Source organism: Bombyx mandarina, chromosome 13 (assembly GCF_030267445.1).
Source record: "Bombyx mandarina strain Sakado chromosome 13, ASM3026744v2".
Taxonomy (NCBI): Eukaryota; Metazoa; Arthropoda; class Insecta; order Lepidoptera; family Bombycidae; genus Bombyx; species Bombyx mandarina.
In genome coordinates this window covers 3,915,265-4,051,658 of record NC_143220.1, presented here as the reverse complement: position 1 = coordinate 4,051,658, position 136,394 = coordinate 3,915,265, and the positions used below count along the sequence as shown (strand labels likewise).

Genomic DNA, 136,394 nt, shown 5'->3' with positions numbered 1-136,394 from the left:
ATTCTGATTTTTTTTTGTTGCTTAGATGGGTGGACGAGCTCACAGCCCACCCGATGTTAAGTGGTTACTGGAGCCCATAGACATCTACAACGTAAATGCGCCACCCACCTTGAGATATAAGTTGTAAGGTCTCAGTATAGTTACAACGGCTGCCCCACCCTTCAAACCGAAACGCATTACTGCTTCACGGCAGAAATAGGCAGGGCAGTGGTACCTACCCGCACGGACTCACAACAGGTCCTACCACCAGTAATTACGCAAATTATAATTATGCGGGTTTCACTTTTATTACACGATGTTATTCCTTCACCGTGGAAGTCAATCGTGAACATTTGTTGAGTACGTATTTCATTAGAAAAATTGGTACCCGCCTGCGGTATTCGAACACCGGTGCATCGCTTCAACACGAATGCACCGGACGACTTATCTTTTAGGCCACGACGACTTCAAAATATACGCAATATATACGCTGATATACGCAACTTAACTGTACCGGGTTGTTTTATAGAAATCGAATTCAATAAATCTTTTGGAACCACCAAACTGTTTAGTGTTTTCGTTTCAATGAGAACGCAGCTTGCACCATATCTTAGAAGTTTCCTCTATTGCCACAAACAATCAATGCCATTACTTCAAACAGTCGTACTTTACTTATTGTTTTCCGAGAAAATTCTCAATACTATATTCGTCTAATGGGTCTGCCTAATGGTTCCCAAACTTATACTTATTATTAATAATACTTTTAAATTTATTTTGAAACAATCCCCGGCCCGAACTTCTCACTTTTCTTGTTTCAGAATAATAGACTTAGCCAGCCAAGTGATCGCTAACACATCTGTATCGATTCGTTCATTCCGTCTACATTATATGTATTGATTCAGTGTTTTGTAATAATTAAATATGCTTTAACTGTGATACATGATAACAAAAACTGTACAACTTTAAAGTATTTTACGGTAAACCGTAAAAGTACCGTAAGTAAAAGTAACCGTTTTACTGGTGGCTGGACCTCTTGGGAGTCCGCACGGGTAGGTGCCACCATCCTGCCTATTTCTGCCGTGAAGCAGTAATGCGATTCAGTTTGAAGGATGGGGCAGCCGTTGTAACTATACTGAGACCTTGGAACTCATATCCCAAGATGGGTGGCGGCATTTACGTTGTGAATGTCTATGGGCTCCGGTAACCACTTAACATCAGGCGGACTGTGAGCTCGTTCACCCATGTATGCAATAAATAAAAAAAGTAGTTTGGAAATTTAATTATGTCTAGCAACATGACTAGCGATAATTGGAAAAAATGCTATAATGTGTCTAAATGTATATTTTGTGTGATATACATTTATTGAGAAAAGAACAGGACCACTGACCCTATAGACTAAGTTCAGAGGCGTAAATAAAAGGAGCCCTATGCTCAGCAATGAATAAATGTGAACAAACCCTGATTCTTTGAGGGATCTTCTCAGTTGTAACATTCCGAATCAGTGGTTAAGTTATAAGGAATTAAAAGTTCCTGTAACGGCTTACTAGTACACTATTATTCTGGTTTGATTATTAACCACCAAATCAACGATGCGATCATAAAATTGAATGTAAAACAAATAAGCGAACAATCACTATTCTCCAAATTACACGTATGTAGAACGTAGTCTACATGAGAATCTCACGATTAGAATTCACGGTTAACAATGAAAACAGACTTGGACTAATTAATTGACCTAGGAACAACGCGTTTCAATCTATATTCAATCCTTAATTCTGCCGGACATGGCTTGGACGATCATCTGAAGAACTGGTAAAAACATTAGATAGGATTAAAACACAGAGATTCTGAGAAGTAACTAAAAAGAGTTATCGAAGCTGTCGAACGTGCTGAAGCAATTTACATAAACTTTATTATTAAATAAAAAATAACATTGCTTAATAAACGTCAGTTAAAAAAAAACTATATTAAAGGACACTTGTTAATATTGTAGATGTTGTACATGTGACATTTACTCTATTTTCTTTTTCTTTTTATTGCTTAGATGGATGGACGAGCTCAGAGCCCACTTGGTGTTAAGTGGTTACTGGAGCCTATAGACATCTACGACGTAAATGCGCCACCCACTCTAAGATATAAGTTCTAAGGTCTCAAGTATAGTTACGACGGCTGCCCCACCCTTCAAACCGAAACGCGTTACTGCTTTACGGCAGAAATAGGCAGGGCGGTGGTACCTACCCGCGCGGACTCACAAGAGGTTCTACCACCATTAAAAAATTATTATAACCATTATAGCCAGTGTATAAATAAATTTGACAGTAGCAAAATGGAACTCAATCAATTCTTGTAACGTTTTGATACGTAAAACAATATAATACCGACAACAGTGTATCAGAATCGTAAACCATTAGATCGCAATATTAAGTTCGTATCAGCAGCCATTGATGTAACAATAGAAACATAATATTCACGATGTGTTTGGATGGCTTCCAGGGGGATGTAGCGACTCGCAAACATAATCTACATGGTCTTGCTTGCGAGTTTATGGGTTGGCTCGTGGTAAGCAATCGTAACGTGCTTGTGACAGATTGATAGGGATCGAGCTTGCCTCACAGGCAATGATCGCTCAGAAAATGAGCAAGTGTCTTTACCTTCAGTATCCTAGAATGTAACACATTAAAACGTGTTCTCGTGCATTATTCACACGTAAAAAACAAAGACAATCCGAGTTTCAGGAAAACAAAAAATCGCTAATCCTGATTATCTTAGTAAAGGTAACGGGTCTAATTAATTAAAATATTGAATTGTCATCGGTCCTTAATAAGCATTTCAAATTTCGAGTTAGTCCGACGTTTTGAAGGGGTCAAAATTATGTTCAAAGATTTCGTTACATACTAAAATAGATACTAACATGGGTACATAATACCATACGTATGAAGCTATTATAATAAAAGTGTATTAAAAAACAAAAACATTAATTTGGGGCCTCTGTCATTAAGAAGCTTAAAAGAATTTGTATATATTTTTAAATTGCCCTCATCAAGGCAAGGAAGGATTGATGGCAAGCCCTCATCTTATATGAAATGTTTTATTTCAATGTTTCTTCAGGTTTAAGTTCTCGAGTGGCGACCACGTACCGAAAGCCGTAGCGTGGGTAGGCCTCCCGCAAGGTGTACCGACGACCTATTGAGGTTTACGGGAATTCCCTAGAAGCCTATGTCCAGCAGTGGACTTCTGTAGTCTAATTTAAAAAAAAAAAAATGGCTAATGAATAGGATATAATATATTAGGTCTAAAGGTGTAACAATGATGGCATATAAGCCGTTTAAAATCTGTAAAAGTGTACACGTGTAGGAATCTGAAACAATCGCTTCGTCTTTTCGTGTAATTGAGATAATCATTTTTTATATCATTACATTTCACATTTTATAAAACAGAGTTTAGGCCTTTATTTACAAGTATTTGGCAGTATGGGCTACGTTCCCTTTGTCTATCAAATAGACGAAAAAAACATAAATCTAATATTCTCGTGTCACTGACAGTGATATACAGGTAGCTGTACATAATAAATATAGCCTATGTAGTACCTATCAACTAAGAAACCTAAACACCTTGATCATTTCGTATGGCGCGAAAAACATGATTTCTACTTCACGAAACTGACACACAGATAATATATTCTATGAATAATTCAAACGTCAAACATCGGCTCGAATAGGATCCCGCCGTTCGCCTTGTCGTCAGCTAGGGAAAAAACTCAAGATAAATATATTCAGTGAAAGTTGAGTGCGTTTATAGACTCCAACGGCTGTATATTCAAAACAACTGATTTATATTTTACTATTCAATTTCTTTTGGGTGTAAGTGTATTATTTCCAACGTTTCTGTGTCGAGTAAACTTAGCTTTGTTTTTGACATAGCTTCAGGGTTGTCATCGAACTCATCAAATTCGTCAAAGAATTCAACGTGAAACTTAACGCATACCATCAGCATACCGAGTTGCTCCCTGGATCTTCTCAACAAATGTTCACGACTGACTTCCCCGATGACGGAATAACATTGCTGTAATAAAAATCAAACCCGCAAAATTATAATTTGCGTAATTACTGGTAGGTACCACCACCCTGACTATTTCTGCCGTGAAGCAGCAATGCGTTTCGGTTTAAAGGGTGGGGCAGCCGTTGTAACTATACTGAGACCTAAGAACTCATATCTCAAGGTGGATGACGGCATTTACGTTGTAGATGTCTATGAGCTCCGGTAACCACTTAGCATCAGGTGGACAGTGAGCTCGTCCACCCATCTAAGTAATAAATAAAAAAAGGCATAGCCAAACCGCTACTTACTTCTGTGGACTCTCCGCTATCCTCGTTTGAAGAGGAGCATATCATAACTACAAGCTACAGAGAGCTACAATTACAAATAAAAAGCTTTAATGAATTAATCCAGATTCATAACAAAAATACTCATTCTTTTACGTGGCGTTACATATAAACCTTTTAGTATACATAGTTGAAGTCAAATTCTTAATAAATGAAGACATCGCCTATTAGGCAGCACTTTAGTATGACCTACGTGACTTATTTTAAGGCACTCGATGCATGCACAAATCCATATCCCTGCGAAGTAATGAAATAACCATCATAATGGGAACTTGATATTCAGATTTGACAAGACTACGTGGCTTCGGCCACCCACAATGAGACAAGTGACATCGAAGGCCCACAACGAGACGAATAATTGAATGTACCATTTTTATTGAGTTATATGCAGTATATAGAACGGATTTATACTTCAAATAGATGCTGGGTAAACCACACGTAGTAGTAAGAACTCTCCAGAAAGGAGGATTCAAAGGAGAGACTTGTCGTACAGGGTCATGTAGAAGGCAGAATAACTCGAGGTCGATCCCCGTGGATTGACCTCATCACCAACACTACGAAAGCCATCTCAGTACAATGTGCAATGCCAGCGGTCGCCTCCAATGGAGGAGCATCGCTCAATATGCGGTTGCCTTGGATGCGAGTGGAGACGAAGAGGCGGAACCCTGTCCATCGACAGCCACGACTACTCTGCCAAGAGTATCCGACTAGGAAGGAAGGAAGTAGTAGTATACGGCCGTCTGGTGTAGTGGTAAGTGACATGGTCAATACACAAGGGGGTCGCGGGTTTGAATCCCGCCAAGGGAAGATATTTGTATGATAAATATAAAATGTCTTTTCCAGAGTTATGGGTGTATATTATATATATGTATGTGTATAATAAAAATCTTACATTTATTTCCGTTATCTGGTACCTGTAACACAAGTTCTTTACGAACTTATCACGGGACCAGTTAACGTGGCGTGATTGTTAGTAAATATTTATTTAGTTATTTATTATTTACTATACTGTCGAACAAAACTCACTCTTTCGATGCAGAAATCTAAACGAAATAAATAACGGTTAAATACTTAAATTTACTGCGAATAGCTTTAAGCGCATAAAAAAAATTAGCATTTTGAATGAGAAGCATTTATCACGAGCCGCATCACATTAAAATTTAACCCTCTACATGACTCTGTACAAAATTTTAATACAATTTTATTTGATGATTACAATAAAAGCGGTAACCTTACCTGGATACGCAATTAGGGTTGACAGAACAGATTAGTAATTTTTGGCGACTATATATAATTTTTACTTTATTTGTACTAGATTAAAATATTGTACTTTAAGAGTCTAATAATAATAGTACTAGTCTAATAATAATATAAAGTAAAAGTAATATCAACTTACTAACTTAACTTACTTAATATTAACTACAAACTTCGTAAAATCAAGTCGAAGCGAACGAAAATATAAGTATTAAAGTAATAAACATTGAGAGTTATGTAACTTTTTTTATTAAAAAGATGATGTGATTTATTGTGGTAGTCATTGTCCACATTTTTGCCGCGAAGAAATCATTGTGTTCAGTGATCTTCGAGACAATCCTCATATAATAGGAACTTCAACTTCATGTCTTAAGTTGGGGTATAGCGAACGTGGTTTTATATTTTTGGACTGCGGTAATTGCTTAAAATCAAGTGGACTCTCGGTTCACGAGACTAAGATTCCTTCACTGTCTTCAACTCACATAAATATCAACAAACTAGCGGTACCCGTCCGCTTCGCTGGGCATTTAAAATTAACATTATTATTTCTCACTCCTACAAAAATTCCTCATCATTAACGCCCCCGCAACTGGTGTAGAGAGTTCAACACTCATATAAATATTAGCCTATCCATTAAGTACATGTATTTTCTATATGGATACCAAATTTCAAGTCAATCGGATTCACGGTTCAGTAGTTATAACGGAACATCCGTAAAAACTACTGTAGATTTATATATTAGTATAGATAGAAAAGCTTCTGCTAGAAAATAATAAATTATTAAAACTCTCGTTTGACAACCTTGACCACGAGCATTTTCCGCTCAAATCAGGTTTCCGCATTCTCGTCACGATTGCGCTAAATTTCCCTGTAGATAATAAACATTTCCAGGGTAAATTAAACACTTGTTAGCGTTGAAGGTGTGTTTTTTCAGCGTTGCCAGCCAATTCGTTGCTACGTTACAGTCACGTGTCGGTTACGTCACATTCACTTTTAACGTTAAAGTGAAGGCCATGTGCGTGTATTTTTGTTTTTTGGTATTTTATGGAAACTACACAGTATATGTATAGGGTTTTCTACAGAGAGATTTAATTTAGATATTTAAAAAAGATGTGTGGTGTCGTGGGACACCGGATAGGAAAGAAGTTCCTTATTATAGAAATATTAATTTTAAGTTCTATTCGAGGTATAAATAAAACTGGAGGTTTCGCAACAACCCACGGTCATTCGGTAACGTGCGAACTTATTGTGGTACACTTCATTTACGATTGTTTGTATTGCGCAAACGAACGCTCTGAGATGGTGGTCAATGAATGATAAAAAAATATGTAATTTTTTGTACGTTATTACAAAGTTAAGTCGTACATTGTGTGCATTACTAATAAAAATCTTACGTTACGGACGCTTTGTCCCATAAGGAACCTCGTTCCAAAAAAAACTAGTATTTTTAAACGGAATCATCAGATTTCTGTTTCTTCGTAAACATGTACGGTAAGTATGCGATTAAAATTAAAGAATAGTATCATCCAAATGTCCTTCATGGCTACGCTTGCACGAGCATGTTTCATCAAATTTTCCATCACCAATTCGCACGCACTTATGCGTGTCTAGATAGATTTATGTTATGGATAAATTCACGAATTCCATATTTGAGTTCTTAAGTCGATTGCGGGCTATTGACATAGACCTTATCTTGCACGTGGCCCCAAAGAAAAAAGTCTAATATTGTTAGATCACTAGGTCTCGGGAGGCAATTGTGATCGCCTCTTCGAGAAATGATACGGTCAGCATTTTTTTTCACGCAAAAGGGCAATGGTATACTTTATTATTATTTATTTATTGCTTAGATGGGTGGACGAGCTCACAGCCCACCTGGTGTTAAGTGGTTACTGGAGCCCATAGACATCTACAACGTACCTAAATGCGCCACCCACCTTGAGACAAGTTCTAAGATCTCAGCACAGCTACAACGGCTGCCCCACCCTTCAAACCGAAACGCATCACTGCTTCACGGCTGAAATAGGCAGGTTGGTGGTACCTACCCGCGCGGACTCACAAGAGGTCCTACCACCAGTATAATTATACTAGAGTATATATTATATTACTATATATTATACTAGAATTTTTTTTTTTCGGTTTTCGTAAATCATAAACATACTTAAATTACTTTTACGGTTTGTTCTCGACTTTTCGACTACTTTACAGTTGTCGTGGTCACAGACTTCTGTCGTCGGATTAAGTCGTAAAAGTGTTTTTAATTATAATACATATTATGCTATTTTATTACTTTTAACTTAAAGTATCAACCACAAGATTGCGATTTGCGTCCGAAATGTCGAATTGCATTAAAATCATTTACATTCAAAGGCCTTTACCTAAGAGAACACGTATAAAGCTAGGTGAGAAGAGCCAATAATCGTGCTCAGTGGCATGCGAGGCAGCAACGGACTACTGTAAGCTGATTACGAAGATGAAATGAGGCATTAAAACAATTATTCTGCTCCCAAGACCATACCTCAGAAAAACTATATAAATATTAAGAACATTATCAAAAGCAGCCTAAGAATTGAATTTTATTCTTCTTCTTGTTCATCGTTCCCTCACTGCTGAGGATCGCAACCACGTGTGACTTATCTCCACAGCGTTCGACCATGGGTGGCATGGTCCTCATGGTATAGACTACCAACAACTTCCTTAACCAGATCTGACCATCTGGCTGGTGTTCTGCCCATGGCACGCTTGCCCTCTATGCGAGCTATGAATTTTGTTAGCTCATGGCAAAATCGTAATCACTGTAACAAAACGTAAACCAATAACTCATTAAAGCACTTGCGACATACACTAAACTAAACACCAAATTGCAAAGAAACCGGTCATCGTTTGCATCGCCAAAAATGAATCGTAAACCAAATAGCATATGGATCAAAACATAAAAACGACCTACATCACCCTATTTCCGGACAGCGAAATTTAATCAAAAACTTGTACGCTTGTACAGGGAACAGACAAACTGTCCGGTCGATAAAACTACTCGTGAAGTTTATTTATCGTCCAATACTTGAGTTGCAACGCCATAACTGAACCAAGCAATATACGGCCTGTACAGACCGGTTTTACTAAATGTATGGTTTACTGGAATAGAAAGGTTTTTCATGAAAAAAACTGGTATTCTATATGTGACTTAAAAAATCGTCTTTCAGGCTATTTACAGCATCAAGAATATTGACAAACTATAGACTACATTTTGTGACCTGTCTGTTGTAGTCATCAACGCGATCTTAATAATCAGAGCAATGACCTCTTCAAAACAAGGAATATATTATGAATTCAATTTCAATAGTAATATGGCCTTTATTCGAGTGCTCTAAATAAATTCCAAGATAGGATACTAGAACAATTAAAATGCACTCAAAACGTGTTCATAAACAACTTCCTTTGTGAAGTAACGTTATAATAACAGAACCAAACTGTGTAAAATATTCAAAATTTATATAATATTAGGTATATGAATGGTCTATGAATTTTAATGTAGACTCAAATCCAGTGGCTCTCACGTTGCGACATACTTGACCTCTGATAAACACTCAATACATACAAGTGTAGCCTTGTAATGGCTCCGTTGGCGATAAATAGTTCATACTTAGTTTTTGTGCCTGGCTTCCGAACAGTGGCCCTAGGAAACTTAAGGTCTGAATCTGTATCTTTGAGATAATGTATTTTTGTTTGGTCATACGTGAGAAACAGGAAAATCGGATATAGTCCGTTTACCCAACGACTACAATTAAAAATTTCATAATTTTTAGAAGAGACTTTTCCATTTTCTTGCGATCTATGTAACCGATGCATTTTGTATACTAGCCACGTAGATGCACTAGCTACATACAGTTGAAGGCAAATAAATTCCGCGATTTGTGGTTGGAAGGTTTCCAGGACGGTGTTGTTGGTTGGCCCGGGATGCTCTGAAACACGACCGGTAACCGCTTGGATAGCGCCTAATACCTGATTTACCAAGAGATGATGTGTTATGACTGACTCTTTAGAGTTGCTTATGTACAGGTTGACTTAAATTTTCATAGTATTTTCTTTGATTTTCACTAGTTATAAACATAATTAAAACTAAATTTATGGTTTAAACTCGCGTCTGTTATTATCATTATATTAGTTGCGATGTTCCGAATATATTACAGTTTTCGTGGTCGCTCACAGACAACTGTAAAATAAATTTTAAATAGTCACTAACTATGACTAACTATGTGATATTGAAAATAATTTGCTTAAAATAAATGTGCTATTACGAGTATTGTCAAAGATTACTGACAAACAAGACTGCAATAAAATTTGTTTGAAAACAAAAAAGTTATATACATAATTATACGTTTTGTATCTAATCAGAACTTAGTTTTGTTTTTTCTATTTTTGGTTTTTTTTTATTGTTTAGACGGGTGAACGAGCTCAGCGCCTATTCGGTATTAAGTGGTTACTGAACAACTCAGGGTCACAGGTAATCTACTACCTATCACTTCGACCATAAGATCATGAACCCAGATAGTTTCAAAAAGAACGTTTTTCACTTCCATAAGCTAAGCCTCTGAAAATTGAATGAGTGAGTTTTAGGTCAGCATGTCGTAAAAATCGTAGTGTACCCTCCAAAATACAAATCCGGTTTGCGAACTTGTTACACGTAGCGACCTCACAAACGACGGGGGACATGAAATTACGACTTCCAGTACAAATAGGAAACTTCCACGCAGTTTCGTCCAACGCAGTATTTCATACGACGAACGCCAAGCTGGAATGGTCAAATCGGTGTTACGTTTATACTATTTTGAACAGAATAAGATTTTGTGTTGATGTTGTCTATACTAATATTATAAAGAGGAAAGATTTATTTGTTTGTTTGTATTGAATAGGCTCCGCAACTACTGAACTGATTTGAAAAATTCTTTCACTGTTTGGAAGCTACACTATCCCCGAGTGACATAGGCATATAATATTTTTTGAAAAAAATTAGGGATCCTTACTAAAACTCCAATAATGTAACCTAAGGTGAAAAATTACCTAAAATATTATTTACATCGCGTGCCCTGTGGAAACTATTGATGATAGAATAAAATAATGTACTACGACTTTGTAGAGCATATTATTATTTACAAAAAGTGCCGGACAGCACATTTCTAACTATTATAGTTATGCCGCAATAAGTGTTCTTTTATTTAAAAAAATAAAACAACAACAAATATCCATGAACATTTTGTTGGCCCGAGCGGAGCCGGAGCGGGCCGCTAGTTTTTAATATTTTCAATTTCCATTATAAAGGTCAATCAAAAACAAACGAAAAAGTACAATGTAAATGACATTAATAATTTTAAGGGGTCGTCTCCTAAAGGACAATTCGTCCAGTGTAGGATGGTTTATTTTGGCTCTCTTCTTAGGCGAGGGTGGCAGCGAGAAGAAGATAGCTAGAAGAATCTAAATGTCCAACGGAGCAATGACTTCACTATGACATAGAAAGACCGCAATATATCCCGCAATATATAAAAACCAAGAGGCTGGTACGTACATTGGTCTTCTCAATTTTCCTTTATGGCGCCGAGTCCTGGACCTTAAGACAGAGTGAGAGGGCAAAGATCGACGCTTTTGAAATGTGGTGTTGGAGGCGGATGTAGCAAATTCCATGGACAGTACATCGGACCAACTTATCCATTCTTAAAGAGCTTGGTGTCGTTACAAGGCTGTCCGCTATCTGCTTCCAGCGATATCTGCCCCGATAACTTAGAGAAGCTGATGGTAGTTGGTCAGGTTGACGGGAGAAGATCACGCGGACGCTCACCTACCCGCTGGTCTGATCTAGTAAAGACGCTAACTGGGCTACCAATAAACGAAGCTATAAAGACCGCCAAGGAAAGGAAGACGTGAGGAAGCATTGTGCATCGAGTTGTCAACATTTCAAATTAGACACGACCTTCAGCAATGAGAAGACCGACTCAGAAGAAGAAGTAGGATGGCGGCATCAATCGGTACAAGCCCACAGTAAATCTTATCAACAGAAACGCCTATACTGTCGACATTTTTATACATTGGAATTTAAAGTCCTTGAAAAATCATTCATTAATATTTACATTAAAATGTTACATTTTTTTAATATTTACTGGTGGTAGGACCTCTTGTGAGTCCGCACGGGTAGGTACCACCACCCTGCCTATTTCTACCGTGAAGCAGTAATGCGTTTCGGTTTGAAGGGCAGACGTTGTAACTATACTTGAGACCTTAGCACTTATATCTCAAGGTGGGTGGTGCATTTGTAGATGTCTATGGGCTCCAGTAACCACTTAACACCGGGTGGGCTGTGAGTTCGTCCACCCATCGAAGCAATAAAAATAAAATAAATAAAAATTTCAATTAAATTAAAACTAAATGAAAACTCAAACATTGAGTTAACAGTGATGACTACCGCCACATCCGTTAATTTAATTCTGTTTATGAAGTAAACACGGGCCCGATTTGGCTAAGTGATCCCTTTGTTGCGGAGCAAACGCCTCAAGGTACAAATAAAGGTTGATACGCACACAGACCTCAGTGAACACAACACCTGACGTGTTAAATTCTGAAATACTAGTATCGAAATTATTCATTGTTCACTAATAATATTTAAGTACATTGTTTACAATACACATAGTATATACATAATTATATACATTACAAGCATAACACACGGCAAGTCAAATAAGAGATGCAATATAAAGAATTCGATGTTAAGTACAATCTTCTATGCACATAGGCTTGGCGAGATAAACATTAACTTATATTATTAACGTTGATTTTATAACCGTGCTGTGAACGGGTTATTAAAGCCCATAGATAGCCCAGCGGTATTGCCAATACGAAATAGTTATCCAGTTTTAGACATAAGGACTAAGTCTCAACCTCCCGCCATCGGAGCAGAGCTCATCCATATTATCTGGAACCGCTGCGTTCATCGACAGTGCGTTTCCAAAGATCTTTTTTGCCACGTACCATCCGTCTTTGGAATGAACTCCCCTCCACGGTGTTTTCCGAGCGCTATCACATGTCCTTCTTCAAACGAGGCTTGCGGAGAGTACTTTACGGTAGGCAGCGGCTTGGCTCTGCCCCTGGCATTGCTGACGTTCATGAGCGACGGTGACCACTTACCATCAGGTGGGCCGTATGCTCGTCTGCCTACAAAAGCAATAAAAAAAAATTGGATTTGTTAACGGTTGTCTCACCCTTTATACCTATACGCCAATTTGCTGCAATGGACGCAAGAAATGTACTTTTACCCATACGGATTTACAATAAAACCAGTAATTACGCATAAGGTTTACGAGTTTAATTTCTAATAAAGCGAATGGAAATCGTTCGAGAATATTTGTCGAATACACATATCGTTTAAAAAAATTTTTTATTTGTCTGCGGGATTTGAACACCGATATCACGGAATAGATAAATAAGGTTGGAATGGTAATGTAGGCGGGGCAAGCGTGCCACAGTTATGATTGTACAAACATAACTCGACCGATTCGTTCATTCACCGCGTTTAGTGCGCTTCGGACTACTTGGGCGAACAGATCTCCGCTTTATAATGCCTGTTGTGCAATTATAACTTGTAAAACAAAAAGTCAGACCTCAAGTATAGAGCGAGGAGGTATATCTTTCGATCGGTAAGTCGAAATTACCATTTAATTACAATATTATTTGTCTAAAACATAAAAATATACTGAGCATTATGAAATTCCAAACATTAACAATATTATTGCAACAAGTTATAAATAGCATACATTGCGCGATGTGTACTCGCCCAATGAACGCAATGACCAAGTCCGCTTCCAATGTACTACATGCATTGCGTTCTCTACACTTCAATCTTTAAAATTTCGGCCTTTGCCCTGATTGGACGGCGCAAGTTTGTCGATAGTGAGGTGACCATGTGGTGAAATAAAATCATCGACAGAATTCTCGACTATATTTACATTTGACATGGATAATTTTTGTATTATTTTATATTTAATTAATGATACCTAGTATATTCTTAGTGAGACGTATTTTGAGTAAAATAAATATGTATTATTATTATTGAATTATTATCATTGAATTAATGTGAAGGTATAATATAAAGAGACATGTAGACCTCTCATTTACGGGTATTTACTATATTGTCTAAGATTTATTAAAATATAAGTAAAATGCTATTTGACTTATGCATTAAATTAAAAAATTTAGGTTTCTTATAGAACCTAACGCCAGGGAACAATGGATTGACGTGACAGGTAGAGGAAGCTGGAGACAAAGACGAGTACTATTGGCTCTAAACATTTTACTAAAAATGATTTTACCATAAAACACTTTGTTTTGAAAAATTCATTCGCAATTAATAGCAAGCGCCAACTGCATAACAAATACGTTTTATTCCAGGGACAGTGACTATTTGTAATTAATAAAAGTAAAATAGTTTTTTTTCAATATTTATTTCGTATTTCATTTTTTCCCTTTCATTCATCAGATAATTTATCGTTAAAGAATATCGGTTTTATCAAGCACTAGCGTGTATGAACATTTTTATTGCCTTTTTGCGTGTGTGAGTGTGTATGCCTACAGGAGTTTTGTGCTAGTTTGCGAACGAATATCTGCCCTGAGATTTATGTGTGGGTGTTTTTGTTGTGTGCGAAATACTTGTAATGACAGTATGTGTATGTGTAGAAATTAAAATAGTGGGGATGAAGCGGCGACACTGGTTCTAATACAAAATTAGAGCAAAGGCCTTTCCAACCTTATTTATCTATTCCGTGACCGATATAGTCGCATATACCTTACATATACAGCGGGCGTCTTATCTTTTAGGCCACGAAGATTTATAAATAGACCTATAGTGGCGGATAAAAATAAGACTCGTGTTTCTACACAACGATCGTTGTTTAAAGCCCTTGTGAAAGCTCACCCTCCCTCCGTTACAACGTCAATTCTCTTTCGGAACAGCTGTATCGATAAAGCTATGGATAATGTTCAATATAATCCAAACTGACAACCGATGTGATAAAAGCGACAACGCTGGTGTTTTTCTTTTACTTTCACAAGTTGAATTTCAATTTCACAAGATATATATCATTGTCTAAGTTAGACCGACGCTACACAGAAACAGTATTAGGCAAATAATCCGAATAAATATATGGTTAACTAAAACTAAGTCCTGTTTATTTTTCGTTGAGCACAAAATCGCTCACACACATGAATGCGTTAACATTGGATTGAATATTACATAAAATTTAACGATAACGTACCAGGCCACGTACAATAAAAGTTTGATGAAACGTTAGATTGGATAAAAAACTACATCATAATTGTATCACCGATGAACGCACTGTCATACCCTACGAATACGTAATAGGTATATTTATTCGTAGGTCATACCGAATAAAAGATTAATTTTGTCTGTACTCTGTAAATATTAATTGTTGAAATTCAAATTTCAGTGGCCATCACATGAGGCCACAGCCATATATTGTCTTGAACCGTTATATCATCACCCGATCCAAGAAATGAAAATGTATAGAAATAATTTAATTGCTGTTCGTTAGTCTCGCTAAAACACGAGAACAGCTGGACCGATTTGGTCTTGAATTATTTGTGGAAGTCCAGAGAAGGTTTAAAAGGTGGATAAATATGAAAATGCTCGGAATTCAATAAAAATAACAATTTTGTTTTCGCTTTGATGTGTCCCCCGTCGGACGGATTCCTTTTGTTTGTTTTAAGTTTATTTTATACAAAATTTTAGGTATTTTATTTATCGATTAAGGCGCTACGAAGTCTGCCGGGTCAGCTAGTATATTATATAAATAAAAAACGTGTGGCACTCGGGAACTGCCACGGTAAAGCTATTGCATAGCATATTTTATCAACTTATGCAATTATAATTAGACAATGATAATTTAATATTAAAACAATAATAAAACAAGACTACGTTATATTAAACATTAATAAAAGCAAAACCTTAACTGTTCCCTTCACACTCATAAGCTAGACCGCGCGAGAAAGAGAGGGCAGACTTTTCATGATGCACATGCAGTTTGACGTCACGCCACGCGCTTATTCACAAACACTACACAAGCGCAATGTGTGAATGTGTTGAACGCGAGCTACATGGTAGGCGGAGTGAGGGGTGTAAGGTTTTTTTCGTTACCGAATTTCATGATTCGGTCGCCGGGCTCAAGGCCCGCGATAAATTCTATGCAATAGCTTAATAATAGTAACAGTATATACAATTCTGAAACAATAATGATCTAAATCGTCTTCTAGATTAAATTTAAAAAGAACCTAAAGCATGTTTATCAGTTAACAATATTCAGGGAATTCAATTCGAAGAGGCATTGTGATGATAATTGTATGGGCTCCGGCGACAGGAATCGTCGTATAACTTTACATAATGGACTAAAGGGAAGACACTTTAATGCATAAAGTTTCAGTAGGTACTACAAAGATTTTACGCGTCATCAATTCTTGGTGCCATATTAAGATATTTCCTCGCAAAATAGAACCTGCCGAGCATCGAGCTATGAAGTAAATGGCTCGACACTACATTCGAAATTGTGTTGGGTTTTTTTTGTGCGAAAATATTTCACTATTATATTAAGAATATCAATAAAGGTTAACATTTTTTTTACTGTTATGTTACTGTTGTTACTGGAGCCCATAGGCATACAACGTAAATGCGCCACCCACCTTGAGATATAAGTCCTAAGGTCCTCAGTATGGTTACAACGGCTGCCCCACCCTTCAAACCGAAACGCATTACTGCTTCTCGGCAGAAATAGGTAGGGCGGTGGTACCTACCCAGGCGGACTTACAAGAGGTCCTACCACCAGTAGTTACGGAAATTATAATTTTGCGGGTTTGATTTTTATTACACGATGTTATTTCTTCACCGTGGAAGTCAATCGTGAACATTTGACTTAAATGTCTTCTTAATACCTTAGCAGGCCCATACGACCTCCATGGAAAAGTTGACTATCACTATCCATGGTACAGTTGAGTAGTTGCATAAAACACTCTACTGGAACCTTGTTTCAAGGAAGACAGATAGAGCTCTGTAGATACCAAACAAGTTCATTTCAAAGTTTCCACTTACCTACGCCGTAAAAATGAAAAGTTGGCCGTCACAACCGTAAAAATTTGTGAAAAAGAAATAAAATATTATACATTTCAAGTTTCGGTTTTGAATATATATTTTTTATTGCTTATATGGGTGGACGAGCTCACAGCCCACCTGGTGTTAAGTGGTTACTGGAGCCCATAGACATCCACAACGTAAATGCGCCACCCACCTTGAGACATAAGTTCTAAGGTCTCAAGTATAGTTACAACGGCTGCCCCACCCTTCAAACCGAAACGCATTACTGCTTCACGGCAGAAATAGGTAGGGTGGTGGTACCTACCCGTGCGGACTCACAAGAGGTCCTACCAACAGTAAAAATATTTAAATTTTAGTGTACATTTTTTTAATGATAAAATTCAAATCATAGAACCAAAATCGGATGATGTAAAAGAAACACCAAAGGAAGAAACAGAAAAGTCCCTCTTTAAGACACATTTCAAAGAATATATGGAGATACAACCCCAGGAGGCTTGTAGAGAGTACTTAACGGTAGGCAACGGCTTACCTCTGCCCCTGGTACTGTTGAAGTCCATGTATTACAATTTCCAATTCGATCCGATCCGATACGATTCCGATCTGATCGCACGTCTCAAGACAGGCGACTGCGTTCACGTTTTAATGATTGATTACACCAATCGATCCGCGAATTCGACTGTCCAAAATGGTGAAAAGAAAAAAAATATTCCTTATATTAACTGTTCAATATTCGTTTAACTAAACAAACGTACCCAGAATGGTTGTATATTGTTCTCACCGAATCAGACGGTTTTAATAAGAACGTATTCTCTTTCACCTTGCTGATGCTTTTCCAAGAAAAATATTTTCTCAGATAATATTCTGTAATACAGCGAGTAGTTTGCGTTTAAATTATTCTAACAGAGCTTTTAGCGGCTAAGAGATTTTTTAAATATTTTATATTTCAACCTGAAAAGCTTTAGAAGCTGTTTAATTAATATACCGACCTTTTGAATATCCACCGCTCTACACATCACGTAGCGCTGAAACGCTTCAAGAAAAAGTATTTAGATCTTTTTTAAATAAGCGTATTAAAGCCGGCTATGCTATAAGGAAATGATTAAAATGTACATCATTTTTAACTTTCATTAAATCTTACCGAGTAAAATCTTACTCAGTATCTACCTATAATATATCAAAGTATTCACAATTAGCAAACAATTAATTTAATCTTGGCATTTCATTAGTAAAATTTGCTTGGAAAACCTCAGCAATTATTTCTATATATCCTATTTTTATTAACGTTAGATAAAAATGCCAGTACTAAACTTCAGAACAAACCAATAGACAAAAACACCGATATGCAATAGAACAATAGAACAAAGTGGCTGTTCTTGAAATATTCCCTGACCGCTAAGAATATTACCTTTGTATTCAGTACAATAGGGACGGCCACTAAATTAATTTTAGCAAGTTAGTTTCCAGGAATTTCTGTATAAAGGGCCAAAATTGGTCCAAAAGCGGCTGCTTCGAACGTCCTCAACGGCTTGACGATTTCATTTCATAGTTGGCTTTTGGCGCAATCTAAAAACTTTTGCGATGAAGAAATAGTATCTCGGCTCATAAGTAAATCTGACTTTTTCAGTGGACATGAAATATATCATAAAAAACGCACTTAAATAGCAAACAGAACTTATAACTAATTTGGGCCTTTTATACTGTTGTTACTGATCAGAAAATTAGAGAAAAGCTATAAAATTATCATACGGCTACCCGTAAGACCACAGTTGAAAAAAATGACAGACCTAGAAAATTTGAGATAATGATGAACAAAACTTTTAGGCCCAAGAATTGTAAACGCTAAATATAATAGATGGAGGGAAACAGTAAATTCAAAAAACCAAACTTAAGATAGAGGGAAATAGTAGGTTCAAAAAACCAAACGCGGTCCCCTCAATCTTGAAAAATACTAGCAAACCCTCAAAAAAATATTAGCTACATAGTTACTGAAAGAGCTAGTAAATTTTAGACTAAATAGGCTAATAGTATAAGGTTAGAAAAAACAAAAAGAATACTTTTAATACTTCATTGTGAAGAAGGATCTCTTGGTTCTACTGCTGCAATTCCATGAAGTATTTACCATTCATATCTGTAATGAATTCCCCTCTACGGTTTTACTAATGCATTTCATTTCTCCTTGTTCAAAAGAGGCTTAATAATTTTGATTTAATAAATTAAAATATCTAATCTATAGACAACAATAATTAATCTATAAATTAATTGTTATCTGTCATACTTATCTTCAGCTTTAGCGGTAGGATATACTACGAGGATAGGTAGTTTTGTTTAATTTTGCTGCGAATCATCGCAGTTCGGGTTTGCTTGGCGAAATAGTAGTTATTCCAACGTAACTGACACTTTGATGACACCATGATAAACACTTATCATAATATGTCATAATTATAGCGAACGGTATTAATTCAGTGATTCGGTAAATCAAATCAAACACTCATAATATTCTCTTAAATTCCACTTCCTTCCTCTATTACTTTTGATAAATAGCTCATTAGAGATCTCGAGAAATCGCTAAAATCCGATGCCTTATCGATGATTCTAACTCTTCAGTCAATTTCAGTCTAACTTCACTGCTTTGACACTGTTCAATATTTGGCTTCCTCTTCAGCTTAGGAAAGCACCAAGTACGAAACAATATTTTGAAAGATCCGACGTCTACTGTCATAACAATGAGTATTTGCCGTAATTTCAACCCAATAAACTAAATTTTGGTGTGTTAATATCCCTTTGATTAAACGACGATTCACCATTTTCATTATTTCTTTGTTTGGTTTTGTAATCTCTTTAATCAGTATATGCTTATATTACTTTTCTTGGATACGGTTCCTTGAAAATTTAAATGGCACTTGATTGTAAAAAATGAAAACTATAGATGTACAATACATTTATTTACCTTTTCGAAAAAGTCAAAACAGCTGCAGAGATGCGTCCCGTAGAGAGATCGTGTAAGCGACCCGAAGAACTCACCTAGAAGTTTGGCAATAGTAATTGAAAATAATAATATAACAGAAACATTTTTGCCTACCACAAAAGTAGTTGTTAATATTTCAAAAGGGTTACTTCTGAAAAAAACTTTGAATGTATGGACAATCAATTTGACACATATCATAGTGGGAATAAACCAACATGGTCATCTTTGTAATAAAAAGTAGACAGAGAGCTTGTCCGGTCATCTATTTGGAAAAATATGTTTTACGGTAATAAATAATAATATAATAATAAATACCATCACGAAAACACTGTACGTAAACGTTTTTCAAATAAAATATTGACTGTGATGATCTAACGGCCCATCTGGTGGCCTTAGACACCTATAACTAGAATGCTATCTTCAACAACATATCAATATACAAAATATCCTACCTATAACCAGCTAAATTGAACCAGAAACCAATAAGTCCGTTTGGCAACCAAGTATCTTTTTGGAGTGAAACTCATTTAGGCGCTTTGGGAGCAAAATTTAACTCGCGACAGATTCGTTACGGCTAGAGAGAAAAGATACAATTTAGGGAGAGTGAGAGTGAGAAAATAGATGCAGCGTCTCGCGAACAACTGCACCGTAGAAAAGGGAAAGGACAAAGCGAGCTAGGTCATTTCCCTTACGAGGGCTGCACTAAAAGTATCGGGAATGGAATATTTCCACTGTTCCTGTCATATTAAAATCTTTTTAATTGAAAACTCCTTGGTTTTAAAAATCGAATACCATTTATTTATTTAAAAAAAGATTCTCGGTCTTGTCACGAGGTTTTGTCAAACTTGTTTAGTCGTTGAGAAAATGGAATTGACTCGAGAAAATTCAAGAGCGATGATTTATTATGACTTTCGAAGTGGTTTAACACAAAAACAGTGTGTTGACCGGATGATTTCTGCATTTGGTGATGAAGCCCCATCCAAAACCACAATTTATCGCTGGTTTGCTGAGTTTCAACGTGGACGTGTCAAACTCAGTGATGATCCCCGTCAAGGTCGTCCAAAAACTGCAGTCACCCAAGAAAACGTTGATGCTGTGCGTAAGCTGATTGAGGAAGATCGACATGTGACATACCGCAAAATTCAGGCAACTTTAGACATTGGCATGAGTCAAATACAAATAATCTTGCATGAACAATTAGGTGTAAAAAAGTTGTTTTCCCGATGGATACCGCATTCGCTCTGTGAAGAGCAAAAAGCGGCTCGCGTTACTTGGTGCGTCAGAACTCTCGAAAGATTCCACGCAGGATCCTCAAATGCTGTATATAACATTGTATCAGGTGACGAATCCTGGATATACGCGTACGAACCCGAAACAAAAAACCAGTCACGAGTTTGGGTGTTCGAAAATGAATTAAAGCCAACAAAAATTGTTCGTTCACGGAGTGTTGCAAAAAAAATGGTGGCCACGTTTGTCTCCAAAACCGGCCATGTTACGACTATTCCTCTTGAGGGACAAAGAACGGTTAATGCAGAATGATATGCTAGCATTTGTTTGCCACAGGTCGTTTCTGAACTCCGTAAAGAGGACTGCAACCGCCGCATCATCCTCCATCACGACAATGCGAGTTCTCACACCGCGCACAGAACAAAATAATTTTTAGAGCAAGAAAACATAGAATTATTAGACCATCCGCCGTACAGCCCCGACCTAAGCCCTAATGATTTCTATACTTTCCCTAAAATAAAGAATAAATTGCGTGGACAGAGATTTTCATCAACTGAAGAAGCTGTGGACGCCTACAAAACGGCCATTTTGGAGACCCCAACTTCCGAATGGAATGATTGTTTCAATGATTGGTTCCATCGTATGGAAAAATGTGTCAAATTTCGCGGAGAATACTTCGAAAAGCAATAAATACATTTTTTAATAGTAATGTTGTGTCACTTCGTTAATTCCCGAAATTTTCAGTGCCGCCTAGGTATACACGGCATTCCCCATTACAAGAGAAATTTGATTTAAGGAAAAATGAATAAAACCGCAATATTTCACACCACAAAAGAACTTTTACTTCTTTCACGTGCACCAAGTTGCACGAGCACCATTTTTTCATTCACCTATATTTTCGTTCAGTCATTATAGTCATTAACACATACATATAGAAATAACTATATCTAAGCAGCAGCTCTGTAGTCAACACAACGACAAAAGGCCACACAAAGGTTGCTTCGTAGCTCAAAATATTACCTGAATTATAGACCCTTTGAAACGCGCTCCCAATGTAAATATTATCACCGACAGAACAAACTCTAAATATTATTTACGACACAACAGGTCACGATAGTTCTACCCGCGCTGTCATTAATTTAAATTGAATTATTAAGTTCGTTCCCTATGCCGGCCAATTTGCGACGACCCCCCAATTTTCAAATTGTTAAGGTTGAGGGTATAATGGGCGTACTGAACAACAAGAGATATTTGTAACCTGATTTTTAAAGGGAAATGAGAACGCACAGTTTTCATTTTTTTACTCTACTTTTTTTCTACTCATACATTACGTGGGCTTATGAGTGTAACTGGTATTAAATGGCTACTGGAGCCTATAGAAATGACAAAATAAATAGCGCTGCTGATCTTCAGAGGTAAGATGGAAGTTTTAATGATATTTTATTACCTCTATCCTACCTTTTAGACCAAGACGCTTGAATTGTCTTAGTCCCCGGCAGAATGTGGGTAACAATATTTTACCATGGGCACTTATGATAGGAATTTGAAGTAAAGGTAAGTATTAAGCGGTAGGCAGCGGCTTGGCTCTGCCCCTGGCATAGCTGACGTCCATGAGCGACGGTAACCACTTACCATCAGGTACGTATGCTCGTCTGCCTGCTCGGACAATGAAAAATAATAAAAAAAAGTGGATAGGCCAACTGTTGAATATACTACAGCTGCTACTACATAATACGTAATAGCTAAATTAATCTTTTGCCGAAAAATATTCATAATGCCTAAAGTATCGAGCATTTATTTCCAGGGCCTCAAAAATAGTTATTATAGCTAGAGGCGACCGGGGATGCATACGTAAAACTATGGGCACCAATGACATCTGATAAACTGATAGCTCACCAGTCTGTCTTAGCTGGTGAAAAACAAACACGTATATACTAGGGAATTATTTATTTTTTAGGGAATTATTTATTTTTATTTATTTTATATAATAGGGAATTTTACTTCGCATGTTTCAAAATAGCCTTGACGCCATATTTCAACGTGACATTTAAATCAATAGTGATCGCTAAATACTTCAAGGTATAAACATAAAGTGCTCTAAGAAAATTTTAAAGCCCTCAGCTATGAATTTGGCTTATATTTCATTACGAAAGGTTCCCGGTTCAATGAAGATTACACCACAGCTTATAACCTATAAAACAGAAGCCACTCGGGTGCGATTCGGTGATTAACAACTGTCTGATAGATTCCCATCGGATTATACCCTGAGAGGTGTTAAGTTCAACTTAATGGATCTTAAGCTGATATCCGGTCCCTAGACGCCGGGCTTATGTTTAATATCGTGTTTATTGTAAATTAATAATTTAATACATTTTCTGTATGTTTCCGTCCGCAACTTCAATCGCGTGGACTACTACTTGAAATCACGTGTGTTCAGCAGTGGGACTAAAGACATTTTCCACACTGAACATTTGTGTACTGGTGGTAGGACCTCTTGTGAGTCCGCGCGGGTGGGTACCACCACCCTGCCTATTTCTGCCGTGAAGCAGTAATGCGTTTCGGTTTGAAGGGTGGGGCAGCCGTTGTAACTATACTCGAGACCTTAGAACTTATATCTCAAGGTGGGTGGCGCATTTACATTATGGATGTCTATGGGCTATATGGGCTAAATAGTTAAGAGAATACTGTCGGCGAATAAATGCTACTTCGGCCTGTTTAAATATTTCTGTTTCAAAATTATGTCACGAAATATCAAATTTCTTTTATACAAGACCCTACTGGGACCCATTCTTATTTATGGCTCAGAGACATGGGTACTCAGCAAAAAGGATGAGAACTGTCTACTTGTGTTCGAGCGTAAGATTCTAAGACGGATATTCGGTGCTGTGCAGGAAAACGAGATATGGAGGACGCGCTATAACCACGAGTTGTATGATGTTTACAAAGACCCTAACATCATAACAACTATAAAGATTGGACGCCTACGAGGGGCAGGACATGTGGTTCGAATGGAGAGTACCAGAATGCCGAGACAATTGCTCTATGGCAAACCAGAGGGCCGCAGAAGTCGTGGCAGACCCAAACTCCGATGGTTGGATGGCGTGGAGCGCGACCTCAAAAATATCGGCGTCAAGAACTGGAAGGAGAAAGCCCTGAACAGAGCAGTCTGGAGAGACATACTGGACCAGGCTAAGGCCCACCCTGGGCTGTAAGGCCTATGATGATGATGATGATGATGTCTATGGGCTCCAGTAACCACTTAGCACCAGGTGGGCTGTGATCTCGTCAACCTATCTAAGCAATAAAAAAATAAGAACTTTGAAGGACTAAATGTCTAAGAGGCGATTAATGAATATCACCGAATACATTAACTCTTTAGTAATGCTTGGAACTCTTTATTTTTAAAATGAAGTTATAAGGACTACTAAATTGTAAAATATTAATGCAGACAGTGGACCTGGTTTACAGCAGTACATTTTTCATAAGAATCTTGACCCAAACGTCGAAGCGGATGCTGTAGTCGCTGACGTCTCTGTCTTGATGGTGCCATTGACAAGTAGACCTTGATGGCTCATGACTTACGATATTTTACCCCTATCACTATCATCCTTGAATAAGCATTCCCAATAGTGTTGGAGAACCCATAGCATTTAAAATTAGGGGAGAAATCACAACATCAACATCAGAAGCGAGAAATTGATCACTATCACAACCCTTCCACTTGCACATCTCTAGAATCTAAAAACCCTCATGCACTATATCTACTTTGACAGTACTGAAAACTTTCAAATAAGAACGCTTATTTCCTGAACAATTTGCGTTGAGGGGGAAGAGGTCGACCGAAGAAGACATGGATGAAGTGTGTGAATGACGATATGAGAGAGAGAGCGGAGTGAGTGTTGAGATGATGGCTGATAGAAGAGAATGGAAGAGAAAAATTAGCTGTCCCTATCTAGTGGGATAAGGTAGAAAAAAAGAAGAATATTTCCTGAACAATTTGCGTAGGTGATCATCACCATCATCATGATCATCATCAGCCTTTATATGCCCACTGCTGGACATAGGCCTTCCCCAATGCCTTCCACATAATGCGATCCTCCACCTTCCGCATCCAACTACTTCCCGCCGTGCGCACGAAGTCGTCAGTCCACCTGGTTGGAGGACGCCCCACGCTCCTGGTACCCATCCGTGGCCTCGATTCGAGGACTTTCCTCCCCCACCTGGCGTCGCTGGCTCGACAGATGTGACCAGCCCATTGCCACTTCAGCCTGCTAACTTTGAGAGCTATGTCGTCAACTTTGGTTCTCCGTCGAATTTCTTCGTTCCGGATTTTGTCCCTTAGAGAAATACCGAGCATAGCTCTCTCCATCGCCCACTGTGCGACTCTTAACTTGTGGGCCAGCCCTGCCGTGTGCCGTAGGTGATCAGATATAAATAACAGACGATAAAATTTGAATGTTCATAACTTTTATTCAGTCCACCGATTAATTAATGAGTTTCCATCGTTTCGTGAATACCACAAAATCCAAACACGACACGACGAACTAAATCGACCGCAATAATAAAACCAAACGCTGTGGTTTCATCATTTCTACGTATAATGAGATCGAAACGTATTTGTCAGTTCATTCGATAATTTAAATTAATAGATCGCTAACAGTAATGACGTTTTATGAATACAGTATGTTGTTTTTTTTTATGTTGTATTAAAATGTCTCAGGATATTTTTACTATATGATGAGCTTTATTCTTTGCAATCGACAGTTCAAGATTTTTCGGTCTGCCTTTTTTATACGGTCACTGATGCTCAAAGACCTCAACAATCCCAGAAGTACAGTCAATCCCTTGTCTGCCACTGACGAATTCCGGCCTATTCTAACCGCAAAGCAGTCGCGCTTTCCAGTTGTCAGTGTAATATATTACGACAATCGACCTCATGTCTCATGGTGGGCAACGGCACTCACGACTCCTGTAACTACTCCACACCATGAGAACCATGAGATTATTCACCCAGCAATGTAATAAAAATAAAACTTCCCACGGATGGTTAATAAAATTTACCCTTAGGAGCACATGATACGACTAAGAAAAGCGGACTATTTCGAATACAGGTTTAAATCAATTTAAAATTAAGAAATAAATTATGTTAAAATTTAATTTTTCTAATGAAATACGTACTCAACAAATGTTCACGATTGACTTCCACGGTGAAGGAATAACAATTAGTGTAATAAAAATGAAACCCGCAAAATTATAATTTGCGTAATTACTGGTGGTAGGACCTCTTGTGAGTCCGCACGGGTAGGTACCACCACCCTGCCTATTTCTGCCGTGAAGCAGTAATGCGTTTCGGTTTGAAGGGTGGGCCAGCCGTTGTAACTATAATTGAGACCTTAAGGCGAATTTACATTACGAAATTAGTGGCGTGAAATTAATTTCGTGACATTAGTTTTACTGACAGTTTCACGTGTAATTTAATACTTTCGTAATGCATGCATTAATTTCATGCATGGAAATTAGTTTCGTGCCCTGCGCGATTTTTTGGTGAAATTAGTGTCATGCAACTAATTTCATAGTGTAGACGCGACGTTAGAACTTATATCTCAAGGTGGGTGGCGCATTTACGTTGTAGATGTCTATGGGCTCCAGTAACCACTTAACACCAGGTGGGCTGTGAGCTCGTCCACACATCTAAGCAATAAAAAAATATATATATATATAAAATGTAGCACTGATTTTAATAACGCGCCACGAGTACACTAATAATTAGCGGTGGTCAAAGTTTTCATGTGACATAAATAATATGCTGTTTTATTTATTTTACAATTTTAGCCTATTTATTTTGGGACCATTATGCTTTTAAAGTTAAATATTTAATTTGTCAAATGTATTGTGCATAAATCGTACCTGACTTAAAAAAAATAACTTTAGCCGTCGTGAAATTTGTTGCAAACAAACTCACAAGCAAACAGACATAATTTTATTTACGGCACCAACAAGAGGAAGAAAGATATCAGTTTTAATTTATAACAATTTTAATTTTAGTGTAAAGCGTTTTTTTTATTCGATATTACCACAATAACTCTGATATTTTAAAATGCAAACATTGAGTGATCGCCGCGATATGTTAGGCTTATGTTTTTTACATCAAGTTATGAGCGGTACTGTCGACTCCCAATCCATCCTCAAAAAATTCTCTTTGAAGGTGCCATCCAGGTTACCTCGTCGCCCCGTTGCTGTTTTCAGCACCCGCTTTAGCAGAACCAATCTAGGCAAGCACTCACCTACTCCTCGTCTAACTAACCTTTATAATAATCTAGTTAGAAAAATTGAAAACTTTGACATATTTGGCGATTCCCTTCCAATATTTAAGAACAAAATTATAAAAAGTTGTTGTTGAACCTCAGCCTCAGCCTTGGTCTGAGTACTCGGGTATTACTGTCCTTGTTGTCTTTCTTTTGTTTTTATTTTTTTATTATTATTAATAGTATTGTTAAATCTCTATTGATATATTAATGTAATGCATGCTGTGATTGCCTCTAATTAGAGTTGCAGTTATCAATTGCTCTATACATGTCAATGTTATTTTATGTCTTACTGTAAACCCTGTCGGTAATCCTTAAATAAATAAATAAATATTAAACTAGTAATTACCCTTCATGATCGCAATACAAGTTTATTTTAACACAAAACTGTTTATTTCATAAGTTCAACAAAAATTCTAAGGTTCGACAGTGTCATTCACTTTGTCCGAGCCAATAAATAAACTTTGTATTTTGATGTTAACCTTTGTCAAACTTAGCGCATTGGTGGTCTAATTGTTCATTTGCCACTAACACACATTCCCCTAAAGAAATCGCTGCGCCAATGAAACAAATGATAATAAATGTGGTTTTTAAGTATAAAAATTGTAATTCCTCATTTAAAGTCCACCAATGTAAAAAGTATTAATTGATTCATATAACAAATCAATAGTGCCGAAATACTGCAACTCAATTAGCTTGAATTAAAAAAAAATAGTTTAAAAAAACTAACAAAATACGCTTTTATAGAAAATCCAACAAAAAAATTGAAAATAAATTTTAATAAATTTTAATTAAAATAGTGTAAGAAAAAATGTTTTTATTGTAATAAAAGCGTGGGGCTGGTAGTTTTTTTAAACTATTATTTATTTTTCATTTTTAGTTGAATTTAAATTTTTTCAATTATTATTAATTTCAATTTTTTATTAAATGTTGAATTGTCATCGGTCCTTAGTAAGTATACCAAATTTCGAATTAATCCGACGTTTTGAAGGGTGCAAAATCATGTTCAAAGATTCCGTTACATACTAACATACATACGTCTGAAGCTAATAAAAGCGTATAATCAAACATATTTCTTATTTTTGAAATATAAATCCTACTTTACAACCCTTTAACTATCTTTACAAAATATCATATTGATTGAATGGTCCGTAGCTACGTGTGAAGGAAACACCAAAAAAAACGAAATTTGCCTACAAATATTGTTTACATTACTTTGATTAATTATTATAATTATTAAAAAAAACTCGCTTGCTGTCCTTATATCTGTTCACGGGTTTCAAATTAAATGGAATATCAAAATTGTTATCGGAAAATTATAATTTTGACGTCGGACAAGATAAAGCTACCGAAATCTTCCCCGGGGACTCTTAATATCTACCTCCAATCTCCGGCACGATTACCTGCCAATGGAATTATACTTTCTTCTGAAAATAAAAGGATAAAACGTGCTAAAGGACGTTACCTAATACAATCGAAATGATTCCGTATACTTACATATCGTAGAGTTATTACCAGTAAGCAATATTTTCGTTTCACTGGTGACTTCACCGTCGATGACCAGCTTGTTGACCTAACGAATATGTCCCAACAACTCTACTATTTTTTTCCTACCTAGCCTTTATAAGCTATGCCAGCGAATAGGTGAGCTTACGAGGCTCTAACCTGAGGACATTACTAACACTAGGCCTAGCAAGAGCAGTGCTCCGCAGAATCCGAATCTGAAACGCGACTGTCTGAGAAAATCCAGCGAGTAACTCAGTGGGCTGTGTCTATAGGTTAATTTACTCGCCGAACCCTTCGTTGCAAGCGACGGGTTCGACGAGAACGGTGACCGGTGCTTGGGGTACCTAAAAGCACCGTTAGTGAATCGGGAGCATCCAAAATGACGTGTAACTCTACTGTCAACTACATTTTCAAATTAAATTATCACTACAACAAATATACATTTTTTTGCAAGTAGTTCAGTTTATATTCCCTTTAATATATGTAATTATTGTGTTTTATGATCTCACTGTTGGCTATCGGTCAACGAATAGATTAGACTGCTGCGAACAGTTGGCCAATAGTTTGGTGATAATTTAATCAGAAGCCGTCCTTCTATTTTGATTCAATGAGTATCTCAACATCGTAAGAAGTTGAACTTCAACCACAGAAGATTTTTATAATAAAAACGACGTCAGTGTTTACCGCCCACAGAACCCCAAATCTGTCTGCCTTCATTTCCATGGAAAGCGATCATGGCCCGATCCTATCCCGTTTATTGAATTCAAATCACATCGAACGGGGACAAAGAAATTTTCAGTCTCCATGATCTAATAATAAAAATATTTCAACGACTCCGACACTATTATAAATCGATAGTAATAACAATGCTTTGAACGAGACTGCTGAAATTTAATATAAAAAAATTAATATCCGAGTTTGCCGCCGCGGATCTTATTAATGACGGAGATTTCCGGTTATTATTAATAATATTTTCTCCGGCTTCCGCGAGTGAAACATATGGTTATCACACACACACATGCATAGTATTTTTTATTTTATTTTTTATTGCTTAGATGGGTGAACAACCTAGCAGCCCACCAGGTGTTAAATGGTTACCGAAGCCCATAGACATCTACAACGTAAATGCGCCACCCACCTCGAGATATAAGTTCTAAGGTCTCAGTATAGTCACAACGGCTACCCCACCCTTCGAACCGAAACGCATTACTGCTTCACGGCGGAAATAGGCGGGGTGGTGCTACCTACCCGCGCGGACTCCCAAGAGGTCCTACCACCAGTAATTACGCAAATTATAATTTTGCGGGTTTCATTTTTATTACACGATGTTATTCCTTCAAGGTAGAAGTCAATCGTTAACATTTGCTGAGTACGTATTTCATTAGAAAAATGGTTACTCGCCTGCGGGATTCGAACACCGGTGCATCGCTTCATACGAATGCACCGGTGATAAATAAAACCGGATAATATTAGAATGTTTTCAATTTCGAATTAATTTGTATCCTCCTCCTCCTTGCGTCGGTTTCCTCATTACTGAGGGTCGTGGTCATGGCCTTGAAACAGATTGTTTTTATAGTGCACCGCCAGCTGTTCCTATCTGCAGCTGAGTGCAATTTATTTTAATTTGTATCGCGGATACCAAAATCGACCTGACAATTAAACTTTGTTTCCACAAAACTAAGAACATCTGTAACTAATATTTACATGCGCACACGCTGCTACGTATTTGCATAAAACAACAAACAAAGCTATCCGGTTGTAATTAAACGTCAAACTGCGAAGGGAGAAACTAAAACAATTACTATACGAGCCAGTCCAAGACGTAAGCGTTGTGTTGCTAAGCTTGATAGACGCGCGAAAAGAAAATTTCGGACTTATTTTATGTCTTATACGAGATACGAGCCCACCTAATGTTAAATGGTAACCGGAGTCCATGGACATCTATAACGTAAATGCCGCCACCCACCTCGAGACATGCGTTGTAAGATCTCAGTTTTAGCATTACAACGGCTGCCCCAGCCTTCAAACCGAAACGCATTACTGCTTCACGGCAAAAATAGGTGGGGTGGTGGTACCTACCCGTGCGGACTCACAAGATGTTCTACCACCAGTAAACTTGACAAAAATAGCAGACAATTGATCACTAATCACACAACAAAAACCATCGACCCATTAAGGCTACCTGGACATGGGCTTCCCCCAAGTCCCGCTACAATGACAGGTCCTGCGCTTCCTGCAACCAGCGGATTCACGTATCCTTCAACAGATTGGTTCAGCTTGTAAAAGGGTTACTTATGCTACGTCTCAATAAATATTAACACATACAATCTTCTATATATATAAAAATGAATTGCTGTTCGTTAGTCTCGCTAAAACTCGAGAACGGCTGGACCGATTTAGCTAATTTTAGTCTTGAATTATTTGTGGAAGTCCAGAGAAGGTTTAAAAGGTAAATAAATATGAAAATGCTCGGAATTAAATAAAAATAACAAGTTTGTTTTTCCTTTGATGTGACCCCCGTTGGACCAATTCCTTTTGTTTGTTTTAAGTTTATTTTATACAAAAGCTTAGGTCTTTTATTTATCGATTGAGGCACTACGAAGTCTGCCGGATCAGCTAGTACAATATACAATTAGAGTCTAAGTAAAGCATGGTCTTATAATAAAAACCTTGATTTTGAACTTGGACCAAAGGTAAGCCCGCGACGGGCATTTGATTAACTTTGGCAGCTGGCAAGTTGTTTCCTAACATGCTTCCGGGGGCATGTCGAGATTACCGCATTTTTGTAGTAAAATAATAAAATTGCTGCAGCACTTTAAGTTTAAAACCTCAGTAAAGTTTCGGAGACTTTTTGTGTTCTGCTATGTACCATGGACGTTAACATCTGCTGTATGATAACTTTGAGACTTGGAATTTTGTTTTAGAGCGCTTGTTTTTGTACATGTAAGTAGCTTTTTAGATTAAACTTTTCTCTTATACGTGAAACGAATTTGATTTGATTCAGTATTCACGTCGGGGTCACCAGTGTGTGGATAACGACGAAAGGAAGATCTTCCACCGACTGGGTGATATTGCTCGGTAGACCGACGGTCCGAATGTTTTGTTTTTTCCTACCTATGCTGATAGCCTTGAGACGCTATTTCAGCGTAACCTTAACTAGTAGGGGAGCTCACGGGGCTCAAACCTGATGACGTTGCAAACACGAACCCTAGCAGGAGCCGTGCTTCGCAGAATCTACTACCGGATCGGAAACGCGATCCACTGAGAAGACCCGGCGAGAAACTCAGTGGGCTGCGTTTAGGGGTTAATTTACTCGTCGAGCCCTTCGTCGCAAGCGACGGGTTCAACGAGAACGATGACCGGTGCTTCAAGTACCTAGAAGCACCGTTAGTGGATCGGGAGGATCCGAAATGACGTGTTTTGGGCGACGTCGACTGTTTACCATTCGGTCCACAGGATCGAGAATGGGGAATGTTGCTGTTCGGAACTTGTATACATATATGCGAGCTTATCTTGAATGTTGTATGCGAGATTCAGGCATTTGTCAAATATATTGCGTTGTATGATGGCTACCCGACACATATTTACATTCTCTCGACAAGAAGTTGAGAGAAAGCGGCCGGAATTAATCAATAGAAGGGGTGTGGTTTTTCATCATGATAACCTCACACATCTTTAGCCACTCAGCAAAAATTAAGAGAGCTTGGCTGGGAACACTGCCTTTCTTCAAACGAGGATAGAAAAGATTCCTCAGTTGTAGATAGCAACTCAGCTATTCCCCTGGCGTTGCTAGTTTCAATTAACAACCACTAATAATTAGGTTTAAGCACTAAATGAAAAATTGCACAAAACATTGCAAAATCGACTCTCAAAGAAACATGTGTCCAGGAAACGAAGCCACTACAATACAAACAGCCGGCAGCAGACAATTCTCTATATCCACTGGATACAATCACCACGGGACATGTCGGAACAAGTTAACTCTGTGATTAAACCGAGACTCAGCTCGCACCTCGTCACTAGCCTGTAAACGACAGGGCCACCTGAGTGTCCCCACTCGCTTAGATTCTCTGATTGTTTAACTTTGTTTGGCCCCTGACAATGCTCGTTAATTTAAAGGTCTAACGTCACATTGATTTTCCGAACGATTTTGATTAAGCAACAACAACAGTGTAGATATTTTTTTAATCTATGACGCGACTTTGTAGGATTTTTTGTACAAAATTTGTGTGTGTTTTATTGTATCTATATGCAAACAAGTCCTTCTAACCTCAATGGGAATATCGTCATCTATGTACCTTGAGAAAGGAGGTAGTAGTCCCAATAATATTGTATAACGACTAATTTATCCTTCGAACGGGGATGTATGGAGATGCTGGATAATGATGCCAACCCATGCTCAAGTAAGTGCCGTTTACGATACCAACAGTAAGAAGTTAGGTGATCCAATTCTACACACTACATAATCAACTTATGAATTGTAATAACTATATCCGTATAAAGCGTATCCTTTTAAATCCAAGCGATTTTGTCAGTTGCTGACTTTATAAAGTCCTTAGTTGTCAAAAAACATCTGGCCTCTGAATCTCGGGGATTTGGATGTAAGCTACATCATGTTAAGTTGGAAAAATCACACATCCAGTTCAAACTGAAATCACAACACAAGCACAACTGCAGCTTAATTAAAAACTGTACAGCTGTGTACGCTTGCACTTCATAATATTCGTGGATGATAAAATAAACATTTTTTCGTAGCTAAAAATCGTTATATGCGGGTTCGGAGTTACGGTGTGAATTTAGTTTGTTTCACAGCGAAAACAATGCTATATGAAGCGTCTACTAATTGAGAACATGTTGACCTGCAATGTTTGCGGAATGTTAATTCAGCACACCAACAAGGGCACTAGAGAATTGAAATAAAGTAACTCTTATCTTACATGTTGTGTATTATAAGGCAAATGTTTGCAGTAATCAAGTCAATGTAACTCTCTAATCATCTACCTCAATGATTAACAATTTCAACTGTCAGATAATTGTTGTTATGTTGGCTCCCCTGCCGTTTTTGTTGGAGCATTGTTGTGGACGTCCAACGATATCACACGTGAATGCCGCTATCGACTTTAAGGCATGAGGTCTAATTTAGATTGTATTTTTTAACAGTCCCACCCTTGGAACCAGAACGCAAGACTGTTTCGCGGCCGAAATAGGTAGGTTGATGGTACATACCCCCACGGACTTATTTGTTATTTTTGTTGTCTATTTATTCCGTTTGCCAATTAATAACTAATGGTCGGCAAGATTGTTTGCCCGCCTAAAATAAAAGATATGTTAAATAAACAATTTAAAGTAAATGTCCTCCCAGTCTGTGGTCTGCACGTCATCAGATCTGCTGCATAATGTGCATACACGACTAATATAGCTGACGAATAATATTACTGATCGAAAAATAGAATGCTGATTAGATAGTCAATTTTTCAATCTATCAAGTCAATCTAATCAGATTAGACCGAGCTCAATGTAATTAAGCACTTCGGAATACTTTAATTTTATTCTCTACAATACTATGTTAAGTTAGGCAGTAATGCTTCGCAATCCACTTGAATTTTAGTGCCGAATTGCGTCGGTCCACCGTAAATCCGGCGCCGGTCAAATTCAAGGTCTTTTAATTAAAGGGACCGAAACAGAGCTGGAGGATTACAGACCGCGCTTACAATATTTCGGATCGCATACACCACACACCTATTTTAACCAATGCTGAAAATGAAAACAGAATACGACTGAACATTTTGTATAGTTTTACTCAATGAAAGAATTCGGTTGTTTATTAAGAAAAAGTTTTAATCAGTGTTTAAATGTTTTGGTAAAACCGTCCCCATGAGTTCAGTATTAATCGCAACGCTGATCATGCCAAAATACGGTTTCTTCGTCTTAACGTCACATTTTGAACTGACGCTGACAAAACGAAAAAGATTCCAAATTTGGTATGTCACTTTGGAGGTATACGAAGCGAAGACTTCCACCGAGCGGGTGATTTGCTCGGTAGACCGACGGCCCGAATGTTGTTGTTCGGAACTTGTATAGGTATATGCAAGCTTATCTTGAAAATATTGTAAGCGAGATTCAGGTACCTGTCAATAGAACGCCTCGTTGTACAGGGAATCGTTGATGGTACAAGACCGCGCGGGAGGCCACCAATGCGGTGGACCGACCAAATTAAAACTGCAGTGGGAGGTCCCCTAAATGAGTGCAGTAGAATGGCCTCGAGCAGGGAGAGATGGCGCGACATCGTGAGACGTATCAAGTCTGCCCCTTCCAACACTACATGACGACCACGACCACTCTGTCAAGAGTGACACGATTGAGAAGATGTTGGCTACCGCCACATCACTCATGTTCTTTGAATACTCTCTACTCTATATGTACTTAACAAATGTTCACGATTGACTTCCACGGTGAAGGAATAGCATCGTGTAATAAAAATCAAATCCACAAAATTATAATTTGCGTAATTACTTGTTGGTAGGACAATTTGTGCCGTGAAGCAATAATGCGTTTCGGTTTGAGCGGTGGGGCGGCCGTTGTAACTAACTGAGACCTTAGAACTTATATCTCAAAGTGGGTGGTGAATTTGCGTTGTAGATGTCTTTGGGTTCCAGTAACCACTTAACACCAGGCTAGGCAAGGCTGTGAGCTACCCATATAAGCAATAAAAAAATAACTATCCAGTTGACTTTACGCAACGTCCACCACCAAGGACTCTATCAGCACTAATTCGTTATGAAAATAAACGCTTTAAAACAACAAACAATGGGATAATATGCACAATGATCGAGGGTGCCATTAAATAGATCACAATGTGTTCGTCAGCTCCAGTGGTCAACGACTGGCGAACCCCAGGGGAAGTCCTAATTTCTCAGGGGATAAAAGCAACATTCTGCGTTATGGCTACTCGTAAATTATTTAGCCTCAAAGTTCCAAGAAATTCCCTTAAGCAGCTAAGCGTACGAGAAAATTTTCGGCTGATGTCAAAATACTGGCTTATTTTTGTTTCAGGATTATTTCGTATCCTTGTTGAGATATGTTCGGGTGTTTGCGCATTTCCTACGCGTTTTATCAGCAAGTCTAATAAAATGGCACATTTTTAGATGTTCCCGGATCATTTTCGTTCAGTTGCAGTAGAGTAGAGAGTTGTTTAATTATGATTTCATTCATAGTTTCCATGAGTGAAATCGTCATATCCGGTTACATCACGTTTGACGTCGTCGTGGCCTAAAGGATAAAATGTCCGGTGCATTCATGTTGAGCGATACCGAGCACCGGTGTTCGAATCCCAGGCGGATACCAATTTTTCTAATGAAATACGTACTCAACAAATGTTCACGATTGACTTCCACGGTGAAGGAATAATATCATGTAATAAAAATGAAACCCGCAAAATTATAATTTGTATAATTACTGGTGGTAGGGCCTCTTGTGAGTCCGCACGGTACCACCACTCTACCTATTTCTGCCGTGAAGCAGTAAGTAATGCGTTTCGGTTTGAAGGGTAGGGCGGCCGTTCTAACTATACTTGAGACCTTAGAACGTATATCTCAAGGTGGATGGCGCATGTACGTTGTAGATGTCTATGGACTCCAGTAACCACTTAGCACCAGGTGGGCTGTGAGCTCGTCCACCCATCTAAGCAATAAAAAAAAAACATTACATACATAGGATCGGGTAAGAATTTGTTTATGTATCAAGTAGATAAATCCCGTCACTATTTTGTTGCCGAACCAATCCCTTTAATCTTGGCGGTAGCATTCATAAGCTGAAATATTTGTTAAGAGTCATGGAAGTGCCTTAATGGATGGTTCCTCTGCTTGTGATGTTTGAATTAATTATTAACAATTTTCTGTCGTTGCAATGGTTTTGTATTAAATGGAAATTGTAAGGTTAGCTTCCCTATTTCTCCCGCAAATGTTTCTCTCAGTTTGATTGGTAGAATCAGCTTTTATTATACAATACAATTGAGATTTCGACCTCATGTCTCAAGGTGGGTAGCAGCATTCGCATTTAGATATCTACAGGCTATTGGTGAGCCAATAAAATCAATAACTCACGATAGTTATACGTTTTTCAGTTTTCAAACAAATTTATAATATACTAGCGACCCGCCCTCGCTTCGCTTCGGAAACATTAAAACACACATGAAACAAAAAAAAAAAAAAAAGTAGCCTATGTTCATCAGGGACAATGTCGGCTTCTAATGGAAAAATAATTTTTCAAATCGGTCTAGAAGCTTCGGAGCCTATTCAAAACAAACAAACAAACAAATCTTTCCTCTTTATAATATTAGTATAGATGTACCTATATTAAGCATATTTGGAGGTTTTACCCGCGCAATCTGTGTAATTCAAAAATAATTAAGTACATTATATATTCCCTTGTTCATAAACTAGCAATAGATTAGAGATCCGATGGCAAATAAATACATGAATCAGCAAACACACTGTCGTATTTTTAATGCATACATACCTGGCATTGACCTGCATTATTAACCTTAAAAAAGGGGTATACGTATTAATCTATGTCATAGAGTATATATCGTATGTCAGAAATTTCACGCGTTCAGCCATCTCTGCGTGATTCAGCAACAAACATACAAACTATCATATTTATTTTATTAGTAGACTAGCTGACCCGGCAGACTTCGTAGTGCCCCAATCGATAAATAAAAGACCTAAACGCTTGTATAAAGTAAACTTAAAACAAACAAAAGGAATCCGTCCGACGGGGGACACATCAAAGGAAAAACAAAATTGTTATTTTTATTGAATTCCGAGCATTTTCATATTTATCTACCTTTTAAGCCTTCTCTGGACTTCCACAAATAATTCAAGACCAAATTTAGCCAAATCGGTCCAGCCGTTCTCGAGCTTTAGCGAGACTAACGAACAGCAATTCATTTATATATATACAGATATAGATTTAAATACGTTAAACCAGATGAGCTACAGCAATTGTCGGAACTCAGTTAACCTCCAATTACTTCGATAACATTCTTAAAAACTTCACAATCTTCGCTGAATTAAATCCGGCGTTTTCGAATACACGCGAAACTTCAGATGTGCACTCAGTTTTCTAATTTAAGTTCAGATACCTATTACGTACAAAGGCCTGAACGTCTAACCGGGAGAGAGCTTTCATAGCCAGTCCCCGGAATTCTGTGAAACTTCCCTCAGAGATTGCTAAAGAGTAGATTCCGCATTGGCTATGTTTAGTTTCCTTTAGTTCTCCGATCGTGGCGAACTCGTTTGAAACTTCCCCCCCGAAGCCCAGTGTTGGCAATTTTACACATTTCAAAGAGGCTCAATACGGTCCGATAAAGTTGAAAAAGAGCACTAGAAAAGCTAAATCCACATTGGTGTCGGAATATTTATTCTTGTCTTTGAAAACTCAAACTTGAATTCGAACAGAATGGAATACATCGTTGCCTTTCTGTTAAAATTTAAATGCTGTCAAAACGAACGCTATGTATAAAATTCGCAAAATAATAAAAATAATAAATTATTAAAATTCGACCAAATAAATAAAAACAAACTAAGATTTTTTTTTATTGTTCAGATGAGTGGACGAGCTCACAGCCCACATGGTGTTAGGTGGTCACTGAAGCCCATAGACATCTACAACGTAAATGCGCCACCCACCTTGAGATATAAGTTCTAAGGTCTCAAGTATAGTTACAACGGCTGCCCCACTCTTCAAACAAAAACGCATCACTGCTTCACGGCAGAAATATACAGGGTGGTGGTAACTACCCGTGCGGACTCACAAGAGGTCCTACCACCAGTGACAAGAGGTCCTACCATCAGTAAACAAGAGGTCATACCACCAATAAAAACACAGATTATGTTACTTTAATCTGATTTACCAGTTTTTTCCCCTCTACCTGGAGGATTCGCTGGTAGCCTAAGGGGCTATGCCAACTTCTCGCTAACGATTAGGTTAGCTCACGGGCTCGACCTGACAGAATTCGCTAACACTAGCCCTAGCAAACGTCGCAGAGGACGCAATCCCACGAGATGATCGGACCAAATTCAGTCTGCATATCAAGCTCCACGATGTCCTCCACGAGGTCAAGGATCGCAGCAGATGGAGAACAATCGTACAAGAGAGATTTATGCAGCGAGGGAGTCACGACCCTCAGTAATGATGAGAACGACGCAAGAAGGAGGAGCCCTAGCAAGAGCAGCGCTTCACAGAACCTACCATAAGATCGGGATCGCGACCCATTGAGAAGATCCGGTGAGAAACTCAGTGGGCTATGCTTACAAGTAATTAAATCAAATATGTTCAACCCAATGCTTTTTTTTCCTTAGTTGGGTAGACAAGCTCACAGCCCACCTGATGTTAAGTGGTTACTGAAGCCCATAGTCATCTACAACGTAAATGCCACCACCCACCTTGAGATATGAGTTCTAAGGTCTCAGTATAGTTACATAGTCAGTATGCTTGGATTTTCATCCGCCATAAAACTAGTTGACGACCGCATATCCTCAAAGTTGTAACTAACAGCATTTCCGCTTGTGCAAAAGAACCTTAAGAACTTACAAACTCAATTTTACAGAGATTAGTCGAACGTTCTTAAACGTTAAAACTAGGCTATAATACCGCAGTATTTTTCATAAAACTTATCATACGCGATCTGCAACTTTAGTCTACTATATCCATCATGTATCTTACTATATTAATGTAAACTCACTACCTAATAGTAGATTTCCTTAGTCATAGACATAATCAAATCTGATTTTCGTGGTCACGGACAACTGACAAGGTAAACTATATAAAGTATTAGAAAATTCGACACTAATGACAATAAAGAACGAAAAATGCTTTAAAATATCGCTACCTAACCTAATAAACCTAAAAAACCGAAACGCATTACTGCTTCACGGCAGAAATAGGCAGGGTGGTGGTACCTGCCCGTGCGGACTCATAAGAGGTCCTACCACCAGTAATTACGCAAATTATAATTTTGCGGGTTTCATTTTTATTACACGACTAGCTGACCCGGCACACTTCGTAGTGCCTCAATCGATACATAAAAGAACTAAACTTTTGTATGAAATAAACTTAAAACAAACAAAAGGAATCCGTCCGACGGGGGACACATCAAAGGAAAAACAAAATTGTTATTTTTATTTAATTTCGAGCATTTTCATATTTATCTACCTTTTAAACCTACTCTGGACTTCCACAAATAATTCAAGACCAAAATTAGCCAAATCGGTCCAGCCGTTCTCGAATTTTAGCAAGACTAACGAACAGCAATTCATTTTTATTTAAATAGAATAGATGTTATTCCTTCACCGTGGAAGTCAATCGTGAACATTTGTTAAGTACGTATTTCATTAGAAAAATTGGTACCCGCATGCGGGATTCGAACACCGTTACATCGCTAGATGCGAATCCACCGGACGTCTTATCCTTTAGGCCACGACGATGCGAATGCAAACAATTTTTGGTCCAAAATTTCATCCTTATCCGTTCAATCATCATTTTGCGTGGCTGAATAACAAATTTCCTAACATACAAAATTTTATATTGAATATATTAAGATTATGTAATGTCCAGACTATTATTATATCAGATTCCCTCAACTTTCTCCTACCCCTGGTATTAATCCTCAATGTTGAGGGTCGTAGCCTTTCTGAATAATTCAATCGTGGACTATCTTATTTTAGCGCTTTGGACTTCGGTCTCTAGGCCAAGGTTTTCCGCATACCTTGACTTTTACCAGTTAATTTTAAGTCACACATATCCTTTAATGCAATGTAACTAGCATTTAACTTAAGACAGTAGCTACGATAGAACACAAGATACTTGAGAGATGCTTGAATCTCGCTAAAGACATCGAGATAGGTTTGCACATATACAAGTTCCGAAGAATAACATTCGGACCGTCGGTCTACCGAGCATTCTCTCCCTTTCAGTGTTTTTTTTTTTATAGCTTAGATGGGTGGACGATCCCACAACCCACCTGGTGTTAAGTGGTTACTGGAGCCCATAGACATCTACAACGTAAATGCGCCACCCATCTTGAGATATAAGTTCTAACGGCTCAAGTATAGTTACAACGGCTGCCCTACCCTTCAAACCGAAACACATTACAGTTGAAGATCTTGTCGTATACCTCCAAAATTTTAATGCCATTGTACACTCGCCTTTAAGGAGAGCGAAGCGTAATTGTTTCCTCATGCAGCGCTCCGGGGAAACTGTGCAACTTTCCACTAAAGGTGACACGTGCACCTTGATGCCACTCGGAACTTTACAGCGGGTTGAATCACAACGTCGAGCGCTGTTATTACAGTCACGTTACTAGGTATATGAATATTTTCAGAACACAGAAATGACGTCACAGAATACAAGTATATCGGTGTTGTTCCGATATATTGGAATGTTAATGCCAGTTTTGTTACAGTTCTTCTTCTTTCTTCTTCTTAGTCGCATACTTCATTGCTGAAGGTCGTGTCCCTGAAAGCCCTTCGTGGCTCTCTGTACCATCAGCTTCCATTTCCTTCGGTTTTCGGCTTCTCTCAGAGCGGTGGCAACAGAGAGTCAGTTACAGTTCTAAGACTACTTTATTTTATATTCTGGCGAGGTTTAGGGAGACCTGTATAATATATCCAGCAATGGACGCCTATGGGCTGAAACAAGAATATAAAGAAGGTATTCATAGATATACGTTCCTGATTTTAGTAATTTACTAAATACGGAGTACAAAATTGAGAAAGTCGATATGGCTGAATTCCTGTCTGTTAGTTCCTACGAATTCCTTGCTTCCTCGAGCTCTGTGTATTAATGGCGTGAGGTAATCGTGAGATTAAGAACGCGTTTCATGCTTATCACTATATTAGGGAATTTATTTTCTCGAGACCACCCAAATCAAACTCACTGAGTTTTTCGCCGAGTCGTTTCAATGGGTCGCGTTTCAGATCCGGTGGTAGATTCAGCGAATCCCTGCTGCCTTTTAGGTTCAGATTTAGAAAATTCTATCAGGTTAAGTCCGTGAACTCATCTACCGGTCCATGATTAGCTGGAATAGGCTCTTAGGGTACAAGCGATGCGCTAGGTAAAAAAAAAATAGAATTCATCTATATATATAAAAATGAATTGCTGTTCGTTAGTCTCGCTAAAACTCGAGAACGGCTGGACCGATTTGGATAATTTTGGTCTTAAATTATCTGTGGAAGTCCAGAGAAGGTTTAAAAGGTAAAAAACTAAAAAATAAATGTTTTTTTCTTTGATGTGTCCTCCCGTCAGACGGATTCCTTTTTTCCTTGTTTTAAGTTTATTTTATACAAAAGCTTAGGTCTTTTATTTATCGATTGAGGCACTACGAAGTCTGCCGGGTCAGCTGGTCATTAATAAAAAGCAAGTGATTTTTCATTCAATTCAATATAATCTTAGAAAACTCTGATCCTTTTGAGTACTACGAAATAATAAAAGAAAATGGACTTATGTACCTACCTTAAACATTTGTTGAAAGTTTAAACGGCTGCTATTAAACAAGTCGCTTACTGTCAAAATTTTCCAACATCGTCCCTCTCCTCTCGAGTTACACTGCAACAAAAACAGTTTATTTCAAACATAAACAAATGGACAAAAGCACCGAAAATTTATTAGCGGTATTAATTTCTTGGCGTAGTGTAGACAGTGTAATTATTTTGTTCGCACACTACGCGAAACCGGCCCGGGAGAGCTCGGGGGATGTGTTTTAACTGTTTTACAATTCATGAGACAGGTCCCGTTGAGATTATGAGATAAAAAAGGGGATTAAATACCTCTTTAGGGACATTTAGATAAGGTAAGGCGGCCCGTAGCTTGATACCGAATCGGAAATGATCTCATTAAGGAATGAATTTGTTTAAACAATGAAGGCAGTTCTAATTTATATTCAATATACCAAGTCTTGGATTAGTTTTAATTTAGCTATCTATCTCTGCCTAATTCTGGGGCACACCAACCGCTTATTCTGGTCGCGAGGATGCCGAATGGTTGATGCTATGCAACTGAAACTTTATCCTTATAGCTCAAGCTAGGCAGCAGTTATCACCCAACGTTAATTGTTCATAGTACACGCCACCACTTAAAGCAGATAGGCCGTTAACTTGTTTATCTATCTACGCTCTTAAAAGATTATGTTTTAAGCGAAAATCTCAGCGCAAAGTGATCTTATTAAATATATAATAAGTAATTACTAATTACTGGTGGTAGGACGTCTTGTGAGTCTTCACGGGTAGGTACCACCACCCATTTCTGCCGTGAAGCACTAATGCATAAAGGGTGGGGCAGCCGTTGTAACTATACTGAGACCCTCAAACTCATATATCAAGGTAGGTGGCGGTATCTACGCTGTAGATATCTTTTGGGTTTCCGGTAACCACTAAATACCAGGTGGGTCGTGATTTCATACACTCACCTGAGCAATAAAAAATAAAATAAAAGTAAATAGATTTATTATTTATGTTCAAAATTAGCCTTACTTCAATATCGGGTACAATTAAAACTAATTGGCTTACGGCTTATTCGAGATCAAGCCGTAAAAACCTCGCGAAAACAAAAAACAATACCTACTATGTCTTTCACATTCATAGTACCCATGTTACGCATTGCAGTAAATATATTATAGACAGACTACCGATTAATAAAACACATAAGTATTCACAATTCGTAAGAAACTCAATCACCCCGAACAGCCATCAATCTACGTGATAAGTTCGCGAAACGAGCTCACGTGTGGGCACTATAGAACTCCATAATGCCAGTGCTATAGTATATACATCGTTAACTGTATGTTGTGAAAATTTAAATAGAAATGAAAATCAGATAGAACCAGGATAGAATCAGAAATACAATTAGTGACCTCAATACTGTCTCTAGGTCTACGACGATAATCACATTGTTAAATGTTCAAAACAGATATGAAGTGAAGCAGTGTACGGAAGATTAAAAATGACGAGGTTTTTATTACTTGCATTCGTTAAGTTTTTTCTATTTTGAGGCTATGTCAATTTTACAAAGCACATTGAATTAATATAAACACAATACACACTTTTATACGAAACCAATTGAAATTGAAATTATATTTATAGAACTATCTCACTGTAAGTAGTCATCGCTGCTCAATCATTAACAGCAGCTGAGCCTCTACGTAGAAAAAAGTTTTCAACGCCTGCGTGCTGCCGGTCATGACATATGGCGCTGAAACGTGGACATTGACCGTAGGTCTGGTCCGTAAGTTCAAAGTCGCTCAGCGTGCTATGGAAAGGTGTATGCTCGGAGTTTCTTTGATGGATCGAATCAGAAATGAGGAAATCCGTCAAAGAACCAAAGTAACCGACATAGCCCTAAAGATTAGCAAGCTGAAATGGCAATGGGCCGGACATACGTATCGCAGAACCGATGGCTGATGGAGCAGACATATTCTGGACTGGAGACCGCGTACCGGTAAGCGCAGCGTTGGGCGTCCCCCTGCCCGTTGAACCGATGACTTGCGGCGATATTCTGGGAAAGATTTGATGCGGAAGGCGGAGGATCGTTCATTGTGGTGGACTATGGGAGAGGCCTACATCCAGCAGTGGAGAGATACAGGCTGATGATGAGCCGCTGCGTACAGCTGTGGGTGAAGAAGATGTCCGCTGAGATAATAATACTACAGTGGAGGTTACTATTCGGAGGATGGCAATTAATTCTGATGAAAGCCGCTAGGCAATCAATGAAACGAGCATGTAAAATTTCTAGAAGTGATGTCAATGAAACATAAAAAGTACAAAAAGCCAAAATAATTTAGTGTGTTTATAAAAGTTTAAATAAACTACAGCTCACGTAGCATAGCGGTACATTACAAATCTCTCTCTCAATCAAGATTTTGAAAATGAAAGATCGACAACATACCCTCCGCTGCCTCATACAATTTTCGTTTTTCTAATCATTAGTACTGCATACTGACATTTTGTTTACAAATAAACAATATTTGCAACCTAGTGACAATGTTTTCACATATACCAAAACTAGATTTAAACTACTAATGTCTGCTAGACAGTTTCAAAGGTAAATACATTTAATAAACATGTTGCTGTTTGCTTTAGTAAGTAGATGAACGAAGCGAAAACTGTGACTATGAATTGTGTGCGAAGGGTCCAGGTACTTATATGTTAAGAGTAATTTAACGTTTACGAGTTTCCACTGAGCTGATAAGTGCAAACTACTTGCTTTACTACTGTATCCTTGTTGAAAACTTTAATAAAACGAAAAACTTAAAGTAACCAACAGTTTCCTCATTACACACTGAATAACAACGTGAAAACTCTTCTAGAAAGTAATTTTGTCAACTATTGCGATATGAAATCAAAAGAACAAGAAAAAAAAGTAGTGTGGTGTCGTGGGACACCGGATAGGAACGAAGTGCCTTATTATAAAAATATTGATTTTAAGTTCTATTCGAGGTAAAAAGATAATGATTATTCAGGTATACATTTTCTATTATGATTTTTTTATTGATAAAGAAAAAAACTACTACACAAAGTTATCAACTTTATTTTATTCACAATTTTTATATTTATAAAAAATATATAATAAAAATATATTATTATTGTGCTTTATTACAAAGTTAAGTCGTACACTGTATGCATTACTAATTTGTACGTTATTACAAAGTTAAGTCGTACACTGTGTGCATTACTAATAAAAATCTTACATTACGGACGTTTTTTCCCGGTTTAGGGTACCCCTCCGCATCGTCCCATAAGGAAGGAACTTCGTTCCAAAAATAAACTATCAATAAAAACAAAAGAAATATAGCTGGCATTCAAACCGAAACCTTCGTTGTAAATAGGGCCTTAACCAAAAGCGATATCCCGATTGCCTCGTCCTCATTGCAGCTCCCTTGATGATTCGAACCAAAAAAACAGAAGCGTTTTTTCGTCCAGCTCCTCACATACAAATGAGAGCGGCGCCGAATGGCAATCAACTCGACACTCGCCGGAAAAGGAATGAATGAACGAACAAATCGGTAACCCGCATTCGATACCCTTTGAAATATTGATGACGGATATGCCCATGGGGACGATTACTGAACGGGGTCGCGTCTCGGTGTATCGAAAACGACAGACAATTTTACAATGTTTTATAGCGGCCACTGATTGCTTCAGCGTCTATATTACGAGTATATTAAACATTAGACTAAAAAAATCCGTTCCATTTGTTTGTAAATAAACTAGCGACCCGCCCCGGCTTCGCGGGGGTGCAATGTAGAATTTTCGGCTTTTGTGTTATATAATATATATGTGTACAATCAAAATTTATTATAAAAAAAAGAACACAATATTCCTAACCTTTTTTTTTTTTTTTTTTCTTTTTTTAACGCTGGGGAATCCATTTACGGATACCCGGTCGAGGGGGGTAACGGACCGGGTTATGTCGGACTCCGGCGCCTCCTGAGAGGAAGAAGGGGAGAAGAGAAGGACCGAGGTCCTTCACCTCCCCCAATTTCTCACAGGAGACTACGCCTTGAAAAAGGCGCGCGAAGCACTTGCCCCGCAGAACGACTACCGACTAAACCCCATCGAGCTCCACCACACCGACTACACGAAACTAACGGTACCCCGATGCGCGCCGAAAGTCTCGCCTTAGGCGGTACCCGTACTGGTGTTAAGACGGGATTTCATCCCCGGGAAAATCCCGTAGAACCTCGTCTCGGGAGACACACCGTGAGCGGCGCACAGGAGCCACCTTGCACCGCTTCACCACCGGACCAACAGTCGAGTGCCGGGCGCCCCCGCACCCGGCACTCGATAGTCCCTACGAGGGCTGAGCGGCGGCCTCTCGCACGCGCCGTCCACCCCGCCTTCTGCGCTGAGGAGCCGAAGAGGGATCCCATTCCCTTTCGCGCTCCTCAGCCTCACGAAGCGCCATGACCAAGTCACAGAACCCAGCCATGGCCTCCCACGAACTCCGGTCCTCTACCATACGGGCGACGATAGCCCTCAAAGAGAGGTCCTGCCCCAACACCGCGACGAGGTTTCGCCGCGGGTGCTCCCACCGTGGGCACGCTTCTAGCGCGTGCTGGGCGTCATCGTTCGGGTGCCCGCACTGGTGGCAGCCCGGATGTGGCTCCCTTCCGCAGACTCTCCACAGATACCTCCCGAAGCATCCATGCCCCGAAAGGACCTGGGTGAGGCGAAAGGAGAGCTCACCGTGTCGCCGGTCCGACCATGCCTCCAGCACAGGCACCAGTGCCTCGAGCGTGCGCTGACGAGTGGCCGAAGTTCGACCGAGCTCCTCCAGCAAGCGCTCTCTCCATTTGGCATACGCCAGACCACGCGCAGCACGCCTCCATCGATCGACAACCGACGGGCCGGGTGTCCGTTCCCGAGTCGAGGACTGTGTTCTCCGTCGGTATGTCGCGGCCAAGATTTCGGCCTCGAGGTCCCACGGTAAGGATCCGGCGAGGGCACAGGCCACATCCTGAGAGATGGTACGGTACCCCCTGATGACCCTCACCGCGAGCGCCCGCTGAGCTCTGAGCAGCAGAGCCGCGTTTCGCGCGGTAAGTGCGGGCGACCACACGGGAGCACCGTACAGGGCCATACTGCGCACCACCCCCAGGTACAGTCGCCGGATACCGGCGCTGCATCCACCGGTGTTGGGAAGAAGACGGGTCAGCGCACCCGCCGTCCCCATCAGCCTTGGAACCAGCATTTTGAAATGGTGGTCGAATCTCCATTTGCTGTCCAACACAAGGCCCAAATACTTGAGCTTCGGCTGGACAGCAATGGTGACACCCCCGACTACATGTCGGGGGTGACACTCAAGAGGCGGCCCCTCCCGAGCCGAGTGGAAGCACACTGCTTCGGATTTATGAAGGGCGACCTCGAGGCCGAGTCTCTTTATTCGACTCACCACACCTGCTACAGCCAGGATGGCTGCTGACCGGTAGTCGTCTCCGCGGGCCGTCACCAGTGTGTCGTCAGCGTAGCAAACCACTTCGACGCCACGCAGGTTAGCCCCACGGAGGACCCAGTCGAAGCTTATATCCCACAGGAGCGGACCCAGTACCGACCCCTGTGGAACTCCCCGCGACACTGTTTTCCGTCCCCACCCACTCCGCTCGGGGAAGATTACAGCCCGCCCTGAGAGATAATCTTCGATCAGATTGCGGAGACCGGTGGGCACGCGGTGAAATCGTAATGACTCCATGATCGTACTCCAGGGGATCGTGTTGAAGGCGTTGGCTATATCGATTGACACAGCCAATAGCACGCCCCCCCCAGAGCACGCCTGGTCGGTAAGGTCACGGACGCGCAAGACCGCGTCCACGGTCGACCGACCTCTCCGGAAGCCAAATTAGTTGGACGCTAGATTCGGCCCAATATTCTCCAGGTGCTGAACAAGACGCTCGGCAACGATACGCTCAAGGAGCTTACCGGCCTCGTCCAACACGACTATCGGGCGATACCCGGAGGGCTCATCTCTAGGGCGACCGTCCTTCGAGATGAGCACCAGCCGGCCCGTACGCCACGGCTCCGGGAACCTGCCCTCTCGGAGGCATTTGCTAAAAAGCCTTCGAAGTGCAGGTCCCAAACCATCTTCAGTTAGGGCCAGAGCCCATGCCCTGCTCGACAGACCGTCAGGGCCGGGCGCTGTGCGCTTCGAGCGCATCTTCGCCACCACCGCCTTGAATTCCGCCTGGGACACACCTTCCAGCTCTCCGCCGTCAGCGACCTGCACCGCTGCCATTACAGGAGGGACGAAAGCCGTTCCGGATGAGTCCGGAAATAGACCCCCGACCACCCGGTGCAAAGTCTCGGGCGGCAGTGTGCTGGTCGTAGGGGGAGCCCAAGGTCGAAGCGCATTGCGCGCCAGCCTGTAGGGCCGCCCCCATGGATCGCGATCGAGCGAGGCGAGTAGATCGTTCCAGGCGGCTTCCTTTGCCATTCTGATGGCCACGCAAAGGGCCCTCACCGCTGTCCTGTACACTACGTAAAGGCGGTCTTGCTCCTCCGGGTCTCGATGCATCCTTCGACGTCGGCTCCGTTGGTACGCACGACGACTGACGTTGCACGACTGGTGCAGGTTGGCGATTTCCTCAGTCCACCAATGTACGCGGCGCTTAGGGGCGAGAGCTCTGATGCGTGGCATGGCGGCATCACACACCCGCGACATGGCCTCGCGCATACGCTCCGCCCCCACTCGTACGTCCATCGGCTCACCAAGTGAGTCGAGGCGCCATGCCTGGACGACAGCCGCCTCGTGCAGCCGCTCGACATCTAGGCGCTTCTGGGCCCAACGAGGACCCTCCGTGCCTCCACCGAAGAATGAAGACGTTGACACCGCTCCTGGGGTCACAACGATGCTGAAACGGATGTAGCGGTGGTCGGAAAGCGTCTCCTCACCAACCATCACCGCCCAACCGCGGATGCGACACGCGACGTCCGGCGATACGAACGTGACATCCACCACGGACCCGCCTAAACGTCTCACGCATGTGAATTCCGTGCCGCGGTTGAAATATTCCTAACCTAAAAGTACATGTTATTATCCGCAACATGCTTCGTCAAAAAGTACAATACTTACTTTCAGCTGCAAGCGTCGTCATAAGTAACAATAATATATATGTATCATACACATAAGCCTTCCTCTTCAATTATTCTATCTATTTGTGTAAAACTGCATTAAAATTCGTTTAATATTTTAAAAAAAAACTATACAAACACACAGTGTAAGCGAATGTAAAGATTTTATAACAGTAACAAAAACTAACATAATTTTCTTAAATTAATTAATCTCATTGAAGCGATATATATTTTTTATTACTTAAATGGGTGGACGAGTTCACGGCCCACCTGGTGTCAAGTGGTTACCGGAGCCCATAGACATCTACAACGTAACTGCCACCACCCACCCTGAGATAAGAGTTCTAAGGTCTCAGTTTTACAATACAACAGCTGCCCTACCCTTCAAACCGAAACGCATTACTGCTTCACGGCAGAAATAGGCAGGGTGGTGGTACCTACTCGCACGAGCTCACAAGACGTCCTACCACCAGAAAAAATTAAGTGATCTTGATATCTCCACTTGTGCTCCTCAAAAATCTCCAACCAATTTTTCAAACTAAAATTGTGTACTGAATAATCACTGGTAACTACTACTACCACCACCTGTAACCACCACCACCACCACCACTGGTAGTCACCAGTCTACTACTACTACCACCATCTATTGTGTGTTACTACTGCAATAGAAAAACTAATCAAAATGTGTTTTATTCCAACAGGCCTTTACAGAAATTGTCATGACTTGACTTTCAATTTGTTATGCAGCACTGAGGAGAAAAAAAAAAAAGCAAAAAGCTCAGAATGTTGTCTTTTCCAATATAAGTATGTACGTAGTAAAATTATTTCAATGGTATACATGAATACAAACATTATTTTATTTTATGAATCAAATTAGAATGAAATGTGAAATTATATGGTAATAGAATATTCGACGATACAAGTTGACTACAAGACGACAAGTTGTTTATAAAAATACACACTACACTTTAATGTCATTTGATTTGTAAGTAAGTTTTGGACCTAATTTTAACATCTGTAGGTTCAAATTTGCTTTGAAAGAGGACAGTTGTATAAGTAAACATGTTTTCGGCAAAATACCTCAAAAAAAAGGGTAAAACATAAAGCCATATGAAGGATTCCATTAGGAAACGTAGAAAACACGAACAAAAAATTCAATTTATTTCATAATATAACAAAAGCAAAAGAAATTGAGGTAAATAATCATTTAATTATCTTTTACGAGAAAATATGTCTTTTTTTTATAGCCTTTGTAGGCAGACGAGCATACGACCCGACTGATGGTGAGTGGTTACCGTCGCCCTCGGACTTCAACAATGCCAGGGGCAGAGCCAAGCTGCTGCCTACCGCTAAATACTCTAATAATAAATACCACAAGCCTCGTTTGAAGAAGGACATGTCATAGCGCTCGGAAAACACCGTGGAGCGGAACTCATTCCACGGATGGTACGTGGCAAAAAAGACCTCTGGAAACGCACTGTTGATGACCGCAGTGGTTCCAGGTAGTATGGATGAACTATACACCGGTGGCGGCCGGTGCGATGGTAAAAACGAGATGAAGGTATCATCTTAAAGTCAGTATAATCTATGTAAGTACTACATGAATTTTAATTGTTTAAAAGTTTTTTTCTTGCTAGGATTTCACCGTTTTTTAGTGTTCTAATTTTAAAAAAAAACAGCTGAAAACAAGCTTGCAGTTTTCTAAATTTCCTTATAAATTATTTTCAACATTTAATATCTATTGACATAAAAATTCAAAAGTTTTCTATGAACTCATAAATGATTAGTAAATTTATACTACAAAATATTAGATAAGACTCATTCAATCAGTCTTGATTTCGGTAAAAGACTTTAAAACGAAATCTGATGCAACATTTCTAAGTTACCAAACACTTATATTTTTTTTATAAAATTGGACATCCGACCAGCGGAACACTTGGACTAATTGGCACCGACCCAGATTCAACGCTCGGAGCCTTCGGTTGCTCTGTCGAATTTATTTATGCCGAATTTCTGGGTATTACCAACGTTCAAAAGTGAAAACTCAAGTAGACGACCTCGGAAACGCTAAAACGCATCTTCCAGGGCAGAAATTCACTTAAAGCGTTATCATTGTTTATTCTCGAAGAATTTGAACACCTTTTGTTAAAGACAAGAATACCCCATCGTTACGAATAGAAGGCATCAAACAGTAATGAATAGTAATGCTACGCGTTGGGGTTCGGGATAAATAAAATTCCACGAAAGTATAACTAAAAAACTGTATTCAACACTTAGAATACTTAAAACACACAACAAACACTTTAAAACTCTCAATTCGCTTCTTCCGCTTCGCTTCAGGTGATCCGTTCGTTGTTTCGCTTCGAGTAGTTCCGATTACTGACTGACTGTGTGCCATCTCTACAACGCTTTAATAGCCAATACCTCATCCCTAGAATTATCGAGAATATTCCACATATCTCTAGTATTGTGTTTCCGCTATCTGACAATAGATGGCGTTGTACTTTTCGAGCGTTCTAGGTGCTACTAGGTGCTTCGATATTGGTTTGACTATTCGGCGATAAATGACTCTTACCGGCGTAACAGTAATATAAATTCGAATAAGATATATTGATGAATCAGTACGCCTATATTTTGAAATATGATTATAAGAATTACATAACACAAATAAAGGTGTCTGTCTACTTTACAAAATTGGCTTACAAGAACACAATCCTAATAGTTATTTCCTCTGTGGCGTTCGTAAATCGAAAGGCATCGTTATCAGCGCGAAAGTTAGACAAGTCGACGCAAGTAACGAACCAATTCCCTCTAACAAAGACACATCTACATTTTCCATTCACGATGTTAAAGAGCGCAGCAATTCGGAGCGTAACTTCGAAAACTTCAGAATCCACCGACACAGTGCTCTGCGTTTGTTATTTCAGTAAACTCTGTACACGGCAAAATTTTAGTCAAAGTTAGCCTGCATGTATGATAACGTTGTAATTATGCATGAGAATGCGAGGTCGCGGCCGCAGTAATCTAAATATGTATCCCAGAAGTACCGTGGTTGACAGTTCAAAATTACTATGCTCACTAACTGTGCGGTCAGATGGATTAATTATTCTGGTTTAATTAATTATGTCGCTTGTGGTTTTGTTGATCACGTGGGTTGATTTATTGTGTCAACTATAGAGCTGAGCGACTATTCAATTATAAATGATCCTATGATATTTATTTATTTATCATAAATGAACATTAGATAACAGGATTGACAGCAATAGCCTCACAGCGCACAGTCTGTCTCGAGAATGAAAAACTATAAGCAGTATTCAAATGGGACTGCAACGTATTATGATAATTCATAAATTTTATAGATAAGTTACTGAATATTGAAGATTCGTTACTAGTAAACATAACAAGAATAAAAGCTGAGATCTCTTAATATGCATCATACATATTATATACGTGGGTGTGTATGTGTGTTGAAGAGAAAGAGTGTCATGTGCTTAAAAATACAGAGGAATCGATTTTTTTTTTCTTTTCATTGGCATTTTAAATTAGCCGGGACTTTAATTTTATTTTGTGTGGCCCACAATTGCCGGGATTGTGGACTTTAATCCTCCCGATCCACTAACGGTGCTTTTAGATACCCCAAGCACCGGTCATCATTCTCGTCGAACCCGTCGCTTGCGAGGAAGAGCTCGGCGAGTAAATTAACCCACAGACACAGAGTTTCTCGCCGGATCTTCTCAGTGGGTTGCGTTTCCGATCCGATGGTAGATTCTGTGAAGCACGGCTCTTGCTCGGGTTCGTCTTAGCAACATCTTAGGTTTGAGCCCGTGAGCTCACCTACTAGCCCAGTGAGGCTGATATGGACCATAAGCTTAGGCAAGAAAAAAGACGAAGAGAAAATTTTAATTTCTCGTATATACACATTTTAAGGTCACATTTGGTTACTCATTTACTCTACAGATAAAGAAACAATAATTATATCCGGAGCCCCTTTGCAAATGAAGATTTTTTTTGTTGGAACTCTCAAAAATGTTCTTTTTTTATATATTTGACAAGAGAAATCCGTTAAAAATACGTTGTGAAGCTAAAAAAGTTATTCGTTAACCAACTCGCCATTTTTGCCATATCTTCCTACTCTGTTGTATCTTAAATATTTTCACTCTGAATGGGACCACTTAGAATCAATGAGTGTCGTCCACATAGCAAATTTATTTGCGATAATGTAAAAGGACAAATAAATTTGATTGATAAAAAATGCCGTCAGATAATAATGTCGGACACAATTTAGTTCTGAATGATACTTCAATTTATTTCCGAGGAATCACTAGTTCAAAAATCAACGCAGACGCACTACTTTTTACCAACAGTATGAAAGTGGAGTGATGGTGGTGTAATTTTGTGTATTTTATTATAATTTACGATAATATTTGTTGGATAAATTAAAAGAAATAGTGAAGAAACTATGCTTCTTACTTAAAATGTTGTTATTGTTCACTGTTGATAGAAGATAGAAAATGCTTTGAATATTGATTCGTATTGTGAGCGTGCATGGATTGCTACCATTGCCTTGCATAGTTTTGCCGTAAACATATATTCTGGTTTAAAGATTAGGATAGCGTTAATCTAATACAATATTCAAATTGAAGTGTGCCTGTGTCTGTACGTGCGAAAAATGGTGGAGGACATCGAAACTGGAAGCATAAGGTAAATAGTTTTACTTTGCAAATAAACAAATATAAACTTCACCAAAATAAATCTAAGTGCTCGTAAGAGTACATTTCTTTCAAGCCTAATTCGTATAATCGACCTTATATGATTAAAACTTAAATGAAACTTTCGTTTAAAAATCATAAATAAAATTATTCCCATATTACATTTCAATTACCTCATTAATACCAACCATACTCGATGACACAACGATGAGGAGATATGTATAATAAATACGAAATACTTAGTGCTCGTAGCTACTTAAAAACAAGGAACTACTTAATTGTTAAGTGATTGCGGGTGCCGAAGGTACATTCAAATCATTAGAACTGCTTATTCCAGGATTTCCCCTCAATTCTGTAGCTTACTTGAGACCTGAGAACTTATATCTCAAGGTTGGTGGCGCATTTACGTTGTGGATGTCTATGGGCTCCAGTAACCACTTAACACCAGGTGGGCTGTGAGCTCGTCCACTCATCTAAGCGATAAAAATTAAATAAAAAATAAATTCATCTCAAGAGGTCAAATATAAAAAAAAACGTTTTACTTAGGAAATTTACAGTACAATACAATACAATAGAAAAAAAAACGTTCAACACTAGCCCAAACATTTTTTTCTTTTGTGTTCACAGAAGACACAAGAACCTCTATCCGGACCCCCAAATATTTCGCAATAACAAACTGTGAATATGACTGGAACCTCGTTTCGCTGTAATCACAATTTTAGTAACCATTTGGCCAATATTGGTGAGAATTCATTAGCAATAATAACATAGATTACTCGAGATGCAGATTAGTTCGAATGCCTTACACGACAGTTGAAAGGAACATCTCTATTGTCTAGTATCTGAGTATCAAAGGCCGGAACTTGCCTTGCCTAATGATTTGGATCTTGGCACTTCCGAATCAAATTGGTAGTTGTAGCTTGAAATTATCTTGAAGATGACGTCACTGCAAATCGGTTTGCCGATTAGGAAACTTCAAGCGATCCAAGAGAATCAATTTAGTCTTTACCATACCTAACAAAATTGTCTGTTTGATAATTCAATGTTGGCCAAATATTCTTTTTTTTATTGCTTAGATGGGTGGACGAGCTCACGGCCCACCTGGTGTAAAGTGGTTACTGGAGCCCATGGACATCTACAACGTACATGCGCCACTCACCTTGAAATATAAGTTCTAAAGTCTCAGTATAGTTACAACGGCTGCCCCACTCTTCAAGCCGAAACGCATTACTGCTTCACGGCAGAAATAGACAGGGTGGTGGTACATACCCGTGCGGACTCACAAGAGGTCCTACCACCAGTGTTCTGTAAAACAACAACGACAACAATAAAAACAAAACATTTTACTTACAGTTTGGGAATGACATTGTGGATACACACCCGTAATTGGTTAACAGCAAGCTCCATTCTATTTTATTTTCTAGTGTGAATTGCCAATAGAATGTGTAACTTATTTGTGGAACAACGATTGTAACCGAATTCAGAGAGTTCAGAGAATTCAACAACTAAATGCGAAATTTAAATACAAAACAACGTTTTCAACCCTCAAAGGCAACTATTAAAAACAGTGAAACTCATTAATCATTTATTTGCTTCTTAACTTCTAGGTTTGCTTTCCACGTAAACACGCTGGGTTTCACCGGTTAGTTTGCTTTTACACAATAATTATTCTTCATTATCCGGGATCCCAGTGCCCGGATGCGATATATAATTCTTTTGTCTGAACCGGTGATAAATATACGAAGAATCTGAAAGATAAATGCGGAAGACGTACTATCTTCACGTCGCGCTAACGTACTATGAACTGTTAATGATTTGGAACAATTACATTGGATGTAGAATGTAGAGATAATCGAATACAAAAGTTGTACTTATTTACATTTTTTTTAACAGTTAAACCCAATTCTAGTCTGCTGAAATAGTGTATCGAATTGTGTGTATGTGTATATGAATTGTCGTGTCCCCTATCAGTAATTCCAATCTAATAATCAGGAAACTTGATTTAAAAAAAAAATTGGTAAAATTTATAACATCCCAAAACAAAATTAGCATAATACATCAACTTCCCTCGAACGAGGCAAACTACGGAAGCACATTGCGCAAATCAAATCATCGCTCTGGAAGCTTCGATCTTTATCAATCACGATCGCAACGTTTACGTCGAAAATTTTTCAACACTAAAATTAAACGTCGATGCCCATCCGACCCTCATTGGGCCGTGAAATGCCTCATATTGGAAAAAGAGGCGTATAATGGATGTGCCGTGGGCCTTTCACAATAAATCGCGCTCGTGCCGCCCGAGTAATTGGCAGGTGACCGGCGCGATTATTCAATCTGAACGTTGATGAATTTAACCGGCGGATGGCGATCCTCGCGTGACCAGCCCATTGTGGCCTTTTGGCCTCTGTCCGATAAAACCGATATTGGATCTAATCAGGAGTTGATCGTTGCCCCGTGAATGGGAAATACGGCTACCCTTGATCGGTATAGAGATGGTCCACTTTAAAAGAAGAACCGTTGTACCCTTTCACTATTATTTACTGATTTTTGGCTATTAAAGATCATTTACAAAAACTTAATCTTTATTTTATATTATCTTACTTCATTAATTATTATCTACCAGCGGATGAGTAAACAGCTTAGGCGAGGCCTTTCGCAATATATATCGCTATACATCACACACATACTCCAACAGAAAACACTGGGTATATCATTTGATTTCAGAGTAACGAAGAACAAGTATGTTCCTACGGTAGCACCTTCGACTATGACTGACCATAATTGCAAGCCATGTATCGTAGTGATACGAGTGTACTAAATCTAAATGTCAGCTCTATTTAGTATGATTTTGCGCTAAAATATGGTTAACAGTTGAAGATTAGACATTGAAAATGCAGATATAAAATATTGTTACCGACTGATGGAAATTAATGACTTTTTGTTTTGCTCTGGAAACATAAAAAAATTAGTAACACTGCGTTTTATTTGAAGTTAAAAGAAACCAATTAACTGCTCAACGCGAATGCAGTTGTGGAGGCTTAAGCTGAGGAGAGGAAGACCTTTCACCGAGCGGGTGCTATTACTCGGTAGGCCGATCCGAATATTCTTGTTCAGAACTTGTATATGTGCGAGCTTATCTTGAAAATGTCGTAAGCGAGATTCATGCAACTGTCAAATACCTTTTGTTCTGTGATGGCTACCGCAATCAGTCTCAATCCCATACAGTCTCACCATTCCAAAAACAAGAGCAAAAAATACCATTTGGTTTCCAACAACGAAGTACATCATCATGTACATCGAAGTACACTTCGGACCAATGCATAACTGCTTCGCAGAAGGGCATAGTGAAGTGAAACACGATATTCCAATTAAGACTTAGGTACGCAAATGGAGACAGTCACGACCATCCTGTTTATTTATATCAATAACACCATAGGCAAAGCCGGGGTCTATTTCCAGTGCTGCTTACATAGTGTTCGTATGCAGGTAGGTAATCTATCGTTTAAGACACGCATTAACGCAAGCACTAAAACGCGAGTCGACCACAGTTGCGGGACCGGCGTGTAATTCTAAAAGGGTAATATTTTAGCTGGGAACACTCGCCTCGTCGTGGTGCACTCAACTGTTTACCTCAGCCATTAACCCCATTAACTTTCCAAGTGTTTTGACCACAGCACTTACACTTCGGTCGTATTTTAATATGAACTTTCTTCTACGTCAAAGTTCTGTGGAATTCTAGCTTATGCTTCGAGAGACTTAGTTTATACTAAACTGCCTTTCTTGATGTTCTGTGTCAGATAATTCTCCAAAAGGTTCATGGTTTTTTTTTTCTTGTATACTAAGGGAAAGGAATTTACACCTGATGTTAAATGGCCATCGGAGCCCATCAATATGCGCCACCTTGAATTCAACCTTGAGGTCTAAGTCTAGATGGTAAAGTATGAGCTGTCCCACACTTCAAAAGGCATTATTAATTCGCGGCAAAATTAGGCAGACCATTAGAGCTTGCCCGTGGAGGCTCACAAGAGGCCCCACCACCAGTAATCTTTTTTGCTTCGTCGTAGAAGTCACTCGTGAACATATAAGTACGCTAAGAATGTTTATAATATTTTATTTTATTTACATCAAAATAAAGCCTAGCAAAACTAGGACAAATTGAGTTACTCTATAAAGAGAAACAACATTTAAAGCTATTGCTTCACCACTTTTTTATGTTTTTTTTTATATTTCAATATTCAAAAATGCTTTATTATTTCTAATGTTCCTTCTTCTAATGTTTCATTATTCAAAATTCCATTTATGTCATCTTTATAACATATTAAACTCTTTTAAGATAAATCGTATAGAGGTTACATGTATTTAATATTTTTATAAATGATACCCGCCTGCTATTAATACCTGTTTTAATTATATAGACACGGACAAAATCGCATCGCTCATTACAAATACGCCGACCCATCCTTTAAGCTACGAAGGTTTCAAAATAATTTATTTGTTTACGCTTCATTGAACAGACACATACGACAATAATGAGAAAATTTAACTCGAAATATAGTAAGGCAGTGTTCTTAGTGCTTCCACAGAACCGATTATAGATACAAAATTAATGAAGGATGGATGGATCGTTCTAGATATCGTATGTTGTTTTTTTTTTCCTACCTATGCTGATAGCCTTGAGAGGCTATTTCAGCTTCGCCCTAACGTTTGTAGGTGAGCTCACGGGCTCAAACCGGAGAGTTGCTAACACTGACCCTAGCAAGAGCAGTGCTTCGCAAAATCTACCACCGGATCGGAAACGCGACCCACTGAGAAGATCCGGCGAAAAACACAGTGGGCTGTGTCTGTAGGTTAATTCGCTCGTCGAGCCTTTCGTCGCAAGCGACGGGTTCGACGAGGACGGTGACCGGTCCTTGTGGTGCCTAAAAGCACCGTTAATGGATGAGGAGGATCCGTAATGACGTGCTTTGGGGATATCGTATGAGGTAAAAGCAATGTATACATTACCAGCTGCCTTTGCTTCCCGCGAAAACCTGAAAAATAACACTTGTAAGTTTAGATAATCGTAATTGGTGATCCGCACAACTTACCTAATTATCGAAATTATGAGATCAATATATTTGAAAGAAATTGTATACTCTCTGCTTAAAATAATTTTAGAAAAATGATGTTTTCCTGTTTTGGAAAGTAACTTTTTGACCTTGTGGTTTTAAATTTGAGATAGTTCTATTTAAATGATTTTTCTGACGTAAATCTTCTTGAATAACTTTAGGTCTTGGTTTAAAAAAACAGTTAGTGTGATTGTAGCAGAAGCTGAAGCGCGCTAGCGATTTTTTTCATTATGTTTTTTTCATATTTATAAGTACTGGAGTGGAGGATCTTCCATTTCTTGTTTCCCCAAATTATGGTTAGGTTCAATTAAAAATATATAAAAAAAACACATGCACTCGGTAGGGGGCGCTGCAATCGATGTCCAAATCGAAACCAAGAATTCAGAAAGCTTCTGGTTTTGTTTTGCAATTTGAATGTTTAAAAAAAAGACAAAATCATTATTTATATAATTTTTTTCAACGTTCAAATATTAAGTTTTGTCCTCCAACGCGGAGACAGATCATTCGTTGTCAATCCCAAAGATCCGTGAAACTTTGAAGGGTCCTATTCTGAAATCGCCTTACTTTCCTTTCAATTCGGAAAACTCTTCGCGCCGGCTCTATTGTTCTGAATATCTGTTGTCGTAATGATAAAATTCTTACCTCGAGACAAAAATCTTTTATTCCACGAGAAAAGACCTATCCACGATCTCGATAATGGTACGTATCAGTTTTTTTGTTGTTGATGTTTTTCTCCTGCCATCACAATGAGTTTCTTTTCGATAATTTTGATGTTTCACTGTTATATTCACAATGTGTTCTGATGTCAACGTAATAGAGAATAGAAAATGTTCTTAGCTTGAATCCCACAGATGTTCAATTTCGGAAATGTATACCCATTTCAATGATAAAACCAAAACAAAACTGAATCAATGATATTCAATAAAAAACTTACCGAAAAAATGTTATACATATAGCTTCTTCTGTTACATTTTTGAGATCTTCCACTTGGCCTGCGAATTTCGTTAGTGGACATTCCATGACAATGTGGGGTACAGTTTGCTCTGGGCATCCGCATTCACAGTGTAGGGGAGTGATACCCCACCCCGCTTCGCTTACTATGCAGTTATTGTGCATACAGTAATGAGCAGCATACGCGTCAGTCAGTGGTTAAAGTGCAGCGATCCACCGCGGTCGCTGCGCGAATAAACATATAATTATACTCAGTGTTTTATTGACCACTCTGATGAGGTTTCCAGAGGAGAACGCACAATAAACCCTCAACACCATAAACCTCACAACAGCTTTCGTTTTCCGTCCAGTCCAAGTGTAATGAAAGATCTTAAAAAAGTTCATCTGAATTCGATGCTAGTAAAACCTGCTCAAATAGCTCAAAGCCTAGCTCTATTTAAATCTAGTCGCAATGAGGTCTCTTTAAGCATTCCCTTCGCTATAGAACGACTTAAGTTACAGCCGCCGAGCGTAAAGGAACATCACGTCTCAAGAACTACGTGAGAGAGGGGCTCGAACGAAATTATATTAATACCATTCTTCGAGATAAGCATTGAGAACGATTTAATAATCGGCCACTTGCACGTTCTGTAATAGCCGCGTAGAATGTATTAGAAAACAGGTATGATAATGTAATAAAGTAAAACTCGACTACCCTATTAGGAGAATCATGTTTCTCTGTTTTTGTATTATTATTACTAGATGATGACCGATTATTTTTTGATAACGCCATCTCGTTGTCTTTAAAGCGGTTAGTTGCCCTCAATTAAGAAAAATAGTATTATTATTCGCCAATAGATGTCGGAAAGAGTTGATTATTGAAAACACGAATAAAACAACATTTTCTGAAAATAAATCGTAGCTAGATCGATTTATCGCCCCCAAAATCCCCTGTATACTAAATTTTATGAAAATCGTTGGAGCCGTTTCTGAGGTTCAGATTATATATACTTATATATTGGTATATTAATATACAAGAATTGCTCGTTTAAAGGTATAAGATTATTTAAACATATTAATTCTGTAAACAGTTCAATCCAAGTTAAAAATATATAGAATGGGTTGTTCGTTGTTACATTCTTAAGTAGGGACATCCCCCCATAAATTTATTTATAGTTATTTATTGTCTAGCACAAATAACACATTTTTACTATAAAACAGTACTAACACTAGTTAGTATTACGACATTAATAACAGATGGCGCTAACTATAGACTCATACGATTTTTTTCGGCAGTGTCCACGCACTTTTATAGCCAACTGTACATGTGTGCTTTAGCTTAGTTTGGAGATTGCCAGTGATTTTTTAGTTATAGGAGTTACGAGGTGTTAAGACTATATTCAAATATGAAATTATGTAACTAAAAAAATGCTAACTGAAAGCTGAAAGCTCCTAAATAGTAAAAATCCAAGCATTTACATCTATACTAATATTATAAAGAGGAAAGATTTGTTTGTTTGTTTGTATTGAATAGGCTCCGAAACTACTGAACCGATTTAAAAAAATCTTTCACTGTTGGAAAGCTACGCTATGCCCGGGTGACATAGGCTATATTTATTATAATATATTTTCAAAAAATTAGGGATCCCTACTGAAACTCAAATAATGTAATTCAATGTGTAAAAAAATTACCTAAAATTCTTTACATCGCGTACGCTACTTCCCAAGCCGGGGCGGGCCGCTAGTTATTAATACGTATTCTTTACAACGCTTTTATACTAAGTATTACCATATTGACACAAGCTTCAACGTATGTTTTTTACTAGTAATTTACTTTAATAGTGTTTATATAACCGTATTTATTGACATTGTATGTTTGGGTTTCATTCAAATAGTCTTTTGAACTTGAGTCTCTGTGACTTTTTTTTTTATTGCCTAGATGTGTGGACGAGCTCACAGCCCACCTGGTGTTAAGTGGTTACTGGAACCCATAGACATCTACAACGTAAATGCGCCACACACCTTGAGATAGAAGCTCTAAGGTCTCAGTATAGTTACAACGGCTGCCCCACCCTTCAAACCGAAACGCATTACTGCTTCACGGCAGAAATAGGCGGGACGGTGGTACATACCCGTGCGGACTCACAAGAGGTCCTACCACCAGACTTTTTTTTGTTTATTAATTATTCATAACAAAACTCAATTTTCACGTCGCCCTATCGATCAGACGCCATAGAACGTCAAAACATTTCAAAACACAATACCGTTTCCGGAAATTCAGGAAGCCAAACGCTTTCAAGCAAAAGAAGACAGTTGTAAAGCCCCATTATCGCGCTAAATATCCATTATACCCGCTGCAGTTTCGGAGTAATATATAAAAAAAAAAAAACACCCCGCTCTGACTACATTGTTATAATTGAATACATAAAGTGAGTCGTTAATTTAAAATTCACGTCATAACAGCGAAAAAGGGCCGACATTCGTGCACGTACATCTTTGAATTACGCCCATTCATTTCCACAACGCTTAAATATGTATGAGAGAATACGTCAAAACTTCAGTTAGGGGATACCGAACTAAACGAACTTTATAGTATCACTCAAAACTCGGTGTTTAAGTACTCGAGTTTAACGCCCAGGCCGCCGCGAGGGGAAGGTACAAGGTGTGCTTGAATTTAATTTGCTGCGTCGAACAGGTGAAAATGATATGAAGTTCGCAGAGCCCAAGATAATGTACTAATTAAGACTTCAGAGTGTAGACGAGCCAGCCGGCTAGAGAGGCGAGGGGTCGGGGGGAGTTTCAAAATAACTGATGTCAAGTAATTAGTGCACGGGAATAATTATGAATAATTCATGTAACACTTCGACTTGTACATGTAGCATTTCGGGTTCATTAGTCTTTGCTACTGATGATGAAAATAAGGTTTTTTCCGTTTTAATATTTACTAGAGGTCCCGCACTGGTCGAAATTCGACTATAATTATTATTAATTGGAATTGTAAGTTTGTACACTATTATGATTGTATTTTATACTTCTATAATCACAAATTTCGCCAAGGCTACACTATAAAAAATATTAATAAAGACAAATAATATTTAATCTATTCTCAATTTGACCACAGACGTCAAGAACAAAAGTTTGACAATAAATAGTATGCATGCGTGTGTGCGTCAAATACATGGTATGTAGTGTGTGTAATGTTTTCTTTATTGATTTAATGTATGTTTTAAGCATTATTTAAAAAAAATATTAGCATTGTGCACTTCTTCTCTATATTCTCTATAAGTGTGGAAAATTTCATACTCCTCCGTCCGCGCAATTTTCGTAAAAAGGAATACAAAGTTTTTGCTTCACGTATTAATATACAGATTACCTGCATCGGTTTCATTTTTGTGTTGCAGTTTATTTATATAATGACCTGTCACGCAGCTTCAAGCTCGCGCCATCAACGCGAACCACTTAATCGAATAGGCCGACATAAATACGCCCAGAATTACTGAAATCTATATATTAATACGTAAAGCAAAAACTTTGTATCCCTTTTTACGAAAATTGCGCCGACGGAGGAGTTTGAAATTTCCCACACTTATAGAGAATATAGAGAAGGAATGCACAATGCTCATAATTTTAAAAAATAATACATTAAAGATACATTAAATCAATAAAGAAAACATTACACACACTGCCATGTATTTGACACGCACACATATGTACTTATATATATACTCTTTGTTTATTGTCAAACTTTAGTTTGTCAAAAGCTGTGGTCAAATTGAAAATAAGTTAATATTGTTTATCTTTAATATTATTTGTCTATAGTGTAGTCTTAGTGAAATCTGTGATTATAGAAGTATAATAGTCTTTAACAATATAACCATAATAATATTCAAACTTATAATTTCAATTAATTATAGTCGAATTTCGACTACTGCGGGACCACTAGTCATATTTACTTGACAAACTAAATGGGACTGTGGAATCAAATATAGTTTAATTAACGAACTTTTTGGTTTAGTAACTCGGAAAATGGAATAAAGAAAATGAAGTTAAAGATACACTATACATTCAAATATACAATATTCAGGAAAAGCTATTGTAAGAGAAAATGTGTCATTGTTCCGGGACCATTGTTGAAGCCGTTCGGTACTTACTAATGGAAGCTGCATTGTCTTGAGGCCTGACTTGGCTCAAACTGGATCGAACCGGCTTAATTGTATTGCACTTTGAGGTATTCCGGGTGTTACGTTGAAAATTTCATTAGTTTTGTTTTGCTTGCAAATAAAACCTTGCCAAATAGTATCTTCAAAAAATTTATTTACTTCGACCACTTATCTATAGTAATTGAACAGCGTGGGTGCAAGATTACGATCAAGATACGCCAAAACATACATTTTGGTAAGAGCCCTGTAGTAAGAAAGTCCTCTTGACTTCACTTCGACTAACACAAGTGAAGCTGTCATTGACTTTAGATTATAGCATTTTTTTTCTATTTTAAACACGAATATAATACAACGTATTCTTATTAATTTTATTTTTTATTTTTTTTAATTTATTAATTTTAATTATTATTTTCTTAGATAGGAGGACGAGCTTACAGCTCACCTAGTGTTAAGTGGTAACTGGAGCCCATAGACATCTAGAACGTAAATGCGCCACCCACCTTGAGATATAAGTTCTAAGGTCTTAAGTATAGTTACAACGACTGCCCCACCCTTCAAACCGAAACGCATTATGCTTCACGGCAGAAATAGGCAGGGCGGTGGTACCTACCCGTGCAGACTCACAACAGGTCCTATCACCAGTATTATGTAATCGTATAGTGGGTTTGATTTTCTTATTCCTTTTTTTTGCTTGCGTATATGTTTCTACAAACTCACAGCCTACTTGTTGTTAAGTGGTTATCAGATCTCATAGATATCACAACGTAAATTCTGCCACCCACTCTGGGATCTATAGACGAAATCTCAGTTGTATCGCTGCCTCAATATTCAACTACTTTTGTTAATTAATCGTGAATTATATTATACCAACATGCCAGTTAACATGACAAACAAAATTGGAATTCCAAACACCGTCGTGGTTTGAATTTGATTCGAATAATTTTAAAATATCATGACAATGTGTATCTATGTAGAATCATATTAAACCAATCGATGTCACTGTTCTAAGATATAATTCAAGATAAACTCAGACGATCTAACACGCCTGCAAATTTTGTTATCGTGCTAAGAAACGATCTACATTGAAATATGAAGGTACTATTCATAAGGAAAATTATGTGAAAACAACGCCTATTTTGATCGACAATGTTTATTACGTAGTAATATTTTTTATAGCCTTAATTTTTTTTTTATTACTTAGATGGGTGGACCAGCTCACAGCCCACCTGGTGTTAAGTGGTTACTGGAGCCCATAGACATTTACGACGTAAATGCGCCACCCACCTTGAGATATAAATTCTAAGGTCTCAAGTATAGTTACAACGGCTGCCCCACCCTGCAAACCGAAACGCATTACTGCTTCACGGCAGAAACAAGCAGGGTAATGGTACCTACCCGTGCGGACTCATAAGAGTTCCTACAATCAGTAAATAGCCTTAATAGCTCTGTTGTAGTTACTGGCGCACAGATATCGTTACAAACACTTCCGAATTATATCGCACAAGCTCAAAAGGAAATATAACTAGTTGCCTGGAGTCCGTTCCAGTTTCACCAGGACAGGTGGGCGAGCATGGGCTCAGCCAGGAAGGGTGGGATGTGCTACAGCTGTCCGAGCGCTTCTGGAGAAGACCTAACAACTCGAGGGCAGCTGCTTCACGAATTAATCTACTACCGGATTAAACGGCCGTCTGGTGTAGTGGTAAGTAACATGGTCACTACACAATTGGGTCGTGGGTTCAAATCTCGCCAAGGGAAGATATTTGTATGATAAATACAAAAGTATTTTCCAAGGTTATGGATGTACATTAAATATATGTATGTGTATAATAAAAATCTTACATTTATTTCCGTTATCTGGTACCTGTAACACAAGTTCTTTACGGAACTTATCACGGGACCAGTTAACGTGGCGTGATTGTTAGTAAATATTTATTATTTATTTATTTATTATTAATCGCGACCCACTGAGAAGTTCCGGCGAGAAACTCAACGGGCTGAGGTATAGAACAAATATTTTGTAACACGAATTACTTTACTGTTTCCACGTACTACTAATATATATATTGAGTCGCGAACATTGTGTAACACTGCTAAATAACCTTATGAAAATATCGAAATCTGTAAAGACGTTGAATAAACAGCAGCATCAAGGTGAAATTTCGAACGGCCGTACGTGTGGAAAAAAATGGTAAATTTAATAAACCAACGTATATTACGGGAGGTTTTTACTGCCGGCTTAACCTTGTTTGTTGGGACGCAAACCTCGTTCATCCGAAGGTAGTCCCAGAGACCTTTACTGTGAGCATACTGTGCAGCATCTAAACTGCTTAATCAAGTCGTCGCCGAGTCGATTCTGAAGTCGTTCGACACGTGCGACGAGATGTCGAACGGTACTCGTGCTCCTAGCGTTATAAGGCAAGTATGTGAAAGTCGAGAACGGCTGAAACGCAAAATGCAATTACGAATTTTGATTTAAAATTTTCGAATCGTATTTCGTTAAAGCATGCCTACTAGTTTATATTGTTCAGTAACAATTTGCAGAAATGCTTTGTGTCAAAAGCTGCAAAACACACCTATACACACCTACCAACATACACTGCCTATCTTATTAGAAGAGATTAGGCGGTCGTCGGCGCCACGACCACCAGTCCTCTCGGTCGGCAGGCTATCCGAAGCCCGCCCAGATGGCACCGGTTAGAATGGTCTATCCTACGGAATACCCCGCTGGGTCAGAACCAGCGTGGGTCGAGGATGGCCGGCCTTCCATCACCCGGATGCTCTTGCATAAAACGCGTGCAGAGCAGCTTGCACGTCGTCTTCTTAGGCCCCCTTCGCCGGTCCCCAGGCCGACATGTGAGGGAGACCCGAAACACTTAGAGGGCCAGGGCTTGGGCGAAATCCGCCTCCCTGGCCCCCGCTCGACGGCGGCGGGCCTGTGCGTCTCTCACGCGCCCCGCCGCCTCCTTCTGCGAGATGGTGCACTCGCAGAAGTCGAGCATCGCCTTCCACGACTCGTCGTCACCGAGCATGGATTCCACAACACTCGGCAACGACAAGTCGTTTCCTATTTTTGCGACGAGGACACGGCGCCACCCCTCCCATGCGGGGCAGGCGACGAGCGTGTGCTCCGCCGTGTCCAAGTCGCAACCACAATGGTGGCACTCTGCCGTCGGCTCGGCTCCGATCCGGTGCAGGAACTCACTGAAGCAACCATGCCCAGTGAGCACCTGCGTGAGCCGAAAAGTGAGGCGTCCTCTGTCACGATTCACCCAATTAACAAGAACCGGGCGAAACCATGCATAATGAAATATTGCATACACGTTATCACGAGTACAGAAAAGGGCACTGGGTAACACCCCTCGACAAAATAACAATTCCAAGGCCATATACAAGGTGGGCCATAAAGTTGAGCGGATTATAAAAAATCATATAAAAAAACTACAAATCTCAGGAAAGAAAAAATATAATTATAATAAAGATTACAAATGGGAATTTTGTTTTTTAAAAATAACATCGCTGAGATATGTGCCATCTACACGTACACACTCTTCCAATCTAGCCCTCAAATTCGTGAAAACTCGCTGGCACATCGCTCGTGGGATATCGGACATTTCCTTGCGAATATTGGTAAAACGCTCCATGGCAACTGAATTTCCGAGAACCAAGGAACCTATCCCCACTACCTGCACCCCGCTCCCGCTTTCCTGTCGCGAGTAATGTGATTTTGAAATTCGCACGCCTTTCTGGCCCACCCTGTACATATCTATAATAGGTAAAATGGTAGGCAGCGGCTTGGCTCTGTCCCTGGCATTGTTGAAGTCCATGGGCGACGGTAACCACTCACCGTCAGGTGGGCTGTATGCTCGTCTGTATACAAGGTTTCAACATCATGCTTAGATGAGACATAAAATAGTAGATTAATATTCACCAATTCTATTCAGTCGAGAACTATTATATTATATTCAAACGTAAGTGCTTCACCATAGATTAAACGAGTCTTAGATACATTAATGCGTATGTTATCTGGAGTTGATACATTCAGTCCTAAACAAACATAACGAATTAGCAAACATACTTTGACAGACGTTCGAATCAAATGTTAACAACAGTTTGTAAAACGACTTGTTTAGTTGTTCTAGGCTCTAGAAGTTTCGAATACAGCAGTCAAAGACACTTGAGAACCTGTCAGTGGAAGTAATTAATTTCGAAGTACACCTGGGCAAATTCAAGAAAACTACATTTTCATCAGTTGTAACTCGAAGTTGAGACTTAGATAATTAATTGTCAAGAGTGCTGGTGATTTTGACGCTTCAGTGCCTCCGTGAACGTCATTGTTAGAAAGTTTATTTCGAGGATAATTTTAACGATAAGTTTTATAAGTTCGCGTCTGGAACTTTAAGGATGGATATCGCTTTACTGAATAATAAAATGGAACAGAAAATAACAAATTTGTTATTCAACTGATATATTTTTTTTTATTAATATATAATTTAATATTCTTATTGAAGGTCTTAAGGAGGATAAATGAATTCCGTTTCCAAAAGGATCTACTGATTAGCGAAGAACCCATAACAAAAAAACTCTGATTCTTTTTTACAAGTATCTATATATTAATACGTGAAGCAAAAACTTTGTATCTCTTTTTACGAAAATTGCGCGGACGGAGGAGTATGAAATTTTCCACACTTATATAGAATATAGAGAAGAAGTGCACAATGCTAATATTTTTTTAAAATAATGCATAAAAGATACATTAAATCAATAAAGAAAACATTACACATACTACATACCATGTATTTGACGCACACACGCATGCATACTATTTATTGTCAAACTTTTGTTCTTGGCATCTGTTGTCAAATTGAGAATAGATTAAATATTGTTTGCCTTTGTCAATATTTTTTATAGTGTAGTCTTGGCGAAATTTGTGATTATAGAAATATAAAATACAATCATAATAGTGTACGAACTTACAATTCCAATTAATTATAGTCGAATTTCGACCACTGCGGGACCTCTAGTTTTTTTAAATAGCCACCGTCGTTACAATTTTAAAGGTGCAACCGAAAATAAAACTAGTGAATAAAATAACACAAACTACGATTAATTATGAGTTAATTAAATTTTAATTGCTACATGTGCACCCGGTTTTGAACCATACTGAGTGGTTAAAGAGTTCATCGACATCAAAACGGGAATTCTGAATGCGTGAGGTCGTAATCTCAACCATATTTTGACTGATTTGCCATCAAACATTAAGCAGGGCTGCTTTGCAAAAGCTATTAGCAGAACAGTTTTTCTAAATTATGTGGGATCGCTAAAAGAACCAAATAAACAATTATGGATATTTATATCAAATAGAACATATATATTTTAGTATGGCTTAGTACAGGGGTTCCCAAACTTATTTTGTCTACTGCCCACTTTGAGAATAAATTATTTTTAGCGCCCTCATTTTTTCACCTACTTAAAAACCACTATAGCGAGAGCTCAGCTAGTGTCTAAGGGTCCTCCTAGATGAAATTACAAATCGCCTCCCAAGCCTCTACATAATGACCCCATTTTTTTTTCTGGGTCTTACCGCCTCCTTTTAGGCCTGCAGCGCCCACAAGGGGGCGTTATCGCCCACTTTGGGAAAGGCTGGTTTAGTATATGATATGATCTGAAAAAAAATATTACAATCTTTCAATCCTCAGACATCGCTACGCCGACCCTATCCTCTTCTAGTTCCTTTCTAATTCAACGGTTTTTTTAAAGAGATCTTTATCGGGCATTAGATCGGCCATTGCACGTTTGTGTCCAAATTTATTACTTTTTTATACGGCACACACTATCTACTGAAATTGAAAATAAGACCCCTGTATTGTTCCACGCGTTCCTAAGCGTTTCACGTCTCAAATTAAAGAGCGAAAGAGGTCACTCTGTGGCTCTGGGTGTTTTGCTACGCCGGCCAACAGAAAATACCTCTCAACGACACTGAGGTTTGTTTTTTGTGCTACTGATACTCAAGTTATATTCACATTCGCGATATGTGTGCTTAGTGAGAGTTTTTTAACATTCTCGATCGCGTAAAAGATAACTCGAATTTGTATGGAGTTGGAACAGCGCTCGTAGCAGCCAACGTAGGGAGTTAAAAAAACTCGCACTAAGCACACTGGTCAACATACGACGCGTTACCGCAAATATAATAGAAAAATATCTATATATTAATACGTGAAGCAAAAACTTTGTACCCCTTTTTAAGAAAATTGCGTGGACAGAGGAGTATGAAATTGCCCACACTTACAGAGAATATAGAGAAGGAGTGCACAATGCTGATTTTTTTTGAAACAGTACTTAGAAGATACATTAAATGAATAAAGAAAACATTACACACACTACCATGTATATGTGACACACGCGCATGCATACGATTTGCTTATTGTCAAACTTTTCTTATTGCATAAAGTCTATGGTCAAATTGAGAATAGATTAAATATTGTTTGTTTTTGTTAATATTTGTCTAAAGTGTAGTCTTGATGAAATCTGTTATTATATAAGTATAATAAACAGTCGTTGACAATAAAACCATAATAATGTTCAAATTGATAATTTCAATTAATTATAGTCGAATTTCGACTACTGCGGGACCACTAGTAATAGAAAAATTGTGATGTTCCGTTGGACGTCATGTAACAAAAAGCATATGTTGCCGGCGCCCCCTTACTGGGAATTTGAAATCAACTGATTTGGACTAACAGCTATCCTATCCATCAAAGGTGAAGTCGGATGCACAGAAGAAGAAAACAATGGCGAGTGTTCTTTGTTTTTTAGTTAATACGTGTCCATGTTAATGTCAGATTGGGGACGCGATTGGGGGTCACGAAAGAATGAGGCGTCGTCTGTAAGCTATGTTTACAGGATTACAATATCAATCGTTTTGATTACATTCAGTAGTTCTGTTCTCATGATTGAAAAAAGAAATAATTTCATATCAAGATTTAGAATATGGAACATTGAAATTTCAATTCAATTTCGAATAAAAACTACATCACTTACTCACATACACGAATCAGGTCAAATTAATGTAACTTTTGTTCTTATCATCAAATTATTTATTAACTTCTTGAATTCAATCACAGAACTATATCAGAATTTAAAAGAAAAAATATCATCACATTTCGTTCATGTAGTTTTACGAACATCCATTTCTTCCTGTGTCTGCTAAAAAAACCGTCTAAACGATTCCGTCATTGAAACTTGCCCGCAAACTCATCCCTTATGGGACTTGATTTGTACGTGACTTGAAATTTTATACGAAAATAATAAGCTCGTTACACACTATAACGAAATCTAATATATAAAATTCTCGTGTCACAATGTTCGTTCCCATACTCCTCCGAAACCGCTTGACCGATTCTCATGAAATTTTTTATGCATATTCAGTAAGCCTGAGAATCGGCTACTATCTATTTTTCATACCCCTAAGTGATTAGGGTTGTCCACCCCTAACATATTTTTTTTTATTTGGACATTTTTTTTGTTGTTATAATGAGGTATTATGTGGTTGAATGAGGTTTTGTTATTTTTATTATATATTCCCTCATCGTTCACAGCACTACATACCTCTTTCACTCATTTACCACATTTACACACATTTACACACATTTACACACTTACAATAAGTTTTTTTTTTTTTCTACACTAGAAATTCCCTAGAAATCTTATATATGGCAAAACAATGTTTGCCGGGTCAGCTAGTATACTCTAAGGAAAAGTGATTAAAAAACTAAATCGAATTCATCTTGTCATTTGTCAGTTAGGTCTCGCTATGCTGTGATGTTTTACTAACCTCGATATTAAAGTAAATTATATGTTCTATCGTGAAAACTATCCGTAAAAGTAAAAGGTATACGCAGGCGTACGTCAGTGTGCTTAGTGCGAGTTTTTTAACTTCTCGATAGCGTAAAAGTTAACTCAAATTTGGATGGAGTTGGCAGAGCGTCCCTAACGGCATACGAAGGGAAGCTGTTCCAACTCCATACAAATTTGAGTTAACTTAAGAAGTTAAAAAAAGATGTGTGGTGTCGTGGGACACCGGATAGGACCGAAGTTCCTTATTATAAAAATATTAATTTTAAATTCTGTTCGAGGTATAAAGAAAATAAAACTGGAGGTTTCGCAACAAGCCACGATCATTCGGCAACGTGCGAACTTATTGTGGTACACTTCATTCGCGATTGTTTGCATAAAAGTTAGTGTATTACGCAAACGAACGCTCTGAGATCGTGTTCGATGAATGATAAAAAATATGATATTTTTTTGTACGCTATTACAAAGTTAAGTCGTACACTGTGTGCATTACTAATTTGTACGTTATTACAAAGTTAAGTCGTACACTGTGTGCATTACTAATAAAATTCTTACGTTACGGACGCTTTTTCCCGGTTAGGGTACCCCTCCGCATCGTCCCATAAGGAACTTCGTTCCAAAACTCGTACTAAGCGCACAAAGCATTTTACGTAGTGTGTTCTCGGCGTTAGCTTGAGGATGTCATTTTACGGTCCCGTCCCCAGTGGGTATCGGTTATAATTCGATACCGTACCGTACCTACATTTATACGTTATGATAAGCTTATCTTAAGAAAGAAATGACCTTTGTATTTATTTTATAGATTGGCAACGGACGTTGTAATATTTTCATATTTCAGAAACCTGTATTCGATAAAAAGTAAGTCATTGAAGTATGAAAATGTTTATTAAAAATTTCTGTTTTCACGAAAGGAACCATTAATTAAGGTTTTTATCATATAATTGAATCTGTAACGACGTCCAACGCTAATTTGCAGCCCCATACCGAAATCGGGTCGTACACGATCGGACAAATCCGCTTGTGGGCGCCATCATTCGGATTAAGCCGGTTTCGACCGGTTGATACAAGCTCAGGGCGCCATTGTAACAAATACATATTAATACCCGGTCGAAGTCCACGAATAATTGAAATGACAATAACGGCTAGCGGCCAAGCTAATTTTAAGCGTTGTATTAGAGGGTTGAGTTCGTGTTTAATGATGCATCCGAGTATGATTTACGAAATGGAAGTCATTTATAATCTATTGCCACATAACTTCAACAATAAAATAACATGAGCATTAACAACTATTCCATAAAAATATCAAAAGTGAAGCCAATAACAACATAGATTTGTTTGATATATTCATACTATTTTTTATCATATTCTATACAAATAAATAAAATTTGGAGTGTCTGTTTGTAATATTGAAATAACCGCTTTTTACTACATGCATATATGAATATATATACGGTACATACACCAAAATAACATTTTTCACAATTTTAGTCTGTCTGTCTGTCTGTCTATCTGTCTGTCTGTCTGTCTGTCTATCTGTCTGTCTGTCTGTCTGTCTGTTTGTTCCGGCTAATCTCTGGAACGGCTGGACCAATTTTGACGGGACTTTCACTGACAGGTAGCTGATGGTATAAGGAGTAACTTAGGCTACTTTTTTAGACTAGCTTCGCCCCGCGGCGTCACCCGCGGTACGACAATAACCGCGGGTAACATCGCGGGACTCAACTATCAATAATAAAATTTAATGTTTCCGAAGCGAAGCGAGGGCGGGTCGCTAGTCCATATATATTTTTTTAGGATAACTACAAATTTTTTCATATTGATTCTGACCAAATTTGTATCTTATCTCGTTCTGTGCCATCTGCGTAATCTTCAGGAGGAGTAAAATGCCCTTTCACAATAAAGTGACACTTTACAAAAGTCTGAAAAATCTGAATTCACTTTTTCTTATTACGAGTATAACATATCTTATAATAATAATCTTAGAAGCCAGCTGTTATTGAGTACTTATTAAAACTCATAGGCACAAAACGTGAATGTCACCACGCTCCTTGCGAGGTAATTTCACACATTTAATTTCCTTACTGGCCTCCTGGGACGTCTAGATTAAACGACGATCATCTTGCGGCCGGCAGTCAGACCTACCGATCCGTAACAAGATCTAGACGCGATACGCGCCTCGGGAATTACTTGTGGACCTTTAGATACGTGTCAGGAGCGGAGCTTTTGGACCTGAGACTTACCAAACAAATAACTAGTAGTGAGCCCGCAGGTGTAAACACCACTAGTCTATTTTTTCGGTGAATCAGTAATGCAGATTTAGATGAGTATGTTTATTTGACCAATTATTTACATCAATGGAGAGGGGGTCCTTATGCGGAAGCGGGATTGGATTGGTTACATATTGAGAAAGCCCGATACCCACCTATCCACGAGAGTACTAACCTGGAAAGTGTTTTTTTTTTATTGCTTAGATGGGTGAACGAGCCCACCTGGTGTTAAGAGGTTACTGGAGCCCATAGACATCTACAACGTAAATGCGCCACCCACCTTGAGATATAAGTTCAAGGTCTCATATATAGTTACAACGGCTGCCCCGCCCTTCAAACCGAAACGCATGACTGCTTCACGGCAGAAAATAGGCATGGTGGTGGTACCTACCCGTGCGGACTCACAAGAGGTCCTACCACCAGTAAAAGTGTCTGGCAAAAGGAAGAGAGACCGTCCCAAAACAACTTGGCGTCGCTCGATGGAGCAGGAGTTGAGCGTCTTAGGCATGATGTGGTAGGAGCTAGAACAGAGTACCCAATACCGATGTAAATGGAAGGATTTGATTCGAGCCCTACACCCCAGCAGAGGGTAACAGTAAAGAAAGAAAGAAAGATGTTTATTTGAAAATACATTCGAATTTCATATCATGAATCGACATTAACACTTATGCTAAAAAAAAAAACAAATCTTTAGAACCAACGGTATTCTTCCTTTAGACAGTAAGACCCAATCATAGTGAGAGCTCACTATAGTTGGTCTATTTAGCGACAAAGACCCGTTCAACTTAATCGGATTAAAACTGAATTAATACTGGTTTCACTAAATATTGGTCTGATCATTCGGTTGAGTTGGTAATGGACTTGCTTATTGTTACTTAATAGCACATAGTATCTGCAAGATCTTCCACTCTGTTTGTACAGTACATCAGGAGTAGGTAATTTGAAAAGGGTGTGGCAGTAGCCGTCATGGAACACAAAATATTTGACAGATACCTGAATCTCCCTAACAACAATTTCAAGTGATTTCGCTCGGTAAACCGACGGTCCGAATGTTATTGTTAGGCACTTGTATTTGTGCAAAACTTATCTTTAAATTGTCGTTAGCGGGATTCAGACATCTGTCAAAAATGTCTTATGTTCTATGTATGATAGCTACCGCGACAGAAGCGATTATATTAACTCGAAAGTTTTTAAGGCAGCCAAAGTAGGCAGGCAGCGGCTTGGCTCTGCCCCTGGCATTGCTGAAGTCCATGGGCGACGGTAACCAGTCACCATCAGGTGGGCCGTATGCTCGTCTGCCTACAAGGGCAATAAAAAATAATAATAATAATATGGATGAATTAACCACGCTTATGTAGGCTTGAAACATTAGTACCGGTCCAACTCCTGCTCATTTCAAATAATTAATAATCGTCGATGTTGAATTAAATACAGCTGCTTTTAGGACAAACTTATGAACAAATTTTTAAAGCATCTTAAGGTAGTACTATTCCAAGTTTGGCCCCTCGTTAAACCCACAGCACTACCAAACCCATCCATTTCAATTTTGAAACTAAATTGCCTAAGGATTTACTTACCTCTAGTGTATTTCTTGTACTAGCCTCGTATATACGGTCCTTAATGGGAGCGCTTGTTACACGAAAGGGGCGGGAGCAGTTACCCGATGTATACACTGTCCCTACCTTCCGGATAACGTGAATGTGCACTAGGTTTATTGTCGACGTACACAATGGATGCAATGCACCGCTTTAAATGGTAAAACCAAGATAATTACGCTTTATTGTCGACAATTAAAAGGATTTATTAGCGTTATATGGTCTAGTGAAAATTCTGACTAATTTAATGTGTGTAAACGTTACTAATCTAGTTTATTTGGGATTTATCGCACTAGCTGCTGACACGTTCTTAAAGTTATTCTGATGCGATACTTATCGCTGCGTTCACGATTTCTTTGAGAATCAGATAAATGTGCATGCTGTTGTTATTATTATTATTATTATTTTAAATAAATAAATAAATATTTACTAACAATCACGCCACGTTAACTGGTCCCGTGATAAGTTCGTAAAGAACTTGTGTTACAGGTACCAGATAACAGAAATAAATGTAAGATTTTTTTTATTATACACATACATATATTTAATATACATCCATAACCCTGGAAAAGACATTTATATTTATCATACAAATATCTTCCCTTGGCGGGATTCGAACCCACGACACCCTTGTGTAGTGACCATGTCACTTACCACTACACCAGACGGCCGTTAAATTAATATCGCAATTAATATCGTATTGCTAAATTAATATCGCATCGCTTATTATCATTATATTATTTTTGACGATTCGAATACTTAATAGTTTTCGTGGTCATGGATGACTGTTAAAGGCAGACGAAAGCATAAGAGCAGGTTTTTTTTTTATAGCTTATGTTGAGTATTGAGTAGTTTTAATTAGGTCTACGATTTGCGGTAATCGCCCGGTCATCGTTCTCGTCGAACCCGTCGCTTGCGACGAAGGGCTCGGCGAGTAAATTAACCCACAGACACAGCCCACTAAGTTTCTCGCCGGATCTTCTCAATGGGTCGCGTTTCCGATCCAGTGGTAGATTCTGCGGAGCACGGCTCTTGCTAGGGTTCGTGTTAGCAACAACGTCAAGTTTGAGCTCCGTGAGCTCACCTACTCGCCCGGGAACGCTGTTATAGTCTGTCAAGACCATCAGCTTAGGTAGGGAAAAAAAATGTAATCGAAGAAATTACCGATATTGCCAAAAGTTTGGTAGACTGTTGGAAACGTGTTTTCGTAGCTCACCAGCGATAGTGGCGCTTATACCCTATCGCATATTATTCGCCTATTAAGTAAACCTTCACATAATATAATCAGCAGCTATGCGGACCATTGATCGTATTTGACAAAATTCCCATAACGTAAGCTAGTGAACAACTCTAAAGCAATCCGATCGGCAGTTGTATCGATTTATTTGATAACATGCATGAATAAGCTTACGTAATCGGATCAAATTATAATTTGCGTAATTACTGGTGGTAGGGCGTTTTGTGAGCACGCTCGGGTAGGTACCACAACCACCTGCCTATTTTTACCGTGAAGCAGTAACGCGTTTCGGTTTGAAAGTGCAGTCATACTGTAAATAATGAGACCTAGAACTCGTGTCTCAAAATGGGTGGCGGCATTTACGTTGTAGCCGTCTATGGGCTCCGGTAGCCACTTAACACCAGGTGGGCCGTGAGCTCGTCAACCCATCTTAGTTTTTTTTTTTTTACAAAAACTCCTTTAATAAGAATTCCACTATCCACACTAACCACGAACCACAGATGGCCTGACTTGATACATGCGGAGTTCGATATCGGAGTGCGAAAAAGTATTCTCGATGCTATAATTCCTTTCGACAAGAATCTGCTGGCTCGTAGCCTGTCATGAACACGCTGTCGCTGACAAAATAGATTCTGCATAACAGCCATAAAGCCGCAAATGGAGACCGAGCTTAGGTCGGGTGACGTACATTCGCTGAATAAAACAAGGTTGATAATGAAGAGAACACTTCATGTGGAGAGGATTGCTTATACATTTTTAAGCTGTTGGTTTTGTTTTAAACTCTGCTTATTATTGTTTGGTGTAACGTTAGGATTACGTTAAAGCCTTTCCTTTTTTTTTTCTTTGTTACTTTTAAAATGTATTTTCTTTTGAGTTTAAACTTAAATTTAATTCCAATTTGGACAGGCTCAGTTGTAAATTATGGGTCAAGTTTATCTATCATACATATATATATTTTATTACTTAGATCGGTGGATGAGCTCGCAGTCCACTTGGTGTTAAGTGGTTACCGGAGTCCATAGTCATCTACAACGTAAATGCGCCACCCACCTTGAGAAAAAATTTCTAAGGTCTCAGGTATAGTTACAACGGCTGCCTAACCCTTCAAACCGAAACGCATTACTGCTTCACGACAGAAATAGACGTTTAATGTCTATTAATGTGCCCGATTACGCTGAATTCTCTTCGATATTGAACTGATGACGACAGTGCAACCCTAAATTTCTAGCACCAGACAAGCGTCCATGTTCCGTTAGTCAAAAATAAAGGTACTTTGGACGTTGTCCAGAAATTCGGTCATGCAGTGACCTGTAAACCGCGAGACTGGGCCGCTCTAGCCGTTCATGTATAAAGATACGCTTCATGAAACCCGTTTTATCAATGGAACATCGATATGGCATTCACGATACCGATTTATTGTTTCAATATTCGATCAATCATTTTCGTGCCGCATAAATGTTCACGATTGACTTCCACAGTGAAGGAATAACATCGTGTGATAAAAATCAAACCCGCAAAATTATAATTTGCGTAATTACTGGGTGGTAGGACCTCTTGTGAGTCCGCGCGGGTGGGTACCACCACCCTGCCTATTTCTGCCGTGAAGCAGTAATGCGCTTCGGTTTGAGGGGTAGGGGAGCCGTTGTAACTATACTTGAGACCTTAGAACTTATATCTCAAGGTGGGTGGCGCATTTGCGTGAAGTCTATGGGGTCCAGTAACCACTTAACATCAGGTGGGCTGTGAGCTCGTCCACCCATCTAAGCAATAAAAAAGCAAGTACCTAGACAATTCGCGAACGTTTTACGGTTCTCAATCGCGCTTATTATGTTCATTTTATAATCACCGATATCGTGTACGGTAAACGGGCTGTTCTCCGCGAATTTTCGGCATCTAATTGCCCCTAATTTGCATGAAGGTGGGAGGGCTCCAACAAGCTCAATCGCAGCTCCTTCAGGAAGTCAACCAGCCGTTTATAATTTACTATATTTAGAATCCATATATTTTTAAGGCCACGGATTACTGGCCTTTATTGTTATTATTTCTGGTACATTATTATTTAGTACATACAGTTTAATTTCTTAATTAATGGTGGTAGGACCTCTTGGGAGTCCGCACGGGTAGGTACCACCACCCCGCCTATTTCAGCCGTGAAGCAGTAATGCGTTTCGGTTCGAAGGGTGGGGCAGCCGTTGTAACTATACTTGAGACCTTAGAACTTATATCTACAGGTGGGTGGCGCATTTACGTTGTAGATGACTATGGACTCCGGTAACCACTTAACACCAGGTGGGCTGCGAGCTCGTCCACCGATCTAAGCAATAAAAATAATAATAATAATAATAATTAACTGACTTAGACCAGAGTAAGGTTCTGCATACTACCTGGAGCCACTGCGTTCATCCACAGTGCGTTTCCAGATATATTTTTTTGCCACGTACCATCCGGTTTTGGAATGAGCTCCCCCCCACGGTGATTCCCGTGCGCTTTGACATGTCCTTCTCCAAAAGAGGCTTATGGAGAATATTAAGCGGTAGGCAGCGGCTTGGCTCTGCCCCTGGCATTGCTGAAGTCCATGGGCGACGGTAACCACTCACCATCAAGTGGGCCGTATGCTCGTCTACCTACAAGGGCAAAAAATAAATAAATAAAACTTAATTAAAACGTCATTTTCGGTTTATTCTCATATAAAGTAGACTTCCGAAACGTATGACAGCTTCGCGGCAGAAATAGCATGGTAGCATGACATGCGAACTTATACTCTCTGCCACCAATAATTGAGCATATTGTATTTTATTCAAAATAAAGTCCTTACATCTACGGCTGTGGGCATTACTATCATAGAAGGAAAAATTAACGCTTAATAATCCGCCCAACTACAAACAGACCTCACAACCTAATATATGACTCAAAACATTCCAAGATTCCAAATATAAGGCAATTGTTAATCCAGCCACTATATACTGAGATAGATCAATACTGCTGAATAAAGATGTCCCCTATTGACTTCCAGATAGACCAGTTGAAGGCACTCAGCTTTCATTACATTGATTATTATAATTAAATCATTAAAATCATCTAACCATGCAAAATGTTTAATATAAAGAACAAAATATGTTTAATATGAAATGCGAAGTTATTCCTGAAATCGTCTAAAACTGCACGATAGCTGAATTTTTCGTGCCAAAGTTGTGTACAAAGCTTAAAAGCTGCGAATTCTAAACAATTTCGGGTGCAATATCAAGTCAAACGCGTCAATGCTTTGCATCCCATGGGTCGTTCCGAAAACTATGTTCTTTCATCAAAATATCCGACATTTTCAAAGGACCAGATGTTTGAAACATGTTTCGCTGACATTACCAATCGCCACCAAATTTAAATTACACTTAATATTATTTATTCTTAGTCTAAATCGTTCCCTCATTGTTGAGGATCGTTAATCTTCGATAGTTCTCTCACTTTTCTCCCCACTTATTTCTATATTTTGCTTAGTGGGAAGCTTTCTTCTGGAAAGCTATAATTCACTTTTCAACCTTCTTACCCGTCATTTGACAGCTGTATACCTTTTTTGTGATTTTGTTTTTTAAGATGCAATATTTATCCAAAAAAGTTGCACTTCTACGCGTGTACCACACTAACATAGTGCTTATATATTCTGCCAAATTTGCACTAGACATGCACACGTTCGAATATTTAGCGAATCGTTCATCCTATTCTAGGGCTCGTATAAGGCTGAAGTTGCTCTACTAGACATGCACGATATTCGATCTAGGTATAATTGAATATGCAATTTCGAAAAGGGTACATGTCGCATATTTTGCCAAATACGTTTTTTCATATGCATATAGTTTTGAGGCTTACCTACACACATTTTGTAATAACTTCAGTAATTTTCAATTGCTAATTAACACTAAAATATATCTCAAAAGTTAATATTTTAAATTTTACACTGCTTTAGAAAATAATCAGTTTTTTTCATTTCCTGAACATTTTACATTTTCAGAGATGTGCCCTTTTCGAAATTGCATATTCAATTTAAAATAAACTTATTTCTTGTATCGTGACGTCGCATACGTTAGAGATACTCCTGCTGAAGCGAAACGACAGGCTGAAGTGTTAATAGCTGATGCATATCTACATTTCGGTGAGGCAGCCATTGCGGCCCCTTTTGTCACTGACCTAAGCGTTTGGCTGCCGTGGGAGCCTCGGCGACGATAAACGTTGCTAAATGAAGCCACAATCGTCAGTATATTAATGTTCATCAATTTTCAAACTGTTTTTCGTCAGCAATGATAATGGGCCAACGTATTTCCGCACAAGAACTTATTTTATTCCTGCTTAATCGCAAAACAGTCATGTAACTAGGTATTTACTGTCGCAGATTTATATTTATTGCTTAGATGGGTGGACGAGCCTGGTATGAACTGGTTACCGGAGCCAATAGACATCTACAACGTAAATGCCGCCACCTACCTTGAAATATAGTTCTAAGGTCTCCGTTTTTACAGTATAATGGCTGTCACGCCCTTCAAACGTATTATTACTGCTTCACGGCAGAAAATAGGTAGAGTGGTGATACCTACCCGTGCGGACTCAGAAGAGGTTCTACCACCACTAATTACGCAAATTATAATTTTGCGGCTTTGATTTTTATTACGCGATGTTATTCCTTCACCGTGAAAATAAAACGTGAACATTTGTTAAGTATTTCATTAGAAAAATTGGTACCCACCTGCGGGATTCGAAAACCGGTGCATCGCAAGATACGAATGCACCGGACGTCTTATCTTATTCTTTAGGCCACGACGACTTCAAAATGTTAATATAACTTGTTTTATATATATGGCGGCATTGGAACCTCAGGGTCTGCGGAGGGACTTCGGTTCCCTCTGTATTTTGTACCGTATGTTCCATGGGGAGTGCTCTGAGGAATTGTTCGAGATGATACCGTCATCTCGTTTTTACCATCGCACCGCCCGCCACCGGAGCAGAGTTCATCCATACTACCTGGAGGCACTACGGTATCCACAGTGCGTTTCCAGAGGACTTTTTTGCCACGTACCATCCGGCTTTGGAATGAGCTCCCCTCCACGGTGTTTCCCGAGCGCTATGACATGTCCTTCTTCAAACGAGGCTTGTAGAGATTTTAAGCGGTAGGCAGTGGCTTGGCTCTGAGCCTGGCATTGCTGAAGTCCATGGGCGACGGTAACCACTCACCATCAGGTGAGCCGTGTGTTCTTCTGCCTACAAGGGCAATAAAAAAAACATTATGGGCTTCGGTAACCACTTCGTTTCTCTCTCGTCGTCTTTTAGCCGCTTATCGCGTATCCACGGTATTGATTTTACAGGAATAAAGCATAGCTAGCATACATATTGGCTGAAAATTAGATTATGAAACAACAGTTAAAACTAACGCGCAATGAAACTAATAGTATCGAAATAGATAAAAAAGAAACCTGCACGTATTTTTTTTGTGTTTTCTTCTAATTCTAAAGCAATTTCCGTTTCACGTGAACGTCTCCATAAATGACCTTAAAAAATCATAAAAATTGTGTAGCCCGTGAGACAAATTGAGAATCTTCTGGAACCTACCAGAATTTACTAGATGGTTAAGTTCTTTAAAAAGCTTGTTTAATCATTTATAACGTAATTATTTAATGTGTACAAAGTACATATCTCAGCTGTAACGCCCCTTTTTTGGATCGATCAATATCCCGATGCTTAATTATGACACATTATATTTAGACTATAAGATAACAACTGTTATCAAATTATTACTTTTTAGAATTTAGTTATGTTTTTGATGAAAATGCAATTCGGTTAGTTTCATGAACCATTATAACGAAGACTATATAGGTACGAGTATATAGACTTTATATAAATTTTATATATAGTGCTATAGATATAGGGTGCCCCCCTACAATGGCAATAAAAAATAAATTATATTTTTGCGTTAACCACAATATAACAACAACACAGTATGATGTTTTTTTACTGGTAGTAGGAACTCTTGTGAGTCCGCACGGGTAGGTACCACCACTCTGCCTATTTCTGACGTGAGGCAGTAATGCGTTTCGGCTTGAAGGGTGGGGAGCCGTTGTAACTATACTGAGACCTTAGAACTCATATCTCAAGGTGGGTGGCAGCATTACATTGTAGATGTCTATGGGCTCCGGTAACCACTTAACACCAGGTGGGCTGTGAGCTCGTCCACCCATCTATGCAATGAAAATAGAAAGTATGACTAGATTATCAGCATCTCTGCCCACTGCTTCATTTTGCTATATTTCAATCACTTTTATTTTTATAAATGAAAAGTCTCACTACACTGTATTTAAAAATGCAAAAGGCCTAATTAAATTATTATTTTAAAAAAAAACGGGAATAGTTCTGTTAATGAACATTATCCCTGTTGTGAGAACAAAGATAAAGAAGAGGGCGGTCAAACTTTTCAATACCGTGTCGCTACATATTTTATTGGAAGCCGTAGTAACTTTTCGAACCTATCTCGGAGACTCGGAGGAGTTAGTTCTGGGAAATCTGGTTCGAAAAATATCGATAAAATATAATATATATCGATAGTTTTGATAGATTTCTTCTTCTTATTCTTTTTCTTCCTTGCGTTTTCCCGGTCTAGTGACAGGATCCACTTTCCTACTTAAACTCCTCCAGTTTGCCCGGTCTTCGGAATCCTTCTGGGTGAGGTTATTCTCCTCCATATAATAAAATTTCTAATAAAACAAATTTACGACAGCTTAGGAAGGCGAGGTAAGGATTCAATTGGTGTTCAGTGATTCTAGGAGCCAAAAGAAACCTCAAAGTAAACCCTGCCACCCACCTCGAGCCGTGAACGTAATGTTTTAATAATTAATTAAGGCCACCAATGCGGTGGACCGACCAAATTAAAGCTGCATTGGGAGGTCCCCTTAATGAGTGCAGTAGAATGGCCTCGAGCAGGGAGAGATGGCGCGACATCGTGAGACGCATCAAGTCTGCCCCTTCCAACACTACATGGCGATCACGACCACTCTGTCAAGAGTGACACGACTGAGAAGAAGAAGAAGAAAAATTGTATTTTGAACGGCTACTTCATCGTTCACTAGTTGTGATTAAACGTGCTATAATGATAATATACTTCCGCGCCAGTGTACAATACGTTCTAGAATATAGGTAGTTAGCAAAAGCTGGATACGAGGAAATATCTTGGTCAGTAGGAACAAAAACTTAGGGTAATACAGTTAAATAAGTTAGAGGTTCTTGGACTGTCGTATCATCTTATGAATAACCGTACTCATTCTATGATTCTCTGGTCTAGTTATTCTGTATTGCTTTTCAAAAGCCAATACGAGTACTGATGCAGTTTACATATACTTTTATTTCGAAAAATGATCATGTAACTTGTAGGGAAAACCAACTATCGCTGTGTTAGTGGATTGGATTCAAAACTTCAAACTTCCTCAAGTATGTATTCGAGCAAGTATGTATGTATAAGTTATGACCTCCGAAACGCACCCTTTCCCTTTTTAGCGATATGACTTGAAGAGTTTGCCGTATTTTAAAAATAGCGATGTGACCTAGTCTCAACAATGCCACACAGCTTTTTTTTATTGCTTAGATGGTTGGACTAACTCACAGCCCATCTGGTGTTAAGTGGTTACTGGAGCCCATAGACATCTACAACGTAAATGCGCCACCCACCTTGAGATATAAGTTCTAAGGTCTCAGAATAGTTACAACGGCTGCCCCACGTTTCAAACCGGGACCTCCTTAATGATTCACGGCAGAAATAGACGGCGCGTTGGTACCTACCCGTGCGGACTCACAAGAGGTCCTACCACCAATCAAGCTGATCGAAAAACACAAATTCTCCTACATGGTACAATTATCCCGAGAAATAGTCTTTAAAAAACAATCGATAAAACACAGCGAGCCACATCATTATCTCTTACGTACTAAGATCGGAACTTCGTTGAAATCTTGGAAAATAAACTCCACTTACCGAACGTGTACTCGCAAAGAAAATTTATGGGACAACCTTTTTCAATCTCTGCGACCAGCCTTTTATATTGCGAGTCATCTATTCATAGTGACCTTTCTGCTGACCATCCGTAATATGCAGGATTCAGTATTCATTCTGAAGAGGCCTTCTTATACGATAAGGATCATGATCAATAATAGCCTTATGCTACCAGACGTGCACGGCATTATGATCCTCGTTAAAGAAGATTAGAAGAGACTTCTCCGGGGTGGACAGCGGCTTATTTACGAATTTAGCATTGGTAACAACGGCGACCATTCAGTAAAGTGGTAGCAGAATTCTAATCTACCAATTCCAGTCTAAAATAATACAAAAACCCGTCACAGCATTTGTTAATGGCTGGACCAATTGGACCATTTAAATTGCAATGGCATTTGGCTTCACTATTAACACGTTACTGCACACGCAGGTCACCGGTGACCAACGTAGCGCCTTGAATTAATTATGTTGATTTCTGTTACTAACCGCCTGAAGTACCTAACTTTGCCTTCTTTTGTTTGTTAATGTATGTTAGTCTTTTAGGTCTCATATAAATAGATAAATTTTTAGTATCTTCGGATTCGTCTTTCCCAGAGTCTACTAGATATTCCGGCGCCTTAGTAAGATCGAAGAGAGAAATCGTCATAATAATTTCAGTGCGCCTCGCACCGGTGACCTACATAGCAGCCAACGTGTTAAGCACGGCATGCATGAAGAGCATAAACCGATAGGGTAAACTTACGTCCCTTAATTTTTATTCCCCGCACAAAGATGTCAAGCAAAAACATGAAGTATTTGACTTTTGCCGGTGCTGGTGTTCAAATCCCGCAGGCTGGTGCTAATTTATTCTAATGATATACGCACTTAACACACGCTCACGAATGAATTCAATAACGAAGGAATAACATCATGTAATAAAATGAAACCCGCAAAAAATGTTATTTACGTAATAAGTGTTGTTGAGGCACGGACAAGCAGATACCACCACCATGCCTATTTCTGCCTTGAAGCAGTAACGCATTTCTGTTTCATTGTAGGGCATCTGTTATAGTGTAAAAGTGAGAATTAGAGCTCTTGTCTGAAGATGGGTGGCGGCATTACTAATACCAACCATCTAAGCATAAAAATCCTGCTTATGTCTATCGCAAAATAGTTGCGTTCTGGTTTGAAGGACGCTGTGACGTCTATAGACTCTGGCGTCCACATAACAAAAGATGAACCGTGAACTCGTTCACCCGTCTATAGTATAAAAACAAGAAAAAAACTATATGAAAATTAATTTCATTTAGCCAAATTTGATCTAACTAATCGGAACCACTTTTTGCGAATACGACTTTTAGTGGGTTTTTTTTAAATCTTAGTTTATCTGTAGGTACCTACACTGTAATTTTTCCTACCATGCGTTATTGGATCTATTATTGAAATCTACAAAAATTTAATCCGACATAATTAATATAAAGGTTTCCTTTGCGATAAAAATTATCACAACTTACTGCATACTCTAACATAATAAAATTATAATATAATATCAATTGGAAAACAGCTGCTAGTAAAATTTAACAATAATAAAACAAAGTTTTTTAAATGTATGTACCTAAAATACAACACAATTACGCCAAATTGTTTTGAATGAACAATCCTACAGTAAAAAGTATGATTCAGAACACGAACGCTGAATTCCGAAACGGAAAACAATTTGCAATCAGACTTCCCTTCAGCGAATAAATTAAAAGTCGGCAACATTAAATTAGAGGTTTTTGAATAATTGAGATTGTTACTTGCAAGGTGGCAAGGAAATCGTACTGAATCGTGATTCGCAAACAGAACGATTCCCCTTTGTATCGAAGCAGAAAAGAAGCTTTAGAAATTTCAAGTTTAAAAATAAAAATTATAAATTGCAAATGGAAGACCAACCTTTGAGTCAAAAATAAATTTTAATACATTAAATGGAAACACTAACCTATCGTTCTTTTTCTACCTAAGCTGAAGGCCTTGAGAGGCTATTTCAGCGTAACCTTAACTAGTAGGTGAGCTCACAGGGCTCAAACCGGAGTGATGCTAATACTGACCCTAGCAAGAGCAGTGCTTCGCAGAATCTACCACCGGATCGGAAGTGCGACCTACTGAGAAGATCCGGCGAGAAACTCAGTGGGCTGTGTATATGGGTTAATTCGCTCATCGAGCCCTTTGTCGCAAGCAACGGGTTCGACGAGGACGGTGACCAGGTCATCATATCATATCATCATAGCCCTTGATTGACTATCGGAGTGTATAGACGCCTTAACGTCAGTACGATGTGTAACAGATGTCCCACAATATTATTATTATACTAACTTCATCGAACGTTCAGACTTAGCTAATGCTCCGCTGAATCTACCGCCGGGCCGTAATCACGACCCACTGAGAAAATCCTGCGACAAACACAATGGACTGTAGAATAGTGATACCTACTTAGGCTTACAAGACGCAGTACTAGCAGTTATTACGCAATTTATATTTTTTTGCCAGTTGTGTTTTTGTTACGCGATACTATGCCCATAACGTAGAATGTCTTTGACAAAATAAAATAAACTGGTTGGCTTTTGAATTGATATTAGAACTCCGGCATTATCACATCGCTCGATACGAGGTACACCAACAATCTTATCTTTTATGTAACAACGACTTCAAAGTTAGAAAGAAAACTTAACTACTCGTAACAATACAAGTGACTTTTTTTCACGAAATACCAATTATTTAAGTATCTTCCATTATCAAAAATTGTTTTCATTATATAAACTTTATTTTGTTTGATTGATTTGTTTGGTTTTCATTAAATTTATTATAACGGTTCGTACCAATTTCAAACAAACTCGTGACATCGATAATATTAAATCACGATTAAAATTTAAAATAGTACTTAAAAAACTCACTTATTTTCGTATATAACCTTTTTTTAAATCACTAACGAGACTATATACCAGAATTTTAACAGCAATTTTTAGATCAATTACAAGTGTATTTGTATACTAATATATTGATAGAGCTGGTAAGTTGTACGTTGTGTAAAAATTTATATTTATTTAAAAACTTCTAGAATCAGATCCGATTTATCAGCTAACATATGGCTATTGTATCACATAGCCCTGAGGGGCGTAATGATCCGCCCCTCAAAGCAACAGTTTTGTGAAAACAATAATATTTGGATAGCAGTCGTTAATCGGTCGCGAGAGCTGGACCATGTCCACGCTAATTTTACAATGCGTTATTTTGGTAGTTTGGTCCGTAAAGCTATTAAATGGCGATATTTACCAAGACCGTCCAAAAATTAAAACTTTCGATGGCCACTTAGAACTTAAGCCAGCTTTTGATAAAAACATATATTTAAAACCAAACGGACCCAAATCGGGCATTTTTATAGGCGATGTGAACGTTCTGAAAATCAATAGAGATAAACCGCAAATTGGACAGTACGTCCCTAACATAGATGACGATTTAAATCAGTACCTAAGTGGACCACAAGGTATTTTAGCAAGAATTGAAAATTTAGAGAAAGAGAGTCCCATAAACTTTGATGGTACGCTGTCTAATATTTCAAGAATTTGGAAAAAAGTCAATAGCATGAACAGAAAATTAATCAATCTGCAACGAGAATTAGTACTGTTACGCGAGGATCAATGTCGCTTACAACCTTGCAAGCATGGAGGAACATGTTTGAGCATATTAGATGGCTATCACTGCCTTTGCCCATCAAACTGGGAAGGACAAAATTGTGATATTGACGTCAACGAATGTCATAACTTTGCTGGTACAGACCTTGGTTGTCAGAATGGCGCAACTTGTATTAACAGACCAGGTTCATATGAATGTCTTTGTAAATCTGGCTGGTATGGCTTACATTGCACTAGAAAAGCTAAAGATTGTTCTGGAGGAGACTTCGAAATGTGTGGTCACGGTACGTGTGTTCCAGTAACAACAGGTCAAGGCGTTAAATGTATTTGTGACCAAGGCTGGACTACAAATGGAACCGATTTTTCTTGTCTCACGGATGTAAATGAATGTGAAGCAAGTCAGGGTCCCAGATGTTCAGTGAATCCAAAAGTAGAATGTATTAACTTACCAGGCTCATTTCGCTGTGGACAATGTCCACCTGGCTATCAGGGAGATGGTTACAGTTGTTCTGATATCGACGAATGTAGTACTATACCAAACGGAGGCTGCAGTCCAGTCGCAGCATGCCACAACACAATCGGATCGCGAATATGCGGCCCTTGTCCGCTTGGCTTCCAAGGCGACGGGGTTTCATGTTCTTGGAAAGGATCTTGCAACCTCGACCACGGAGGCTGCCATCCTTCTGCACAGTGCATCGACAATGGAAGAATGGCCGGTGCGGGCGCGCAGTGCATATGCCCCGAAGGAATGGAAGGTGATGGTTACGGTCTCAATGGCTGTTTTATCTCGAATGGAGGAAATCAAAGCTGCGCAAGTAGACCCTGTGGACTCAATGGGCGATGCCACACGTTACGTACAGGATACACTTGCGTTTGTCGTAAAGGTTTCAGTGGAGCTCATTGTGAAGTGCCAACTAACTTATGCGCAAACAATCCATGTCTCAACGGAGGGGTATGTAGACTAGACGACCAAAATCCCAGAGGCTTTAGGTGTGAATGCACAGCACAGTATTCCGGACCAATTTGTCAACTAGTGTCCAAAAGATGCGGCGGGGTACTTGATAATAACGAAGGTACTATTTCATATCCTGTTGCAAACACAACATACAACAATAACGCACGATGTGCGTGGGTAATTCATACAAATCCGGATAAAGTAATTAACGTAACATTTACCAAATTTTATTTAGAATCTCATCCTGATTGTTTGTATGACTTTCTGCAAATACACGACGGACGAAGCTCTGCCAGTCAACTTTTAGGTAGATTTTGTGGTAACGAATTCCCTAAGGGCGGTAATATAATATCAAGCCATAACAATTTATATTTATGGTTTTCGTCTGACGCTACTGTAGCCAAAAATGGATTTACACTTCATTGGATTAGTGTGAAACCGATTTGTGGAGGCGATGTAGATGTTACGAAACATGGACAAATAAGTTCTCCTGGTTCACCAGGAAAATATCCCCCTAACCGCGACTGCTACTGGCACTTATCGACTACGTTAGGTAAAAGAATACAATTAATGTTTTTTACTCTCGATATAGAAAACCACGCAAATTGTAGCTTTGATTATTTAGCAATATACGACGGAGAGCATTCTAGTGATCCTCTAATTAAAAAATACTGCAATACTACTCAGCCTGAACCAATAATTTCCGCTAGTTCAGATATTTTAATACATTTTCATTCTGACTCATACAATAATGGGTATGGATTCCAAATAGCATATATGCCCGTTGAGGGTGTACCTGGATGTGGTGGCTATCACACTCGTGATAAGGGTGAAATTGTGTCTCCCTCTCTTGATGGAAGTTATCTAAATAATTTACTATGTGAATATAAAATACAAACAAGTCCTGACACCAAAATACGAATTGAATTTAAAAATTTTCATTTAGAAAATTCACTGAGATGCAAATTTGACTACCTTAAAATCTACGATGGTTCTACTTCAGATTCGCGCCTTGTAGGAAGGTTTTGTGGAACTTTATTTCCAAAAACATTCACGTCGTCCACTAATTCTCTCTTCTTTAAATTCAAAAGTGACAGAAGTTTAGGAGCCAGTGGTTTTAGAATAACTTACGAAGCCATCTGTCACTTTACAATAACAGGGGATAGTGGTATTATTAAATCTCCTGGCTATCCATTTAGTTACCCTAGTAATAGACTATGTGAGTATGTTATAAGCACATCGCCTGGTAAAGTCATTCAACTAAGTTTTCAGGATTTCGATATCGAAGACAATCATTATTACAACTGTCAGTATGATAATTTAGAAATAAGAGATGGACCAAATGTCAATTCGAGCCTTCTAGGAAAATATTGTGGTGGTTCCGATCATATTCCACCGGTTCAAATATCGACCCACAACTACATGTACTTAAAATTTACTTCAGATCTTAGTATTTCCGGAACAGGGTTTTATGCAAACTTTACGACAATTAATACCGAGTGTGGTGGTGTTTACACATCAACAACGGGATTGATTAATTATCCTTCAGAAAGTAAAGGAAATTACAAAAATAACCAGGTTTGTAGTTGGATACTAATAGCACCGCAAACAATGCACATAAAATTAACATGGAATCGCTTCAGCATAGAACATGTGAGTAAATGCAGAAGCGATTACTTAAAGCTCACCGAAATCGATGATAACGAAACAAAAACGGAACTTGGAAAATTCTGTGGTCCAAACGCACCGCCAGCTATAACTACTTCAACTAACAAGTTGTTAATTGAATTTGAATCGGATAGTTCAGTAAGATCTGCAGGTTTCTCACTCTCTTATACATTTTTAGATGAAAAATCACATTGTGGAGGTAATTACATAAACACTCATGGAGTCATTTATTCACCTGGTTGGCCTAAATCATACGAACCTAATCGCGATTGTATTTGGATAATAGAAGTTCCAGTAGGCCAACAGATTAGATTAAACATTTCTCACTTTGATTTAGAGAGACCCATAGCTCACAAGTGCACTCTCGGAGATTATTTAGAACTGAGGAATGGAGTCACAGAAAATTCACCAATCATAGATCAATTATGCGGCAACTTTGAGAAAAGAATAATTCTGTCCATGGCGAACGCTTTATATATTCGTTTCCATTCTGATTTTTATCTTTCTGGTAAAGGATTCAAATTAGAATGGGATGGAACCGTCATTGGATGTGGTGGCACTGTTACTAGTTCTAAAGGATCTATAGCTTCTCCGAACTATCCTAACAATTACCACGACTTCCAAGAGTGCTTTTATAAAATTGTTGCTAGCCCAGGTTCAAGAATTCATATTTCGTTTGTAGAGCTAGATCTCGAACGGACTCACGAGTGTGAAGACGATTACATTGAAATATACGACGGTCTTGATTCTAGCGCTAATAAGTTAGGACGATTTTGTACGATGTCCCCTGAATTAGTGAACATCGCAACTTCATCCAATAGTGCATATTTAAAGTTTCGTTCTGACTTTTACTTAAGTGGTAAAGGATTTTTATTGAATTATGAAGCCGCCTGTCATAATAATATCACTGGAAATTACGGAGTTATAGAAACGCCAAATTTTCCCGGATTCTATCCAGCTAATTCTAATTGTCTGTGGAATATAACCGTATCGAAAGGAAATCGGATAAATGTTACTTTCACGGATTTCAATCTATATAAACCCTACCGAGGTTATCCTTTTTCACGTTTAAATACGTTCCACAGATATCAAGCTTGTCAGCATGATTACATACAAATTAAGGACTCAGCTGATTCAACTTTCTCCGATAAAATCTGTGGAAATAAAATACCTTCAATGATAACTACTAAAGAGAACTCGCTACAAATTAAATTTTTTTCTGGATACGTTCCGCGAACCGGCTTCCGTCTCGAATGGGTTAGATTTGGATGCGGTGGTGTTGTTCGTGCATCAAACGGAATTTTAGAACTGGAAAAACGTTTCATGTCGAGTAAAGAATTGGAATGTGAATGGACTATAAGAACTTCCATCGGGAAATCATTAATTTTAAACTTTAGCGACATTTACTTATCGGAGACTAAAGATTGTACAGAAGATGCTATAGAAGTGTATAACGGTGAAGATACTACATCGCCACTATTAACCAAAATATGCAGTCGAAAACCAACGTCCGTGCAATCTACAGCCAACGTTATGTTTGTAAGATTAAGCAAGCTCTCATCTCTCAAAGATGTTTATTTTAAATCCAAATATCGTTCTATAGCGTCCACGTGCGGTGGCTCAATAAAATCTACTTCAGGATTTATTTATTCTAAAAACTACCCCAAGAATTACGATAACAATTTAGATTGTTTATGGAAGATTGAAGTAGCCAAGGATCATCGAATTGCATTGAATTTTACAGACGTAGATTTATACTCCGAAAACGATGCTCCTGGCCATGATTGTAACGACCGAATCGAAATATACGATAATATGTTTAATATGCTTACAAAAACATACAAATATCATATCTGTTCTCGGTCCGATACAAAATCTTTTGTCAGTGATTCAAACACGATTTACGTTAAATTTGTTACTGATAACGTAGGAACAGCTAAAGGATTTAAAGGCAATTTTAATACTGTTTGCGGAAGCTCTCTTACCGCCATCACCGACGGAACTATTTCAAGCGATAAACACCCGTATTCGAATAGCTGCAGCTGGACAATTAAAGCATCAGATTTAGATAAAAAAATATCGTTATCATTAACTCATATAGCACTACCAACCGATTTTAGTAATTTTATTAATAGAACCTGCTCTTCGACATACCTTCGTCTATACGATGGGGATGACACTAATGCGCCGGAGATAGGAGAATACTGCGGACGAAAAATACCTCCACTAATAGTAAGTCATGGAAGCGCTATCACCATGGAACTGGGGACGTACAGTAATAAAATTGAAGGGGAATTTTCTGCACACTATTCGACGTTATCTAATGCATGTGGAGGAACGTACACTTCCGAAGAGGGAGCACTAGCATCACCGAACTATCCCCGCCCTTACCCAGCAGGCGTTGATTGTGAATGGATAATAAAAGCATCGCCTGGTAATCAGGTATACATCACATTCGAAAGTTTTAATTTAGAATTTTCTGAAGCATGTAATGAGGATTATTTAGAATTACGTGAAAATTCTGGTAGCGGACAATTACTTGATGTATACTGTGGCAATGATATTCCATCAAATGTTACAATTGGAAATAAATTGTACATCAAATTTCACAGTAAAATGCAAAGTACTGTGAAAACTAATGGTTTCCTTATTCATTATGGATTACTGCATAATAATGAAATCACAGGTGATCATGGAAGAATTACGTCACCGCTGTATCCAAATCTTTACCACGATTCTGGTGATTTCACTTGGCGAATAATCACAACCGCACGTAAAACTATTTCAATAAAATTTGACACCTTGAACATTCCAACGTATGGTGATATTTGTTTTAACAAGCTAAGTATTTACGATGGATATGATAGTTCGGGACGCCTTTTAACAGAACTTTGTGGAGTAACCCTTGAATCGGACACATTTGAAACATCCTCAAATGCCATTTTCATTAAATTTTCCCTGGACGGATCTAACACAGGATCACTATTTAGTTTAACGTGGACAAGTTCCGATAAAATAATGATCAATGAAGATGAAAATGAAATCATTAATTGCGGATCTAACGAAACGCAAACATTGTTACCTGGTGAGATTAAGATAATTAAATCGCCAAATTATCCAAATCCGTATGACATTGATCTAAACTGTAAATGGGAATTCAAAGGTACTTTAGGAAATCATCTTAAGATCTCTTTTATAGATTTTAACTTAGAAGAAACAAGCAAATGTTTTGCCGACTACGTTTCCATATTTTCAGCGGATAAAATCAATGACTGGAAACCAATTAAAGAGGGGCAGTGCTTATCCGATTCAATGAAAGGTGATATAAACGCCACAGATTATTTAAAAGTTGTTTTCGTTAGTGATCGTACCGTAAACAAAAAAGGATTTTTAGGTAAAGTGGCTTCAGTATGCGGTGGACTAATAACTGACCTTTCTGGAACCTTTGGACCAGTTTTAGCTGATATTATAAACATTGAATATCCAAATTATAGGTGTGATTGGACTGTAAAAGTACGACCGGGTAGGGTCATAAAAGTTTTATTTGAACATTTTAATATAACAAGTAATGACTGTTCAACTTCGGTGATTTTACATAACGGCGATTCAATTTATGCTCCTATGTTAGGAAGTGGAAAATACTGTGGGCTTGAACACGAAATCAAGGAAAATTTAGTTACTTCAAGTAATACGTTATATGTCAGTTACGTGACCAAGAACTCTTGGAGCAGACTTTCATCCAAATTTGAAAATTTTATTATTCATTACGAAGAACATAGTATAGAGTGTGGATTTACTTCGAAATTGGATCAAGATCAAGCATGGGAAATCATAAATTCCCCGAACTACCCAGCAGTTCCTCAACCATATACAGAGTGTGGTTGGACTATAACTGGGCCTGCTGGTGAAATTTTGAGAGTTGATTTTATAGAAAGGTTTGATTTGGACAACGTAAATAACTGCGAAACGGAATCGGTAGAAATATATGATGGTAGTTCAGCATTGGCTCCTTCCCTAGGCAGATTTTGTCAAGATAAACCTGCAACTGTGAAAACAAAAAGCAATACAGTGTTTGTTCAATATTTTACACAGCTTGCAGAACCAAGGAATGGATTCAAAGCCAACATATCTATTGATGTTTGTGGTGGCACGATAATAGCATCGTCAGGAGAGATTTTATCTCCAGGATATCCTCACTTGCAAATTTTACCTTACGGCACTGAATGCAAGTGGGAAATAATAGGAACGCCTACGAGAATTTTACATTTAAATCCTCAAGACATACAACTACCAGAATCCGAAGCTCCGTGTGCTACTTACATAACAGTCGAGGAAACAATCGTTGCTAATAACACAATTGTTATATTACAAAAATTCTGCAATGATGCTGTTCAACACAATTTGTCTCCAATAGAATCTACCTCAAACAAAATAGTCATTAGACTACATATCGGGAAACCTAGTCAATGGATACAAATTTCAGAGCATAGAGGTTTCAAATTTACTTTTAATACTTCACAACCAACGTGTGGTGGCACAATTACGATACCTGAAGGCTTTTTAACGACACCTAGGTACCCCATGGAAACTTCTTTAAAATATTGTCAGTGGAAAATCGAAGTTCAAAAAAATCGTCGAATACGACTAGAAATCATAGATGCTGACACGCAGAAATTAATAATAAGCATGTATAACGATAACAAATTTCAGTCTTTAATAAGCATACTCTCAGGAGAAGAAAATAACACTGCGAGCCAAATTTTCGAATCATCCGGCAATCAATTATCTTTTTATATATGGTTAAAATCTACGAAAACTCAGTATCGGTTTAAAGCTAAGTTTAGTTCTGATGAACCTTCTTTATGTGGTGATGAACTTCAAGGATTAAAAGGCAGCATAACCTCTCCCGATATAAACAGATCTTATGCTTGTGAATGGCATTACAACTCCGCAGGAGTAATTCTAAATGAAACTTATAAATATTCGACGACCCTTATAAAAATCAACATGACTTCGTCTGTGTCTAGAACACATTGTAGATATTTCGATCCTAAGCTAATGATTGCATCCAAGTCTGTGAGCTTTATTAAATCAATTTGTGGTAATACCATAACATCCTTAAAAATACCTCTACCTTCTTTCAATTTGAAAGCATTCAAAGGAAACATGAAATCATTAGATTTTACGGTATCCTGGGAATTACAACCATGCGGCGGTATAGTTCATGTGACTGAAAATCCAACTAATATTATTGATGTACCTGGGTCTTATGGTAGTACGATAGATTGTGCATGGCAACTGTCAATTAATGCTAACAACAGAATCCAAATAAATCTAGAAGGTACGTTTAACTTGGAGTGTGATGATGAATATATAAAAGTTTCTCGAGATCTTTCCCAAAACTCACAAGTGATTGGTGATTTTTGTAAAAGTAATGCATTGACGATACCAATTTTATCGAATTTGAATAATGTTTATGTACAGTACCATTCAAAAGTAAAAAGTAATACAAATATACGATTAATTGCTAAAACCGTTACTAATCAATGCGGTGGTGTTTTGTTTGATTACGAAAAAGTTTTTGCGTCCCCGAACTATCCGAAAAATCATGACGCTAATCTAGAATGTGTATGGGAGATCAAAGCTAACGTAGGAAATCGGGTTAATTTAAAGTTTATTGACCGATTTACAATTGAAGAAACACCAAACTGCACCAAAGACGCTGTTATTATTTATGATTGGAAAGATAATGAGTACCAGGAGATAGCAAAACTTTGTGGTCGTAATGTCCCTCTGTCATATAATTCGACCAACTACAAAATGAAGGTTGTTTTTCGAACAGATTCAGATATTAATCTCGATGGATTCAAAGCGCGTTGGGATCCAATATGTGGCGGCAATTTTATAGCCACAGAAAAAGAACAGTTTTTGTACAGTCCTAACTATCCAGATGAATATCCAAATCTTTTAAACTGCACATATGAAATTTCAGCGCCAGATAAAAAAACGGAAATAAAGTTTGTCGAATTTGAATTGGAAGGTAGCTACCCTGATTGCTCTTATGACAACTTAACTATATCTTATGCTGAAACTTACGACTATTTCTCAGAAGTATACTGTGGAAAACAGAAACCTCCGATGATGATCGGCGACAAAATTAATCTAGAACTGAAATCCGATGAGTTTTTAACACAAAAAGGTTTCAAAATCGCCTTCAAAACCTTCGATTGTGGCGGCCATATCAACTCCACTACTATGATCAAATCTACCAGAACTGAAAAATATCACGAAAATATGAATTGTACTTGGATTATTAATGCCCCAAAAGATGAAATTGTGATAATTAAATTTATATACATCGATTTAGAGGACCACTATACTTGTCAAAACGACTACATTTCTGTGTATAATGGTCTTACAGATGATGAAGATAAACGCATAGCTTTGTTTTGCGGACTCATAAACAAAACTACAACCGTGAAAAGTACAGGAAATACAATGCTTGTACAGTTCATTTCCGACAGTAGTATGGAGTTGACAGGATTCAAAGCTGAAGTTTATTTTGGTTTATCAGAAACTGTTGGATGTGGTGGAAAGATAGATTTGAGTGATGGTAAGGCTCGAACTGTCAAATCTCCCTTATTAAAAAACAGGGTAGTATATGAAAACTACTTGGATTGTGATTGGGCTATACAATCATTAGATGGTACTTATATAAAAATAGAATTTTTGTCATTTCACATTTCTCCGTGCGGCGACGTCAATCAAACTGCATTGGGCTACAGTAAGTGTGACTGTGATTATGTCGAAATTAAAGATGGAATTTATCCAAACAGTCTAATAATAGGAACATATTGTGGACATGTTATTCCAAGTCCGGTAATATCATCAGGAAACCAAATGAGCATCAAACTCATCACCGACGGAGAAATAGCCAGCTCGGGCTTTGAAGCCAAACTGACTGTGCTACCAACTATTTGTGGTCAATCACATTACGTTGTTAAAGAAACTAGGACGGAGATAAAATCTCCTGGTTATGATATAGGTTCCATTCCACGTGGAACACATTGTATGTACATCCTAGATGCCGGCGATAACCCTTATACAACAATACGTTTGTCTATCACTACCGACTTGCAACCTGTTAATGTTCAATCAAAACGCTGTACCGGAGACAAATTATTGATTACGTACTATAATAGCAACAGTAACGCTACACTTGGAAAAGATTTCATACTACACACTGAAACGACCGATTTCTTTTCACGTTCATCTTTGTATGACCTTACCGTTCCTACAAAGTTTGAATTGTGCGGTCATCAGAAAACATATGACATCTACGTCACCGGAAGCGTATCAATAAATTTAATAACATCTCCGGTGTCCGATTCATTAATTCATAGAGGGGTAAAAATAGATTTCTCATATGCAAGCTACTGCAGCCGAAACTACACCGGGATACAGGGCAGGATAAAAACAGATCACGATGCCCAATATGAGAACATTCATGATTGCTATACACTCATAACCGCACCGGAAAATCATACAATATCACTATACTTTATTAATGTTATACCAAATTATTGGGACGAAAACAGTTTTCTTAGTATATACGACGGCAATAACACGAGCTCACCAAAAATGTTAACTATAAATACAATTTACACTGATGCTTCCGTCTTTTCATCGGGCAATTATGTTTTATTACACAATCATCAATCTGATGAGACGCATGCAATTTACGACAGAATCACTTTCGATCTAAATTATGTGGCAACAGATAAAGGTAGGGGTTGTGGCGGTAAGCTAAGTAATGAAATCGGCAAAATAACAAGTCCCCTTTATCCGGAAATCTATAGGCGCCGATCCACATGTGAATGGGAACTCGAGACACCTCCAGGTACACAGCTGGTACTAAGATTTGAAACATTCGATATGGGGATTAACTGTGATGAAAATTATATCCAATTGGTTGATAGTAAAGGTACTATATTATCGTCGTATTGTTCTGAAACACCAGCCGATTACACTAGTCAAGACAATTATGTTAAAGTCGTAATGTATTCGACTGTTAATAATGGCGGCACCGGTTGGGTCGCTCTCTTCGCTGGCATCGAGACCGTCTAACGGCAGCCCAAGATTTCTTTTAAGTGACCCATTGGCTACTTATCATAAAATTGAAGTATAATCAGACAACATATTTAAGCGTTGTTATTTTCAAGTGCAAAAAGTAAATTATTGTTCAATTATAATTTATTACGAAGTCTTTTGGGAAATTAATCAACGTTCAATTAGTATATAATTCAGGGATCTATGCTCCTAAAAAATGAGAAAAATGTTTAAAGAAATCCGCGCAATAAGTTATAACAATGAAGATATTATTATAATACGAACATAATCTATGTATATATATTTAGATGACATATGTGAAATAAATATGCACATAAAGAACACTTATTCGGCTTTTAGCTGACTTTAAATGCCCAAGCCAATTTCTTCCCGTGCGTATCGTAAAAAGAGATTAAAGGCTTTATCGAAAAAGGAAAACTTACGCTATCTAAGATTTATACGAGCATTTTTAAAGCAGTAGCAATCACTAAGCATTTGCTCGTAGGTACCACCACCCAGTCTATTTTTACCGCGAACCAAACACGCCATTGTGGTATACGGTAAGACTTCGACATCCTCTCCCAAAATGAGTGGTGGCAAACAATATTTTTTCTTTTACTTGTTCTTGTTTTAAATTAGTTTTTAAATTATTGATTTTGTTAATATTTAATTAGTACACAGTTTAAAATATAATATTTAAGCATGTTATAAACCATCACAATTACGGAAAATAAATTTGAATTTATGAGCCAATGTTTATTGTTAGAATGTTTCTTAAGAATTCATAGCTGCCGTGCATTAATGGGCTTTACAAAAATAATTATTAATTCGCTTATGACAAATTTCAACACATTTAATTCTTTCAGATATTTGTAATAATTTTTTTGTAATGTATAATTATTTTATAATAACATTTTAATTACTGAGGTACTAAATAGTGAAAAACTCTTCATTTAAAAAAAAGCTCTGTGTGTTTAAGGAAAATAATCAAATGTATCTACTTAGTATCGTAATAAGCACTACTACTGTTTGTCGACAAATATTGGTAACGTTATTTATTTAGAATATTGTTTGGATTTGTATACATCAACGTATTTGTAATGTGTTGTTTTTTGTAATACATTTTTGACAAGCATTTGGTTTTTCATTTTAATTCTGCTTTTATTATACCCTCTATGATGTTTTACTAATACTAGTTCGGACTCAATGGTTAACTAACGCGACAATAAGCCGGGATACGGTTACGTAGTGCCGTAGCTTGAGACATAAAACTCAAATCTCAAATGCATTGCTAAAGGATGCATAGTCTATTATACGACTAAATTCAAGACACAATCTGCGTTGCACATTTTCCATTGCAGTAAAGTACCTATATGCTGAATGAAGATAATAATGGTAGGTGATTAATTAATTTTGATTATTGCTAAAAAACATTTATCCGAAAACTAAAAACATGATTTCTTTATAAGCTCACATTATTTTTATTGCTTTAGGTGGACAATTAAGTTGCCTGTGTTTAAACTGATTACCGCAGTCCATCGGAACATTATTTTGGTACTTGGCATCACCATCCTACGTATATTTTTGTGAAAAATGATAATGCATTTCGCTGAAGAGTAGAATAGCAGTCATATACCATGGCAAGTACTTATCTCTAGGTCTTGTAGTAAATGGTACATATTACAGTTAGTAATTTCCACCTACAAGTTGTCCATGGCTATCTTGTTCCGCAAGTATTTTATTTAAGAACCAGGTATTCTTTGCTACTTTATTTTTGTTGCCTTAATAGGTAGGGTAGGTGTCGCGCGGGTAGGTACCACCACCCTGCCTATTCTTGCCGTGAAGCAGTAATGCGTTTCGGTTTGAAGGGTGGAGCAGCCGTTGTAACTATACTGAGACCTTAGAACTTATCTCAAGGTGGGTGGCGCATTTACATTGTAGATGTCTATGGGCTCCAGTAACCACTTAACACCAGGTGAGCTGTGAGCTCGTCCACCCATCTAAACAATAAAAAATAAATAAATAAAGGCAGACGTGCAAATCGAGCCCCTCAAGGCGAGTAGTTACCATCGCTCATAGATAACCTCGTTTCAAGAAAGACAAGTCAGAGTGCGCAAGAAACATCGTGGAGAGAAGTTCATTCGAAAACTGAATGGTATTTGGGACTGAAGAAGCTGGCATTTGGGAGCCCCGGCCCGGAGATGGAAGCACGAAGACTTATGCATAGCAAAGCACAAATCTTCTTCCAGGGAAACTTTTAGCATTTTTGATACCAAATTAGCTGACCCTGATAATTGCTCTAACACTGAACATCGGTCGAAGCGTGACCCTGCAAATCCTAATATAATATAAGGTAGCAGAGATACTGCTTGGAATAGTAGCGCCATGAAAAAGGATCCTCCTTGTAAACCTACAGTATACCTACTAAAATAGAAGCCTAGCAAGAAGCCCTAGGGAAGAATAAAGTATTATAAGTATTCAAGTCCTTAGAAAATGTACCGTATATATATTTATATGCATATAGTAAAAAGCGGTTATTTCAATATTACAAACATGCACTGCAATTTTATTTCTATCTATATATTAGCTGTCCAGTCAGAGTCGCCGCGTGTATGACACTATATAGAAATCTCTTGCAGAACTGAGACGTTTTTAATGGTACGATGAAATGTGCTTTTTCAGGGCTCAAGCTATATCCATACCGAATTTCATTAAAATCGGTTCAGTGGGTTGGACGAGAAAACATAACGTGCAGAGAATTATTTTCGTATTGATAATATAAATCACTATTCCATTTCTAAAATAGATTAGTACTAAAGTGAATTCCGAAAAGCTTTACTGACGAAATAATTATTTGCAGCATCCGATTTTAATAAAACAAACTAAATATTCTACTCCAAATTAGTTTTTGTTTATCCGTGAGAACTACACGAAAATCCTTTCAGCAAATCCTGAGATGTGCGGAAACAGACAAACTGTCGAAAAGACAACAATAAAAATTATGACATAAATAAGTACTAAAGTCAACCCAATATTTTTATACAACGGTACACACTTACTGAATGGATACCTCTAGTTTTGAAGTCGTCGTGGCCGCCCGGATAAGACGCCTGGTGCATTGATATCATGCAATGCGACTGTGCCAGTGTTCGAATCCCGCAGGCAGGTACACATTTTTCTAATGAAATATGTACCTACTTACGAACAACTTCCTCGTGGAAGGAATAACATCGTGTATAAACAATAAAACCTGCAAATATCATAATTACCTAACTGAGGGTGATTACCTTAACTATTTTGGTCGTGAAGCAATAATGCGTTTTGGTTTGAAGGGTGGGGCAGCCGTTGTTGTACTGTATAAACTAAAACTTAGAACTCATATCTGAATTTGTATGAGGGCATTGATGTTACTTAATAAGCATAATATACTATGGGCTCCAGTAATTACTTAAAACCAAGTGGGCTGTGAGCTCATCCACCCATCTAAGCAACAAAAAAAACTGTATATGTTTAAATTGTAACTGTGTGTGTCCTTAATAGGGCGTTCTAAAAGAAAACAAATAAGAAATACAGAATACAAGGTAAGAACATAAAAAACATATTAGTTTGTTACAGATTTGTGGTAATTATTGAAAATAAAATTTTGTTTGATCTGCTTGGAGTGTTATTCTAAAGGTCTATAGAAAGCCATAGTATAATACATTCCATAGTATAATATTCCCGAAATTAGTGACCTCGTCTTTAGAAACTGGTGACTACTGGAAGCTAGAAGTGCACAGTATAATGCACAACAGTAATGGGTACGTTCAATAAGTACATACAATAAACACGAAAACACTCCCAGGCGACGGGACAACACAAAGCCGCCTTAGCGCCCGCCTTAGCCAAATTATATCTTTTCGGATCCACCGAATCCGCTCGGTGCTTCTATGGTCTCCAAGCACCTGTTGCCGTTCTGGTCTCAGTCAATAGTTCGACGTCCAAACTAGCCCATAGACACGCTCCACTGAGTTTCTCGCCGGTTCTTCTCAGCTGGTCGCGTTTCCGATCTGAAATGTGGAAGATTTAGCGAAGCACTGTTCTTGGTAGGCCTAGTGCAAAAAAATCCTCCCAAGTTGAGCCCACACGGGGCTCTCTTACCAAGCTGAACGTAATTGGAATAGCCCCTTACCCACTGCTACCAAAAAAGAGGTGATGAATAAAAAAAATGCTTTTTTCGTTTTCAAAAACAATGGACTTTTTGCTGGGAATACGAGGAGCGAAGTTGGGAACAGTGGATGGAAATCCAGTTACAGTTAAAAAAGATAAAGACTACGTAATCATTGATCAAGCGTTCGAGCATGTTTACCCGAGACCATAGATTATACACTTAACCCGAGACTGAGCGTCGCACTTTTCTGTCACATTGTCACTGACCGACATAAGTGACTACAGATCACAGGAAACCGTCTCAGGCAGGCGCATCACGATCAGCAATGAGCGGTCGATTAGACGAGTGTCTTTTCATACTTAAACGTGTAATAACGGTGTTTCTTTTACTGTTTAGCATATGTGACAATGCATAAACGTGGGAAAATGAAACAGTCGCTGGACATGGCTTCTCGGATTCTGCTAAAAACTCCACTTAAGTTTCTATAAAGAGTTATCATTTTAATGAAACTATATTTCATCTATCTATCTCATCTCGTTTCATATAATTTTATCACAATTGATTACAATCTCAAAAAAAACAACTTCACCAGACTTCACCTCATTTTATCCATATTATTTTTCATATTTCAGAAAATATATATTTATGGCTGTATGATGTAATATCGACGCCTTCCCGTTGGAAAACTACTAATCAAATGTGACAAGCAAAAATCTGTCAAGTTTGTCAGTCTTTTGACTGTTTACCTCGTGAATAAAATATTTGAAAGAAAACCAAGTTCATAGATAATACACATAAACCAAGTTGAATCAAATGCTTACACGTATGTATGTACTGTAACTATCATTTCTGATCGTAGATACCAAAAATAATTGGTCAAAGAAGGATAATTAATTCTTCATTTATTTATTAAAACAAAAGAAATGAAGGTTTAAAACAAATTTAACTAAACTAAATTATATTGTAAGATGGATCTCTTAACAATATTTCTGGTAATGGTTTTATATGGTATTGCTATAGCGTTGGCTCTATTAATTGTGGTAAGTTTGTTGACTTAATCTTTAATAATCTTAAAACTGTTAAATTACTTTAATTTCAACCTGTAAAATATCACAATATTAACTTGTCGATATTTTTTAGCTCGTTATAATACTATATATAATAACCGATACGTATCCTGTTGTGGAGCGGTATAAAGATGAAGAAACATACAATGATTACTTAACAAATACTAAACTGAGATTCCCCTCTATACTTGAAGAAGAATCTGTTAGCTTAAGTGTAGTTGTTCCTGCATATAATGAAGAAAAAAGACGTAAGTAACTTTATGTGGAACTATCTTTTAGCCTGCAGTTTTGCTTGTACTTCATTTCCTGATTCATACAGGTCCTGAGCTCATCAGTAAGATAAAAGGTAGCATATATTCTTCTCAGGGTGTAAGCCATTTCATTATAAATTTCATCAAAATTATTTCACTACTTTGGGCATGGAAACAACAGACAGACAGTTACTTTTATTATAATAAGATTATTTGCTAAGTAACTTTGAAAATCCAATGGAATAAAAGTAAATTCCAAAAATATGTAGATGATCACTGCTTTTTTGCAAAATCTGATTTAAAGAAAGAAAGTTTCTGGCATATAATTATCTGAAAGAAAGTATCTGGAAAGTAACTGGTCCACCTTTGAACACCACATGAAAATTAGTTATTTAGTTCAATGGACTATAATGTGTATTGATCTATTAATTCTTCTAAGTTTTTGAAAATTGATCATATTAAAGTTATAAGAAATTCAAATAGAGAATAAGTAAAATGAGCTTCCAAAAATATATAAAAATGTTTTTAAGTCTTTTTGTGATACAGTGAAGATTTTACTTAATGATTTGAGAGCAGTGTACAAGTACTTTTTTTTCAAAGTTTAAGTCCTCTGTTAACATCCTAATGTGAAACTGTTTCAACAGTCCATTTGCAAGTCAATCAGTTTCCAAACTGACGTCTCAAAGTGTCTAGTTTGGTTTCTGATAACAATAGGCTCCAGTGCCAACTAAATACCAACTGGAATGTGTACATTAAAGAAACCAAAAATTATCTGGAATTAACTTTCTTAAATCTATGGCATTTAATATAATTTGTATTCACAATTGACACATTATCAACATTTGTTACTTCCATCAAATGCTAGTCTTCTACTTCTACTTAGTCTTACTCAAATCTTCTACTTAGATTGACAATTGACTATCACCTGATTAAAATTACAGTTCAGTCTGAGTATTTTTGATCATTCTTAACAGTTTGTTCACTGATGATTGATATTCCTCAGTGCCACCCATGTTGGATGAAACAATTGAGTTCTTGGAGAACCGACAAAAAGAAAACTCTTCATACAAATATGAAATAATCATAGTGAGTGACGGAAGTAAAGACAGCACAGTAAAAGTAGCCGAGAGCTACTCTATAAAATATGGTAGTGACAAAGTGAAATGCCTAGAGTTAATAAAGAACAGAGGAAAAGGAGGAGCAGTCAGACTGGTAGTGTTTCATTTCTACAATAATTTTAAATATAAATAGTTTTTTTAAACCTCTGATAAATAAACATTATAAAATTTCAGGGCATACAAAGTTCGAAAGGTGCAACAATATTGTTTGCAGATGCAGATGGTGCCTCAAAATTTGAAGATTTGACAAAATTAGAAGTCGCCCTAAAGGATATTGTGAAATGTGATCCCCTCAAAGATGTTAAAACAACTAGTGAAAGTCTAGGAATTGTAATTGGTTCGAGGGCTCATCTTGAAAAGGAATCTTTAGCAAAAAGGAATATTTTTAGGTATATCTAAAATTACTTCCTATAAGTACAGAAGTCATGTTCTTACACAGTAAATTTTCATGCAAAGCTATAATGTGGTAACACATCACCTGTTCACTTATATTTCAAATGGTATTATAAATGTTAAAACAATATAACATGTTACAGGAATATACTTATGTATGGATTTCATTTTCTGGTCTGGTTGTTCACTGTTAAAGGTATAAAAGACACACAGTGTGGCTTCAAACTTTTCACTAGGAAAGCAGCAAGAATATGTTTTGAAAGCTTACATGTAAACAGATGGTAAGGCAATATTTCAATTCCTGTTTAGCTTTTACTTAATTAAAACTCCTTTTATAGTATGTGAGACAAAACAAACCCCAAAAGGCTTTGTAGCAACCAGTTCAGACATTTGCTACACTTGAGAGTACCTACTTCAAGTAAACCAGACTAATTGGAAGATGTAGAAAAACATATCACATAATTTCTGTGTGCAAATTTTCGATTGACCTTTTTTTTATTGCTAAGACAAATAAATTAACTCAAGTACCACCTGGTGCTTAGTGATTACTGAAGCCTTCACTACATAAGGTAGCAGTTTAAATTTTATTGTAATGTATCTATATCCAATTTCATTTATCCTTTCGAACCAAACTGCATTAGTTTCAAAGCGGAAATAAGCAGCCAGGTGGTACCAACCACTATCGTGTGAACTTACCATATCAGCAACAAGCAGTATGGATGTTCTTACAGACGTATTTAAACAGCTCCTCAATATGGTACCAATGGATGGTAATTATATTGTCTATAATTTAACACAATATGTATTCATTTTCAGGGCATTTGATGTAGAGTTATTGTATATCGCACAAAAATTAAACATTCCAATATCCGAAATACCAGTGAGGTGGACAGAAATCGAAGGATCAAAAGTCACGCCAGTTGTCGCTTGGATACAAATGGGATGTGACCTAGGCCTTATCTGGCTTAAATATAGAATAGGAGCTTGGAAGATAAAAAGCGAAAAAACAGAGTGATGTTTAATGAAAAAATCAATTTATTATATTTATTAAACGGATACGTTGTGTAGTTCTTTGATGAAAAATATAACTTTCAATAACAATCTTAAAGTGTTTACCTAACGCAATTCGAATAACATTTAGAATGTAACAATTCACATCATAATAGCAGGACACAGGCCGATAAGGTTGGCAAAACAGTTGAATAAGCCAAGATAACGTTAGCTTCTTTGAAAAACGATAAATCAGATCATTTTCATATAAACATTCTAAAGCTATGCATTGTTCTGCTATGATGTTTAACATCAAAAAACGTAGAACACTACACATAATATTCTATATATGTAATTAGTTTATCTAAATTATGCAATGCCGACACATCTACAAATAAATGCACTTGTACTGTAAAATGGAATATACAATGAAAATTGACAAATATTAATATGTAGGTGGATTTTTAAACTACATTAAAATCAGACTGTTCAGATATAACCATATAATTAAGACAAGCGTAATTAGTAAGATATCTATGAAAACTTAATCCAATTTCGTTATACAGTAAAAGCTCTTTATTCGCGTGGTATATTTTCCGTAAATATGACGAGAGTACAGAAACCGTGAATATAGAACGGTAATTTACATACATATATGAAATTATAGGGATACGTTCTTAAGTGACAAAATAAACAAACACTAGGCATAGTTGTAATAAGGTCTATTTTACTTTTTTATTAATCCATTTAACGCGACGCGTTTACAAAGGATATTCGGTTGGATACCTACATATTGGAATCCTTTTTATCAATGTGTACGTACCGCTATACCGATTGGATCCGCGGATAAAGAAATCTTTAGCCGCGAATATAGGTATTGGATTACATTTTTTAATCCACGAATAGTGAAAACGCGAATGAAGAAAGCGTTAATAAGAAGCTTTTACAGTACCTACATATAATTTTAGTGTGACCAATTTGCAGTTTGAGTATTAGTTATTACGCAATTAAAACCTTTTCAATGGATATAATACCGTTGACAAATAAAGCGGCTGATTTTTCATCTCAAAGATCAATGCTATTTCCTCATTAAAAAGATTTCGAGACGCGAAAGTACCGGAATTATAAATTGTAAAATAAATAACGGGTACCATTCACACGCGCTAGAAGTTGTCTGTCTCATTCTCCCGTAAACAAAATTATACAGATTTATAATTACTACCTACGTCTCTTTAATTTCAAATCTCACAGATTGTAAGTATTGAAGTTTTCACTTCAATAAATATGGATTTTCATTTACAATAATCATCCCGTCTCTTAAGATCTAAATATAAAACAGTGCATACATAGGTACTTTAAAAAATAAACTTATTTAATTACGTCAATTCTACACGAATATTAATTACGGTTTTACAAATCAGCATGACGTAACTTAGGAATAGTACACTGCGTTTTGTCTTTTTGACAGTCAACTTCAAACGCGATCGACACTTAAAACACGTTCAGCTAAATGAGAATCGCGTTTAAAAAAAAAATACAACTCGGCACGTCATCTTAATAAGTTTACATTAATAAAAAAAGATAGTCTTATCAATGTAGCTAATGCCTCGTTTAGATTATCAGCGAATAATATGACGTTTAACTTGACGTAATTCGTGCAAGAATGTGACCACGTAAAGACTAGTTTATTACTTCGTCTAAATTTGAATATGGGTTTTGCAAACACAGATGATGTGCGACTCGCTATTACAGCTTTAAGTCTATTTCATATTCAAAAATTTTGCTTGCGGCATTGCAAATGAACAATGATGAATAGATAAACATCGCGCACGAATACAGTGCACGTAGTGCGAGTTTTTTACGTTCTCTGTAGCGTAAAAGTTAACTCAAATTTGTATGGAGTTGGAAGGTTTGCTTACATTTGCCCGTAGGGGCGCTCTTCCAACTGCATACAAATTTGAGTTAACTTTTACACTATCGAGAACGTTCTTTTAGGTACCACAAGCACCGGTTACCATCCTCATCGAACCCGTCGCTTGCGACGAAGGGCTCGACTAGCGATTTAACCCATAGACACAGCCCACTGAGTTTCTCGCTGGATCTTCTCAGTGGGTCGCGTTTCCGATCCGGTGGTAGATTCTGCGAAGCACGGCTCTTGCTAGGGTCAGTGTTAGCAACACTCCGGTTTGAGCCCCGGGAGCTCACCTACACATTAGGGCGAAGCTCAAATAGCCTCTCAAGGCTATAAGCATAGATAGGGAAAAAAAGAGAACGTTAAAAAGCTCGCACTAAGCACACAGTACAATGACCCTTTGATTCGTGCCAAACTGTTGACACCGTGCGGAGGTGAACGAGTACCGAATACATCCGAATAAACCGTTTACAAACTCAGATTCGTGCCTATTCGTATGTGTTCGGTGAGTACTTATCTAAATGAGGCATAACACATAAGTCATTATTATTACAAAATTTAATAATATTTACACAGAAGTATCGATCCTTTCAGTTTTGTAAAATAGCTATTTCGTAAATTGACCAAACGTTAAAGTTTAAATTACTTATCACTTTTGTGACTGGCTCAACGCTCATAAATTTTGAGCAAGTGTAACCTGTCAGGTATTAACAAATTTGGCGCTCGAAAGAGTTGAGCAAATGCTTTTAATTTTTATCAAAAATATTGAGATACATAATAAAGCTACTACTACAAACAATTTATTGCCATACTAAAATTGAAATACAGAGTGGAAAATGTGTGTGCATTATGTGAACCGTTCTTTCTTTTTAATAAAATATTTGAAAACTACAGGATTAATTACTACCTCATAGTGGACAGAGGAACTGTCAATAAAGATCTTCTCTCGTTTACGGCCAACACTAAACGAAAAAAAAACATATTGTCCGTTTAATAAAATTTAATATGGCGAGTAGTTTTTACAGCCGACACGCTTATAATAAGAATAGCGGGAAACAAAATTCATTTATTGATTTAAGCCTACATACTTAACGTTAAGTCGAAATTTAAAAAGCTGTCACGTCACACACGCCCGCTTCTGAATTTTAATTATTGTGTGCAGTGTAAAATATATAATAATATATTTTTGTGTAACGTCTTTTTTTTTAATTGAAGACATCAATCTTACACGCAATATTTAAAAAGCGTTACAGTCTAGGATATATTTTATACACAATAATATCCACTTCGTTTTTATTAAATGCGGATGGATACCAACAGGAAAATTATTGTACCCATCATATTTCTATATATTAGAAATATGAGGTAGATTCTGCTTTTTTTTCGCAAATCATTTCCATAATATGGGTTCGCGCGTAGTTCCTATTCGCCTTAGCCTGATATATTATTGAATGTAATTCTTCTTATAATTACTTAGTAAGGATCTTAGCTCATAATGGTTGCAGGTAAATCGAGACCAACCAAAATTTTTTAATGTTAAATACGAATAATTGAAATTCGTCGATTTCCAACTGAACGCCTCTAATGCCAACAATTAAACGCAAACAACGGAGCATTGTGAATGACAACGCAAGCAAACCAAAACATAACCCAAAAAGCAAACAGTTTCTTCGTTTTTAAATGTGCGTTTATTTTTGCTGAAAATCGGTTTTACTGATCCGAAACTTTTCATTAAATGTTTAATTTGACATTGATGTAACCATATATTTTTAAATTATTTTTTTTGAGATTTTATGACCTGGTATTTAAACCCTTGAGGTCAACTCTTATTTATATATTTTTAAATAAAAATACCACAGACGAAACGCCATAGGTTATTTGAATAATGCTATTGAGTAATGTTCTTGCACGTAGGATGTATTTGAGCATCCAAGACCCAAATCCTTAGCAGCTGTATTAATTGGATTAGGCGTTAGTCAAATAACCTATGCGTTTTAGGCAACAACAAAAAAATTGATTTTTTCCAGTATCCATTATCAATTTAAGTGGATATTTACTAATCTGAAGTCAGTGTCATGACACACCAACCCAGATCACTGTTCTCTGTTATCAATTTTTTAAGTTTTATAAATTTACACATGCATTTCAGTAAAATTCTACACACAAAAATAGCAAAATTAAGTTTTGTATTTTCATTTGAACATGCTCATATTATCTGGCAGTTATCAAAACATTAACATTCGCTGATAATACTAAAGTTATCATGTTTATAAGTTTTACAATTTTATACCTTTAATCCAAAAACCATTTTAAGGAATTGCTCATAATGTATCGTGATGACGCCATCTTGGTCCGAGTCGTACTGGCGGAATGCTGATGTAAGAGTCTAAAAAAATTAATAATAGGCGAATTGTAATTTTCCTTTTTTGTTAATTACAAAAAATAACAAAAATGCACGCCTAACGTAAATATCTGTGCGTTTTAATCTGAGGCCTCTAATGTTTTATAAATATCGTAAAGTATTTGAAATCTCGGAAATTATGAAATGAAAATAATAAACGTGAGATCAAACTGTAAAAGTATGAATGAATATGAAATAACTATTTTTTTCCAATTTCTAAATGGCAGTGGAATTTCTAAATGGCAATGAAATTTAATTGTGTTCTTAACCATGGACCTCATTAATATGTTAGAAAAGTAGATGGATATGAATTAGGTACAATGATTGGCTCAAACAAAATCAAAGTCTATTCAGTATTTCTAAATAGTTTTATGTTAAAATTTACAGTATAGGATGGTCATTTTTTTAATTTACACATACTTTTCAGAATATCTATGTCAAGATTGTAGTTATGTATCCTATGGCCTTGGTAACAGCTTAACCCAAACTTCCTTGTCTACCCATTAAAAATAAAAATAATTTTGAACAGTGGGAAATAGCAAAAAAAACAGTAGTTAAGCAATATGAAGAAAAACTTAACAATTTCTTTTTATGAGTCAAGGAAAAGGAAGTAGATTTTTTTAATTTGGTGAGTTCATTAGTCATAAATCGGATTTGTTAACTAAATCCAACATCTTATTTATAATTTTAACTGAATGAAGCCCGTATGAGCAGATAATTGTTAACACCATCATATACATAAACACACCATATTTTACAGTCATTCTCCAATAGCAATAAAATTAATGTCACAAAAATAATACTTACATAAAGTGTGATGCAGCACTGTATGAAATCATCAAACAATATTGTCCCTCTACCGAATCTATCAAATTTCTGCACCATTATACCAACAACATCATCAGATAATCTGTATCCAAAGGCTGTAAGTGCATTCTTCAATTCCACTCTATCTATATTCCCAGAATTATCACGGTCAAATGATCGGAAACAATTTTGCCAATCAGAAACATATTTCCAAAGTGCACCAAAGTCCTCAAATGATATGACACCCCTATTTTGTTTGTCAAACATACCTAAAATGTTTTATGAATAATTTGTAAGTGGTTTATGCTTAATAAAAAAATACAATTTAATTATTTTATTACTAAATTCATAAACTGACATAATAATATTGGAATAACAATATTCTTGAAAATGTGGTTTTTCAGGTAAAGTGAAGGTAAAAATCTCAAAAATGAAAGTTAGATACTTACCAATCATCAGACGTACAGTTTCAGGATTAAATGGATTCCATGTTCCATTGGACAGAGCCTGTTGCAGTTCATCAGCAGATATGTAACCACTTCTATCTTTGTCAACACTGGAAAGAACAAATCAGACTTCTGTCAATGCTTCGGTAAATCATGAAAAAAAAGCATAATGCATTTATTTAAAAACAAGTGTAACTGAAAATCCTATATTTTATTTCAAAAACTACCCAACATATTATTTTCTTATTCATCATTAATTTAGATTATAAAACGCTTTGGTTTTTTAATATTAGTTAAGTAGTATTTAAATTTTAAATTAAGTGATATTAGTTAAAGTACAGTGGTACCTCAATATAGGAGTGCCTTAATATATGATTGTTTTGAGTTATGGGCTGCCAATCAAGCAATATTTTGCTTTGAGATATGAGCAAGATTACGAAACGAATTAAACTAGTATGTCGAGGTACCACTGCAGTAAATTAAAAAGGAAAGAGGGCTTTTTCTTTTTTAAGACAGACACGCTTATGCCTTTATAGGAAAAGAACACAACTGGTAAAATAAATAAAAATTAGAATTGAAGCCGGTTTCATAATTCTTAAAAATTAAACAATAATTCCACTCTCCCTATACTCATTAACACCTTTTTTTTTAATATATAGGTATCTTAAACATAGATGTTTGGAATGCCAAGAAAACAAATTACTGCTGCATTGCTTTTATCCAATAAAATGATTACTATTCAATTAAATACTATTGTAAAAACAATGAATATTCAGACTAAAAATAAAATATTCATTACAAATGAACGTTAAAAATGTTAGATTTAAAAAATCTTAATTTACTTAAAATTATTAATAATAAGTAGGCTCTCAAAATACCTTCTAAAAATGTTCCATAAGAAATCTCTGCTTGGCATTGGCGATTGAAAAGTCATTTTAATCTAGGAAAAAAAACAACCCAATAAACTCTGAAATGAGTCATAAACGTCATAAACTAAATGTTGCACAATATTTATATTGACCGAACTTTATTTATTATATAAATTTAAACTCTATCTTTACTTTTATTATTATTATAAATTTGCTTTTTTTACTAAATGTTATGAAAGATAGACAAATGCTGTGACTGTGTCCACAAAATAAGGACATCCTCTGCTTTTTATTAGCCAAGAACTATAATACTATAAATTATAAAACTGGTTACATACTTATTAAATGCCACACGTGCACAATAATATTTTATACCTTCACACTTGAACAAGAAATTAACAAACATATGAAAACCAAAGAACGTCGAATTTGCAATGTTTTTTTTTTCGGATTTGATGTCCTGAGTCCTGATAACTAAGACCTTTAAGTCATATTTATATTCTTATTTTTATGAAAAATGATGATATGGAATGAAATGAAATGAAGTTGATTCATTTGAGATCAACTGGGATGAAATTAAATGAAATGAGATAAGATGATACGAGATGAAATAATATAATCTTCTTAAAATGGTAGCCATTTACTGAGATTTTTTCAGTGGGCTTTTTGGAGGATCCCGAGAAGTTGAAGTCGTCGTGGCCTAACGGATAAGACGTTTGGTGCATTCGTGTTGAGCGATGAATCGGTGTTCGAATCTCAGGCGGGTACCAATTTTTCTAATGAAATATGTACTCAACAAATGTTCACGATTGACTCCCACGGTGAAGGAATAACATCGTGTAATAAAAATAAAACCCGCAAAATTATAATTTGCGTAATTACTGGTGGTAGGACCTCTTGCGAGTCCGCGCGGGTAGGTACCACCACCCTGTCTATTTCTGCCGTGAAGCAGTAATGCGTTTCGGTTTGAAGGGTGGGGCAGCCGTTGTAACTATACTTGAGACCTTAGAACTTATAACTCAAGGTGGGTGGCGCATTTACGTTGTGGATGTCTATGGGCTCCAGTAACCACTTAACAACAGGTGGGCTGTGAGCTCATCCACCCATCTAAGCAATAAAAAAAATCAATTGGTTTTGGCAGTCCTCTCGTGATGTTAACCTGACACTGCCTAAAGAATTATGAAGAGACCGAAACAGGTGGAAATCTGAAGGTGCAAGGTCAGGACTATCCGGCGGATGCATTAACACCTCCCAGCCTAGCTCTCTTAATTTTTGCTGAGTGGCTAAAGATGTGTGAGGTCTAGCGTTATCATGATGAAAATTGATTTTTGAAATTGATTTTTATTCGGTTTATTATAATTTTCCCACTGTATTTTTGATGAATGTATATAGAGACACGTAATAGGATCAATTTTTTAATATATTGTATTATTTATGTGGCACGACTCATCCAGATTGTATTCTAAAATTTGTTATTGCGTTTTATTATTGCAATGAAAATGTTACAATATACCTAAGATGATTGGTTATATATACATTGCAAGCTTGATATTAAAATGGCGGATGTCTCAAGTAATGAGCGCAAAATAAAAGTTATCAAAACTGGAAAAGTTATTAAGAAACGTGTTCGAAATCCTGAAGGTAGACGTCATTTCTTCCAAAATTAAAACTTTGTATTAGTTATTATTTCGTGTCCATACATCTACCATGCAATATCGTAGATAATGTTCTCGTTTCGTTGCTCTAGTTCTTGACTCTTACTACCTTACAGCTTTTACACTGAAGAAGTGTGTATTTTAAAGTTTTGTCTCACGTATTTTTTAGAATTTTTATTATCTCGTAACCATATTAGCATTATGATAACACTATTAATCGAAATGATATAAATGTAAAGTTTCTTGTGTAGCGATAATTAAATAAATTTCTGACTATAAAGTGTTTATTTACATTCAGGGTTCTTTCTTTTTGTAAAAAAACTTGTGTATATTTCCATTATAAAACTAAGGTTTCATTTTTCAGAATGGCACAAACAAAAACAAAAACGCTTGAGAATCGCTGGATTAGAATATATAAACGCAAATGGAAAAGTTGTTCCACAAAAAAAGCCTGGCCCAGACTGCAACTGCCGCCGGAGATGCTTTCAAAGGGTACCTGAAGATGTCAGGCTGAGAACATTTCAAGGTTTTTATTCCATGAAAACTCATGATGAACAAAATGCTTACTTATTTGGCTTAATGAGGCAGGTTGATGTGAAAAGGAAAAGAGTAAAAAATAGCAGTAGACGAACATGCACATTTGAATATTTTGTAAGAGTCAAAGGAAGGGAGACTCAAGTATGTCAGACTGCATTTAAAAACATACATGCCATCACAGAAAGGAAAGTCAGAGTTTTATGTAAAAAGATGGATGATGGTATTATGTTCCCCAGTGACAATAGAGGAAAGAATAGCCATCGGCGCTCTGGTGAAGTACGTCTGCCTGCAGATATAATTGATCAGATAAAAAATCACATTTATTCAATTGTTCACACCCACAGGCTGAAGGACTTCATTAGACTTGATAAAATTGCTGGCCTTGAAATAAACATTTCCAAAATGTGGAAAGATTATATTAAGAGTTATGATCCAGACAATTTATCAGCCACATTACCGAAATCCAAAAGAAATATAGAAGTAATGCAAACTGAGACATATCATCCGCAACCTACCCCTCCACAAGAAGCTTTTGCTCCACTCAGTTATCCAGGCAGCGGCCATTTGGTTAATATTGCTGAAAACTATTTTCAAAATCAATACCAGACTGCCACCCTGACTCCAGCAACAAATTTTTATCAAACCCCAAATGGAGGACAAGGTATGGGGATCCTGCTTCAATCGACATCACAGAGACCCACTCAGACTACCACAGCATACATTGTGCTTCAAGCCAAGGCTGAACCTGATCAGAATGCTGCACTTGCTATTGATAACACCCCTATGAATCAAAACAGTAACTTATCACAGGCAGTCAATGAACCTGAGAAGAAGAAAATAAAAAAAGAAAGAAAAAAGGGTCCATTAGTCAAACAGTGGAGATATAATAACATATTTCATGATGAAATAAATGGGGCAGCACTTGCCGCTATAAAAACTAGGTTAGGAATGTATTATGCTGAAAGTGATGCTGCAAGAAAGAAGGCAAAGCAAGTGCGCTCTACTGATACCACACAATCACAAAGCCCTCCTGAACAATTAACACAATTAGGACAAGCTGTCACTAACGTTACTATTTACACCCACAGGCCATAGCTTTAGTTTTTAGCCTTCCATAAAATGAAATAAGGCCTAACATAATGTTACTAATAATAATAAAATCGGTTCTAAGAGTGCCTGTCAAAAATGTTATACTTTAGGATTAACTTTGTTTATATGGATATGAAAGCTTGAATCGTAAGATATATGATTGTATTTAATTTAATAAAATTTGATTTTGTGAATATTTACAATACATTCTATTTTATAATCTAATGAAGTAACAATATGATGACAATACTTTGAATAGTTTGTGACTCCAAAATCTATATTTATTTCTTAAAAGTTAGGATAGCAAGCTTGAATTTTATGTCACTAATAGAACATTAAGCTACATCCATACTTTTGCATTATGACATTACATAGTAAATTATGAGATCTCATGTAATTAAAGATATATTATTACCTATACTGTTTTGCTAGTGGACTTTATTTTGTAAAGTAAATTAAAACCTATTAATAGTTTCATTTTCACAAAATGAAAAACCTCACTAAGAAGTAAGTCATTTCGAAAACCAAAGCACAAGCACTAGATGCTAAATAAAAACGCATTGTGTACGATTTCTACAGTAGCTGGCGTTGGCATTTTAGGGCCTGTCCGCACAGCTATATTTCACCGCGAGGTTTTTATTTGCGCGTATTAAATTCCGCGATCGGAATAACGCCTAGTAGGCACTGCGAATAAAATTTCGTACTATTTTCGTCAGTTTAATTCAGTCCTCTGCTGAGACGCACGTGTAAAATGGACAACCGAATAAAAATTTTAATTTACTGGTGGTAGGACCTCTTGTGAGTCCGCGCGGGTGGGTACCACCACCCTGCCTATTTCTGCCGTGAAGCAGTAATGCGTTTCGGTTTGAAGGGTGGGGCAGCCGTTGTAACTATACTTGAGACCTTAGAACTTATATCTCAAGGTGGGTGGCGCATTTGCGTGATGTCTATGTGCTCCAATAACCACTTAAAACTAGGTTGGCTGTGAGCCCGTCCACCCATCTAAGCAATAAAAAAAAATATATATAGCGAAGGCGGCGTAACAGACGTATCAAAAGATGTCATGAGCCTTCAATATTCTATCGTGGTATGCTTTATGAAATTTGTCCCACAAGGGAGGTCTCCTGTACATCAGCGAGGTTAGTTGCTCCACATCAATCTCATCATTTTCTTGCACGGCCGCCGATCGTGTGGGAGAAGAAGCGCGCGACATTTTTTCAATAGCGACGTTGCACGACTGAGCGAAACGCGCGAATTTTATCCCACAGTGCGAACATAGCCATACTTACTTTAAACGGTACAAAATATTGGCGCGGAAATAAATCGCACCGCTTCGCATTCTATTTGCATCAAGTCACTGAGTTTTTTCCCGCGCGATTTTTTTACCGCCAGTGCGGATATTCCTTTAAATGTGTTACAGAATTACGAGAAAAAAATCGCGCGGTGAAATATCGCTGTGCGGACAAGGCCTTAATCAGTTTGATATTTTTCAATGTTTTTTTAATCCGTGGTAGTTAACATACTTTTAATTTTTTTTGGGATTGATTAATTTTGAAACGGATTTCTAGAACTATCGATATGTCGCTATATATATAAAACATGTTTTTTTAGCATCACTCTTGACCTTGAAGGTGAAAGCTTGAGCCTTCAAATCGAAACATAATAACGCAACTAGGTAGAAATAAGACTATACCACGAGCATCGACGAGTGGTTGTAGTAGAATGTGGTGTGGTTGACCAACTACAACCGGTGTACTCGTAATTCCTTTAACTCTTAATGCTATCAGATTTTGAGGCATATAGATTTTTTTAATAATTAGACCCTATTTTGAGTATCCTAATCTTAACAGATTATGGTGATGTATTTTAAATCTTTCCACTTGACACTATAGCGCTACCTTATTTGGCTTCTTTTAGACTTTAGACGAACACTAACAAACTAAGATGTTGCTCTTTACCTACTTTTGAAGATGAACTCTGCAAAATCGGCGACGGGTTCGACGAGGACGTTGACCGCTGCTTGTGATACCTTTTTTTTTTTAACGCTGGGGTATCCATTTACGGATACCCGGTCCGGGGGGGTAACGAACCGGGTTATGTCGGACTCCGGCGCCTCCTGAGAGGAAGAGGGGGACGAGGAGGGCCAAGGTCCTCCACCTCCCCGAATTCCTCGCAAGAGACTACGCCTTGAAAGAGGCGCGCGAAGCACTTGCCCCGCAGAACGACTACCGACTAAACCCCATCGAGCTCCACCACACCTACGGTACCGCAGTGCGCGCCGAAAGTCCGCCTTTGCTTGTGGTACCTAAAAACACCGTTAATGGATCGAGAGGATCCGTAAGGATGTGGTTGGGGCGACGTCGACTGTTTACCATTCGGTCTTCAGGATTACTCCTACCTATCTCACTCTCTCTTAAACATTAATAAGTCATTGTCAATGGATCACTCCAAGAAATCGAAAGAGTGAAGTTTACCATAGCTATCGTAATAATAAATTTAGTTTTAATTAGTATTTCGGTGAATAGTTTTTATCCTGAGCCCCATCTCGTAACATTAATGTCTTTTTATTAAATACATTTTCATCATTAAGTAAGTAAAAGTTGTTTTTTTTTGTTTTTTCTTGCTTATGTGGCTGGACGAGCTGATGGCCCACCTGGTGTTAAGTCGTTACTGGAGCCCATAGACATCTACAACGTAAATGCGCAACCCACCTTGAGATATAAGTTCTAAGGTCTCGGTATAGTTACAACAGCTGCCCCACCCTTCAAACCGAAACGCACGCAGAAATAGACGCATGATTTCTGCTTAAGTAACAATACGACAATAAATCACCATCATTGTTTTTCTAAATTACTCACTAATACAGTGTTTACTTTCATATATTGTGGCGATAGCTACCATAAAACACGAGATATTTTACAGATGGCTGAATTTCACTTACATTTTCATGATAAGTTTGCAAATTATAAGATCCGACCAACATTCGAACTGTCGGTCTACTGAGCAATTAAACCTGCTTGGTGGAAGATCTTCCTTTGTTAACCTACGAAAATATTTGGGTTCTAATTTACTTGTGGCAGGACGTCTTATGAGTCCGCACCGGTACCACCGCCCCGCCTATTTCTACCGTGAAGCAGTGGGTAAAACATTTCGGTTTGAAGGATGGGGCAGCCATCATAACTATATTTATATTTTAGAACTCATAACTCAAGGTGGGTGGCGGCATTTACGTTGTAGATGTCTATGGGCTCCGGTGACCACTTAGCATTAGGTGGGCCGTGAGTTAGAACACCCACCAAGGCAATAAAACAAAATCATCCTATGGATTTTGGAACAATTACAAAATCGATTAAAAGCTTATTCAGCATTATGTCAAAAGATAGGAGATAAAATAAGTGAAACCACAAATAAAACTACATATTTTAGATATTATTACTTATTATTTACGCAGATAGTACACAAGCACCACCCACATCCTTGATTTTCTTCTCTGCTGATTTTGAGAAGAACTTTGCTTTTACTATGACAGGTTGTTTGGGGAGTTTGCCTTTGCCTAGCAACTTGTAGTATCCCTGGAATGATTAAGTTTATTAAATTTTTTCGTTTTAATCTACAGAGCAACAGACCTATTTTTTTTATAAAAATAGTAACATTAATTATTACTAGTAATAATAATTACCAATACTAATCTGAATATACAAACACAGTGGTACCTTGATATAGAAGTTTCATTCATTCTGTAACCTTGTTCGTATGTCAAATCGATAGTATCTCAAAGCAATTTTCTCCATTGAAATTAATTTAAATGCCATTAATCCATTACAACTTCCAAAAAACCACCTCAGTCATTTCTATTAAATGTTTTTGAATTAGAAGCATGCATTTACAATAACATTTATTTATAAATAACAAAAAATATTCTATAAAAACATAATAAAAGAAAAAAATTTCAAAAACCAGGGAAACAAGAACACAGACTGAGGTAGGAAATACTGTTAGACTTGGTATAGTGTGCGATTCCTTGTCTCTCAAATCTTGCTCTCATCTCAAAGCAAAATATCGGTCGCTCAGCAGCTCATATCTCAAAACACTCACATATTAGAGCACTCATATATCGAGGCATCACTGTATTAAGCAGTTAACTATTACAGCTCTGTCATGGGAATAAACTTTTATATATACCGATATATAAATTATAATTAATAAAATTATAATAAATTAAAAATACGTTGAAAAATGTTTTTCAATTTAGGAAAGTAACATGAAACAGGTTCTGTTATTTTATTTATAACTATTGAAAATCAATCTTCTGGCAGTGCCATCATATATTACTTACTAAACTACACAAAGCTTAAATAATTCAGTTAATACATAGGTAGCCAATGGTAAATTGTAATTACTGGCCCGCAAAATATGAATACTATTGTCTGGCAGACAGACAGGTAGTTTACCCTCAACTGAGCAAATAATTGTAAAAATTTTATGATATAAATATCGTCTTTTATTGCTTTGAATTTTAATACTTTCATTTTGATTATAAAATGCCTCAATGTGCACTTCAGACATACACTTGTTGCAATCTTCAAGTTTTTGAAGCAAATTAATTTTACATAAATATTACATTACAATTTATTTAAAATTAATTGTATCCAAGAGAAAATATTATGTGTTGTTAATGAAAGAAATCTGTTATTTCTTCTTTCTTTTGAACTAGTTAACAAAAAATAATAATATTTACTCACAGCTTTGACAATATTGATGACGGGGACCTTGCCATCTGGCGCAGATGCATACTTCAGCCTCGTCTGTTCAGAGACTAATGTCCAAAGCTTATCTAAGTTCAAAACTGGACAGAAATTCTTGTTCTTTCTAAAGTGGAAATTTCTCATACCAAGCTGAAAACATTCAAACCAACATTAAATATAAAAAATATGAAGTAGGGTCAAGGGTCACAGAAAAAAACGACATTAAAATGCATGAAATAAATTTTTCTCCTATGAGACTGTTATGGGAACGTTTGTGAACACCAAAGTAGAGTACCTAGTGTGAATCTCTGAGCACTAAACAGAGAAAGCAAAAATTCTTAGAAAAAATAAAAACCTAATATTAATTGGCATTTAAGGAATGACAAATCACTAGTTGTTCTTATTTACCATAGACATTTGTAAATAAAGCAAATACAGATCCTTAATATTAGTAGATATCAACTAAATCATGTTAATTTAATTATCTTTAACTTGCACAAAAGATAAACGCAAAATAGTAGTCATTTTTACATACTTTGCCAAAGTATCCAGGATGGTACTTGTCCATGTTGATTCTGTGATGGTGCTCACCACCAGCATTACCACGACCTCCTGGATGCTTACGGTGCTTTCCTGGAATTAGGTAAAAACTATTATTCTGAGAAATAATTGTTAACTTTTTAAGAGCGTTTAGACTTTTTAATGTAATTTAAATTGAAAATAGCACTTCGCTAACATGATATTGTATGAAATATTTTTCATGACACTACTCCTTAAGAGTAGCATAAGAGGATGAAACTAGGTACTGCTCATTTTTTTGTAGATTGACCTGCATACATTTCTTTGATAATAATATAAGAATTTATTGTATCAGGTATTCTTTTGGAATTACTTATAGAGCAGTGTGTTTGTATAGGTTAGACTTTTGTTTATCTCTGCAGTTTCAAAATTATCTCAGATAAATGGATTCACTAACCGATACGACCATGTCCGTGACTAACATGACCTCTCAGCTTCCTAGTCTTCTTTTTTGAGGTGGCCTGCAGGAGAACAAGAATTTATAAAGTTCGAACACAACACATTCTATCGGAAATATACTACACAGCAGCTTCATCATCACTTAAACAATATAAAATAAATCGGAAAAAATGTTTTTGATAAGCGATTCCACTAGAATTTTATGATAAAATATTTTGAAATAAACACAAACCATGGTTCAATGTTCCGTCAACTTTTGAAAAAGAAAGAAATTGAAAGAATCTGACAAGAGCTGCTGTAGTGTTGTCAATTATTTATGTGATATAATCTATGCGGTGACATTTCTACAAAATTTTTAGTCTTTTTGGCGGGAACGCGAGGAGTGAAGTTGTGTGATTTGTTTTATTTTGCCTATTTAGTGTTTCTTCAGGTTTAAATGTGTAATAACAGTTGTTTAATAACTGTTTAATATCTGTGAAAATGCACAAATGTGGGAAAACGAAACAAAGCCGCTGGGCGTAACTTCTCGGGATCCTCCAAAAAGTCCACTGAAAAAATCTCAGTAAATGACCACCATTTTACTGAGATTACATTTCATCCCATATCATCTAATCTCATTTCATTTAATTTCATCCTAGTAGATTAGTGTCTCAAATTAATCATCTTCATTTCAACTCATTTCATTTCACTCCATACTATCATTTTTCATTAAAATAAGATTATATAAATTAAAATAAGACATGACTTAAAAGTCTTAGTAACCAGGTCGTAAAATCCCTTAAAAATTTTTTTAGACTTTTTGGCGGGAACGCGAGGAGTAAAGTTGTGTGATTTGTTTTATTTTGTCTTTTTAGTGTTTCTTGAGGTTTAAATATGTAATAACGGTGTTTTATGAACTGTTTAATATCTGCAAAGGTGCACAAATGTGGGAAAATGAAACAAAGCCACTGGACGTAACTTCTCGGGATCCTCCAAAAAGTCCATTGAAAAAATCTTAGTACATGACCACCATTTTACTGAGATTATATTTCATCCTATAACATCTCATTTCATTTAATTTCATCCCAGTTGATTAATGTCTCAAATTAATCATCTTCATTTCATTTCACTCCATACTATTGTGGGGTTTATGAACGCACATTTTTATGATGCGTAAGCCGGAATGCACGAGTTGTGAGAAAAAGAATATAGTCTGTGACACGGGACATTTTTACCGCTGAAAATTTAAAACATATAATAATTTATAATGTGTTTAATAACTAATGTAATATAATTACTTAGAATTGTTTATACCGCTACAACAATAAAATTTATATTGTTTCAACTGTGGTGTTAATTATATAAAACACGACTTTACGGCGAAATAAAGAAGGGACACTATATGAACTCCCTCATTATCATTTTTCATAAAAATAAGAATATAAATTAAAATAAGACATGGCTTAAAAGTCTTAGTTACCAGGTCATAAAATCCCTTAAAAAAATTTTTTTAAGATTTTATTGCTTAGATGGGTGGACGAGCTCACAGCCCATCTGGTGTTAAGTGGTTACTGGAGCCCATAGACATCTACAACTTAAATGCGCCACCCACCTTGAGATATAAAGTTTTAGACCTTTGTACCTCGCACATAAAATTACCGATTTCAAAGTAAAAACACTATTTATTTACTTAATTATTTATTTATAACAAGGAGGATCAACAGCCCAATTCAACTTAATAGATGGCAAAAAAAATATCTTTTTTTTTTCTAAATTATTAAAGAGTTATCTGTTCAAAAATTGTACTCTAGAAAGAACATTTGGATAATCTCCGTTTTCAATTTCAGTGACCCCCGCTTTGACGAAGTGCAGCCACGTGCCACCTCAACGAGGGCAACTTGTAAAAGATATGCCACTTTAAAAAAAACTTTCTAAATAAATATTTGGGAATCATTTCTTACACAAAGGTCCTTGAACGTGGAAAATAATGAATGTGAAAATAATACAAAGGATATTATTATGTTCACAAAATGTAATGAGCATCTTCATAATGCTAAGAAAGTGCGGACCTTTAATTTTTTTTAAAGTTCTTTGAAGCTGGTCACATTGGTTTTATTACATGGAAATTAAAAGCTTGCAACTCTATTCAGTACGTTTCCAGAAAATGGCAGGATTGTGTGTCGAAGTTATATCTGACACGTATTTTGCGAAAAAGCGTAAATAGTTTGCGAAAATTTTGCTATGTTGCACTGTTTTTAACATTTCACTAGTGAAATTTATTATTGAAAAAAGAAAATGGACTTTCGCGAGACGCTTTTAGCTGCTCAGCGAAATCAACAACAAAAGTCATCCGTGAGTATTAATTAATAATATTTTGGAAAAAACCTTTTATCATCTTTTATAAGTAGTATACATTTTTTAATTTTGCATTGAATGTTAGTATCTTATTATAGTTTTCACTACTATTAAAGATGACCTTGTTTAGATAATGTTAAGGATCTTTGTTAAATCTCGTAACATTGGAAAGTTTTTTCAGGATCATTTTTACTACAAGGCTCGCTTAGATCCTTTAAAAAAGGAACAGAGACAAAAAGAGAAACTTTCGGCTAACATACAGAAGTTTTTGGCAAAAAAAGATGAAGAAGAATATCAAAAGAAAATTGAGGCTCAGAAGAAAAAAGAAGAGCTTCTGGCTATGCGGGATCCTAAAGCGCTCCGCAAGATCCAGAAAACCTTAAAAGTCATTAAGTCTGCTAATAAATCAGTTATTGAGGATGTGGATAGAGAGAACACAGCTGTAACTCTCACTGGCCCTGAACAACCTGATCAAGATGACTATGGCTATGAGTCTCAGGCGGCTGCTGCCATTTATGCTAAGATGATGGAAAAGTACAGTAAGATACCTGAGGAACCAAAGTTTCCAAGTAGTTGTGAGTATCAAATTATGCTAGTATATATTTATTAGCTTAGTGAGTAAAATCAATTGTAAAATGCTTTGTGTGCATTTGCAAATAGAAGTGTGATTTGTGACATTCGAAATGGTAAACAAATTTTGGTATTCAAAATTTAACACATAAAATGGTTTTCTTACATTACATGCATTTTGTCTATTTTTATTTCTATCTGTTACATGGTGATGATCGATCAGCTTCCAAAAACACTACTTGCATAAAATGTACTTGTCTTTGAAGATTACCAGAGCATATCAATATTACAAATTGAAAACCACCCCAGCACCCATCACAACAAAAGGTCAAGTCTCATTTGCATAGTATAATGGTTGTTCCATCCTATAAATGGGGATACATAATAATGCATCCTGGTAACTGCAAAGTAATAAATTTCCAGTTAAAATATGCAAGGTGCACAAAATATCTACATATGTGGGCTCATACGATGCCATAACACTGATTATAAAATGTATCTCAGAATCTTTCTAGAAGGATATAGATAAATAATAGCTTAACTACTATCTCCTCGCAAACTCAAAATACTGATATAAATCAGTCAACACACCAGAAATACCATCATATCATCTTACTGATGGTAGGACCACTTGTGAGTTTGTAAGGGTAGGTACCACCATCATGCCTATTTCTGCTGTGAAGCAGTAATGCGTTTCAGTTTGAAGGGTGGGGCAGCCGTTGTAACTATACTGAGACTGAGAGAGAGAACTCATATCTGGTGGGTGGTGGGATTTACATTGTAGATGTCTATGGGCTCCAGTAACCACTTAACACCCGGTGGGCTGTGAGCTCGTTTACCCAATGAAGCAATAAAAAAAATTTATTTGCAGTGAAATCTGTGAAAAAAGATTTGAATGGTACAAGAGAAAGGGTTAAAAATGCTCTTCAGCATGAAGATGAACCAGTTCCTCATAAAAGGAGAAGGCGTACTGAAAATGGAGGTTAGTGTAGGTAGTGTTAGAGGTCACTGTCAAGGAACGTTTGTGCAACAAGGCATATTATAAAGTTAAGGATTATTTACTAGATGGCACTACGTGGGAATGAGACGCTCGCTCCTGGCCTTTTCATTTTTCATTATTACTATTATTATTTTTAATTCTATTTTTTGACTTGTTTTTTCCTTTATTGTAAATATTTTTATTTATTTAAAAAAAAGTAAATATTTGAGAAAAAACAAAAAAAGAGCCCGCTGAGTTTGTTTCGCCGGTTCTTCTCAGGACTGTGGCTTTTTTTGGAACCGGTGGTAGAGTTAACATTTTTATTTGTATTTTGACATTCAACAAGTGTGTCATACTGACATCTAAGTTGAAATAAATGATTTTGAATAAGTTTTTTTTTCTTACGTATCAGGAAATTTTCAAAAGTGTTTTTATTTTGTAGATGGGTAAAAAAACTCACAACCTACTGTTAAGTGATTAACAGAGCCAACAGATATTACAATGTAAATGCTGCCACCCACCATAGGACCTGATGTCTAAGTGACAATTGTATTTAATAATAATAATTGTTTATTGAAATCTAAAATGTATAACATAGAACTAATTTCTTTAATTTTTTCAATCAGTTTACAACTGCTCAATTCATCTCATACCCTGTGCCTATGCTAGCGCCATTCTGGAGGATTTTTGAACTGTTATTTAGTGCTGAAAGTGGGACACTATTTCTTTAATCTGCAATTAAAGGAGTAAAAAATGTGAAATTAAATGAAATAAAAAATCTGATTTCGTTTATAACCACCACCACTAATTGAACTATTAGCTTGTCTCATGCATTTTATCCCACCATTTATTAATAGCTTGCTATTTGCATTTAAGATTATATTTTAAATGCTGGGATTTTTTTGTTTCATAAATTTATTTTTATTGAGATTTAATGGACCACTAATTGCAAGCTTTGATAGAATAATAGATTAAGAAGAGAGTTTTCATTGTTATGATAGTAATTGTGTGTGATTACAGAAAGAGAACCAAGTCCTCCTTCGAAACATGAAGTTGAAAAAAAGAAAGATGAGAAACCTAAAATTAGGAAACCTGCACCACCTCCTTTGGACTTTAATCAGCTGTTGAAAATTGCGGAACAAAAAAAGAGTGAACCTATTGAAATTAGTACTAAGAAACCAGTCCTAGAAGCTGAACCAGAGAGGCCAATGACCAAAAAACAAAAGAAAGAATATGAGGATGAGATGGCTCGAAGGCAACGTCGTTTGGAAAGATTAGAGGCTGAGAAACATGGTGGAAAGAAAGGTTAGTAAATATTTCAATGCTTTTATATAATCATAGTTTTTTGAAGACCTTTCTGAATATGAATCTTTAAAATTTAACCAAAAATTATTGTTTCAGTTCAAAAAGAAGAAAAAGTAACTCATAAAGATGAAAAACCATCAGAGAGGGAGCGCAAGCCTGAGACTAGTGGAGGATTAGGTCGCATACCAAAAATCGCTGATAGAAATTCTAACAAAAACTTAAACTCCAAACCAGTAGAAAGAGAAAAAAATGAAAGAACCATAAAAGATAAAGAGAGACCTAAAGTAGACAAAGAAAAATCTGAACGGGAGAAGGAGAAATTGGAGAGAGAAAGATTAGAAAGGTTGAAAGCCGAAAGAGAAAGAATTGAAAGAGACATTGAAAGGCTTAATAAAGACAGAGAGAGATTAGAAAAGGCCAAGTCTAAGCTCGAAACTAAACCAACAGAAAAAACAAAACCAATAGATAAAACTGCAGATAAAACTAAATTAAGCGAAAATGTAAAGAAAAATATTGATTTGAAGAGTCAGAATACATACAGGATAGATAAAAATTCAAATGAAAAGAAACCGAGTGCACTGAGTAGAAGTGGAGATGGTAAATACATGAATGGTCATGTTCAGGGTAAATCGGTGCCGAAACCTAAAGAACAAACTGTCCAAAAGAATGGTATAAATGGCAAAGTTCCATTAACTAAAAGTAAAGTTGGGGATAGTCGACCAGAAAATGGTAAACGTTTACCTGAAAAAGATTCAAAAGGCCAGATGACAAGAGGTTGCAACCGAGTAGTACAAAAGTTCAAAATGGGCCAAGTAAGCCGAAAATCTCTAATAGTTTTGACTTCGACAAACATGTGAATTCGTTAGGGAAGAATGGCGCTAGGAGACTGGACGGTACTCGACAGTATCCACCGGGTGACGTTAGAAGAAAACCTCAGGGAAAACCTAAACGTAAGTTATTGATTTTACTATTAAATATAAATATTTTTTTAATTGAATTGAATAATAGATATACATATTTTAACAAATCACGCGTGATCATCCAGTCCCAAATTCAAATTTCCTATGTTATGGGTACCGGAGGCTGGCATACATACTTATAAACGTTTTTAATATATTCATATACAGTGTGTCCAGTTACAGACTAGCGATATTCTAGATACTTATAAAACAACTCTTTTAATATACAAATACAGCATAAACTTGGGTCCAACCCACCTCCGTGTTAAATGGCAGCCATTTTAATTTTTTTAATGGAATTTCACTATGTATGCACAAAAAACATATCAGTAAAAGTTCGGGTTTCACTGCGATAAAAATAGGCTTATTTGACGAGTAATAATACGGTCTGACATTTACATTATCAAGAATGTGTTTACATCTACAAAATTTAGAAGAAAAAAAACGTGTGGCACTCGGGAACTGCCGCAGTAAAGCTATCGCATAGCATTTTTTATCAACTTATGCAATTATAATTAGACAATGATAATTTAATATTAAAACAATAATAAAACAAGACCACGCTATATTAAACATTAATAAAAACAAAACATTAACTGTCCCCTTCACACTCATAAGCTAGACCGCGCGAGAGAGAGATGGGCAGACTTTTCATGATGCGCATGCAGTGTGACGTCACGCCACGCGCTTATTCACAAACACTACACAAGCGCAACGTGTGAATGTGTTGAACGCGAGCTACATGGTAGGCGGAGTGAGGGGTGTAAGGGTTTTTTCGTTACGGAATTTCATGATTCGGTCGCCGCGCTCAAAGCCCGCGATAAAATCTATGCAATAGCTTAAAAATATGTACTCTAAAAAAATATGTAAATTAACAAATTATTGTAAATTACTACAAAATCATTATCTATAACCCATTTAATGTTTTTACTAGATCGATAGCTTTCGATCTAAGCTACAATATAACATTAAATTTACAACTATATGTCTATTACTTTAAGAGTTATTGTCATTTAAACTTAGCTCCCGCAGATAGCAAATAGTATTTAGCCTTTTCTCGAATGGAATGCAGCATAAACCAGATGTCATCAAAGGCCTTTTGTGTTTGCGCATACGCTATGTTTAAGTTGTTTTGTGTTCATTGGTTATTAATAACAAATCTGGTCCGGATAGCCGATTTTCATGAGATATTTTACACAAAACTGTGTACAGTATAGTTGAGCTTTTGACGTGACAACGTCTTATAATTCGATGGAGCCGGCTACATGCACGAAAAAACATGACTCATTGAGGCGTTCCATTTAAGGCTTGAAGTGCAAGCGAGAGCGCGCAACGAGCGACAAAGAGGCACATTCGGCCTCCGCGTTCGGCAGCTTTCGACATTTGTCTCTCTCCTACTTGAGTGAGCGATGCATCCGCGTGGACAGCTGCTATACAATAATACATAACTTGTTTTTGTCAAGTATGAAGTTCAGTGAAAAGTGAATGTGGTGTCAATTGTCCATACAAAATCACTATCAAACAAATAAAATTAAAATATTCTTTTGAAAAATGAAGCCATTCCATCAGTTTTTCTTATGACGTTGTCACGTTCAACTATCGTCAGTAAACCGACTTTACAGACAACCCATTTTTTATCTCAAATTGAAATTGAGGAAAAAATATATGACGTAGCAACATTCTCCAATTTTTTCTTCCTACCTATGCTGATAGTCTTGAGAGGCTATTTCAGCTTCTCCTTGACGTGTAGGTGACGGCTCAAACCGGCAATGTTGCTAACACTGGCCCTAGCAAGAGCAGTGCTTCGCAGAATCTACCACCGGATCGGAAACGCGACCCGCTGAGAAGATCCGGCGAGAAACTCAGTGGGCTGTTTATGGGTTAATTTACTCGTCGAGCCCGTTGTCGCAAGCGACGGGTTTGGCGAGGACGGTGACCAGTGCTTGTGGTACCTAAAAGCACCGTTAATAGATCGGAAGGATCCGTATTGACATGTTCCAAACATTCTCCAAACATTTTTTGTTAAGGCCATTTCTTATATTGAAGTATACTTATATATGAAATAACTTACAATGACCAAATAAGTTAATCATATTTTATTTTCATGCCTATCTGAACTGGTCCTGGTTTCAAAACGGTATGAGCTACTTTATCAATAATTCTCATTAGCTTTTCATTACAATTGTAAACGATAATGACCTGGTTAACAGGGTAGTGAGATTTTCTGAACAGTTTATAAATATCTAATGCTATTAATTAACTACTGAAGATAATTTTTTTTCGTGTTAATTCAATTTACGCATCAAGAGGATTAAGGCCATAAATAATTATCTATAATGGATTGTGGTTTAATTCAAGAACAGTTTCAAAAATGTGTCATACTATGCCATCAGTTTAGGTAAATAGTGCTTTTAGAATACTTACAAAAAAAAACTGTTAAAGCTTACCAATTTATTTTATTAAAAATTCATACTATCACTGCTATTCATAACAGCATTGGAGACCACACATTCCCCGATAATTTTATTAAGCTTAGCTCAACGCCCCTGGATTGCAAACAAGCAGTAATAATATTCACAGTATTCTGAGATCGCACCATAATTTAGAAAATATAACAAAAAGTCGATCAGACTTGGTCCTTTGTTTCTTAACCGTTTTTGTGCTGCTACACTATAACATAAGACTGATTACGTTCTTTAAGGGGTTATCGCATCGAATAATTCAAGAGGGGCAGTAAACAATGGTGACATGTAACAATTTAATTATAATCTTGTTAATAAGCAATGAGTATGCGTCGGGACCAAATTAAACTATAATGTTATTGTATGCGACTCGAATAGGGACCTTTAGGAACAATCCTGTAATCATATCAAAGGTATTTATTATACCTTAAATTAAAAAAAGTATTTATATAACAAAGTTGATCGTTTTTTTTTTTGTAACCGAGTTTCATTAGTAGCTTACCATATCCTAAATATTTTCATGGTTATTATATGTACCATTAACATTTATTTATTTATTCCACAGGTCGTACTCTAGATTCGGATTCAGAATACGATTCAGAACTTGACGATTTCATTGACGATGGAGACGAACAAATGGACTATTCTAAACACATCAAGGAGATTTTCGGCTACGATAAGTCCAAGTAAGTGTATATTTTTATCAACCTCTAGTATAGGCGAAATTTTGTTATGTCATCATTCGGACCAAATAGTCAACATGTTCATTGGGTCATCTTGAAGCTTTTTTTTTCCTACCTATGCTAATAACCTGGAGAGGCTATATCAGCGTTACCCTAGCGTGTAGATGAGCGCACGAGGCTCAAACCGGAAGTGTTGCCAACACTGGCCCTGGCAAGAGCAGTGCTTCGCAGAATCTACCGGATCGGAAACGCGACCCACTGAGAAAATCCGGTGAGAAACTCAGTGGGCTGTCTATGGGTTAATTTACTCGTCGAGCCCTTCGTCGCAAGCGACGGGTTCGACCAGGACTGTGAGCGGTGCTTGTGGTACCTAAAAGCATCGTTAAAGGATCGGGAGGATCCATAATGACAACTTGAAGCATAATTTTTTCGAAGCTTCCACAATATAATATCAATATAATGTTGAGTAATGTCGTTAATATACAAGCCATTCTCGATGTACTTTGAAAGGCACGTCAAGTGTATAGGTAAGGTAGTAGATTGTATTGTGTTAGAGCTCTGGTAGAAATTTTCACTCCAGATCCAATGTACTGCATGTACTAATAAGTAAATTGATACTAATATGCACGTATACTCCATACGTATGCTTAATGCGCGCAAAGCTGCAGTTTTCTAGCTCTTTATTTATACATATAATTTTATATATTTGATTTTATATATGGATGTACGAGCACGTGGTTTACCTGGCGTTAAATGATTGACGTAGCTCATAGAAACATCAGATCGAAGTTCCACTAGTATAAGCTTCGTACTAGAAATAGACACAGCCCACTGAGTTTCTCGCCGGATCTTCTCAGTAGATCGCGTTTCCGATCCGGTGGTAGATTCTGCGAAGCACTGCTCTTGCTAGAATCAGTGCTAGCAATACTTCCGGTTTGAGCCCCGTGAGGTCACCTACACGTCAAGGTGAAGCTGACATAGCCTCTCAAAGCTATCAGCATAGGTAGGAAAAAATATTAAGCAGATTGCAGCAGTCCTATCTGTCCTGGTTCACATTCCATTGCCACTAGTCGAGGAGACCGAGATTCTTTCGCACACCGGATGTTTTTTACACAAAATATTGAATATTTTTAATTACTAGTGGTCCCCCGGTAGTCGAAATTCGACTATAATTAATTGAAATTATAAGTTTGTACACTAATATGGTTCTATTGTCAAATACTATTATAATTCTTTAATCACAGATCTCGCCAAGACTACACTTTAGACAAAAATGTTGAAGACAAACAATATTTGCTCTATTCTCAATTTGACAACAGACTAAGCAATAAGAATAGTTTGACAATAAACAAATAGTAAGCATGCGTGTGTGTGTGTGTCAGATACATAGGTAGTGTGTGTAATGTTTTTTTATCGATTTAATATATTTTTATTGCATAATTTTAAAAAAATATTAATATTCTGCACTCCTTCTTTATATTCTCTATAAGTGTGAGAAATTTCAAACCCCTCCGTCCGCGCAATTTTCGTAAAAAGGGGTACAAAGTTTTTGCTTCACGTATTAATATAATAATGCTGACTGTATGCTTTCGTCAGGTACCGAGATATGGATGACGACGATGATCCGATGATGGAGTCTAGTTTCGCACGACAACAACGCGAGGAGTACATCAGCAAAAAAATTGGTAAGAATCAAACTTTTTTTTTTTGTTTACCTTATCTCTGTTAGCCTCAAAGGGCTATTTATTCCAGCTGCGTCCGACTGAGGAAATGAACCAATTCACTATTTAGTTTAAACGTTTTAAAAATACTTCTGGAAGCGAAGTACTGCACTTAGCGGTGACGACTTCAAACACGTTGACATTGTGAATCACGATCGAAATAAACGTTAATAATGCTCTACCATTCTAATGTTTGTTTTCAATATGAACTTATCGATACGATAAGGCGCATTTTTGCTCGGCAAATATTCACTGTTTTCCCTATGTATTTTAATAGACTGTATCGTTGAGTGGTATAGGGTATGAATGCCAAAGTTTGTGCCATGCGTTCCGATTTCATGGGTGACACTATGGTTATACAATTGAGACTTCGACCGCAAGCCTCAAAGCGGGAGGTCGCATTCGCATTTTCGTCGGCTTCAATAGTCTTGTCTATTTATTTAGAGCATTATGCTCACTTTACTTACAATGTAATATCATTTTAATAATTTTAACACTAAACTACCCACTGCGTGATGAAAGTAATCTTTAATATATAACTGTTCATAGGAACTTATTTATGTTGATAAATAAAATATATGGATAAAAAAAGAGAACGAAGTTCCTTATTATAAAAATATTAATTTTAAGTTCTATTCGTGATATAAAGAAAATTATTATTCGGGTATACAGTTTTTATTATGATTTTTTTATTGATAAAAATAAATATTATAAAGATGTTACGTTACGTACGTTTTTTCCCGTTAGGGTACCCCTCCGCATCGTCCCATAAGGAACTTCGTTCCAAAAATAATATTACCAATTTTAATGAATTTCTAAATGCTTCTCAGGAATAATGGAAGACTTAGAAGACATGAGATTGGAGGCGATGCAGAAAAAGAAAAAGAAACGTCGTATAAGTGACGATTGAACTTGTATCGAAACATACCGAAAGCTTATAAGGACTAACAAGCAACGCTCACGATGGAACATTATGTGCAATGCCATTGCGAATTACGTTTTTGTGTATTTGTATATTTTTAATTGGCATGTATAATGTATATAATTATCAAATATATAAGTTTCGCAACACCCACTGAAACTCTAAATATTTCGTATATTAAAGAGTATATTATAGAGTGATGTTATCGATTTTTTTTGTATTGTAAATTTATCGATATTGTGAATCAGTCGAAATGCATTGTTTGGTATTTCGAGCTTAGCATAAAAAACATCAATCTGGCTATTGATTTGACGATTCTGCAAAATGATTTAGTAAATATCAATAAATTTTTCACAATTGTCGGTTAAGGCATTCTAAAGTTGATGTAGATTGTTTGAATGCAGATGAAATCGATTTTCGATTACTTTAAGTTTCTCATATAAATTACGTTATATTTATTTTGGTAAGTTACATTTTGAATAAATTGGTAAAAACAATATATTCATAAATATATTTATTGATATAACAATTGTATTACCTAATGCTATATCGATTGGTTATGTAATCAAATTTATTTTAATTGTGTGTTTACTTATTTACCACAAAGCTTCATAATAAATAATTTTTGTTTATCTTCACTTCATACAACTTGTGGTAAGAATTTTACTAGTATGTAATAACTTCTAATATTTAAAATAGGGTTGACGAAAACAAAAAACAAAAAAAAATTGACATGGCAATTGATGTAAGTAAAAGTGACAATTTAAATTTAAGACATGATAATTGATTAATTTTAATATAAATAATGCGTATATTGTATGATGTGTGTGGCAAGACATTTTAAAGTGTTGCATAATAGATAATAGTACAGTTGTATTTGTATACAGCGGGTTGCAAATTTGTAATATAGCTAATAATATAATTGATGAAAGATGACATCTGTGGAGATGTTGGGCGAGTCCTGCTAAGCCTAGTCGATATTGTGGTTAGGTTAGAATATACTGTTATAATGATAATAATAGTACATTTTCAAAGAATAACACACACATGGTCACCTGGCCCCAAACAAAGAATCCGTGTGCTACAGAAACCCGAGACTGATATACAATATTTACACCTTTATACATATATAGATACCAAAAATCCAGATAACTAGCAAACAAAATTAATCGTCCACTTAACCACTTTATGCCTGATGTGGGAATCGAACCAATCATCTGCTCAGCAATCTCTTTACTATTTTTACTATTTTTTGTTATATTACATACTTGTACTTAATTTTGTATGTCATAAAACGCATACAGTTAAATTTCTCCGTTATAAAACACACACATATATAAATAAATAAGTGCTTTTAAAGTGTGTTTTCTCATCAATGTAAATAATATAATCATTTAGTTGTAAAATTGACATAGAACT

The 136,394-nt window shown here is 37.2% G+C and overlaps 6 protein-coding genes across 10 annotated transcripts; 4 read left to right on the top strand and 2 right to left on the bottom strand.

Annotated features, from left to right (window-relative positions):
• The first annotated feature begins 88,463 nt into the window (after positions 1 to 88,463).
• Positions 88,464 to 100,540, top strand: LOC114252571 (cubilin). The gene has a single exon (XM_089732292.1). The coding sequence runs from the start codon at positions 88,470 to 88,472 to the stop codon at positions 99,648 to 99,650; it is 11,181 nt and encodes a 3,726-aa protein (XP_089588418.1). The 5' UTR covers positions 88,464 to 88,469; the 3' UTR covers positions 99,651 to 100,540.
• A 4,012-nt stretch (positions 100,541 to 104,552) lies between these two features.
• On the top strand, positions 104,553 to 107,712 carry wol (Dolichyl-phosphate beta-glucosyltransferase wollknaeuel). The gene is made up of 6 exons (XM_028187118.2): positions 104,553 to 104,822; positions 104,923 to 105,097; positions 106,104 to 106,312; positions 106,393 to 106,607; positions 106,755 to 106,892; positions 107,428 to 107,712. Exons 1-6 carry the CDS (start codon positions 104,751 to 104,753, stop codon positions 107,624 to 107,626), a joined length of 1,008 nt encoding a protein of 335 aa, XP_028042919.2. The 5' UTR covers positions 104,553 to 104,750; the 3' UTR covers positions 107,627 to 107,712.
• On the bottom strand, positions 107,624 to 114,497 carry Alg-2 (apoptosis-linked protein 2). Of its 4 annotated transcripts, XM_028187194.2 has the most exons (6): positions 114,375 to 114,497; positions 114,046 to 114,107; positions 113,171 to 113,277; positions 112,722 to 112,990; positions 111,804 to 111,899; positions 107,624 to 110,475 (listed from the first exon to the last, which is right to left on the bottom strand). In XM_028187194.2, the coding sequence occupies exons 2-6, from the start codon at positions 114,099 to 114,101 to the stop codon at positions 110,464 to 110,466; spliced, it is 540 nt and encodes a 179-aa protein (XP_028042995.2). In that variant the 5' UTR covers positions 114,102 to 114,107; positions 114,375 to 114,497; the 3' UTR covers positions 107,624 to 110,463. The 4 variants fall into 4 exon arrangements, with proteins under 4 accessions (XP_028042995.2, XP_028042996.2, XP_089588416.1 ...); XM_028187195.2 differs by lacking the exon at positions 107,624 to 110,475 and having other exon boundaries at positions 111,683 to 111,899; positions 114,375 to 114,496; XM_089732290.1 differs by lacking the exons at positions 107,624 to 110,475; positions 111,804 to 111,899 and having other exon boundaries at positions 112,587 to 112,990; positions 114,375 to 114,496.
• Positions 114,498 to 115,527: 1,030 nt separating this feature from the next.
• Positions 115,528 to 117,782, top strand: LOC114252661 (uncharacterized). Of its 2 annotated transcripts, none has more exons than XM_028187233.2 (2): positions 115,528 to 115,677; positions 116,056 to 117,782. In XM_028187233.2, exons 1-2 carry the CDS (start codon positions 115,593 to 115,595, stop codon positions 117,321 to 117,323), a joined length of 1,353 nt encoding a protein of 450 aa, XP_028043034.2. In that variant the 5' UTR covers positions 115,528 to 115,592; the 3' UTR covers positions 117,324 to 117,782. The 2 variants fall into 2 exon arrangements, with proteins under 2 accessions (XP_028043034.2, XP_089588415.1); XM_089732289.1 differs by lacking the exon at positions 115,528 to 115,677 and adding an exon at positions 115,833 to 115,924.
• A 2,955-nt stretch (positions 117,783 to 120,737) lies between these two features.
• RpL27A (ribosomal protein L27A) lies at positions 120,738 to 123,367 on the bottom strand. The gene is made up of 5 exons (XM_028186997.2): positions 123,273 to 123,367; positions 123,039 to 123,102; positions 122,598 to 122,695; positions 122,060 to 122,212; positions 120,738 to 120,889 (listed from the first exon to the last, which is right to left on the bottom strand). The coding sequence occupies exons 1-5, from the start codon at positions 123,273 to 123,275 to the stop codon at positions 120,761 to 120,763; spliced, it is 447 nt and encodes a 148-aa protein (XP_028042798.1). The 5' UTR covers positions 123,276 to 123,367; the 3' UTR covers positions 120,738 to 120,760.
• A 1,793-nt stretch (positions 123,368 to 125,160) lies between these two features.
• LOC114252504 (protein SPT2 homolog) lies at positions 125,161 to 135,290 on the top strand. The gene is given in 9 exon segments (XM_028186978.2): positions 125,161 to 125,371; positions 125,556 to 125,949; positions 126,816 to 126,926; positions 127,944 to 128,228; positions 128,325 to 128,980; positions 128,983 to 129,178; positions 132,215 to 132,335; positions 133,929 to 134,017; positions 134,884 to 135,290. Coding segments are annotated over 9 exon segments (1,989 nt in total). The 5' UTR covers positions 125,161 to 125,314; the 3' UTR covers positions 134,964 to 135,290.
• The last annotated feature ends 1,104 nt before the right edge of the window (positions 135,291 to 136,394 follow it).

Excerpts from the sequence above, each read along its gene's own strand:
- LOC114252661 (XM_028187233.2), top strand. The coding sequence starts at position 115,593 with ATGGCGGATGTCTCAAGTAATGAGCGCAAAATAAAAGTTATCAAAACT. Across the intron at positions 115,678-116,055 it reads ACGTGTTCGAAATCCTGAAG|AATGGCACAAACAAAAACAA; the intron begins GTAGACGTCATT and ends TTCATTTTTCAG.
- RpL27A (XM_028186997.2), bottom strand. Across the intron at positions 122,696-123,038 it reads TCACGGACATGGTCGTATCG|GAAAGCACCGTAAGCATCCA; the intron begins GTTAGTGAATCC and ends ACCTAATTCCAG. Across the intron at positions 120,890-122,059 it reads TCATCAATATTGTCAAAGCT|GGATACTACAAGTTGCTAGG; the intron begins GTGAGTAAATAT and ends TAATCATTCCAG.
- wol (XM_028187118.2), top strand. The coding sequence starts at position 104,751 with ATGGATCTCTTAACAATATTTCTGGTAATGGTTTTATATGGTATTGCT. Across the intron at positions 104,823-104,922 it reads CGTTGGCTCTATTAATTGTG|CTCGTTATAATACTATATAT; the intron begins GTAAGTTTGTTG and ends GATATTTTTTAG. Across the intron at positions 106,313-106,392 it reads AAGGAGGAGCAGTCAGACTG|GGCATACAAAGTTCGAAAGG; the intron begins GTAGTGTTTCAT and ends ATAAAATTTCAG.
- LOC114252571 (XM_089732292.1), top strand. The coding sequence starts at position 88,470 with ATGTCCACGCTAATTTTACAATGCGTTATTTTGGTAGTTTGGTCCGTA.
- Alg-2 (XM_089732290.1), bottom strand. The coding sequence starts at position 114,101 with ATGACTTTTCAATCGCCAATGCCAAGCAGAGATTTCTTATGGAACATT. Across the intron at positions 113,278-114,045 it reads TTATGGAACATTTTTAGAAG|TGTTGACAAAGATAGAAGTG; the intron begins GTATTTTGAGAG and ends TGTTCTTTCCAG. Across the intron at positions 112,991-113,170 it reads AACTGTACGTCTGATGATTG|GTATGTTTGACAAACAAAAT; the intron begins GTAAGTATCTAA and ends AAAACATTTTAG.